The 141477-nt window shown below is 38.9% G+C and overlaps 3 long non-coding RNA genes across 3 annotated transcripts; 2 read left to right on the top strand and 1 right to left on the bottom strand.

Moving 5' to 3' along the window:
- The first annotated feature begins 1595 nt into the window (after window positions 1-1595).
- On the top strand, window positions 1596-13313 carry LOC141510930 (uncharacterized). Its single transcript, XR_012475195.1, has 3 exons — window positions 1596-1790; window positions 2319-2487; window positions 13035-13313. It is a non-coding gene; the product is annotated as an uncharacterized LOC141510930 (long non-coding RNA).
- Window positions 13314-26127: 12814 nt separating this feature from the next.
- LOC141510929 (uncharacterized) lies at window positions 26128-102314 on the bottom strand. The gene is made up of 5 exons (XR_012475194.1): window positions 101992-102314; window positions 47511-47746; window positions 39928-39972; window positions 37968-38207; window positions 26128-26496 (listed from the first exon to the last, which is right to left on the bottom strand). It is a non-coding gene; the product is annotated as an uncharacterized LOC141510929 (long non-coding RNA).
- Window positions 102315-102957: 643 nt separating this feature from the next.
- LOC141510928 (uncharacterized) lies at window positions 102958-111216 on the top strand. Its single transcript, XR_012475193.1, has 3 exons — window positions 102958-103049; window positions 106524-106694; window positions 111094-111216. It is a non-coding gene; the product is annotated as an uncharacterized LOC141510928 (long non-coding RNA).
- Window positions 111217-141477: the final 30261 nt, after the last annotated feature.

Below are 141477 nucleotides of genomic sequence, written 5' to 3'. Positions count from 1 at the left end.
AAATGTGTGTTGATTGAATAATTGATTGACTAGGGCAGAACACACAAACCCTCAACTTCCTATCCTGAGACACTAAGCCTCTCTTGATTAATAGCATTGGCTTTGTTAATTACTATATGATGGCATTAATTCATATGGATCTTTGGTCCATTAAAGGCCCTGGCTCTTTTTTCACAGGAATTATGAAAACTTACCCTGTAATATACTTGGGAAGTTGATTTCTGAAATCCAAGCAAGACCTTATATTGGCTTCCATTAAATTTCACCTTATTAGATTTGGTCCAATAGTCTAGTCTGACAAAACCTTTCTGGCTCCTGCTCTGTCATCCAATTGTAAGTTCTCCCAACATAATTCCATCTCCAAATGTGATAAGTATGGCATCTTTATCTTTTTTCCAAGTCACTGGTGAAAGTGTCAAGGAGAGATGACCCCCGCATGTTAGCATGCATTGTCTTCCTTAGCCATGCGACATCAGACATGCACAGTGACAATATTTTGTGGGCCGTTTTGTTCTGTCCCATCTCACACTTGTTATTTGTCAAACCTCTCTTGGAAGATTTGAAGGACTGAAACATAGAAGAGAGATTAGATTTGTTTTCTTGGCCCCGGAGGACAGAGTGAGAAACAGTGGATAGAAGCTGTGGGGAGACCAATTTCAACTTGATGTCAGAAGAAACTTTCTAGCAGTTGGAGCCATCCAGAAGTGAAATGGGCTGCCCTAGGTGCTGTGGTTTGTGGTATCATCAGATATCTTCAAGCAGAGACCAGATGACAGAGAAGGACTCCTTTTGGATGGCCTCTGAAATTTTCTAAATCACTGAAAGTCTTTGATTCCATTATTTGTCTTTACACCCACAACCCAATAGATTTTGCTCAATGGCTATCTCAAAAATATATATCTCAGCCTTTTGCTATGAAGCCAGGGCTGGATTGAAATCTGGGAATTCTGATTTTAAATTCCACTTGATCCTCCTAGGAATTGCATGATCCTTGCTCAGTTTCTTCCCCTCTCTGAATTGTGGTTTCCCATTCTGCAAACTGGGAAGATGACACTTGATCTTCCTTATTTTACCTTGTTGCCATAAAGAGAATGCTTGGTGAAGTTTTAAAATGCTAAAGAAATGAGAATCCTCCATTAGGTTGACTATTTGTGTCTTGGACACTTTAGATGACTTTCTGACTTGGAGAGAGAAAAATTCCCAAATTCTGGAATTATAGAGAGATGCCAGTTGAATGGGACCTCAGTGATACCCGAAAAGAAGCCTTATTATAATACACCCGACATCCAACCTTTGCTGGTTGCATCCTCAATTAAAAAAAAAAGATAAAACCTAGCTTCCGTGCCACATAATTCAGGAGAAAACTATGATATAGTTTTGCTCTATTCACAGTGTGATTGGTTTAAAGATTGAACCCTAGTAAAGTTTACGGGCAAGCCATAGTGATGCTAAATCTACCAGCAATGAAACAAAAATAGCGCAGTCACTTTACAGGGGTTTTCCTGGCAACTGAGGAATTCAAGTGTAGAAGAGAGGCTGATGTCATAAAAGAGGAGTTTATGAGAGTTTCCAGAAGCATGGAAACTGGAGGAGAGGATACTTGGATTGGAGAGAGCCTTAACAAGAGTTAGTCAGGAAAGTTGGCTTTGGAAAGAGAGTGACCAATACGGAAAATGGTGCCTTCCCCAAGGTACCTCCAAGTTCCTCTCACAGGATGAATATTTCCATTCTTTGATCATCACTTTGCTCTTCTCAGGGAGCTACACCATTCAGTTTGGGACTTCTTGGGGGTGAGGAATGGAATCAAGACTACAAGCACAGAATGGGAACCTCAGCTTCACTGTTCCCCAAAGGGAAGTGTAAGATGGAAACTCCTAGAAAGGAGGTTGAGGCTTTTCCTGATATGCTAGCTTCTAATGTCTTCCCTCCTGTATATTTTAGCTAATATTTACATATTTATTTTGTATATACTTTTATATGTGTATAAAACATCATGGTAGAGCGAAGGGAGGACTAGATTTGAGACCAGAATACTGGATTCAAATCCCAGCTCCACTTCTTATGAGTGGACTTTAGGTAATAATAGTAACTATTGATAGCATAGGCTTCTTGGGAAGCCATCATCTTTGGATTCCGAGAGTACAGTTGGAGGTCGGAGAGGAGAGTCCATATTAATGATTAGTCCGCCAAGAGACAGGTTTGGATGTGCTATTTTGTCAGTGGGTGGTGTCTGGTTGATACGTGAGGAAAATTCCTCCTGACAATCTACTATTGAGAGACAGGCTTGGATATAATATGTGTCCCTATTTTGTCACCAGATATCACATAGTGGCACTTTGCCTGGTGTTTCTGGAACACCAAGTTACCTCATTGGTACAGGAGAAGAAATTATATGCAAAGGGTAATGACTTCCACAGCATCCAGATGATCACCAAAAGTTCTGTTTTCTGTCAGATTAAGACATGGGATGAAATTGTTCTGGAAAAGGCAAGTGAAAAAGTTGTCTTTGCACAGCATTTCCTTCACTATATTAAACATAAGGGGCATTAACTTGGGTAATATGGTACTCTTCAAATACAAAGGAGAGCTATTATGATTAGCATGTTATCTCATCTGACTAGAAAAAATTAAGTGGCTTGTCCAGAGCATTGGGTCTAGTGTCAGGATGACCTGAGTTCAAATTTAGCCTTAAACACGTACTAGCTGTATGCCTTGAATAGTCACTTAACCTCTGTCTGCTTCAATTTCCTCCTCTGTAAAATAAGGATGATAATAATAACAGAGCCTGCCTTCCAGAAATATAATGAAAATAAGATATTTGTAAAGCATTTTACAAATCTTAAAACACCATCTCAATGCTAGCTACTACTACTGCTACTACTACTACTATGTGTCTTTCATTTTCAAAGACGACCATGAATCAGGGAGATGATGTCATGACAAGCACATGTATTGGATTGGAGTGGGGGGGGAGTGTGATAAGTCACCAGCCTCATTTTCTCCTCCTGTATAGACTGGGTCCAGTAGTTAAATATGAATCAGGATGACTGGAGATGGCCCTGGATGTTGGGCAGTCAGGATTAAATGACTTGCCCAAGGTCACACAGTGACAAGTGTCTGAGTCTGAATTCCAACTCCTGTCCTCCTGACTCCAAGGCCAGTGCTCTATCCACTGTACCACCTAGCTGTTCTCTCTACAACTACTACTCATTATTATTAGTAGTAATAACTTGTAATCATCAGCACATTATCACCTCCATCATCTCTGATAATTTCAGTTTTATCATTTATAAAGTGAGTTAAATTATAGCACCTACTTCATAGGATTGTTGTAAGGATCAAATAAGAAATTAATATAAACCTCTTTGTAAATCTCTAAACTTTCCATCACTATAATTATTATTATTTCACCTTTATATGCCTCAGTTTCCTCATCTGCAAATCAGAATATTAGTAAAGTTGACTCTGAGGTCCTTCCTAGGTCTAAACTGACAATCCCATGATCTTCCGTTGGTCCTCCCCACCATTAGAATTTTATTCACTTGAGAGTACAAATTGTTTCTTATTTTGTATTTACATTTCCATGCCAGGAATGGGTATTTAATAAATGTGTATTGTTTAACTGAGGAATTTTTCTTCACTAGCATCTTGTATAATAGTTTGTATTTCCCCATACTCTGTTATATGTCATAGGCATCTATGAAATAGGGAAGAACCAGTCCGACCCTCTAGCTTTGTGACCTATGGACAAGTCATTTAATTTCTCAGTGGCCCAGAAAGACTTTAAGATAATAATTTTGAGTATAGTTGCTATCTGCATTGGCAGAGAAATTTTTTCTCATTAAAAACACTCTATTTTGAAGAAATTATAGATCCAGGCTCCAAATGCATGATTACTACAGTTAAAGTACAGATGGATGTGCATAGTACCTCCTCTCTTGGCCCTTAGTGGAAATTAGGACTACAATGTAGTAGGAGTCATATGGTCCTATAATGTGGAACACAGCAATTCCTAATTTTGACTGATTTGAGATCAATCGCAAGAGAGGGGACAAGTACTGTATGGTGAAACACCCAGGACTGGGACCCTGGGGAGACAGGAGCATCAAGGAGAGAGGGTTTCAGGATAAAGGATAGCTGCAGCTCTGGGTGGGTTGGTTTTTGGACTAGAGCAGGAGGAAGTGGAGCAATCAGAGTGATAAAGAGGCTGCCTGCAGACTTGGGCCCCAGATCTCTTCCATTCCTTTGCATTGACTTAAGAGTTCAGCTCCCTTCTCCTCCAGGAATGGACAGCTCCCTGAGCAAGACTAAACTCCTGGAGGGAGAAGATGTGGTCAAATACACAGGATTTCTTTGATGTTGGACAGATCTTACTCTCTGGGCCTTGGTTTCTTCATCTGTAACCTAAGAGGTTGTTCTAAAGTCTCTCTAAGGTTCCTTCAGCTCTAAAATACCTTCCCTTTGCATAAGCCTTTTAAGACTGAATAATGCTCTCCATACTTTGTCCCATTGCTACTGAACTCTATGGACAGATGACTAAATGATGTCCAGTTTGTACAGTCAGGGTTATCTATCATTCTCACCTCTCCAAAGGCAGTTCAGCCTGGTTAAACCGTATTCACCAATCCATGAGGCAGATGGTTTTTAGATTACAGATAAAAGCCATCTAAAGCCCTCTCATTTGTTATTAGGCAGGCAAGCATCGGTAGCTAAGAAGTTAAGATAAGAATAATGTTATTACGTTTATAGATTTTTGGGGAGGATGTGAGGCGGACAAGGTGGATCTCTGATTGCTTCTGTGTAAGAAACTTCCAGTGTGCAAACTCCATTCACCAATGCAGATGAATAACTGGTGGTGAGTAATCAGCTCACAGGGGCTTAATTCTACTCTTGATGCTGACGATCCAGGTCTTAGCTTTTTAGTTCAAGTGTTTCTTGCAGGCATTCGCTAATCTCCCAGGTGGCAGATGCATTCCCTCCTCGCTCCACTCTCAGAATTCTCAATTTCCTTTAAGATTCAATTCAAGAGTCATCTTCACCATAAAACCAACTTCCTAACCTCCCCTCCTCAATCTCAAGGCACCTTGTATCTGTTTTTTTAATGTGTGTGTGTGTGTGTGTGTGTGTGTGTGTGTGTGTGTGTGTGTGCATCATATCTCCCAGTTAGATTGGAAGCTCCTTGAGGATAGGGCCTTTTCCATTTCTGTCTTTTGATCCCTTTGTGCCTAACAAGTGTGATATACAAAGGGTGCTTAATAAATGACTATTGTTTGATCAGTTTGAAATCTCTAGCCTTAGCTAGTTGTCTGGGCCACTGAGAGATTAAATCACTTGCCCATGGTCACACAGAAGTCTTTCATGGGCAGCTAAGACTTGAACCCAGGTTATTTTCACTTTCAACCCTGTTCTTTATCTTTGACAAGTGCATCTCCATAAAACAGGAGAGTTAACATTCTTTGGAAAAATATAATTGATTATACACTTAATTTTCGACTTCTACAAAACCCATTAAACATATGTTCCCAAACATACATTTAAAATTAATTCCTCTGTTTAATATGCCCATAACAACTTATGAGTTCCTCCCTCGGAAGCCCATTCTTTTCTCTGTCTAGCCATCTCTGATGAACTAGAATTCATATTTCATGAATGTTAGGTTTGGACCTGGGTTCACATCCTTACTGTCACCCAGTTAGTATCTATTGAGCACCTACTGTGTCCTAGGGCCTGTGCCAAGTCCTGGAGGTTCAATGAAAGGAAGAAGATAATCCCTGCTTTCAAGGAATTCATAGTTTAATCAAAGAGACAGTAAGCAAACAGCTATATAAAAACAAAATAAATAATGTGGGGATAATCATCAGAGGGAAAGCACGAGGGAAGCGAGGAAGCTGAGGATTCTCAGCAGTCATCTTGAATAAGGAACAGCAAGGAGACCCGTGATTCAGGATATTTACTACTTGTGTGGCCTTGGGCAAGTGATGTCCCTTCAGTTCAGTTCAATAAACATTTATGAAGTCCCTGACAGACACTATGTTAAGTTTTCTGAGCCTCGGTTTCCTTAGCTGGAAAACAAGGGGAATTTCTAGGCAATGTCTTGGGTCCCTTCAAACTCTGGATCTATGGTTCTCTTCAATTGTTTGAGAAGCAACATGAAGAAGAAGAGTTTGATTCAAATCCTGCTTGTGGCATTCACTGTGAGGCTATGTGACCACTGAAAAGATGCTCAATCTCCTACCTGAGATAACTAGGAGGTGCCAAAGTACGTAGAATACTGGGCATAGAGTTCTAATCCAACCTCAGACATGTACTAGCTGAGTGATCCTGGGCAAGTCATTTAACCTCTTTGCCTCAGTTTCCTCAACTGTAAATTGGAGATAATAGCAGCATCAGCCTTCCCATGGTTATTGTGAGAATCAATTTGATAATATTTATATGGTATCTAGAGCAGAGTCTAGGTATACAGTAGGTGCTGAATCTCTCTTCACCTATTCCATTTTTGCAGTATTCTTGTCAGATTACCATCCAGACTCTATTTGTTTTCTAAGTAAGCTAATTTATTTCACGAAATGACAGAGATCTGAAGTCATACTCCAGTTCTGACAGAACAATTGTGTGACCTTAGATAAGTCACTCTCTCTGAGTTTTAGTTTCCTTACATTTAAAACAGGCATTATTTCCTTCTAACTTTACCCCAAGGAAAATATTTTATAAATGTTAACATCATAGCTTTAGAGTTGGAAGGAACATGAAGAGGTGGGCAAATCTAATGTCCTCATTTTACAAGAAAGACAACTGAGGCTAAGAGAACTTAAAGGACTTACCCATGCTTCTACAGTTAGTAAGTCCTTGAATTGGAATTCAAACCTGGATTTTCCTCAGTCCAAGGTCCCAGTCAAGCCACCATGCTGCATTGCCTCTCCAAATCATTACAACTCATCTTTCCTCTACAGACAGCACATTCCCATTGTCTCTGACTCTTCCTCTCCCAGGGATGCCCACTGGCTTTGTTAAACAAATCCTTTCTCCAGATCTAGCTCTCAGTCCTTTATTCCCACATCCCCATATCTCACTCTGAATCTGTTCTCTTCTTACAATGAATGGGTCCTCCAGAATGCCTATCCCATTGTTAACAGACTTCCTCTTACCTTCAGTCTCTTTCTGTCTCACTCCTTCCATCTTCTGGCATTTGCAGAGACCCGAGTCTCTATTGATGACAACCCTTTTCAACACTGGTAATACTTTCTCTCATACTTCCACAATTCACTTTTTGTGGTGATGGAATCAAAATACTCCTCACTCCCCATTGCCTCCTTCAGATTCTCTCTCCACCATCTCATTTCAGATTGACATTTTCTAAATTTAGCATCATCTTACCTGGGGCCACTTCCCACCTTTCACTTGCACTGGCAAATTGGCTTCCCAGAGAATGGGTGATTACTAGTTTCCTAATTCAACTCTATGAGACAGGTCCTATTGTTATCCTCATTTTACAGTGTAGGAAACTGAGGCAAGGCATGCTAACTGGTGTAGCCAGAACAAAAGGTTCAAAAACATTCTTCTTCTGTGCACTAGGTCATAACGGAAAGCTGGCTCAAACTTAGTGTACAATAGTATACTGAGGCACACTTGTAGAGAACACGATTGTCAAGGGGGTATTTCCATCCTTCTGGCCTGAAATGTCCTGTATTCCCTTTATGGAGGCTTCCCAAAGTTTCCCTTGCTTGTAGCTTCCTGATGGACTAAGAGTTTTGATACTGTTCTAGATTCCATAATCAACTCTTTTCTTTTCAAGGTTCACACCCAATGAAGTCACCATTGCCCTTGCGTGGCTGACTTTCCACAGCCATCTGCAGTTGTCGCCCTTTGTAATCCCTCATTACTCCTCTGATGGCCCCTGATACCACCTTTGATACCTCTACTTTCATCAATGAGTTGAATACCTGGCTTACTGCCTTCCTCAGTCTAACCCCTGATCTAAGACTACAAGAACTGAAAACACACATATTGATGTTCCCTAAAACCTCTGAACTCTGTTTCCCAACATCCTCATTTCTCCTTTCAACTTCTACATTCTATTTACGCAATACAGAAGTGGGGTCTAGGTTCGTATCCTGCCCTTGCCTTACCCATAAGAGTTTGTGAACACTTCCATGTGTGTGAATACTAATTTTTCTAGTCTGATGATAACCTTTTGTCATTCCTTTCTGCCCTATGTCTTTGTGCCTCCTTGCCCCACTTTGCTTCTCCAGTGAGACCTCAGATCTCTCTTTCCCAGCCATCATTCAAGCACTGACTATTGCTTCCTCCCTTCCTTACCTGAAGCCCTTGATGAACTTGTTCAGCTCTTGAATTTCTTGTCCCTATTGTCCTATCGCAATTAGTCAGACAACAGCTCTACGTTATTCCTACTGTCCACCCCTACTCATGTACTGTGAACCAGGTTGGAGGAAATCATGACTGGATCCACTACAAGTTTATTTCATATAGTCTCACCTGGTCCCTCACACAAGAAAAAAAGAAACCTCATTTCTCACTGATTCTCTCTCTCAAATTTTTGCAATCAGGTTAGGTGACTTGCCCAAGGTCGGACAGCTAAGTAAGTATTATATGTCAGGTTAGATTTGAATTCGGGTCCTCCTAACTTCAGGACCAGTGCTCTATTCATTGCACCACCCAGCCGACCCTCTCTTTGATTCTCTATCCCATTTATTTCAGTAGATGTTCTAAACCTTCTCTCTTCTACTCACACCTCTGCCTCATGTGGTCTCTGATCCTCTCAACTGAGTACCTCAGCTCAGGCTGGAAGGAAACAATTGAGAGCTTTTGCTATAACCTTCCTCTTCTCCAGGTCTCCTCGTCTCATTTTACTCTGACATCTCCCACTATCTTGTTCCTTTTGACTATCCTGAACAATTCAGGCTTCTAGTGGAGAGGCCGTCCTTTTTAGAACCCAGGCAAACTCCTCTATCTGAGCATCTAATCCCATCCGCATCTCTAAAAGATTGTCTCCTCACTTGATGCATCCATCCCCATTAGTCATCAAACTTTATCTCTTTCCTTCTTCCACAAGACTCCTTGAAAAAATCATCTATACTCAGTATCTCCACTCTTTCACTTTTCACTCCTAAACCCTATGCAATCAAGCTTCCAAACTCATCACTCAACTAAAATTGCTCTTGCCAAAGTTACCAGTAATCTCTTAACTGCCAAATCTAATGGCCTTTTCTCAAGTCTCATCCTTCTTAACATCTCTGCAACATTTGACAGTGTGATCACCTCCTCCTGCAAACTCTCTCCTCTGGCTTTTCATGACCCTATTCTTTTTCTCAGCACAGTCTCCTCTCTGATCACTTTCTCCTTCTTTCTAACTGTGGGTGTCCCACCAGGTTCCACACTTCTCTTCTTCCTCTATAGGCTCTCACTTGGTGACCTCATCCGGTCCCAGAGGTTCAGTGATCACCTGGATGCCAATAACTCCTAGATTTATATATCCATGTCCTAGTCTTTCTTTTGCACTCCAATTTCTCATTCCCAGCCACCTACTGGGTGCTTTGAACTGTGTATTCCATTGACATCTCTAATTCAATGTGCCCCAAATAGAACTCCTTGTTTTCCCCTCCTCTAATGTGCTTTCCAATTACTGCTGAATGCTCCACCCAGATCAGTAGGTTAGCATCAACCATGGTTTCACACTCTCACACAACCGACATCTCCAAACTGTTTGCCAGACTTTAACCACACTAGCTTGATGACATGCCTTAGATGAGTGCCCATCTCTCCAGTCATCCAGTTCTCTCACTTCCACTTCTGGCTTCCTTCAGATGCACCTGCTCCAAGAGGGCTTCTCTGTTCTCTCCCCACCCCCAGCTCCTGCCCAGTACACACACTTGAGTCTTACCTTTCAAGGGTCACGTTCCTTCTCTTGTGTAAACAGCTTGTGGCCTTTGGTGCTGATCCCGTCTGCTCCATTAGGACAGAAGCTCCCAAAGGGAAGAGACTGTTTATGGGCTTTCATCATTCTTTATATTCTCACTGTTAGTGCAGCTCCCATTAGTAGTTGATAAATCCTTATTAATCTTCGATTGATTGATTGATTGACTAATATTAGCCATGTCAACATGACATAGTGCAGGAAGGGTCTGGGTTCAAGCTTTACATATGATGCTGCCGTCAGTGTGACCCTGAGCAAATTACTCATTCAGTGTATGTGACATCACTAGTTACAGAACCTCCTGAATGTGCATCAGTGAAGGAGCTTTCCATACTGGGAGCTCCCCAGCTAGAATAAAAACTAATGCATATTCATAAACATCCTTTCTCTTAAATACCTTTAGTTAATATATATATATATATATATTGAGAGATAGAGAGAGATAGATAAAGAGAGAGATAAGGAGGGATGGATGGATAGATAGACAATCAGACATATATTTTGCTCCATTTTCTTGGTTTCCCACTACTTCGTGTATTGCACATTTTATTATACTCTTCAACAGCCTTCAAATAATTATTTCTTTCTCATCCATACATTGGGAGTGATAATAACACCTGGCTTAAAGAGTCATTGTGAAGACATATTTATAGTCCTTTATAAATTTTAAAGGAATACATAAACATGCACTACTAGCTATATAATTAGAGAAGACGCTCCAAGAGGGTTGTAGTTTTTATCTTTACAACATCTCTTGAATACATTTCTTTCTGTCACGGTGAAGTAGAAAGAATGATGGATTGAGTCAGGAACCTAGGTTCCAATTCTATTTCTGCCATTTTCTACTTTAGTGACATTGCCCAATTTTTAGGCATATGGTCTCCTCAATTAAACTGTGAGGTCGCTGAAATAAGGGATTGTCTTTTACTTACCTTTGTATCTCTTGTACTTAGCACCTTAAAAATATATTAACTGTCTTCTCATGATGTAATTATAAAGGCACCAAACCTGGAGCTTATATAGGGCCTAGGTTTGAATTCTACTCCTACTATGTACTATCTGTATGAACTTTCCTGGCCTCAGTTTCCTTATGATGAGATTAGACTCTATGGCTTCTCCAGGTCCTTTCATCTCTAAATCTATGACCATAGAGGCTAAACTATATTGATAAAAGGAGTCGACTCTAATAGCAGGCCTAGTTTTTATATTTACATGTATGTTTATACATATATTTATATGTATATGTGTATATACCATCAGTCATGGGGATTTATGGGAAATTATGTCAAAATTTCATTGCCTGCAGAAGTTCATCAGTATTGTATGTCAGTTCCATGACAGCACACATGCACAGGTTCTGGATAGTGGACAATACTCCCGAGATTTCCCAGTCACCAGTGGAGTAAAACAAGACTGTGTCCTTGCTCCCATACTTGTTAGCATGTTTTCATCCATGTGCCTTCACTGAGGATGAACATGGTCTCAGGATCGCTGATGGCAAATTGTTTACCTTGAAAGGGCTACTAGCCAAGACCAAAGTGGAGGGAGGGTTGGTGCATGGCCTTCTGTTTGCAGATGACTCTGCTCTCAATGCAGCCTCTGAAGCTGAGGTACAACAAAGAATGGATCGATTCTCTGCTTCTTGTGCTCATTTTGTTCATCAATGAACACCAAGAAAGCAAAGGTGCTCCATCAGCCTCCACCACACCATCCATATGTGGAACCAGAGATACAGCAAATGGAGAAGTTTTGAATAGTGTGGACAAGTTCACTTCCCTTGGCAGTGTCCTTTCCAAGGAGGTCCACATTGACAATGAGGTTGACACTGGCATTGCCAGAGCTAGCTCAGTATCTGGGAGACTCCAATTGAAAATGTGAGAGAGAAGAGGTATTAGACTGACACCAAACTGAAGGTCCAAAGAGCCTTGTGCTGACCTCATGGCTATATGCCTGTGAAACCTGGACAGTCTACTAGCACCATGTCAGGAAACTGTATTGCTTCCATTTAAATTAACTTAGGAAGATGATAAAGCTCACCTAGCAGGAGAAGCTACCGGACACTGAGGTCCTTTCTAGAGCTAAACTGCCCAGCATTCCAACATTACTACGAAGAGGGCAACTTCGATGGGTTGGACATGATGTTAGAATGCCAGATGTATGCTTGCCCACAAGACTATTTTATGGGGAACTCACAGAGGGCAAGGGCTCACAATACAGAAACACCCTGAAGGTCTCATTGAAGAACTTTGGAATTGATTGTCCAGCATGGGAGACCCTGGCACAGGACCACCCAGCATGGCATGTCCTCATCAGTGAGGGGGCTGTACTCTATGAGAAGGGTAGAATTGAAGCAGCTCAAAGGAAACATTTAGAGTACCCACCCCAGGTGTTTACATGGACAATTTGTGCCCAACCTGTGGTAGAGCATTCTGAGCTTGTATTGATCTGATCAGTCACCATCGGACACACTGTCATTTGTCTCCAACATATTGATGTCATTTTGGTCTTCTTCGATTACAAAAGACAAGAACCAACCATATGTATATGTATATATACATATATACATATATGTATATATACATATATATATATTATTTATATAAAATCTTTGACCTTCACAGAAGATCATGACATCATGCCATGACAATCACAACAACAAAACCAACAACTCCTGCCTTCCAACCTGCTCTCCTTTCTCCTGGAATAGTATTAAAAAGCTGGTGGAGGGGGATGCCCTTCACATCCGCTTGTCAAATTTGTTATAAAGCAGATTCCAGTTCAATTCAATTTCTTCTCCAAAGCCATACCAATCCAGAGGCCAGATATGAATCAGGATGACTGGAGATGGCCTTGGATGTGAGGCAATCAGGGTTAAATGACTTGCCCAAGGTCACACAGCTAGAGTCAAATGTCTGAGTTCAGATTCGAACTCTTATCCCCCTGACTCTAAGGCAGTATTCTATCCAATGCACCACTAGCTGCCATATACACACACATATATGAACACGCATGTTTATACACATATGCACACCCAGGCATTGTAGATACATGGGTGTACATACTATATCATCCTTATTGTCATTCTTCTTATTTCTTACCACAGGGAAATTGAGACCCAAGGAGTCAAATCTACACCAACAATAAAACCAACAACTCCTGCCTTCCAACCTGCTCTCCTTTCTCCTGGAATAGTATTAAAAAGCTGGCGGAGGGGGATGCCCTTCACATCCGCTTGTCAAATTTGTTAAAAAGCAGATTCCAGTTCAATTCTCCCCCCTCCCATTTTAAGTCATCACAAACCCCGCTTTCATCCCCCCGAAAGGTTTCTCGTCTCCTTTTGTTAAGAGGTTAAAATTCAATTCTCGACCATACAACCATTGGATGCCAGAATATTAACCTCAATGCCCCCCCAGCCCTCCCCAGGTCTTGTGTTTATCTCCTTTTCATTTTGGTTGGTGGGTCTATTCATTTTGCGGGCTGCCCGCATGTTGCTAGGCAACAGGAGCTGAGCGTGTGAGGCTGGTCCAGGGTGGCTGCCATCCCTAGCGCTGGCTGCCGGCAATGCACCTCCTTGGAAAGCATTTATCATAGAGCAGGCCCTGTAATGGCCACTCAGTGGAGGGGAAATTGAGCTGACCTCAAGGCCAAAGCTGTTAGGGAGACTGGTGGGAAGGCTAAGAGGGTCACAACACCCTTTTCCCACCCACTTAGTGGGCAGCCAGGTCCACAACAGCCCTGCCACTGTTTTCGCTCCCATACCCCGAGGCTCTGCACCTGAAATAAATGTTTGCTTGACATTAACAATAAAAAAAAGATGGAAAAAATAAAATCTTGTTCGGCCCAGAACAATGGGGCCACTCTATTTGAAGTTAGCCAAAGTGGCTGCCAGATTTCCCTGCATTATTTTTTCTCTCCGGTGAGGATGATTAAAATGGGGTGATTGCCCACCTCCTTTGACTTGAGGTCTCAGAGATAAAGAAAAGGTTGTTAGCTTCTCTGTGTTTGTGGCATCATCATTTTTATAGGTTTCCAACACTTGAAGTCCATCAAGGATTCATTTTTGGAAAATATAGCAACCCAATTTCTGTTTAGTTAAATAAGAGATTCTTAACATGCAAGATGGGAACATCTTAAAAAATATATTTTGATAACTGCATGTCTATATAACTGGTCTCCTTTTTTATTGTGTGTATTTTGTTTCATTTGTTTAAAACTATTATTCTGAGCAAGGATCTATAGGCTTTAGCTTACTATCCAAGAGGTTCAGGATGTACAAAAGGTTAAGCTTCCTTGAGGCTAATGAACCTATTCTCCCCTATATAATGAGGTTTTGCAATAAGAAACATTAAAATAAATGCAAGCAAGGAATTTTTACAATATCCCCCAATGTGTTTTTGGCATTTTCTTCTATTCTGCATTTCACCATCCTCTATGTTAAAAATCATCAACTGCTTTGGCACCTGCTTTCTCCTCTGTATACATGTGGCTTTGCTTGGGTTAATTTTCCAGATCTTGTGTCTCTCTTTTTTTCTATATATTGCTACATAACACTGGTCTTTCTATATACCACTACATAATACTGGTGTTTCTCTTCATAGAGCATAGGAGCAAATACCAATGCAGATTATAGAAGTATTTTGGAAGGGATTGGAGCATAGAGCAAAGGAAATAGGACAAATAAGCAAGGCACTGGTAGCTTAAGCACAAATGGAGCAGTCGTTGTGACCCAGGAGGCAGGTTATATATTGTAATGGCAATGGCAAAAATCTCTGTTGGAATTGAAGCATGGCATCATGGAGCCAGGTGCTGGAATGGGTTTCAGTTCTTGTTCCTGCTCCATCCCTGCATATGCATGGTGTGACCCTGGGGAGCTGTTGACCTCTGAGCCTCAGTTTCCTAATCTATACATAAACCAGGATGAAAATACCTACATGCGCCTATCTCACAGGGCTCTGATGAAGACCAAATGAAATAAGATATATAAGATACCTGTCAAACCTTGTCAGATCAGGAAGACCTGAGTTCCTACATGAGACACTATGGGATCCCGGGAAAGTTACTTAACCTCTGTTTGCCTCATTTTTCTTATCTGCAAAATGAAGATAATAATAACATTTTCCTCTTGGAATTGTTGTGAGGATCAGTTGAGCTAACACATTTAAAGCACTTAGGAAATCTAAATGTGCTGCATAAATCCTAGCTATTACTAATCTTATATCATATTAATGTAAATTTTTATTATTAATTATGTCGTTGTATAAAAGTAACTCTGAAAGTCTATGAAAATGCTTCATATCAGTCTGTCGTACATGGGACCCAGAAAAGAATAGATTGTTAAGCTGTAAGGGACTTCACAGATGCCTACTCTGGCCTCCTCATTTTGTAGGGGAGGAAACTGATATCAGGAAGGGATTTGCTCAGGTAGTTTGAGAGGTGGTTGGAATCCAGATCCTTTGACTGAAAAGTCAACATTCATTCCCACTATGTGCCCCTACCTCTCTGTAACTAGAAATCTTTGAGGATAATATTTACATATATAATATAAAATAATGCAATTAATTATAACAAATATTCATTAATAACATACATTTATATAGCACTTTTGACTGCTAAAATTAAGAGAAGTAGGAGTCTTATCAAAGTAGGCATCAAGAAGACCTGAGTTTGAATCCTGCCTCTGACCCACACCATCTCTAGTAATAGAATTCTTTTTTTTTTAGATTTTTCAAGGTAATAGGGTTAAGTGGCTTGCCCAAGGCCACACAGCTAGGTAACTATTAAGTGCCTGAGGTCAGATTTGAACCCAGGTACTCCTGACTCCAAGGCCGGTGCTCTATCCACTGTACCACCTAGCCATCCCAAGTAATAGAATTCTTAACTGGTCATGCAAGATTCCTTGGGCATCTATGAATCTGAAGAAAAGAAAAAGTTTACACCTTCATTTTTGCTTTGAAATTTGACATTTCCTTCAGTTATGATTTTTTTTTAAATTATTTTAAGAATTGGTCTATGACATAAGAAAACTGGCTGAAGTGTGATCCTGGACTTGTTATAGACAAGTGACCTAGAAGTGAAGGGAGTTTCCACACCAGAAGTTTCTCACACCAATGAAGTCACAGGACTTGATCAAATGAACAATACAATGTCATGTTCTTTCTCACTGAAACTTACATTTATACATAAAATGATCATTCTTATGTTTCCCTACACTTGTAGAAAACAAACTACAATTATTCTCCAAGAGTTCATTTTAATCAAAAAGAATTTATTAAATACCCACTATGATCTGGTTACTGTGCTATGTTATGGAGATACAAAGTGAAAAATTAAATTGTTTGTACCTTCAAGGAACTTTTGTTCTACCAAGGGGACCATTAATGAAAATAGATAGACATCAAACAGATGAGATGTTTTGGGGAGAAAGTGCAGGAAGTTGCAGATCATAAATAATTTTTCTGATTATCAAGCCTTTTCCTGCATCTATGTCTATTAAAAATATTCATAGAAATTGGAATGACCAAACCTAGTTCACAATTGCCCTGTTTAAAATGACTACATTCTACTTCTGGACTTGGTTTGATCATAAGTTAAAGAAAAAAGGTTGAGTTGGAAGGAACCTCAGAGATCATCCACTCCAATCTCTTCCCCTTACAATTGAGGAAACTGAGTCACAGAGCTATGAAGTGATTTGCCACAGGTCAAGTAAATGCCGAGCTGAAATCAGAATCAGCATTCTTTCTATCATCTTGAAGTTTTCTTGCTTATTAGCATATTGTTCCAGTCCATTGGAATCCCTTTAGGCTCTCTTCATAACCAGTCCAGAATGAAGACCCCAGGCTGACCTGGCCTGCCTTCCATCCCTCTATTTTCCCCATTTTCCAACAACAGTGTTTCACCAACACAAGAAGACCAAGTCAATCTCGGCTTTAGTGATTCCCTTGGAAGTCATCAAATAAAAACGTGAACTTTGGAATTGATCAGGATTAATTTCGGTGACACTGTATCATAACATATATCTCTTCGGAGACTCATTTGTTGAACTGCAGATGCAAAGAAAGTGAGAGAGGAAATAAATCAGAATGCATACTGCAATTAGACTTTTTTTTGCCATTGATAGAATACTAAAAATGTCTGATTTATCAAAGCATTAACAAACGGGAGTAAACACAAGACTTATATTTTCTTACAAAATACCCAGAGAGGAAGAATAAAAATAATAACCAAGAGCATGTGCATCGATCAATTTAATTTATAAATATGGCTCCTTAGCATAGGAGATGGCAATTTCATTTGCTAATTTGAAGAGGCCAAGAGAGTGGGATGATTGATCACAGTAGTCCTGAGAAGAGGGAAAAGTGCTGATCTCCTCCCAATGGGCATTTTTCCTATCTGGAGGGGAGAGTTCTAGGGAAGCTGAGGTAGAACTGAGCAGGTACAAATACTGATGCATCCTGGCAGTCATTTTTTTGAAGATGAAACCCAAGACAAGTCCAAGTGACAGAAAAGCAATGATGAGAAGACCTAACATAAAAAAGGCAAAGCACTTGACCTATATTCTTTGAAATATTGGCTCAAAGATTAGCTTAGTCTCCCAGTTTTAGTTTTCAATAGGAAGCTTCCAGACCTGAGATTTCCTCCATAGGTGGAAGCCCATGCAAACCAACAACTCCACATTATGGAATAGAGGGACTAATCTGAGTCAAAATCTCCTTCACAGAGGTTTTGCTGATCCACGTCAAAGGTCTATGCCTCCACCGTGTGATTGCCCTCTATTCTTTAGGAATGATTTTATATATTTATATGTTGATACTTCCTGTGGTCAACCAGACTACCCAGAATTCCTTAATTCCTCATATTCTGATATATATATATATATATACACACACACACACACACACACACACACACACACACACACACACACACAAATGTTAGACTACAAGCAGTAGACACATAGACATGCACACACAATATGTGTATATATGAACATACACACACACTTACACAAACAGGGAATATATACAAACATGTTATAACCTATAAGGAATGTATATGTGTATATCAGAACACAAGGAATATATGTATGGATAAATGAAATTTTACATAATATCTAATGTCTAATATACTTCTGGACTTTGTTTAATCATAGGCTTAAAAAAGTAGAGTTAGAAAGAACCTCAGATATCGTCTACTCCAGTCTCTTCATTTCGCAAAATGCACACATTCCAGAACATCAGGGATATATATTTCATATATATTATATAAAGTGTGTGTTTGTCTCTGTACATGCTCTCAGGTTCTCTCTCCCAAAAATATATGAAATTCCTTGAGTTAGAGGCTATCTTCCTATAGTCTCTGTAGCCCCACCATGAACCACACAATATTAAGCTCAATGGTTGGCACACTGCATCTGGAATTGCAAAGACTGAAATTCAAATCCAACCTCAGATACTTACAATCTGTGTGACCCTGGTTAAATTATTTAAGCTCTTTCAACCTCAGTTTCTTCATTTTTAAAATGGGGATAATAATGACACCAACCTTCCAGAACTGTTGTGAGAAGAAAAATATATTTTTAAATTAAAATTCATTTATTAAAATTAGTAATCTGGCTATTTATTAAAAGTATACCCCTGACAAATAAAGGACTGCCTGTCATCTAAATGATTAGGGTAAGAAAATATTGTCTTTGGATGTGAATAGGTAAATTTCAGGCAAAGTAATCAACACTATCAATAGTCATATAAAAATAATCTAAATCACTATTGATTAGAGAAATGAAAATTTGAAAAAAAACCCTGAAATACTACCTCACAACTATCAGAGCTGTTAATATGGAAAAAAAGAAAATGTTAGATATTGAAAAGGATGTGGTAAAAGTAGGACACTAATGCACTGTGGGTAGAGTAGAAAATGGATCCAACCAATAGGAGAGCAATTTGGAACTATGCTCAAGGGAATTTTAAATTATACATATTCTTTGATCTAGAAATACCACTGCTAGGTCTAAATCCCAAGGATTTAGTGGGGGGGGAGTGAATGATGCATATGTACAAAAATATTTTTAGCAACTCTTGGTGGTAGCTAAGAATTGGAAATCAAAGGGGATATTTATCAATAGAGAAATAGCTAAACAAGCTGTAAAATAGGATTATAATGGAATGTTTTTGTGCTATAAGAAATCACAAGCTGGATGATTTCAGAAAAACCTGGAAAGACTTACATGAACTGATACAAAGTGAAATGAACAGAACCAGAATATTATAAGAAATATTATTTTGATGAAGAACTGTGAATGACTTAACTATACAATGTAGCAATATGATAATCCAAAACAAGCTTAAAAGATTCATGATATGACATGTTATCCTTCTCCAGAGAAAGGATTTATATTGTTTGAATAAAGATTGAAGCATGCTATTTTCACTTTCTTTCATTTTTTTCTTTTATTGGAATTTCCTTGTTCAAAATGATGAATATACAAATGTCTTTCATGATTGCTCACGTATAAACTATAGCTGATTGCTTACTGTCTCTGAGAGGGGGGAGGGAAGAAAAAGAGATACAATGTAACTTAAAAATATAAAAGAGGTTTAAATTTATTTTAACATGTAGTTGGGGGAAAATAAAATGTATTAAAAACAAAAAAAAGAAAACATTTTCTTTGATTGTCTTTGAAATCAGAGTCATACTAAGATTTTCTGGGAATAATCTGCTTAGTTCATTTTAAACATAAGGTGGTTCATTTGTGAGAAGGGTCTCTGTTGAGGAAAGTGTTAGAGATGAGTTCAGAAGTCTCAGGTTTGACTCTGACACTCAGGTAGAAAAAACTATCACTAACTCCTTAGGGTTTACGTTACTCTTTCCCCATTATGTGACATATGTAAATTTAGAGTACCCACCCCAGGTGTTCACATGGACTATTTGTGCCTAACCTGTGGGAGAGCATTCTGAGCTCATTTTGATGGGATCAGCCACAGTAGGACAAACTATCATTTGTCTCAAACATAGTGATGTCACTTTGGTCTTCTTCGATAACAAAGGAAAAGAACCAACCAACTCATTCCCTCACAGAGCAGTATAACACAGAAAAGAGAGTGCTAGATTTAGATGTAGGAAGATTAGGTTCAAACCCTCTCCCTAACACTTACTGTGTGACTAGAATCAGATTACTTCCATGGTGGTTAAGCTTCATTATCTGTAAAATGGGGGTGATAAGACAATTTTAATTCCTAGGATTGTTGTGGAAGATCCTCTGAGACCTGTCTGAGGCAGCCCGTTGGTTACCACTGGCGGTATCCAGAAATAGAATACCCACTTCAGAGATATATTGTAGTGAGGATTCTTTTCAGGTATGAGTTGGACAAAATGGCAACTTAGGTCTCTTTCAATTCTGAAATTCAGAAATTCCATATTTCTGTGTGATTTCTTTTTCTTCGACAACAACAATAATGAAACAACATACTGAAACTTGTAGGACGCAGCCAACGCAATTATTAGGACAAATTGTAAATCTCTGAATGCATACTTAAAGAAAATAGGGGAAAAGGAGATCAATGAATTGGTGTTGCAATTTAAAAAGCTAGAAAAATAACAATTTAAAAATTCTGATTAAATACCAAATTAGAAATTCTGAAAATCAAAGGAGAGATTAATAAATTGAAAGTAACAAAACTATTGAACTAATAAATAAAACTGAGTTGATTTTGTGAAAAAAAAACAATAAAATAGTTAAACCTTTGATTAATTTGATTTTTAAGAAAAGAAGGAAGAAACCAAAATTACCAGTATCAAAAATGAAAAGGGTGAATTCAAAACCAATACGAAAGAAATTAAAGTAAAATTTGGGGCTATTTTGTCCAACTGCATCCCAATAAATCTGACAAGCTAAGTGAAATGGATGAATATTTACAAAAATATAAACTGACAGGTCAACAGAAGAGGAAATAAAACACTTAAATAATCACATTTCAGAAAAAAGAAATTGAACAAGTCATCAGTGAACTCTCTAAGAAAAAATCTCCAGGGTCAGATAAATTTCAATTTCTTATGCTTTGTTTAATAAAATAAAAAGATGAAGTTGCCTTGAAATTTTTTTAAAGGGTAACTTAAAAGATTTCTTTCAATAAACAGCATCTGCAGCAGCTGTCTAGGAGAATATAAACTTAGAAACATTAATATGCAAGCTACAACCTCATTAATTACTTATGTCTTAGAGTTAGCAATGCAAAATACCCCAAATTGGATATTACCTTCCAAGACAGATTGCTCATCTTGTCTTTCCTCAGATTTTCAAATGATCCTTAAGTGTCACACCTAAGACATTATAGATTCAAGAATAGAAAGATAAAATATAAACCAAAATTATAAATTTTATATTTTGAAGATACTTTAAAAGCTTTTGTGATGCCATCTATTTTATAATTGTCTTTTCCAAAGGGCTTACCCTAAATTCTACCTTTAACAAAGAAAAAATTGTTAAGTAGAATTGATAAAGTGACCATCTCTGAAAGTGTATGCAACCACTCACCATTCTCCACTTTTTTTTATCTAGACAAGGGAAGTACAGACAAGAGAAGCACTCTATAAACTGTCTTATCACACTAATTTTGGTCATTGTATTTAATTCATCTGTGTTTTAATAGTTTTCATTTCTATTATTGTAATCTTTGGGTATATTGCTTGGTTCATTCATTCAATCAACCAATCAATAATCATTTATCAAGTATCTTTTATGCATCAAACATTTCACTAGGCTCTTGGAATACAGATTCAGTCCTTATTTTCCAACAGCTTACTTTATACTAGAAGAAAAACCCAGTATAATCATCAAATTTTGTCTTTAATAATTATTCTGTAAAATCCATCTGTAAAATAAGAGGATTGCACTAACTGGTCTCTGAGCTCCATTTCAGTTTTAGGTCTGTGATCTTATAATCCAGTGCTCATAAATATGGAATATCTAATAAAGAACCCCAAGTCATGGAAGGGAGAGGAGGTAATTAAAAGTTGGAGAACTTAGTGAAGGTCTCTGCTTGTCTCATCAATTTATATGACCTCAATGTAGTGAAGTCATTTTGGTTCTCTTCAAGCATGATAGTCCACAACCAATCAACAATATGAATCTTTTTAGGTTTTTCAGACTTCTTTGTATGTTGTTTCTTATATAGAAGCAACATTGCCTTACATCTACAAACAATTTGTTTACTCATCCCCTTATTCAATTAAAATTAACTTGGTTTCCATATTTTTGCTTTGTCAAAAAGTGCTGTTCTGAATATTCATGTGGAAGAAGACATCTTTGGGATTTTGCTCCTGAAAGCAAATGATTAAGGGCAAGAAATTTATCATTTGTTGGACTTATCTACCACAAAATTTGCCATGTGACTTAAGAGGGCCCTAATCATAACAATTACCATTTCTCCACAATCCATTTCAAAAACAATTTTGAAGGGGAAGCTAGGTGGCACAGTGGATAGAGCACTGGCCCTGGAGTCAAGAGTACCTGAGTTCAAATCTGACCTCAGACATTTAATAATTACCTAGCTGTGTGGCCTTGGACAAGCCACCTAACCCCATTGCCTTGCAAAAAAAAAATGAATGATAGGTGAAATGAGCTTTTTCTAATTTAGTTCCTTCCTTAAGGAACAACTAGAATTCTGCCAATTACTCTGAATATGTTTTATTCATCAGCTAAGTATCATCTAATTTACTTCAATATTTATAATTCCATTTTGAGTGCTACAATGAAAACTACCAAAAGTCAAAGCCCTCCTCAGATTCCTCAAAGTGGCATGACCTCTTCAAATGAGAAAATGGAGTAACAAAATGCCCCATATCACACAGGTCACAAGAGCAGAGACAGAGCTAGAAGTACACCAGATCTCTTCTCTTCCAAAACTCTCATTTGTGTAGATAAGAAAACTGAGGCACAGAGATGGTTAGTTTCTGTCCAGGTTCACCTGGGTACCGTGTTAGTAGGTTCTCTAATTCTCAACAGCATTCATTATACTGTACCCTGCTGCCTCCATAGACTTTTGGAGATTCTGCCAAATTTTGAAAACCCATAACCAGCAGGGTGGCCACTCAGTAATGAATTTATTGGTCAATAGAGTCCCTAGGAAATCAATCAATAGGCGTTTATTAAGTGCTGACTATAGATCAGATACTGTGTGAAGGCCAAGTCAGGTTTTGCCCTCAAGGACCTTGCCTTTTAATGAGCAATACATACATAAAGAGGTATGCACCAGCCTTGAAGTCAGGAGGACTGGACCTGAGTTCAAATCCAGTCTCAGACACTTAATAATTACCTATCTGTGTGACCTTGGGCAAGTCATTTAACCCCACTGCCTTGCAAAACCTAGTCTTCTATATCAATCAAACCAATATCTGTTTATGTGACTGTGAAAAAAGTCACCAAAGAAGATTCAAAATTGAAATTGAACAATGATTTGAGATATATTCACATGGTTTTGAAGAGAAATATTTTAAAATACATAAAATAGTAAAGTTGCTTCCTGTTTTATGAAAGCATAAAAATTACCTTGGAAAGGGTCACAGTTTCAGGGACCTCTCTTGAAAATATAGGAGGAAAAATCTAAATTGTTCTGTTTAGATGCCGTCTCTTATTTTTTAAACATAGTATCTTATTTTTTCCAATTACACATAGAGATAGTTTTCTACATTGGTGTTTGTAAAAGGTCAAAAGCAATCTGATGTAGGTTATACATGTAAAATTGTGCTAAACATCATATTTCCATATTACGTATGTTGTGAAAGAAGAATCAGAACAAAAAAGAAAAACTATGAGAAGGAAACAAAAAACATTTTGCATTTAAAAATGTGAAAATAATTTGCTTTGGTCTGTATTCAGACTCCATAGTTCTTTTTCTGGATATGGATGGTATTTTCCATCACAAGTCTTTAAAATTGTCTTTGGTCACCATATTGTTGAGTAGAGCTCAGCCATTGCAGGTGCCATCTCTTCTTTTTTCTTTCATTTTTTTGGTTTTTTGCAAGGCAAATGGGGTTAAGTGACTTGCCCAAGGTCACACAGCTAGGTAATTATTAAATGTTTGAGGCTGGATTTGAACTCAAGTCATCCTGACTCCAGGGCCGGTGCTCTATCCACTCTGCCACCTAGCTGCCCTGGGTGCCATCTCTTAAAACAAAAACAATGGCAGCAGAAGCAATTACAACAGTAACATTATTTATAGAGTACTTCAGAGATGCTAAGTGGTCTCCCCAAATTTACTGGTTATTTATGGTAATTACTTTCCATATAACTGTGATTTACTCTAGAATCTAAGCTTCTTGAAGAGATATTTCATTTTTTTCTTCATAGTCCTATGGCAGAAAATAAAAATATTAATAGAAATATATGATAATAACAATATAGGAAGAGAAAATATATAAAATAATATTTTATTCCCCTATGGTTAAAATAATTTTTAACTTTTTTTAAAGTTTTAAGTTCCAAAGTCCATCCCTCCCCCCCTTTCTTCCCTCTCCCTCCCTGGGATGTCAAGCAATCAGGCTATATATGTGCAATCATATAAACCATTTAATATATTAGTCATTTTGTATAAGAAGACTAGAACAAAAAAGAAAAGAATGAATGAAAGAAAATGAAAAATAGTATGCTTCAGTTCATACTCACTGAATATCTTACTCTGGAGATTGGTAGTATGTTTCATCAGGAGCCCTTTGGGATTGTCTTGGATCATTGTATTACTGAGAAAAGATAAATCACAACTGATCATTGGACAATATTGCTCTTATCATGTGTATGTTCTCCTGGTTCTGTTCACTTCACTTTGCAACAGCTCGTGTGAGTCTTTCCAGGTTTTTCTGAAATCATCCTGCATGTCATTTCTTATAGTGCACTAAGATTCCATCACACTCATATGGCACAACTTGATCAATTTTCCCCCAATTGAAGGCATTCCCTCAATGTTCTATTATTTGATACCTCAAACAGAGATGCAATAAATATTTTTGTACAAAAGAAACTTTTCCCTTTTTAAAAAAAAATCTCAGTGGATAGAGTGCCAACCACTGTGTGCCCTTGGCCTAGTCCCTCAACTCCATTGCCATGCACCAATTTAAGAAAATATCTCTTTAGGATACAAACCTAGCTTGGGCATAGTTTCAGATTGCTCTCCAGAATAGTTGGGACCATGTAGAACTCCACCAGCAATGTATTAGTCTCCCTATTTTCCTCACATCCTTGCCAACATTTATCATTTTTCTTTTTTGTCATATTAGCCAATCTCATAGATCTGAGGTGCTACATCAGAGTTGTTTTAATTAGACATGAGAAGTAATAACAAATGCTTAATGAATGAAGGACTAGGGGTTTGGGGAGGGATCTATGGCACAATTTTTGTTCTTATTCCTGGGAGCCCTTTTAAATAATACCAAGCCAAAAAATATGGAAGGCAAATCGCACTATATCCCAAGTTCCCAGAAAGCGGTTCCACGGATTTTCAACACTGACCAAACAACAAATAAGGCAACTAGTATGTACCATGAGTGTCCCTAAGCAATATCATTTCAACTGATTCTCACAATAACCCTGGGAGGGAGGTGTCATTGTTCTCCCCATTTTACAGTTGAAGAAACTGAGGCAAGCTACTTGCCCAGGATCACACAGCTAATAAGTGCTTGAGGCTGGTTTGATCTTCCTGACTTGCAGGCTAATACTTTATCCACTGTGCCACCCGTGTCCTTAAGGAATTGGTGTAAAGATAAAAGTCCCAAAGTCAGGAGGGTTAGACTCAACTTTGACCTCAGAGGCCACATTTTGAGCTTCAGTCTCCCTTTCTAGACCGTAGAGGCAATAATAAGGCAGAAAAATGTGGAACTCAAAACCTTACAAAAATAAATGTCCAAAACTATCTCTGTATGCTGCTGGAAAAATAATTTTTTTAAAAGATGGGTAATAGGGGCGGCTAGGTGGCTCAGTGGATAGAGTACCAGCCTTGGAGTCAGGAGGACCTGAGTTCAAATGTGGCCTCAGACACTTAATAATTACCTAGCTGTGTGGCCTTGGGCAAGTCACTTAACCACATTGCCTTGCTAAAACCTAAAAAAAGATGGGTAATAATAGCAGTATTCACCTTTCAAGATTGTCATGAAATGTAAATGAAATAATGTTTGTACCATGCTGCGCAAAGCTTCAAAAATCACCTAAATGTTGGTCTGAATTATTATTTTATAGAGAATGTGAGGTCCTTGAAGGCATGCACTATTCCATTTTGGTCTTTGTGGCTCCAGGGCTCTCTTAGTACACTGGCCAGAGCTCATTGAGTGATCGATTAGATAGTCTTGTCAAGGGTAAGAGTTCTGACTTCGCAGTCAGCGCAGATGGACTGTATTTTTCGCCCACCATTTAGAATAACTTCTTTCTTTCTTCCATCACATTATTTAAGACCTTAAGAATACAGATGTCAAAGATCATTTGATGACTGGTCTTCAGTTGCTTTGAATGAAAAACAAGTTGTGTAAATAGAAGGTCTCTTGGAGTTGTGGGTTCCCAAACGCACCAGAAACTTGGGCTGGCCCTGGGAAACAAAGAGAAAAATGAGGGCAGTCCTTGCCCTGAGGAGTCTTACATTCTAATGGAGGAAATAGCATGCATACATCTAACTATATCAAAATAGATTTATGGTAGTTTGGGGAGTAAACTAGTATCTCAGGGAACAGGAAATCAAGGACCTGTCAGTTCACCCTTGTTCATCGGGATGCCTAAAGATTGACAGGCAGATCATTTCTTGAATACATAGGTGAGTGGGTCAAATTTATAAAATAAAAATCATTCCCCAGTAAATTGTCAGAAGAAGAAATCACAGTTCTCAATAGTCACATGACAACATGCTTTAAATCACTACTGATTAGAGAAATGAAAATTTAAGCAATTCTGAAATATTACCTCACAGCTATCAGACTGTTTAACATGACAGTAAAAGAAAATGACAAGTGTTGGAAGGAATGAGGAAAATGCTAAGTGTTGGGATACGAATGCTCTATTGTTGGCGTTGTAAACTGGTCCAACCATCCTGGAGATCAATTTGGAATTGTCCAAAGGGCCATAAAGCTGTGCCTTTAATCCAAAAGTATCATTACTAGATCCATATTCCAAAAATATCAAGGAAAAGAGAAAAGGAATTGGTACAAAATATTTGTACAAAAATATTTATAGTTTCTCTTTTTGTAGTGGCAAGGAATTATAAATCGAGGGAAGGTTTATCAGTTGGGGGGTGGTTGGACAAGTTGTGGTACAGAATTGCGATGGAATCCTATTGTGCTATAAGAAAGATGAACATGATAGTTTCAGAAAAACCCAATTAGACTCATATGAACTGATGTAGAGTGAAGCAAGCAGAACCAGGAGAACATCATATACAGTAACAGCCCTATTATGAGGATGATTAAATATGAAAGGCAGCTACTTTCATCATCACAATGATCCAAGCCAATTCCAACAAACCTATGAGGAAAATTATATCCATCTGCAGAGAGAGCAGTAATGACCTCTGAATGCAGACTGAAACATACTTTTTTATTTTCTTTTTTGTTTGTGTTCTTTTGTAACCTAACTAATAAGGAAATACATTTTGCATGGCTTCATGGGTACAATAAAAATCAAAGAGTTTGGTTTCTCAAGAGGGGGTAAGGGATAGGAAGAGGAGAGAATTTTAAAATTATTTTTTAATTTAATTTAAAAAATGATTGCTGACAGATATCTTAACATGTAATTGGGAAATATTTAAATAGACAAATATATATATGTGTGTGTGTGTGTGTGTGTGTGTGTGTGTGTGTGTGTGTACACACATATACATATATAGGCAGGCAGACCCAAAGTGCAGGTGGATATAAATAAAGACTAAGACTAAAGGACGGCAATTATTCTGTTGATATGGTCTCTGTTCCCTTCTTATAATAATAGATTTCTTTTTCTCTCTACAGGAGAATAGATATTAAATGGAAGAAAGGGAAATGTTTTGGAATGGTCTGACAAATCAAGTTACACATCTTGGGACTTTCAGAAATTTGCAAATCTCCTAGCTAAGCCATGTCAGGCCAGGCCAAGCCCAGAATTCTCTTCGAAGGGTCTATCTTGGGTACATTAATTACCAGACAATCCTCTGGAATTAAATGTCTTTTATGTTTAGCAGCATCTGCTCAGAGACCTCTAATGCCTCTAAATAGTCCCTTCGGAAGCTGGTTAGGAAGAGTTCTGTAATTTTCACTTCCGCTGGCACTTTTGGGGAACAGCTCCTTCAGCTTCATTCACCCTCTGATTGACCAGGTCCCAAGGACAGACAATCCTCTGGAGGATTGTTGAGTCCTTCTTGTTTCTCCGCTAGGAACCTGGATGCAAGTGTCCTTCAGGGACCACAGGGAATGCTCTGGCTTCAAGAGAGGGGGTCCACATGCTCTGAAGAGACTGGTCCTGAACTGGCCTGTTGAGTCACTGTGGGAAACAAATCATTTTCTTGGAAAACAGAGATTCCATAAATCCAAAGAAATAATTGAGAATAATCTGTGATGTGATTAATGCATGTCAATGAGATATTGGGAAAAAAAGACCTGGACTCTAGAACATGAGAGATCACATTTGGAACTCCTTTCTCCCTCTAAAATTGATAAGGTAGAGAAATCTGTGGTCTGGTCTTATGAAGTATTTGTGCTTCCTGGTCTGAAAGGTTTTCTGAGTTTGAATGAATTTAAATTCCTTCTGTTTGCCTACCAAGTAGACAGCATCAATTTATTTTTTCCAACACTATTTAATTGGACTAGCATTTTCAAAATACCCTCTATATTCTAGGCAACTTGAAGATAAAGACAGCAATGAAAAATTATCTTTTCCCTCAAGGGACTTTTATTATATTGGGGGGGGACAACAAATGCATACATTAGTAAATGCATTCAATAAACATTTCTTAGAAACTAACCATCACGCAAAGCATAGGAGATACAAATGAAACAGTCTGTTCCCTCAAGAGCCATGCATTCTTTTTGGGGATAGGGAGGGAATCAACATGAATATAGATGAGTAAATAAAATATATTTTAAAAATACAAAGCAACATCTACAGAATTAGCAACTGGAAAAATTGGAGAAATATTGTTTGTGGGCATTTAAACTGAATCTTGAAAATAGAAAGTCCAAAAGTCAGAGATGCAGAGCGAGACCATTCCAGGCTGGGGATATGATCAGCACAAAACCATTGACTTAAAAATGAATATTAGAATGTTAGGACAATGAATATCATCTCAGGATGACTTTGATGAAAGTGGTGCACTTGGAAAGATGGTGGCACCAACATCAATTCCATAAAACTTTTGGATTTTTACTCAGAAGATCTGGATTCAAATCTTAGCTTTGTCATTTTCTCCTTCATAGGCCTCTATAAAATGAAATAAATACTAGAAATTCTCCAATGTTTATTTCCATTTTAAATTTATACCATGATCCTACTAGAGAGATCTGTGACTTTTTTAATCAATGTGATCACACAATGCTATCCATGGAATTTCAATCATATTCCTGATTGAGATGTGATATTTAAAGATTATTGCTAAGAGTATACGAAGTTGTCAGGTCACGTAACATAGCTTGTAATTTTCCCAAGGTTCTTCAGAAAGTCAGTATCCTACTATCTTGATGGAAGTTTTATGGCACTAGTTTTATAACAGCTGGATGGCACAGTGACCAGACCACTGGCCTTGGAGTCAAGAGGACAGGAATTCAAATCAAGCCTCAGACACTTGTCACTAGCTGTGTGACCTTGGGCAAGTCACTTAATCCTGACTGCCCCAGGTCCATTTTCAGTCATTCTGATTCCTATCTGACCACTGGACCTGATGGTTCCAGAGGAGAAAGTAAGGCTGGTGTCTTACCTCAGTCCCCACCCCCCACTCAAATCCAGTTCATGCGCTTGTCACAGCATCACCTCTCTGATGTCATGGTCTTCAAAAATGAAGGACAAATATCATCACTGGATTCCAATGACATAGTTCTCAAGAGCTATTCCAATAAATCTCAGGCTCTTCCAGATCCAGTGATGTTTGTTCAAGGCCAGGGCTACTTCACTTCCAAGAACCTTACCACTAGGTTGGAAGCAGAGTGATGGATCGTGGTCATGACAACTCTCCAAGACAGTAAAGTAAACTTGAGGTGTTTCCAAGACGTAATTGGGAATGCATTGGACCTGGGCTTGGTGGAAAGTATTAATGTCCTTCACAATCTCCTCCACCATACCCATTAGATTATAAACTCCCTGAGGGTAGGGACTATTTTTTGCCTTTCTTTGTATTACTAGTGTCTGGCATATATAGTAGACATCGAATAAATTCTTTCCCCCTTATTGACTTGGCAGGATTTTTAGACATTATCCCCTTCAAATCAAAGAGACATACTGCCCTACATGCTGTCACCATTCCATACCCTGCCTCCATTATTGTCCACCATATCCTACTCTGCTCAGACTCAACTCAAATGATTCTTCCTATATGAGTTCTTTTTTGATTCTGCCAGTTAGGATTCTTAGCCTTATGATGGAGATCTCTTATCCTTATGAATATGTCTATATGTTTCTATGAATTATTTCCAACTAGAGAGAGGAAGTAAGGTATATAGAAAGAGTAGTAACCTCATAATCAGGAAGGCCTGCCTCTGAAACACACTGAGTTCATTGGAGCAAGTCACTTTATCTCTTGGTTCCCTAAAGGACTTTAATCATTAGGATGTTTCTATGTCAGTCTCAGTTCTGGTTTAAAAAAACAAGCCATTCCCCAATTGACAAATGGTCAAAAGGATATACAAAGGCAATTTACAGATGAGATCAAAGCAATCCATAGTCATATGAAAAATTACTCTAAATCACTAATTATTAGAGAAATGCAAATTAAAGCTTCTCTGAGGTACCACCTCACACCTCTCAGACTGGCCAATATGACCAGAAAGGATAATGATCATGGCTGGAAGGGTTGTGGGAAATCTGGGACATTAATACATTGTTAGTGGAGCTGTGAACTCATACAACCCTTCTGGAGAGAAATTTGGAACTATGCCCAATGGGCAACAAAATGTGCATATCCTTTGATCCAGCAATACCACTACTGGGTCTATACCCTGAAGAGATGATGAAAAAGGGTAAAAACATCACTTGTAGTACAAAAATATTCATAGCAGCCCTATTTGTGGTGGCAAAGAATTGGAAATCAAGTAAATGTCCTTCAATTGGGGAATGGCATAACAAACTGTGGTACATGTATGTGATGGAATAGTATTGTTCATTGAAACCAGGAGGGACTAGAATTCAGGGAAGCCTGGAGGGATTTGCATGAACTGATGCTGAGTGAGATGAGCAGAACCAGAAAAACACTGTACATCCTAAGAGCAACATGGAGGTGATGATCAACCTTGATGGACTTGCTCATTCCATCAGTGCAACAGTCAGGGACAATTTGGGGCTGTCTGCAATGGAGAATGCCATCTGGATCCGGATAAAGAATCATGGAGTTTGAACAAAGTTCAAGGACTATTCCCTTTAATTTAGGAAAAAAAACTGCTGTCTTATTTCTGATCTCGTTATCTCTTATACTTTATGTTTCTTCCTTAAGGATATGATTTCTCTCTCATCACACTCAATTTGGATCAATGTATACCATGGAAACAATGTAAAAATTGACAAATTGCTTTCTGTGAGGGCTGGGGGAGGGAAGTAAGATTGGGGGGAAAATTGTAAAATTCAAAATAAATAAAATCTTTAAAAAAAATTGGACATAGAAATGGGGAAAAGTTAGATTATAAGCACCTTGAGGAGAGAGAATTCTTTTTATCAGAAGCAATGATTAAGTAGATATATAAAATATAGCTCATATATTGCATATATGGCTCATATATATGTGTGTGAGTGTGTATAGATATATATCTATGAAATGAGAATGAAGAATGAATAGCTACACATATTTAACTAAAAAGCTTAGTGTTCATTTGGAATAATATCTTGAACAAATGTTATAGATGATATTCTGGACCCCCCAAAAAGAAAAAAGTAGACTGTTGAATTTAGAAAATTGCAATAATTTCAATGTTCCCCAACATTTCCATGAAAACAAAACCCAATTTTTCTAGCACTTATATTGTCTTAGTAATATTCTAATATTCTATGACTTCTCATAATGGAAACCCACTATGTGGAATATCACAAAGTCTTGTATCAATCAAAATGGTGGGTCACTCAAAGAATAGCGGAGAGATACTTAGTTGTAAATAGACTCCAGCATGTGGGCCTCAATGAACTGTATACAAAAAAGGCCTTAAGTGATACTGTTAAAGATGAGAAGGAGTTGGCCATGTATTGAGTATAATAGATAACAGATGGGTACTATTCTATAGGGTGTATCCCATTGTGGCAGATTTATGGAAGAACACGAACAAAACCTGCATAGAAAGAGAAGACATAGATAGGTTGCCGTCTGCTCCTTTGGAAGAAGAATCTTTATGGAGGAAGTCATGAGTATTGACTCATGGATCCATGGATTATGGGTCACACTGAAGTGTATGAATACTTTTATTTAAATGTTATATTCACCCTTCTTTTGCAAGCTATTTTCCCTCTTCTCATTTAAAAGCTCCTAAGTGAGAATGGTATAATGAGAGAAAAGAATTCCAAACCTCAAATCAGATGTGAACCTTGATTTTGTTGCTTACTATCTCTATGATCTTTGGCAATTCTCTCTGGGCTACACATCCATAAAATGAAGCAACGGGATTAGGTGATCTCTAGGGTTTTTCCCAGCTCTATGCCAATGATTCTAAGTTTGATAGCAAGATCAATCAATCAGTCAACCAACAAATATTTATTAAGCAGATACTGACACTGTGTTTTGAAATTACATCAACAGATCTCCACAAAGATTCTTGGAGAGTTTGCAGGAATTTAATCATAATATGCCATGATTTGACTTTGGAACTTTAACAATAATGAAAAACAACCTTTTGAGTCATATATGATTTGATGCATCCCCACAGCTTTTTGATCTGAATTAGAAACCACAGTTTACCAAGGACCCCCAGCTATATGGATTATTTTTTGGTACTTAGATTTCTGAAGGGGTTAAAGCTTCTGACTCCTAAGAATTCACTCCAATCTTATAGCCAGAGCCAATCCCACTGAATTGAAAATCATCGTGGTGCTTGCTAGTGGGAGGAGACTGACAGATGAGTAATTAGGAGTAGCAAAGTGTGGAAGACAGGCAACTCATTTGCATGAGACTTTTTTCCCCAGAGCAAATCCTGCCAATCCCTAACACATAGACTCTGAAGTGGGCAGAAATGGCTTCCTTCTTTGGTCAAGAAACTCAGAACAAGGCAAAGCAAGAAATCAGGGCTGCTTGTGGGGATGAATTGGTGTTAGGGAGAGGCACAAGAACTACTAGTCCCCAGGTGCCAATTTTCTCCCTAGGTTTCCCTCCAAAGAACTGAAAGAATCAGACAGAATCTCAGTTGGGGAATGAGAGGACTGAGTTCAAACTCTATACATAAAGAAGAAATCTTCTTCCAAATGGTCCCATGTGCAAGGCCTCCATTTTGGACATTCTCCTCCTATTGCCTCCTCAAGTACCCTGTTCCACCTTTGGCTAGCTTCAATCCTTGGGCAGTTTTTCCCAAAAATTAAACCAAAAGCTGTCTAGGTACAATTTGCCTTCATTACCCCTTGTCTTTTCCTCTGGAATCAAGAAACCAATTTCTTTTCCATATGAAGACTGAACATATCAGTCAGTCAATTAGTTAATAAACATTTATTAAGCCCCTGCTGTGTACCAGGCTCTATGAAAAAAAATTCTAGGTGCTATACAAAGGAAAGCAAAAGACAGTTTCTCCTCTCAAGGAGTTCACAGTCTAATAGGGGAGACATGCTTACCTTCTCTTTTCCAAGATTAATATTCCAGGTTCCTTCAGATGATTCTCATGTGTTATGGTCTCCAAACCTCCCCCCACCTTGAATACCCTCCAACAACATATTCTCCAATTTGTCAATGTCCTCCCTAAAACATGGTGCCCCAAACTGACTATAACATCCCCGGGGCAAGGACCCAGGACAGTCCTTGTTCCAAATGCCAGCTTTTCAAATTCTCAGAGATAGTTTTCATTTTACCCCCCATCTTCTCTTCTTCAAGGTCAACATTCCTATTTCTTTCCAAATTCTTCCCTTAGAGTGTAAACTCCTTAAGGGCAGAAGAGAGGAAATGACTAAGTATTTATTAATAACCAATTGTGCTAAACACTTTACAAATACTATCTTACTTGATCCTAATGATCACCCTTGTACTCCCATGCTCTTTATGGATAGAAGCTGTCCTTCACATTTTGAACACTGAAGTTAATTCATTACTTCATTGATTACATTCATTCAAAGTTACTCAATATTTTAGATTTTAGATTAAAACTCCAGACTCAACTTTCTAGCCACTGTGCCACTTGGAGGCCTTTGATTGATTTACTTCTAGATCTTTGTTCTCAAAAAGAGAGAGTAATTTGATGATCATTCCATGGAAATGATGGAGAAATGTGAACAAATTGAATCTTTAAGTTAGAAAGATTCCATAGTCATGACTGATTTAAAGACCTGAAGAATAGTCATTAATAGTTTTAAGTTATTTCAGTTTGATAGGTCTCTAATGTAGTGCCCTAGGGATCTGTGCTCTTACTATTTTTTTCAATAACTTTAATAAAATCACAAATGGCATCCTTTTCAGATTTGCAGATGGCACAAAGTTGTGAATTGATACTAACACACTGAATGGCAGAGACAAGAACCAAAATAGATTTGATGAGTTACAACACTGAACTAAATCATATAAGATAAAATTCAATGGGGATACATTTAAGGTCTTACCCTGGGCTCAGAAAATCACATTTGCAAGAACAAAACGAGGGGGACATGATTAGATAGTAGTTTCTCTTTTAAAAAGATCTGAAAGTCTTAGTGTACTATAGTCAATATGAATCAACAGTGATATGAGAGCTCTACCCCACAAAAAAATTCTGGAATTTTAGATTGCATACAAGGAGACATAGTATGTGGAAATATATACCAGTCATTCTGTATTCTGATTTGTTTGGACCAAATATAGACTATTAGGGTCCATTCTAAATGCCACACATTAGGAATGGAATTGGCAAGGTGGAATACATTCAGAAGTGGATGACTGAGATGTTGAAGATGCTTAAATTCATGTTATATGAGGATTACATGAGGGAAGAAAGGATTACCATGGAGAAGAGCAAGATCAGGAGAAATATGATAGATATTTTTAAATTTCTGAGGGCCTGTCCTGTGGAAGAAAGACGTGTTTTACTCATCTCCAGAAAGTGTAATTGTCCTCAATGTGTGGAAGTTGTAAAAATGTAAACTTAGTGTTGGTGTTAGAGAGAATCTTTCTAACAATGAGAGCAAATCCAAAAAGGAATGGATTATGTTGGAAGGCAATAGTTTTCACCTCATGGAATGTCCTCAAGCTAACAGATAAACATTTCTTTGTTGGCTGGTAGAAGGGAGTCTTGGTCACACGAAGGTTGGATCACCTGGTTATTTCAGTCTATTCTTTCTGGAATTCTGGCATTCTGCAAAATGCTACAAAAGAATGATCACAATTTATATATTAATTCTAGATAATTATGGGCCCTGTGGCTTGAAAAAACTCTTCCAGACCAATCCAATCTCCTTGTATGGCAGGGAGAAATCTCAGATATTGGAAGAAGCCAAGGTTGTATAAATCTTGACTTTGTGAGGTTTCTTTTAATTTTGTACCATATGACAATGCCATCCAGAAATTCAGAAAATGCCCTAAAGATCCCACCACATTAGTTTGGTGGATAAATGATGGGGAGCCTGGATTTAAAGAGTAATTGTCAATGGATCAGTGTCAGCCTGAGGGATCATATCAAATGGAACCTAGGAAGGCTGATCTGAGAGCAAGAGTGGCTAATGGTTTACCTGATGACTCAGATGATAGAATGGAGAAGGGGCTGATTCAATCTGCTGATGACTTGAAGTCTGAGAGTCAGTGTGGGGTAGACAAGAGAGCATATTTTTTTTGACACTGGGGTTAGGGAAGCTGTGATTTGAAATCCTACTGGTGATCATAAAGAGTCTTCAGTTTCTTGTTCATGACTATGTAAACTCAAGGCAACGTTTGATAATTTCCTTCTGGCGACACCATTTGTGCTCGTGTGAATCACCAGAAGGGCATAAGTCTTCATCAGTTCTGACAAGTCTTTGAGAGGTTCTATATTATATCTTACACACTGGACCTAGGAAGAGAGTAGACTTCTCTCTGTTGTTATCTATATAATTTCTACCTCAGGGTCCTTCAGCGGGGAGTCACTAACTACCACTATTTTTCTTTTATTTGCTCTTGTCTTTACTGTGTGTGTGTGTGTGTGTGTGTGTGTGTGTGTGTGTGTGAGAGAGAGAGAGAGAGAGAGAGAGAGAGAGAGAGAGAGAGAGAGAATGAAAAATGTACAGTCTCAGGAGTCAGAGAAATTGAGTTAAAAATCCCATTCTTGTTGCTACCACCAGGGTGACCTTGTAGAAGTCATTTAACCTCCCTGAACCTCAATCTCCCTATCTGTAAAATGAAGGAATTAAACTACAGGGCCTCTGAGGTCTTATCCATTTCTAAAGTCATGCTTTTTATATCCTTTGCTCATGATCTTGCTTCACTTCAGTTTCTCAGTTTGTAAAAAGGAACCCAATGAATTAGATGATCTTTAGAGTCCCTTGGAGCTATAAGTCTTTGATGTGATGCTGCTGCTGGTGGTGGTGGTAATGGATGATAACAACAGCCAGAATTTACATGGTATTTTAATTTTTGTAAAGGACCTAGAATGTGTTTTTCATTTGATCTCCACAATAGCCCTGCAGTCAGGAACATCACTTAACTTCTCAAAAATGAGAAGGCTGGGTTATATGGCAATTAAAATTCTTTCCAATTGGAGATATATGATCCCATGAATTGTCACCTGACAGTAGTGGGTATCTACCTAATAAAAGGAGAATTCATTTTTTCAATTAAAAGCTATAGGTCTTTCTTAGAGTGTCCTGAAAAAATAAAACAATCCCGAAACAATAAAATCAAGTACACATTTCTTTTGTATTTTACCATTCACAATGTACTTTCTACATATTATTGGACTTGATTCCCACAGCTCCAAGAGGTTGGTGCTTTGTTCTCATAATCTGTCTTCTGTTCTTTCTTTGCGCATCATTCTTCCTCTCTTCCCCCTCCTTCCAGAGGATTTCCCCCTATGCACTTTATGTCTTTCTTCTACCTTTGGGGGGCACACTGAGCCCTTGTTTACTTTTTTGTTTTATTCATTAATTGCTCCCAATAAGCTGGAATGTGAAATTGGTTGGAGAACTTTCCTAGAGCAGGTTGATTCTTTCTTCTAAAAGGGAGATCTGACTGCATTTAACCATAAATAAGGGATATCCAATCTTTTGCCCAACCAAAAAACTTATCAAGGATCACATGTGGAATTTAATATTTAAATAAATATTTTGTTTGCTTATTATTCATTTATTTTATTTATTTCATATTTAAATGTATTATTTACTTATTTATTATTAGTTTAGTTAATATTTAACTAAACATGAATTCTATATACTGTCCTTCACAAACTTTGGGGGGCAGGGGGGGGCAATGCAGCCCAGAATAGTGAAAAAGGTTGAAACACCAATGCCATAAATGGCCATTGTGGAAATATAATCATTACTCTCTATGTGACTTCATAAAGTAAATCCAACTCTCCATTCTTACTGGTCATTAGAGCCTTAATCCTTGTCTTTCAAACTGCTTGTGAATGATTATAACTCACCTCTTTAGCTTCAAAAATAATGTCTTTCTATCCTTTTATCAGGTCTTCTTATCTTGTCAGCTTTCTCTTTTCACTCTAAATTCTTATCTTATTTGGCTTACTTTTTCTTATTTGCTTTGCTTTGTCAACTACTTACCAACTATCTGAGACCTTTTCTTCTTTCTTCTTGTACCTCTTGGTCCTTTTCCTCTTTCATATTAAATTCCGCTCCTTCAACTTGGGCCATTGTCATTCGTTCACCTTTTCTTCAAGCTCTCCCAAATAGTCTTTGGGTTTCTTCACAATTCCCCAATTTTCCAAATCATCTTCACAACTTGCTTCTGATTTAACTCAATTCTTTCTCCTCCTCTAGTTGCTTCTGCCCCAATATCTTCTCCTTAGAAAGCAAGAAGTAGAGTTCAAAAGTTAATTTTGGATATTTTCTTTTTTCTGAAAAAATATAGCTAGAGACAATTTACATTTTAGTGATGATGATAATGATGATAACTGACATCTAGACCTATATTTATTTCTCCATTCCTTACAAACATTATGTCATTTAATCATAAAATTCTGAAGATAAATACTATGTATATTATTATAGCACGTTTTATAAATGAGGAAACTGAGACACAGAAAAATAAGGTGACTTGTCCACGGTCTTGTGACTGGGAAGTTTTGGCAGAAGAATTTCATTTTTTTCAATTTCAGTTCTTGAACTTTGTTCAAACTCCATGGTTCTTTCTCTGGATACAGATGGTATTCTCCACTGCAAACAGACCAAAATTGTCCCTGGTTGTTGCATTGGGACGAGCAAGTCCATCAAGGTTGAACATCACCCCCATTTTAGGGTGTATAGTGTTTTTCTGGTTCTGCTCATCTCACTCAGCATCAGTTCATGCAAATCCCTCCAGGCTTCCCCGAATTCCCATCCCTCCTGGCAAAACCATTATTTTTTTAACCATATATATCTTTTATATAGTTCCATTTATGAGAAACAGGTAAAAATTATGAATCCTAGGCAGAACCATTATCCTGATATTAAAAGAAACAAAAATTATTACATTTTTCTAATGCTGTGCCTTATACATATGGATTAAAGTAGGTTAAAGAAAGTACTCATTTACTTTGGAGGGAAAAAACTGAGATAAAAAAAGGAGAGATAGAATCTATAATGAGTCTAGTAAAGTTCTAAAACATATTAAAGGGATGCTGTGAGGACATTTAGAAAAAGAAGCAGTGATTACAATAAGCAAACAGAACCTCATCCAGGTGACACAAAACTAACCTTTTTTCCTTTTTTCAAATCGAACAATAGAATAAGGCATTGTCATGGATAAAATATACTCGAATTTCAGTTAAGTATTTGACAGTATCGCATATGGTTATGGGAAAAGTTGGAGAGATGTAGTCTAGATAATAATACATTTAAGTGAGCATGGGACGCATTAAATGATTACAAAAGGGCATAAATGGATCAAGATCCGGAGAGAGTCTGTGAGAGCACTCCACTTTTTCTCCGTTGAGTATTTTTATTGGTAAGTTTATTAGGTGTGCAGATGACACAAAGTCAAGATCCAAAGGGATCCCAATATCAAAGATGAACTGAAATTGAAAAAAATGAAAATTCCCAAATAGGTTCAAAAATTTACCTTCAAATATATAAGCTGAGGAACATAGGTAGATAAGAGTTTGTCTGAGAAAAATTTGGAATTCCAGAGTTCCTGTCGAGATCATCTACTTCCCCTCATAACTGAAGACCAAGCCCTGCCTAGCAGATTAAATCCTTCCATCCCTGGCATATTGGCCCTAGCTCCTCATTGGTAAGTACTCCAATCGGCCTATGCATCAGGTTAGGCTGATTTCAGCCATGCTTCACCTCATTTCCAGGCCATCTAGTGGCCAACCACCTTGCCACCACCCCATATTCTCTATTTTCCTTCTTGCTTCTCCAGGGCAGGGAGAAGCAGACTTCATGTTAAAGGGGGAAAATTTCCAACTCTTTGAGCAATCCCCAAGTAGAATGGGATCTTCTTTTGGAGGCATAGTGAGTTCCCCAACTTTTCACATGAAGCGGGAATAACAACTCATTATCAGAGATGTTGCAGGGCTGTTACCTGTCCAGATCCTGTTCTTCCTTCTAACTCTGAACTCTTATGATCCTGGAGAAAAAATAAAAAGAAATTCAGAGATGAAGCTTCTAGTATTACTTCTACTCCTCCTCCTCCTTCCCTGTGTCCTTGTTGTTTTAACTTTTTCCTCAATCAAATATAATTATTTAATATCACTGCTGAGGGATCTCTGATTAAAGAGATCTGTCGTAATATGAATTGACAGACAACGTTTTCTTTGTTTTTTTCTGCTTCCTTCTGTATTTGTGGGTAGAAATACACCTGAATTCACAAAAACAAATGATTTTAGATGGAAGTATTTGTGAAAATATGATACACTTTTTAGAATGGTGAATACAGAAAATATCAGCTTTTGAATCCGCAAGGAGTTCTTTCTGCTTCTGATATTTTATGAATCTCAACTTCTCTTTCCCCTTTGCCTCAAGATCTGTTTCTTCCTTTTCTTATGAAAATGGCAGCCATATGTCTTGTTCTTGCATTGTTGAATTAGACAGCAATACTTTGACTTTGCCATAGAGAAATTTCCATGATCAGATATCAGAGATGGTTTTACAAAAACTGTTCTCATATATAGTTGTTTTTAAAATAATTGGGAGTGAGTGAAAAATAAGCAATACCAAATCTGAAATATGATGAATATACTCTTTTTTGGTAAGAATTTCATCTGTCTCTCAAATTTTGAAAATTCATTAATTTCATGATGCTAAAAATCTTTAACCCCCATTGTGAGGAGAAAAGTATCCTGAAATTATTTTGGGTATTCCCCCCCAAAAAAATTTCTAGGTTTTTACATGACTGTTGGGCATCTTGCATTGGTTTAATAGATGTTTATTCACTTGACAGCTCTGGCAATGTTCTAGTATAGAGACAGCATATGATAGAAAAGATGAGTGACCCTGGGGACAAAATGTTCATCCAGCATAGAGTGGTGTACCGGAAAGAGGATTCTGTCCAGAGTCACGAAACACTTGGATTGGAAAGCTGGCTTTTGCATTTAAGAATCTTGTGTAACCCTAAGTAAATGAAAGCCATACCAAAATGAAAAGGATTGACTTGGGAAACAATGGCGCTCCAATAGACAGTAAGCTGGCCCTAGAGTTAGGAAGACCTAAGTTCAAATCTAGCCTAGATAATTCCTAACTTTACCTCTGTGTGCCTCAATTTCCTCAACTGTAAAATAGGAATAAAAGTATGCCTAACTCCCTGGATTGTTATGAGGATCAAATGAAATATTATTTCCTTCCTGATGGGTTGACCCTCAATGGTGATCTTCCAACAAAGACTATAGAATCACTTGATAACTATTTCATGGAAAGAATTAAATTCCTATAGCATATATTTAAGCATTGCCTTTCTGAAGAAGCTTCAGTGGTTCCCAATGACCTCTAGTATAAGATACAGTTTCTCTTTCTAACATATAAAGCCTCTCATAGTCTGACTCCAGTTTATCTCTCCATATGGAAATGCATATTTGCCTCCAAACTAGGTTCCTTGCTGTTCCAAATGAGACATTCCATCTCCCTCCCAAGCCTGGAAGGTTCTCCCTTTTCACTTGTACCTCTTGGGGTCCTGTACTTCCTTCAGAGTCAATCTCAAGGTCACCTAAAGAGAATGCTCTTTCTGATCTTTCCATCCCCCACCCTGTATTTATCTTGTATACATTTTGTTTTCTTGTTTAGATATACTCTCCTCCTTTGCATTGAATGTAAGCTCTATGAAAGCAGGAACATTTTCATGCTTTATCTTTATATCTTCAGTACTAAGATTGTATAGTAGGTAGAAGGTCAGTCTAGAAGTCTGCAAGGTTTGGGTTCAAGACCTGCCTCTGAAACAGCCTGGCTGTGTGACTCTGGTCAAGTCACTTAACCACCTCATACCATAGGCAACAGAGAAGGTGTCAACATGCACTAATGGAGGGAATTTCCTTGCCTGGGAATTCCCTATAACTATGACACTACAGGTCTAGCTTAACCTCAGAACCTCACACAATATCTGGTGCAAATTTCCAGAAATTACCATCCAAGGACCAACTTAGCTAAGTGGAGAGAGACTGAGGTGGATCTAATACCATCTTCTCAGTCCCAGCAACTTTAGGGAACTCTTTAATTAATTGGTACCATCTGCATCCCTGGAGATTCGGTCCATGATGATAAAATATTCCATCTTTGAAGTATAGAAAACAAGTCTACAGATATCCATCAGATTCATACATGTCCACTGCTTTGGAGTACCTGAAAGTTGTCAAGGGGAATATATTTTGTTTGGTTTCCATTCTAAATAGAGCGTTGGGGTTTGAGTTCTGGGAACCACTGTCAAAGAAGGCCAGAGAGTGCCCAAGATAGGCAACAAAGGTGGCAAAGAGTCTCAGATTAGGCCAAATTCATCAAATCCTTGGATTAGAAATCTATAATGGGACAAGACCTTAGAGATCATCTCCCAACAACCCCTCATTTTCCAAATGAAGAATCTGAAGTCCAGAAAGGTTAAATTACTTACCCAAGGTCTGCAACCATTTTATTAAGTACCTTTTTCATTAAGCACATTTATTAAGCTATGACCTCTGAAAGGTATGGGGAATTCAAAGGAAAAAATGGGAACAGTTTCTGCCTTCAATGATTTCACCAACATGGAAGAGAATAAGCATAAGTGAAATACAGATTGGATAATCTTTGCTAGAAAGACAGCAGCTGGAGGGGGGGACCAGTAAACTATTTTAGGGTCTGTTGCAAATGGGGTTTTCATAAGGATAGATTGAATCAGAGGCTCACACAAGGAAGCCTTTCCAACTCTGAATTGCTGGAATTAGATCAATCAGAAGATAAGAGTTTTAATTTTCTTAAAGACATTTTTGAGTCAAATAGATGGTGCCATGTAGGAAGTGCTGGGCTTAGAGTTACAAAGATCTGAGGTCAAATCCAGCCTCAGACCCTGACGAGATGGGAGCTTCTGAGTATGTTGCTTAATTTGTCTGCCTCAGTTTCCAGAGCTCCCCGAAATGGGAGAAAATTGGTAAACTGCTTGGACAATCTCAAAGTTCTACATAAATACTACTATTATTTTTTGGTCTAAGGAGAATAGACATTAGTAATAGAATAAATATTAGTAATAAATATTTATCTAAGAAGAATATACAGTAATAATAGAATAGATATTGCTAAAAGTAATTTTGTCCAGGGGAAAATTGATATTATTAATAGTAATTTTTTGTGTATAAGGAGAATAAGTACTAGTAATAGTCAATTTTGTCTGAGGAGAATAGATATTACTAAGAGAATAGATATTAGGAATAGCAATTTTTGTCTAAGGGGAATGGGTATTAGTAATAGCAAATTTTTGTCTAAGGAGAATAGATATTAGTAATAGTAAATTTTTGTATAAGGGAATAGAGATATTAGTAATTGTAATTTTTGTCTAAAGAGGATAGATATTACTAATAGAATAGATATTAGTAATCGTAATTTTTGTCTAAGGAGAATAGATATTATTAATAGAATAGATATTAGTAATAGTAATTTTTTGTCTAAGGGGAATAGGTATTAGAAATAGTAAATTTTGTCTAAGGAGAACAGATATTAGTAATAGTCATTTTTTGTCTAAGGGGAATGGGTATTAGTAATAGCAAATTTTTGTCTAAGGAGAATAGATATTAGTAAGAGTAATTTTTTTGTCTAAGGGGAATATGTATTAGTAATAGCTATCTAATTAAATACAAACTACCTGAGGATAGTCTTTTCATTTTATTAGCAAGAACTTAATAAACACTTACCCACTGATTGACATTAACCATTTAAATCCCCAAAGAAAATGTACCCCCTCTCCCCTCCTTGAGGAAGAAGCCTCTCCGCTCCTTCTATATTTCCTCTGCCACTAAAAAGCCATCCTAAAATAGATAAATGGGGCTGCTCTCGGGTCCCTTTAGTTATCATTATATTATATTATGATTTTAGTCGTTGCATAGTTAGGTGGTTCAGCGCATACACTGGAAATATATATGTACAGTAAATCTCTTTCTATAGACTGTGTTCATGTTCAGCTTATATCCTATCATCCAGCAATGCCACAGCATCATTCATCTTCAGATCTGTGCTCAGCCATATTTGCTTTTTCACAGAGGTGTAGGAAGCCAGCTGAGGAATCCTTCCAGAAAAAGGCAACAGCTTTGGAATCGGTCAGGGAAGATCCAATTAGGTTCAATTCATCAAGCATTAAATAAACACCTTAAATACTTCCCAGGGGCCTGGCACTCTGCTGGGTGCTGGGGAGTTTTTTTCTTTTTGATGGGATCTATTTTGGAGAACACTTAGTAAGGAAAAAACCCACTTCCAATATAAGTTGGCTCCTCCTCTCCAACCTAAGGATTTGGAGAGCTGCCTTCTGGAGAGAGGCAGGATGGCTTAGTGGAGAGAAGACTGGCCTTGGGGTAAGAAAGAGCCAGGACCCTGGACACCTACTGACTATGTGACCCTTAACCTTTCAGGTTAAGCATTTCAACAAAAAGCTGCATCAGTGAAAAGCATTCCTTATCCAGAAACTCTTTACAAAAGTTACCAGGACTCTATGAAGTTAAGCAACTTTTCCAGTCATGTAGTCATATATGTTAGTTGGAGGACTCAAACTTGGGTCTTCCTGATGCAGAGGCTGGCTCACTCTTCGCTGTATCAGATTGTCTTCTATGGCAAGAGAAAGGAGAATGAAGACAAAAAGACAGTCCAGGCACTTTAGACTAGAGGCTTAGCTTCTACCAAGAGGCTACTCACAAATATGTAAATGTTAAATAAATAGAAATAGTTTAGGAGTAGAATATTTATCTTGGAGGAAATTATATTAAAATACCTAGCATTTGTTGAGTCCTTTAAGATTCCAAAGAGCTAATTTTATCTTCATGGCATCTGGAAGGTGGAAGCTATTGCTATTCCCATTTTACAGATGGGGAAACTGAGGCAGGCAGTTCCCTCAGCTAGTAAGTATCTGAGACTGGATTTGAACCTTCAAAGAACTTGGAGTCTAATGGGGGAGAAAGCATGCAAGAGATGAAGAGGGAGAACCTTCCAGTAGGGAAAATTGGAGGTGAGAGATGGAATGCCACATGGGGGAAATGTAAACAGGAGTCTTTGTTTGAATAAAAAATAGTAGTGGGGACCCTGTTGGAAGCAGAAAGTGGGCAGAACAAAGAGGTTTGTTTTGTCCTATAGGCCCTAGGGAGCCTTTCAAGCCTCTTCATCTGGGAAGCGATGTGCTAAGAGTCACACTTTACATCCAAAGATGTAAAGCAAATTCAAATTATATTTATTGTAATCTAGAGGGGAAAACTCAGTTGAAGTACAAAGCTTACACATTTGAAAATGTCGAATTGATTTTTTAAGAAATCACTTTCATTTTCCAACAATGTTCCTCTCCCTCCCCCCAAGAGAATTTTCCATTTTTAGCAAAAGAGTGCAGTGAATTAAGCAAAATAAACGAATACATTGACTCTGACTGACAATATAGTCATCATTCAGTACCTGTAGTCCACCACCTGTCTCTCTATTAGCCACATTTCTATTGGCACTGATAAGGCTGGCATTTACTTATCCTTTTCTGTCTGGCACTTGGGAATTAACCAAAAAAAAAAGTTCTTGCCTAAAAGATGGATGAAATCGATCATTTTTTCCCAGACAGAGCACACTTCAGGCTCATTTTGCTTTGTAATTAAGAAGAAAGCCAGAAACATCATTTACACATTAAGAATTTAATAGATATATTTTTCTAGCTTTATGCATTAGCCCAGGACAGCCCATTAATGAAATAAGTCTTCCTTCAGGGTCAATTTAGATGGGCGGTAATCTTCTGCAAATATATTGCAAATGAGGCCCATTTAATGATCTTAAAGCTAACTGCCAGGAGAGAATTGTTATAACTCTCCAGACAACAAAAAAGGACTTGGCCTGGCTTGCGGTCTCTCTTTCTAAATGAACAAGCGCTTCATTTCTAACCGCTACGTTTGAAAAAATGGAAGATATGCTCTTCTGTTTAGGTCACTATACAACTTGCTGGCCTGGGAGGTTAATTCTGATTAAGGAAAGCTCAGGATGGAATGAAACGATCAATAAGGTGGTACCAGAGTTTCCCTGATGAAAATGAGTCCTTGGAACAGCTGATGGGACAGCAATCATGGGCCGCTTGGGGGGCCCTTCCATTTAGAGGTCAGTGAATGCTACATGACAGCATTATTCTATTATGTGCTTATTTTGTGGCCCTTCCAGAGGAGCTTGAGCTCTTCCATTAGATGGGACTCTTCTTGATGGCAGAGACTGTGTTGGGGACCTTTCTTTGTATCCCCAACACTTACAAAGTGCCTGGTCTACAGCAGGTGCTTAATTAATGTTTGGTGACTTGACTTACTACCAGATATAGCACGTTGGGGTATTTAAGGTATTACTCTATACAATAACAGATCTGATTCTCAACTTCAAGCTTTTGAGTTAGAGAATACTGACTATCCCATTGTTCAGATGATGAAAGCGGGCCAGGGTCAGGACACACAAGGAGAAATAACCTTGCAATTAGGAGAGACCAAGGATTGGTTCCACCTCCAGCATTGGAGCTGCATGACCATGGGCAAATCACTGGACTCCTCCCAGCCTCCATTTCCTTATCTATAAATGGAAAGGGTAACTCGGGTAACTCTACTGTGTCAAATTAGATAATGGAAGTAGAGTTATGAAACTTAAAAGAAGTAACTACATGAGGGTGAGGATGAGGATGGTGAGGAGGATGCAATTACAATAAAGACCACTAGGTGGCACAGTTGATAGAACTCTAGACCCCATATCAAGGAGACTTGAGTTCAAATTCTGCCTCAGCCATTTGCTAGATGTGTGGCCCTGGGCAAGTCATTTTACCTCTGCCTATCTCAAGGTCCTTATCTATAAAATGGGATTAATAACAATACCCATTTCCCAGAGATATTATGGGGATAATGCCAGTTATTATATTAAGTAATTTTAAGATCACCTTTTTTATGCCACCACCTTTTTTGATCCTCCCAAATGCTATATTGGTGCCTATTCCCATTACCTTTATATTTATATGTATGTGTGCATATGTGTGTGTATGCATGTATGTATGTCAAGGTGTTTGTGCATTTGTGTAATTTGTCCATACATACATATACCTACACATACATGATTAATGTTTAAGTTGTCTCTACTGATTAAATATAAGCTCTTTGATGGCAAAAACTGTTTCACCTTCGTCTTTATAAATCCAGTGCCTAAGATAATGCAAGACACAAAGTTGGTAGGCTTTGTTGATTGACCTAAATAGTAAATCATTGAACCAATAATAGAAGAACCATCTGGAATCTAAGCTCCCCTCTCCCCCCAGTCATTCTCTCACTGCCCTTTCCTATTCTGTAATCACCTGATCAAAACCTAATTTCCTTTCAGTTCTAGAACTTTCATCGTGGGAGTTATGTCACCCCATTGGTAAGTGCTTCTCGTGGCTCACTATATCCATCCATGTTTCACTCTAATCCTTCATCTTTTCACCATCTCCCCTGTTGTCACATATATAACTCACTCCCTTACCTGTATTCTAATTACCAAGCATAATGAAATCGATACTGTTCTTGCCAGGTATCTAGAAGGATTGTTTAAAGATGGTAGACCACCCCAGAAGAGGAGAATTCAGATTCTTTGTCCTGGACCCCTGTCCTGGAATGAGGGCATTGCCAATATTGTCTTCTTTTCCTTCCACAAGGTATAACCTTCTCTCTCTTCATCATCTGGATTCCACACCAACAAAAGAATTTCTCTTCACAAGTCTACAGTGGAATAGTAGAGAAGTCAGTCCAACTTAGCAACCTATTCCCCTCCAGAAAGCAATGGTGATTTTTTTTTCCACTTAAGGAAAAAAAAACTTAAATTTCATTTTTACCCTGATTTGAGAAATGTATTTTTAAAATGATTTTAAAAGATCAAGAATCTCTTTCTTGTTATTCAACTGAGATAAAATCATAAAATTTAGACAACTCCAGCAGAATACTTTTATCTGTACATCTTTTATCTGTATATCTACCTCTTTTCTCTTTTGTAATTCCTTACTAACAAATAACTAAGGCAGATCTGACCTTCAAAATTCAAACAAATTAATAATAATTTAATAATGTATCTTTGAATCACAAGAAATGTTTTATCACACCTTCTGCCTAATAACAAGAGGAGGATATGGAAAGAAGGCATTTCTGTCTGATACCTAGTCTCTTGAATGAAAAGCAACTCACAGGTTATTCAGATCCTTTCTCCTTCGTGTCTCAATATCCTATCCCATGTAGACACTAAATATCGAAGTTGCTGCAGCTCACAGAACTCTAGCTAAGTGGACAAACTACTTTCAAAAAATCCTAGGTAGATTTATATGAACTTTGTATCAGTCCATATAAATCTTTCCAGAATTTTCTGAAACTAGCCCATTCATCATTTTTATAGTACATTAGCATTCCATCAAGTGTCAGTCCCAAAAATATTGATCAATATTTTTGTACAAATAATTCCTTTACTCTTTTCTTTGATATCACTGGGACACAGAACACTAGTCTTGGAGTCAGGAGGACCAAAGTTCAAATATGACCTCAGATACTTGACTTTTACTAGCTGTGTGACCTTGGGCAAGTCAATTCACCCCGATTGCCCCACATCTGGAGCCATCTCCGGTCATTCTGATGTATATCTGGCCACTGGACCAGATGACTTTGGAGGAGAAAGTGAGGTTAGCGACCTAGCACAACCCCCCCCCCCACTCAAATTCAATTCATGTGCTTGTCATGGCATCACCTCTATGATATCATGGTCTTATTTGAAAATGAAGGACAAACCTCATGGGATACAGACCTAGCAAAGGAATTACTGGGTCAAAGGGTATGCATAGTTTTATACCCCTTTGGGCAGCTCCAAATTGTTCTCCAGAATGGTTGAACTACCATAAAATGCCACCAACAATATATATTTAGGGTCCCTATTTTTCAACATTCCCTCTGGCATTTGTCATTTTCCTTTTCTGACACATTAGCTGATCTGATAGGTGTGAAAGAAATGTTTAATTTGTTTTTCTCTTATCCATAATGATTTAGAACAATATGACTATTAATAACTTTGATTTCTTTTTTTAAACTACCTGTTCATATCCTTTGTCTATTTATCAACTGGGATAATGACTCTTCTTCTTATAAATTTGATGCAGTTCTCTATGAATTGAGAAAAGACAACTCCTTGCATTTTTTCCCGGTTTTATGTTTTACTTCTAAATCTGATTGCATTAGTTTTGTTTGTGCAAAAGCTTTGTGTAATTTCATGTAATCAATGTAAAATCATATAAACATGTAAGTATCTATTTTATATCTTGGAATTTCTGTCTTTTATTTGGTCACAAACTCTCCCCTTATTCATAATCTGACAAGTATATTTTTTAATGCTCCTCTATATCATCTTTTATATCTAAATCATTTATCCATTTTGATTTTATCTCAGTTTATGGTATGAGATGTTCTATGCTCAATTTCAGCCAATCTGCTTTCCAATTGTCCCAGACATTTTTATTCCAAAGGCTTGAATCTTTGGATATATGAATAGGTAAATTATTATAGTAATTTACTACCTGTGTATTGTATACCTAATCTATTCTTTTAATCCACTACTTTATTTCTTAATACCATATTGTTTCGATAATTACTGCTTTGTAATATAGTTTGAAATCTGGACCTGCTAGGCAACCATTCTTGACATTTTTTTCATTGATTCCCTTGATATTATTGACCTTTTCATCTTCCAGATGAATTTTGTTGCTATTTTTTCTAAATAGAGAAATAGTTCTTTGGTGGTTTAATTGGTATGGCACTGAGAAAGTAAATTAACTTAGGTAGAATTGTCATTTTATTATTTTGGCTCAATCTACCTATGAGCAATTAACATTTCTCCAGTTGTTTAGATCTGTCTTTATTTGTGTGAAAAATATTTTGCAATTGTGTTCAAATAATCTCTAGATTTGTCTTGGCAGGTAGACTTCCAGGTATTTTATATAGTCTGCAGTTATTTTAAATGGAATTTCTCTTTCTACCTCTTGCTGCTGTACTTAGTTGATAGTATATGGAAATATACTATATACTAAGTAAAATATACCATCATATCATCAACCAAGAGTGATAGTTTTGTTTCCTCATTGTCTATTTTTATTTCTTCAATTTCTTTTTTTTGTCTTATTGCTATAGTTATCGTTTCTAGAACAATAATGAATAATAGTGGTGATAATAGACATCCTTGCATCACTCCTGGTCTTATGAGAAAGGTTCAAGTTTATTTCCATTATAGATAATACTTGCTCTTGATTTTAGATAGAATCTAATTATCATTTTAAGGAAAGATCCATTGATCCCCGTGTTTTCTAGTGTTTTTAATAGGAATGAATGTTGTACTTTGTCAAAAAAAATTTTTCATGAATTTATTGTATAATCACATCATTTTTGTTGTTTTTTGTAATTGATATAGTCAGTTAAGATGATAATTCTTTTAATATTGCACCAGTCCTGTCTTCCCGGTGTCAAACCCACCAGGTCATAGTGTACAATCATTGTGATATATTTCTATAATCTCCTTGCTAGTATTTAATTTAAAATTTTTAGATTTATATTCATTACGGTATTTGATCTATAGTTTTCTTTCTCAGTTTTTGATCTCCTGTATCAAAAGTATCAAAACCTTATTTATATCATAAAAAGAATTTAATAGGACTTCCTTATTTACTTTTTCAAATGGTTTATATAGTATTGGGATTAATTTGCTCCTTACATATTTGATAGAATTCACTTGTGAATCCATCTGGTCTTGGAGATTTTTTTCTTGGGGAACTCAATTATGGCTTATTCAATCTTTTCTTTTCTGAGATAGGATTGTGTAAGTACATTATTTCCTCTTCTGTTAGTCTTGGAAGTTTATATTTTTGTAAACATTCATTTTACTTACATTGACAGTTTTACTAGCATATAATTGGGCAAAAATAATTTTTAATAATTGCTTTAATTTCATCTTCATTGGTGGTGCATTCACCTTTTTCATTTTCGATTCTAATAATTTGGTTTTCTTTATTTTTTTAAAACATCAAATTAGCCAATGTTTTATCTATTTTAAAGACTTTTTCATAAAACCAGCTCCTAGTTTTATATCTTTGTTCAATATTTGTTTTTTTAACTTTCAATTTTATGAATCTCTCTTTTGGTTTTCAAGATTTCCATTTTGGTATTTACCTGGGGATTTTTATTTTGTTCTTTTTCTAGTATTTTTAGTTGTATGCTCAATTCACCAATCTGCCATTTCTCTCTTTTTTTGACTTATATATTTAGAGATACTCATTTTTCTCTAACTACTCCTTTGCCAACCCAACATTTTTGGGCTTTTACCTCACTGTTATCATTCTCTTTAATAAAATTATTGATTGCTTCTCTGTTATTTTATTTGACCCACTCATTCTTTAGGATTACAATGTTTATTTTCTAATTAACTTTAATTGACTCTAATTAACTCTAACTTTCACTCTGTATTTCTATAGAATAAATGGGTCTGGAAAAATTTGCATTTAATATTCCTGTTTTTCTGCATTTGGGTGTGAAGTTTTTATATCCTAAAACATGGTCAGTTTTTGCAAAGGTACTACATACAGCTAAGAAATGTATACTCTTTTTTATTCTCATTCAGCTTTCTCCAGAGGGTTATCATATCTAATTTTTCCCCAAGAATTTATTCATTTCTTTGATTTCTTTCTTATTTGTTTTATGGTTATATTTATCTAGCTCTGAGAGGAGAAAGTTGAGGTCCTTTTCCCACTGATATAGTTTTAATGAATATTTCTTCCTGAAATTCACTGGATGCTGTGCTATTTGGTACATATATTTTTCAATATTTGTATTCATTATCTTATGGTTTCTTTTAGCAAGATGCAATCCCTTGCTTATCTCTTTTAACTAGGTCTATTTTTGCTTTTGCTTTGTCCGAGATCATGACTGAATCCTGGATTCTAATTCATTATGCTCTCTGCTTCCATTTTATGAGTGAGTTCATCCCATTAATACTTAGAGTCCATTTCCCTCCATCCTGTTTTCTTCTCTCTTTTCATCCTGTTCCTCCTCAAAAGTCTTTTATTTCTGACCACAATGATAAATTCCAAACTCCCAGAAGAAGCTCTGAAAATAGCAGTGTGAAAAGTCTACAGCATGAGGCGAACCCTGCTTCGTGTCAGGACTAGGAGTCCAACATTAACATAAAATTCCAAATCAAGAAATAGGATGGAAAATTTTTTATTATCAGTCCTCCTTTTTATCATTGCCCCTTCTCTTATCCTTTTCTCCTCTTTCTTTTTTATTGAATGTGTGTGTATATATTATATATATAATATATATACATATTATATGAATATATTTTATATATATGTAAATATATGTTATATATACACCTATACATACACACACGTACACACATACATATATATATATATATATATATATATATATATACATATATACATTTCTTTTTTGCACCAATTTAGAAGTGAGATTCAAGGATTGCCCCTCCCAACCATTTCCTCTTTCCTAGAAAAGCTTTCCCTTGAAATGAGATAGTTCACATTTTTCTATTTTTCATTCTTTTGCCTTTGTTTTACTGTTTCTTGATGTCTCATGAAATCATTAGTTTCTAATTATTCAATTTTAATTTTTAAGGAATTATTTTCTTAGTTTTTTCACCTCTTTTTATACCCTACTCTGTTTTATAAGATGCTGTTTTCTTCAGTTATTTTTGTGTCTTGGTACCAAAATTTTAAGTCTTTTCAGAATTTTCTTCATCTTCATTTCCTTGCCTAATTTTTACTCTACCACTTTCATTTTACTTTGAAAGTCATTTTTAGCTCTTCTGAGAATTCTTGTTGTACTATACATTTTTTCTTTGATGCTTTACTCAGAGCTCTTTTGACTTGGATGTCTTCTCAATTTGTATCTTGCTCTTTCCTGTAACAATAGTAGATTTTTAAGATCTGGCCCTTTTTTGTTGTTGTTTGTTTATTTTCTACCCTATTTCTTGATTTGGAATTTGGTTGTTAATGATAGATTCTAGTCTTGATATGAAGCAGGGTCTACCTCAAGCTGTAGACTTTTTCACACTGCTATTTTTCAGAGCTACTTCTGGGAGTTTGGAATTTATCAGTGTTTCCTAGGTAGTGTCATTGTTTACTTGAGAGTTCCCCAAACTGAGGCTGTTTCTGGTGCTTCCATTTAGTTCCACCATGAGTGTTTCATTTGCGTGGGCTCTGGGTCACTCTTGTGTCACATCTCGCTTTCCAACTTCATTTGTTGTCTTGGGTTGGAAGAAGGTCTCACTCTTATCTTTTGATATCTCTGTTGGCCCAGAAATTAATTTGAGGTATTAATTTAAAATTGTTGGGAGGGAAATGGTGGGAGAGTTCAGTTGAATACTTCTCTATTCCATAATCTTGTCTCCATCCCTGTCTTTTGCACCATCTGACCTAACTTATGGGAGGGGAAAAAGTGGCTTGTCACTTTAAATTTTTTATTCTGAATCTTGACAAGTCAAAAAATTCCAATCCAGTCCTCCATTGCCCCTGGAAAGGGTGTCAATCCACTACTTTTATGACTCCTTTCCTAATCTCAATAACTTTCCAAAACAATCCATTCCTGGCTGCACGTAATGCATTACCTCCCCCTGTTAGAATATAAGTTTCTTGAGGACACAGATTACCTCATTTTTGTATTTGCATTTCTAATACTTAGAACAGTATATAGTAGACATTTTATAAATGCATTTTCATTTGACCATTTAGTTATATCTAGTCAAATATCCCCTCATGGCTTCTCAACTTCCATCCAAGGAATATGCCACTCTCAACTCTGAAGGAGATACAAATAGTCTAATATATAGTTCCTAACACTCATGAATTTATGAATAAGTTCTATGGAATTGATGAAAACTGAGCCAAGTTCAGAACCTTGGATAGTCTCTCTCCTCTCCAGTCCATCCTCTACAGAACTATGAAAGGGATTTTCCTAAAGCCCAGATCTATTTGTCACCTTCCTAATCATTATACTAAAGTGGTCCCCTTTCACATCTAAGCTCAGTTTAAGTTTAAAGTTTTTTCACACCTACCTTTCCTTGATAAAGCTTCATTCACTCTTCATTCTGGCCTTCTTAGATGCTCCTCATTCATCACATTCTATCTCCAATCTCTGAATCTTTGCAAAAGCTGTCTCCCTGACTGGGATGTTCTGTCCCACATTCCATAGCCATATCCTTCACCTCTACCTCTTAGAACCCCAGTGTCCTTCAAGATTCACTTCAAAGGCTACTTTCTGCCACTCTTTCCCAGTTTCCCCAGTGGCTTGCCCCTCTTCTCAGAGATGATCTTCAATTTACTCTGAAAATATCTTATATAACCCTATTTATATACTTCTTGTCTCCCTATTATAGCTTACAAGAGTTTACAAGTTCCCTGAGGGAAGAGAGTATCTTTGCCTTTTCTTTGTATCTCCAGCATTAGTATTTGTGTGGTTCAGAATGGGCCCTTCATAAATCCTTTTGATTGATTGATTGATTCACAGTAGATTCCCTCTCATTGGAGATCTTTAGACAGAATCTAGGCTAACCATTTGTCAGCAATGCTGACCTGTGGGTTCTTTTATCACCTATGGATTGGACTAACTGGATTCTGGATTTTGACCTATGATAGTCATTCTTAAATCTCTTTAGAATAAAAATTCATAATTCCTGACCACTTCTTCCCAGCTTTGCCATCTTGTCATGAAGTATATGGATTTAACTTCTCAGAGATACAGTTTAGGCAGCTCTCTCCAAGGCTATTGGGTGCAAAAAGTTGCTGATCTACATTGGTAGAGGAAACTTCCTCCTTACAAGTTTTGCATACCAGTGTAAAAGGCTGGATATTCCTCTAGCTTCCATATTCTCCACCAACAGCACAGCCTTTATTGGATATAAGAATATCATTGATACTCCATGTCTTTGTTACTGGGTTTAATTAACTCAGAATTCTGAACATCTCCATAGAGCAAGGTTTTTTTCACCTGAGATGTATGAATTTTTTAAAATATTTTGGTAAATATACTTTTGTTTAATTGGTTTCCCCTTTTAATTTTATGCATGTTAGTATTTACATTTTAAAATACCAAGATGGTTAGAGGACCATAGATTTTATCAGACTGTCCAAAAGGCACAGCACCCAAAACCCATAAAGAATCTCTGCCTTCGAGCCCAATCAATCCTCTTTGACTCAGTTTCTCCAACCACAAAAAGTCTTAAGTTATACATTCTAAATAGTCATCCTTTAGCTCAAAAGATGATAATGAATCATAGTCTCCTAAGTGTAGCCCAATAGGCAAATCATGGACATTTCTATAAGATCATAGTCAAGTCAACAAACATTTATTAAGTGCTTAGTATGTGAGAGACACCATGCTTAGCACTGGGGGGATACAAAGAAAAGCAAAAATAGACACGACTATCAAGGAGCATGTTTACAGCATGCATACAAATAGATATATACAAGATAACAGAAGAGAGAGAGAGAGAGAGAGAGAGAGAGAGAGAGAGAGAGAGAGAGAGAGAGAATGGACAAACAGACCAAGAGATCTGACTCCAGGCCCAGCAGCCTTAGTCTTACCTCCCACTGCCTCCCTGTGATACTATTATCTTTGGAAATTTTGGCAACTCCCAAATCTTCCCTTGAAGCCTCCTGGGGGCAAAGATGCTGCCACGAAGGATGCCCACTTTGCATCTTTCCCCAGAAAGCTAACTTTCTAAGTCACTCATGCCATGGAAAGCAGAGAGGGTGGCATGAAAGAGAAAAAAGCCATCATTCCACCCTGGAAACGATTCCCTAGCAGGACATTACTTTAATTCACTGGTTCCTTGTAATCAAGATCTAATAAGCTACATCTTTAAAGGAGTCCTACACACAGGCCACATTGTGATGATCAATTGAGCCACTTATAAAGAAAACCTCTGAGGCTATGTAGGGGAGGAGGCTGTGCTTCCCTCTGTTTTATGACACCCCCTTAGACACAATGTGCAGGAAGGTCAAGACAGCATGGAGGCTCGGGCATTAACCAGCAGAACACTAATTAGTTTTAGTGACAATGGTCTTCTGTGTGGGCATTCTAATATTTTGATGTTTAGGTTTGTTTGAAACCTCTGGCCATGAGGCACAAAGCCTCTTCTATGTCCTGTTTTCCTTTTTTCTCAAGATTTTTCTGTCCCATTATCAGCATGAATTGGTTAAGCATATCCAATTTCTCATTGTTATTATTATTAGTAAATGTCTATTTTGATATTAGCTTCAAAACCTAGTTTTAAAAAGAGCTAAACTTAAGAGATGATGGGGAAAATGGAATAATTGCTATTATGATGATCTCTTTCTATATGATTATGATTAAACTTTGCCTCTGTAATAAATCTGATTTTTAAGAATTAAACTAAAGAGCTAAGAAAAAAGAAACAAAATTTGTCACGTAACCTGCAATTATCATTGCTGTTTTTAGAAATTAACATGTGTTGATGTTAGCACCAAAACCTCATTTTAATGATTTAAATTAGAAAAATGATGAAAAAAATATAATGTAGCTACTCAAGTGAATATCAAAATTCTTATTTTTTAACATCAAAGGTTAATACTATTTGTAAAATGCCTGCACAGAGTAGGTTCCTAATAAAGATTATTCCTTTCCCCCCATGATATCAGTGATCTATCATGTTAAAGAGTTCAATTAAAGGGACATTATAGCAAACTAAACTAAATTAAATGTACAATAGGCTTTATTTTTTAAAGGTCATAAATCTCATTTATTTATGGCAAATCCAAACTTCAAATTGTACTAAAACGTCAGTAGAAATTGCTCTGAGAACCTCAGCATTTAAAAAGAAGTATTTGAGACATGTTCAAATCCCCCCCCATCAAAAAAATTCCTCAGATCGTACTGAATTGGCCCCTCTGTAGTATTCAAAGCTCTCATCAATAAAGCCTGGCCCTTTAAGAATCTGTTTGTTGGTGGCCTCATATTACCAGATATCTGTCCAGCTGGATAGGAGAGAAAATCACCCTGGGGAATTTCTCTTTTCCCAAAGTTGAACTCTCACTGCTACCTTTTGAAGTGAAAATGGAGATTTCTGGGATTTTTATTCACATCGAAAAGCACATGGCCTTGCACATAGTAGGTATTTTAATGGTTGCTTGTTGATTTGAGCAAAAAACAAAATAGAAATTTTCAAAACTAGAAATACATACTTTATGTCATCAAGAATTTATTTCAATCTCAGATTTTATTTTTGTTTGATCTCATGAATGAATGAATGAATGAATGAATGAATGAATTGAGAGCAAGAGCCTTTTCATTTTGGTTTTGTATGGTGTCTGGTACACAATGTTTTCGAATGAAAGAATTTGACAGCTTTTCTTAAATTTGACTAATTTGGCTAAAGAGCCAAAGAAAAGAAATCCATCTGAGACTGGTTGACCTATGATACTCATTCTTAAATCTCTTTAGAATAAAAATTCACAATTCCTGGCCACTTCTTCCCAACTTTGCCATCTTGGTGGCAAATTTGGTGCTTTTTATGCCTTTCTCTTCTTTGATAGCAAGATGAGGGCTCCAGATGTGGAACCCATCCTATGAGGTGGGAATATTTCATCAATTAGATGTGTTGGTGGCTTATTTGAGGGTTATAAGGAACTGTTCAGTGATGGGAGAAGGTTAAGGGATGATGATTGTATTGTACTAAAAAAAAACCAAGGAATTCTTAGAAATAAAATGAATAGTGTATTTTCCTCCCTATATCGATTACCTTTGAATGAATATATCAAGCGGTAAGAAAAATAATAAAGCAATAGATATTCTAAAAATTAATTCTGATTGCTTCTCTTTATTTTTAAAAGAAGTCCCCTTTTTTTGAAATTTAGAAGTTGTGTGTTACCATCCTCTTTCCCAAGGGTTAATTTCACTAATCCTTTCTCCCACTCCTAGTGTTCTGATCCCACAGGACCAAAAGCAATCAAATTTGTAGGTGAAAACAAATTCCTCCCATTCTTCTCCTTCCTTCCTACCTCCCCAGAAGACTTTAGTCTACAGAAGGTGAACTTTCATTAAAGGAAAATAAAGTTTCAAGCCTTCCATCTGGGGAAGGAGCGTCTTCATACTGTAAATCAATACACTGTCGGCTGGTTTGTTCTTTTGCTGGACAGACCAAAACAATATCTCTCCAAGGAAAGTGGGAACATCCTCTCAAAGCCATTTGTCTTAATGGAGTAGCCCCTCAGAAGTCAGTGTCTGACGGCTGTTACAATATCAATTCTAAGGTTAATAAGCCAGGCCACGGAAGCAAGTCCATTTACAAAGACAATTCTTAATAACTGAGATGGGGTCATTATGAATGCATTGGTCTGACTACTTGACTTTTAACTAGGCCAATAGTCTGATTCAGTTAGCAGGGGAAGACCTGAAAAAAAAAAGTGATGCAGAGGGAGAAAAGCAGAGGCAGGAGTATAACATACTTAATGACATTTGAGGAAAGAAAAATCACATTCAGAGGTGGGATCACTCAAACTGGGATCACTTAAAACAGTGAATATTACTATCAGACTCTCAGAGAATCACAGGGCAAGAGCACCCCAGACCTGGAAGGGACCTTGGAGGTCATCCAGTGCAATTATAATTAATTAAGCCCACTATGTATTAAGCACCATAGAGGGTGTTCCAAAAAAATCTTTGCATAGTTTTAAGCTATTAAAATTATAACTGCACTAAGGCTATTGGGATAATCTGTATGTACTAAATACCAGGAATATTAAACAAATGAAACAACCTTTCTCTAAGGAGCTTACATTTCATGCAGGAAGAAAAAATATAGATAAACAAGCATTTATATATCTGCTATGTGGCAAACAATTTATAATTATTATTTCATTTAACCCTCACAGCAACCCTAGGAAGTAAATGCTGTCTTTTCCTCCATTTTACTGTTGAGAAAACTGAGGCAAAAAGAATTTAAGTGATTGCCTGGGGTTACACAGGAAATGTTTAAGACTGGAATTGAACTCAGATCTTCCTGACTCTGAACTTAAGCTATTTTCCCTCCAGTGGCACCTAGCTGCCAAATAAATAAGCAGATATGAGATATACTTAATGCAAAATAATTAAGGATGGGGAATGAGCTGGTGAGGACATCAGGAAAGGTCATATATAAAAGGTAATATATGAGCAGAATTTTGAAGGAAACTAGGTTATTCAAGAGGCAGAAGTCAGGAGTACATTCCAGGCAGAGGAGGACCACATAGACAAAAGCATGGAGATGGAAGACGGAATGGGGTGTTTGAAGAATAACCTTAAGAAGACCAGTTTGACTGAATCACATGTTACATCAAGGAGAATATTGAAACATTAGAAAGGAAGATTTGTATGCAGTTGTAATAGACTTTAAATGCCAAAAAGAAGAGTTTGAGTTCATTCCAGACTCAATGGCTTATGATTTCGTTGCCCTCAGAGGTTCCTTCCAGTTCCCAATCTATAGATTTTGCCATGATACTTTCACCAACACAAGCCACAATCCCCAACTCTATTGCTAGTTTTGAAATTTGTGAGTCCAGAGTTATGAACTAGTTCAAATAGTGGTTGAAATAATTATAGGTCAAAGTTCTAAATCTATGATACCATCATCTATTCTGGGAAAGACTTTGCAACTCTTGAAGAGATGTTAATGAAATGCCATGGCCTTTGCCATGAGATTCCACTCTTTTCCAGTAGTCTCAGGACTATTGGATAGTCCTTCCAAGACTACAAATCTCAGTGAGGGCCTCCTGAAGGAAAAACACTGAGAATGATCCATGACCTCTACCTTCTAGTACTTGAAGGTTATCATGTGGAAGAAATTTGACTTTCTTGGTTTGACCTCAGAAGGGCCAGAACCAGAAAACTTGATGAGGGGGAGGAGAAGAAACAGAAGTCAAATTATTCCGATGTCAGGAAAAAAAAAAGTCCTCCCCAGAAGAGGTGTCCAAAAGAGGTAGAGGCTATCTCAAAAGGTGATGGAGAGTTAACAGGCCAATACAAATACAGCCTTCCAGCAAAACTTGGAGGTCTTCAAATAACTATTTCTTAAGTATGTTAGAACTGAGATTCCCAAAGATATTAAGAATATCTAGGGGGTGGCTAGGTGGCACAGTGGATAAAGCACCGGCCCTGGAGTCAGGAGGACCTAAGTTCAAATCTGGCCTCAGACACTTAATAATGACCTAGCTGTGTGACCTTGGGCAATCCACTTAACCCCATTGCCTTGCCAAAAAAAAAAAATCCTAAAAAAAATCTACCATTTCTCTAGGACTCGAAGGTTTGCAAATAACTTTACAAACATTATCTCATTTGATCTTCCCAACAACCCTGGGAGATAGATGATTATTATTAGCCCATTTGATAGATGAAGAATTGGAGGTAGTATTTGAGGCTTGCCCAAGATTAGTAACTGTTTTGACCCCTGAAGTCTCTCCTAATTCTCTAGTTCCGTGATTGTTTGGCAAGCCCTTTATACCTTCTTATCAGGAATGGCTGATAAAGCTGGTAGCTAAATCAGAAGAATATTACTGATGGTAAGAAAAGATGTGATACAAAGATGTTCATGACAATAGTACTTCTGAAATCAAGTATAAACTCTACTGCCTCGAGTTTAAATCTCTTCACATGGACTCTTTCTATTTCTGTAGTTTTCTCATATACTAAGTCTCCTCTATGCACTCCACAATGCAACCATATGGGTTCACTTCCCGTTCCCCATACATAATGTCCCACCCCCTGCATTTTACCGGAGATGCATCTCCTCCTCAGCTCTACCTCATTCAATCCCTGGTTTCCTTCAAGACTCAACTCAAAGGCCATGTCCTACATAAAACCGTCCTTACTGGGTGATCTGGGGCAAATCACAGTTATTGCTTGCCTCAGTTTCCTCAACTGTAAAATGTGGATCATAAGAGCTCTTACTTTCCAGGCTTGTTACAAAGATGAAATGAGATATTTATAAAATTCCAAGCAAAGTGTACACAGCAGGTGCTTAATAAATGTTTGTCTACCTTCTTCTTTCTCTGTCCTGTCCAACCGCTAGTTCCCTCCCCAAAATACTTCATAATCATCTTATATGAGTTCTAGATGTAGAAACAAATGTAGCTGTCATGCCCTACAATAGAATGAAAGCCTATTGGGGGCAGGAATGATTTCTTTTTGCCTTTGTATCTCTAGAATGTTAGCACAGTGCCTTGTTTCATATGTGTTTATCAAATAACTGAATTTAATTTTACAAACCTTTATAATCAGTACCAAAAGCTCCCTCAGGGAGCTTCCATTCCCCTTTGGATGATATAACATGTATCTATAGAAAGAGAATACAAAATTGGGTCCCAGTGAAAAAAAAGAGCAGATTCTGAAGTTAGAAGAAGTGATACCGAGACACCCTGAAGATTTCATTGAAGAATTTTAGAATTAGGGTGGCTAGGTGGTGCAGTGGATAGAGCACCAGCCCTGCAGTCAGGAGTACATGAGTTCAAATCTGGCCTCAGACACTTGATAATTACCCAGCTGTATGGCCTTGGGCAAGTCACCTAACTCCATTTGCCTTGCAAAAACCTAAAAAAAGAACTTAAGAATTGATTGTACAGTGTGGGAGACCCTGGCATAGAACTGCCCAGCATGGCATGCCCTCCTCAGTGATGGGGCTGCGCTCCCTGAGAAAGAATCGAAGTAACTCAAAGGAAATGTGATTAGAGTAAGTTTAGAGTATCTACCCAGGTGTTCCCATGCACAGCCTGTGGTAGAGCATTCCATCATTCTGATCAGCCACAGTCAGATACACTGTTGTTTGCCTCAAACATAATGATGTCATTTTGGTCTTCTTCCATAATGAAGGACAAGAACCAACCAACCACAAAATAGGGAACGTTGGAGGAAAGGGAGAGACCCAGACAAAAAAAACTGTAGGACGATTTTGAGAAAGAGAGCCCTTAGCGGTCTCAGACAGGCTAGGCACTTAATATTTTGTGCATTGTTATACTGGGGTAGGGGCAGCAATATCCTTGGGAAGTAACTTCATTAATGCTAGCTCCATTCTACAGCTGAGTAAACTGAGACTCCTGTAAATTAGATAAAAAAAGAAAGGAAAAATAGACTTTCAAATCCTTCATGACCTTTTCAGGTTTTCATCAGGCAAATTGAGAGGCAACAGGAATCACTGACTTTAGGATCAGCCTATGGAATCAAGGTGGGCCCCTGGGCTTATTTCTGGGTGACCTTGGGGTGATTGTTTCACCATTCTGGACCCCAGAGAGATGAGGTAATCATCATTGCAGGGCTCAAAGGGACCTCAGTAACCAGCTAGACCAATTCCTCAGGGAAACTGAGGGAACAGCTAGCATTTATCTTGCTCTTTAAGCACTTTGCAATCAGTAACTCATTTATCCTTGCAACAATGTGCTGTAGTTATCCTCCTTTTACAGAGAGGAAATGGAGGTACAGAGAGGTTAAGGCGTTCCCCCATCAGCCAGGAAGAATCTGAGGCAGGATCTGAACTCTTATCTCCTGAGCCATTGACCTTACCCTAGGAAGCAAGTATCAGAAGCTACATTTCAGCTCAGATTCTTTGGCTTCAGAGTCTGCTCTTTTCACTGGGGCCCTTCCAGATATAAAACCTACAGTCTTCTTAAAATGGCTTTGCATTTCAGTCCCCACCTTCCTTATTCTATAACTCTAGTGAACTCCTGCAGAAATCAATGAAGAAGCATTTATTAATCACCTACTAGATACCAGACATTGTGCCGAGCACTAGAGATAGAAATAGCAAGAACATGAGGTGGGAAGGATTTCCTTGAAAATGCCCATTTCTGACTCTTTAGGGAGAGGGCTGGTTCTGCTTCATATTTGAAAGATCAGACAGTAAATTATTTTTCAAAGCTGTGGCTCTAGTCCATTCAGGCTCCCAGGATGTCTTGTAACCTCACTCAATATTTTTAATTACTTGCCTTTATTGGTCAGACAAAATGTGGAGTCAAGTTTCAAGTAATACCTTTTATTGAACTAATGGTAGAATATTGACAGATTAGCTTTAGGGGATGTAGAAAACTCCCCTTTAGGTCAGCAAGGGATTGACTCTGAGGAATGGATTTCTATATGTAGGAAGCCTGTTTGTCAATAACGTACAGCGAAGCCGATAAAAGGGATTATTCAAAACTTGTCTGGGTGATATGTCTGACATAAAGGAATTTGAGGCCCCACAGGAAAAAAAAAAAAGACAGCGCTATTGGGATGGATCTCCTGAGTCCATCCCTTTCCAAGATTGAGGTTTCCCTCATTTAGAGAGGGAGATAGCAGCATCTGGCCCTGTTTCTCTTATGGGCTTACTCCAATTCCATTCAATCCAACAAGTGTTTATTAAAGCATCTATTTTACTGGAAGCTCTGAGGACAGTTCCTGTCCTCAAGGTGCTTCCAGTCAACAACATATACATTGAACTATACATGGACCTAATTACATATATTATGCATACAATGTATTCACAAAGTGTAAGAATAACCATTAAGTCACTAAGGGAGGGAACGTTAATGACTGGGGTGATCAGAAAGGGCTCTTGTAGAGGGTAGCATTGCAGTCAAAGCCAGAAGTGGCCTTGGGATTCCAAGAAGCAAAAGTGAGGAAGGAGAGCATCCTGGCTTGTGCCCATTTAGGAAGGATATAAAATCCAGTATGTGGGGAATCATGACTAGACCACTTTATATAAAATATGTATAAGTTCATTAGGGAAGTAAAATGAGACCAAGCCGAGGTGGGGGTGGGGGTGGGGGACTGGGGAAGGGGGAAGTGGTAGCCAAGTTGTGAAGGGGTTTAAATAGCAAATTTATATTTGATCCTGGGGACAATAGGAGGCTTCTTGTGAGGTAATGGCATGGTCCCACTGGTGATCTAAGAATGTCATTTTGGTGGTTGTATGAGGGTAGATGAGTGAAGAGACTGGGTGCAAGGAAAGCAGAGGGGTTTGTAATAGAAATAGAATAGTAAAGAGGGTCCTCCCTCTCTGGCTGCCCCTTTTCAACTCATACTCATGAATTCAGATCTTTGGGTCAAGGTATTCCATAAGTCTCCACTCCCAAGTCAATGGCTCCCTCTTACCAGTATGTTGTCCTTATTAGCCAGCTGATGTAATTAAGCCCAAATCAAACATATTAAATTGGCATAACATGAACAGTAGTAACAAAAAGCCCTCATAAGCCTGGGGTGAACTCTTCTGCAAGACATCGGGGAAAGTGGGCACCTGCAGAGAGTACATTTGATTGTAGCCCATCTAAGATCAAGGAAATTCTGACCTCAAGGGCTCCTGTTGACTTTTCCCTTCTGCTGGTAATCCTATGCTACTTACCCCAGCACCCGATCTTTTCTGGGCATGTGCCTCCACTGAGCTCTTTGGGCAGCAATGCTCCCTTCTACAACTGCACTGCTTTCTGATGGCATGGTAGCCTCTCCTACTGAGAAAGTGAGTCTATTGGGGAAAGAGATCCCCTGCCCCTTCCTTCTATTCTCTATAGTAGACATAAGGGAAAATGAGGAAAGGAATCCCTTCTCAAGAGCTGGGTTCTTCCTCTATAGCCTACTGTCTTCTCAGCTTGTTGGGGCTGTCTCCTTCCCCTCCCAAGCTCACTTTTCAAAGGCCACCAGAGGCATGACTGACCCTTCACCCAGACAGTGGTGAGTCTCCTAGTTTGATTCAGAGGAACTTCTGTTTCCTAGAGGGGTAAAGAAGTATAAGACAATCTTTACATTCTCTTTACAAATCCTTTACAACAAAGTAAAAACATTTGGTGATAAGCACATCTTTGGCAAATTTAAAATACTAAGTGATTCTTTAGTGCAGGACACTAGACTACATCTAATGGATGGACAAAAAAAAGGAGAGCCTGCCTGCAAATATCCCATCCAATTCAGAAGAAGAACACTAGAGAGAGAGAACTAATGCTAAATATATCACAGTAAAGACCAGAGAAGAAACGAAAAGGCATATGTATCTACCGATACGAAATCAGGAGATACAGAGAAATCTAGTGAGGGATCTTGATATATATTAGGAAGATCCCTAAGTAAGAAATCAAGAAGTTTGGGCATGAATCATACTCCTGTGCCTTTCTACCTTGGACAAGTAGTTTCTTGGGGTCAATAGAGGGATTGCTCAGGGAGAAGACCTGAAGAGTGTAAGCAGCAGAAGAATATGCCTGGTACAGTGGAAATAATGATCAACTCAGAGAGAGAAGCTGGGTTCATATCCCAGCTCCACTGAGTTCCAGTTGTGTTACTTTGGGCAAATCATCAAACCTCTCCAGGTCTCAGTTTCCTCAAATCAATGATTTCTAATTTTTTTCCAGCTCTTATTCTATGAACTTCTGATCCTGTGACCTCTCTGAAACAGTTTTCTTAACTGTAAAATGAGAAAACTTGCATGATTTACCTTCCCAGGTTGTGATGAAGATCAAGTGATATAATGTAGGAGGAGCATCTAGAGTCAAGTATTTATTTGGACGCGGAGGACCTTTGTCTGACTCCCAGCTCTGCCACTGACTAGCTGTGTGACCTTGGACAAATTATTTAATCTTTCTGGGCCTTGATTTCTCTAAAAGTAAAGTGATACTTAAATGGGATGAGCCACAAGTTCCTTTCAGTTGAAAATCTATGATATTAAATATGTATTACTATTGTTGTTATTTCCACTTAAATGTTAATATCCAATTAAATTCAATAATATTTCTATTCAGAGAGAGTAGAGGTTCAAATAAGGCCAGAAAAGTAGTATATGTGGGAATTATTCAACTATGGAAAACAAGGGGGGACTGCCTAGATGATCCCCCACATTTCCTTCAGCTCTATGAACCCCATGAACTCAGTTGGTTCTTCTGTCATGCCCAGAAGAAACCCAACATCAGCTAAATAGGGTTTATTTCTTTAAAGGCACAATCCTTCTGCCTTCATTATTGTTCCCAAGGCACTTATATTTCTAAGATCAATGACTCTGGTGGTGAGCATGCTCCCTCTGCCGATGAAGATTATAACCCTACCGTGACTTCACTAACAGTCTTCCAGAGAGGCATCAAAAACAGAAAGATTATCACCCTCTGTTCATCCTGGCTCTCTGAGCCTCTTGTCTCTCCTCAGAGATGTCCTCCCAAGCTTGGATTCTACTAGATATGGCCTTGAAGATGCAAGGTCATCCCCACACAATCAGCCACCAAAGACTTAACCACCCCACAAAATTTCAAAATGCATCCCCAGGGAGCAGCTATGGTGGGTGTCTTTTTCTCCACACAAAGAAGAGACCTTTGCCTCCCATTTCAATTCTGATGTCATCCTAGGCCAGCATCCAGTAGCGTTCCATTCACAAACAGAAACTGCATTCAGACAGGAGGCCAGCAAAGAGAGCCTCTACTTGAACTTGGCCTCATTTCAGAGATGGGAGAGTTTTCCAAACTGTAAATATCAAGAAATCAATAATTCCACATACAAAGCTCAATAGCACTGGTTTGTATTCAGAACATTTCCCCCTCCCCCAGCCAACTATGGGTGAGCTGGAGATAACTAAAAAAAGTTGCCTGAGAGAGAGAAGGGCCACCACAGCTTCCTGCTCCATCCATAGTTAGGTCACTGGTTAGTCCTTTATTTGTTCCTTAGCTCCAGCTGTGCTTGCCAAAAAACAGTTTTGTAATAGAATTATAAACCCATGTAAATAGGGAGGTTTATGCACACAAAATGGGACTTTCGTTATTGGGGTCCAAATATGATAATAGAAATGATGACATCTTGGTCCAGCATTATGCAATATACCTTGCAGATGAGATGTTAATGTGAACAGGAACAATTCTTAGAGGTTGGGGGGAATCCTTTTTTTTTAAATACTAAATTCTCATCTTATCTCCATCAAGGAAAACAACACAAAGCAGAACCAGACTCATGGACAGAAGCAACATTGCTGTGCAAGGTGACAGGGTCTTTGAGGAGTTCACCAAATCAATGCATAAGAGCTTGCTGAGGAAGAAAGTGTAGCTACTAGTCTCTTGAAAGGAATTTCAGGAGTCATTGGAGAAGACATTGCTTAGGAAACAAGTAATAAAATGACCTTTTAAAATATATATAAAGCTGGAAAGAAACTTTGAGCTCATCCACTCCAACTCCCTCATTTTTCAGATGAGGAAACTGAGACCCAGGAAGGTGAAGTGATTTGCCAGATGTTACACAAGTAGCAGCTGGCAGAGATTGGCTTTGAATTCATGTCCTTGGTCTCTGGAGCTACTGGTCTTTCTACCACATCATAGTGCCTCTGAAAAATAAAGGAGAATAGCTAAAGAATCTATGGTATATGAATAGAATGGAATATTATTGGTCCATAAGAAACATAAAAAGTGAGGATTTCATAGAAACATGAGAAGACTTGCAATGACTGATGCAGAGAAATAAGCAGAACCAGGAAGACAATTGTGAAATGATGACTACAACAATATAAATGAAAAGAACATAGAAATGAAACATGCTGTGAAGTTAGGATGACTAGCCTTGGCCTTTCCAAAGAGATTTCTTCTTTTCCTTGGAAAGGTGGGGAACCAGGGTACCCAAAACTCTCAGATGTAGTCACTCTATTATTTGGCTTAACTGGGTTCCTTCTTATAAGGAAAGGCTCACTGTGGAGGAAATCTAGAAATGACTGATTTTTTAAAAAAAAATAGAAATCAACAAAACATTAATTTTTAAAAAGAAATAAAATAAAGACCAGAGTCAATAGATCCATGATAAAGCACACTCTTTTGTTTTCATCACTGAAGGAAAGCATGGAAATGTTTTGTCTGTGGAAGGAGTCTTGTGCTCACTACTTCTCCCTTATCACGTGAGATGCTAGATTCGCTTTTAGCATTTCACAGGATTTGGATTTACATAGTAAAACCCCATCAGAATTAAGTAATATCATTTTTTCATTTACTGTTCATTAACATTGAGGTCTAAAGAAGATGCCTCAAATCACATAGTTGATAGGTAACCTAGGCAAAATTCAAAACCAAGCTTTCTACCTTGAAATCTTTCCATTGAATTATGGGACGCATAAGCTACCATGATTTTTCTAACAGCTTACTCAGCTGTCCACTGACATGATGGAAAATACATGCTTCCTCCAGAACAAAAAGAAGGGAAGTTTCTTAGGAGAAGAGCTAGAAAGAGCTGGAAAGAAGTGAATCCAAAGTCCTCATTTTACAAATGAGGAAACTAAAACTATGTGGCTTGCTATGGGTCACCCAGCTAGTAAATGTCTCAAATAGTATACCCAAGATTTATTGACTTTAGGTCCAAGATTTCTTGACTCTAGGTCTGGTGCCACTATGCAACACTGCCTCAACATAACTATTGGTATTTTCTTCTAAAACTAAGACTATATTCAAAGGGAAAGAATCACAGTCCCACAGAGACTGCTTGCAACACTAAAAATAAACAAGAGAACAACGAAATAAGTATCTAGGATGCCCAAAATCCCCTCTGGAAATGAAAAATTATGAGGGATAGAACTCAGCACTATGAGTAACACTTTGGAAAAGAAACCAAATAGTCCCTTTCTCTTGCTGAGCTTCCAAATCAAAATCTCCTTGGTAGAACTGAACTAACAAAGGATCAATAGGGTTCTCATGGATCTCCACCAGTACTTACAGCTCTTAGAGCTGCTACCTTTTACAGAAATATAGAAGGGGCTATTAAAGACATGGGCCATCTCCTCTCTGATGAACTGATATTCTCTGCACCATATCTTCCCACCCTCTGTTGAACCATCTTCCTCTGAGTCCCTACCACTGCCCCCCACAAGGTCATTGCTGCTGCCCCTTCTCCTCATCTATTTTTCCTCAGGTAAAAGAAACCTTTGTTATGACTCTGACTCTCTCTCTCTCTCTCTCTCTCTCTCTCTCTCTCTCTCTCTCTCTCTCTCTCTCTCTCTCTCTCTCTCAGGGTCCAGCAAAATGCCTGTAACAAACTAAACTTTGATCCAGATAAATGTTTATCTTGGGAAGGAAATAGTAACAATAGGGTAATGCTATTGCCCTCAAATAACAGAAAGAATCTCAGGTTGGGAGCCAAGAAGTCTGGGCTCTCTTCTTCTGCCATTGACAACTATGACTTTCACCAGCCCATTCAATCCCCTGAGGTTCAGTTTCCTCCTCTGTAATACAAAGGGATTGGTCTTAAGGATGTCCAAGGTCTCTCTCCATGTTTGATATTTCATAATTTATTATCAAATATTTTATGTTCTAAGATTCCTACCAGTTTTAACATTCTAAATTCTAAGGCCTCCCTCAATTTTAATATTCTGTATCCTTTTTTTTCTCTTCTAAAGGGTTCTTTACCTAGAATTCATGTACTTGAGTTTTAAAAATAATATTTTGAAAGTATATTTCAGTATAAGTTGGAGATTTTTTTGTAATTCCAAATATTTAAAGGCACTGCTCTGGAAAGCAGAGCAGTCCCTAGGTTTGTCTAGGCTGCCAGAAGATTCTATCACAAAAAGGTTAAAAATTCCTATCCTAAAGTCCCGTAGAACTGTACAACTGATCTCTCTTAGTGCTAACATTCTATGTTCTAAGGTCTTTTCGATTACTAACATTCTGTGTCTCAAACTCTCTTCTGGTTGGAACATTCCATGTGCCTTCTATCCCTAATGTACTATATTTAATATTCCATATCTGAAGTCTTTCTCAGTTCTAATGATCTAATGATCTCTAAGGTCTCTCACAGCTGACATTCTGTGCCCTAACAGTCTAGGGACTAAGGTCCCTTTTGGTTACAATGTTCTCTGTTCCAAAATAAAATTCCTAAAAAATGTCAATTGTGTCATGCATCTCTCTCTAAACACCGTGACCTAAAGACATATCCTTCAGAATCTCCCTTTCTTTCTTTTTATTTTTTTCCCCTTTCCTTCCCTAGAGTATAATCCAAAGAGAAGTAAAAAGGGTCACCAGAGGAGTAATCAGCAGGGAACAAACAAAAAGAGAAAGAGATACGATTTCCCTGGCTCCGAAAAGGTCACTTATCTTCACGGGAATTGGAGTACTCCTCATTGGCGTGCAAGAGAGTGGTGATCCATAGGCTACTGGCAGAAATGTGCCTAAAGCAGCAGGGGAGGGAGGCAGGGCCCCGGGAGTCCTCAGAATTAGCCCTTAAGCCCCAAAGAGGCATGGACATTGTGTTGCAGGGGGTGGAGGGGATATATCTCTGCTGGACATTTGTTAATTTTACAACTTAACCAAGGAGGCCTTTTCTGATTTTCTAAGAGAGGCTGAGAATTTCTCTGAACAAATGGCTTTTCCTCCCTTGAGTCTGTCCTCAAAATATCTAAACGTTCCAAGCCCCAGAGTGGTTGTAGTGATTTTGGAATATTTAAAGAGCTGAAATCAGAGGGAATAGCCTAGGATGACTGAATGTCCCAGTCCTGTGAGTGAGACCTCTGGTCATATTGTCTTAGAAACTTAGAAACACAGAACCTCAGAATCAGAAGGAACCTTGGAATCCAGGCCCATATCCAAGTACAGTCTACAGCCCTGACAAGTTCTCATCCTTTGGCTAAGAATAGGGTTCATCTAGCAAGGTCTTGTAAGAAGGTAAAACTAATCTTAAGGAGCTTTAGATTGCAAAGGAAGGGGAAGGGAAAGTCACCTAAATACAGTCACCAAGACCACCGATACCAGAGAAACAAGGTAGAATGTAGGGGTGTAGAAATGCAATATAATGACCAAGCTTGACCCTCTAAAAGGAGATGAGAAAATTCACCTCTTTCTCTTTGCAGAGGTGGAGGGCCATGGCTGCAGAGTGCTGTATCTCCCACCAAACCTAGTTCATGTATTTATTTTCCTGAATTATTTCTTTTCTCTCTTTCTTTTTTTTATTCTTTGTTACAAGGAATCATTTCTTGGTTAAAGGAGTAAAAATGAAATAAATTTAGAGTAAAATGACAAATACAAAAAAATAGCAACAAAAACTCTAAAAAAAATGACAGTGCCTCCAAAGTGGGGAACTGTTAGCTCCACTGAATGTTGTCTGAATCAGGTCATAAAAGGAGTATTGGCATCCTATTTGGGGGGTATTATATCAGAAGAGGGATATTGAAACCTGGAGAGCATGTAAAAGGGGCTGGCCAGGATGACCAAACCTAAGAATGGGTCATAGGACCTTGAGATATTTAGCATGGAGAAAAGAAGATTGGGGGTGGGGTGCACACAATTATTGTCTTGAAGTATTTGAAGGGCTGTCAGGGGAAGAGGGATTAGTTTTGTTCTGCTTGGCCCGGGGGATGGACGGGAGACCAAGGAACAATGGGTGGAAGTTGTAGAAAAGTCAATTTTAGCTTTATATAACTGACACGAGATTGGTGGGAGATATAATGAGCCACCTGCCCACCTGGGGGCCAGCCTATTCACTGAGATACTAATTCACCTTGTCTATTTGGTCTGTTTTGTTAGATTTAAATAAGGATCTTTGGGAGTTAAAGTTTGGTGGAACAATAAAACTTTGCCCCAGCCTGGAGGGGGGCCATGGGTCAGAAGTTGGGAAGCATGCCTTATTAATATTAGTCAGAGTATTTTGCTCGTTTGTACTCAGATCTCAAAGGCAATGGCAGAGGCACAAGCAACATGGAAAGGTCTCCTGCCAGGGCTTGATGAGAGTCAAACAAGAAACAGTCTTGGCCAAGCTGAGTTTTTGACTTTTGATTCTAGTTCTTTCTCAAATAGTGCTGGTGGGAAGAGAGGGAGGAATCCTTCAGTTGGGAACTTTTCTAGATCTCCCAACAAACACAAAGAAAGTTCTTTGCACCAAATCCCATTCCTTTCCTCTGTGGGACACCCCAGCCTGGTTTTGCATCATTGTTTTCCCCTAATGATCTGATTTTACAGGATCAATTAATGGTGTTAGTTCCAGTTGTCTGTATGCGACTCTGGGGGAATTTAGATAGGATTCCCTGTCACTGGAGGACATCAAGAAGAGGCTTGCTGATCACTTATCAGAGGCATCCTAGAAAAGATTCTGGGAAAGGACGACCTCTCAAAGATTCCAGGACTAAGATGCTGAGATTCTTCTTACCATTCTCCAAAGGAATTTTCAGTCCTTATATAAGAGGGGAAATATTCAAAGACTCGGAGGTCCCCGGAATGACTTCAACACTATTTAAAATTTTTGTCATGGAAAATCACCAAATAATTGCAGACTTTTAAGTGTTTCTAAATACTTTTTAGTTGGTTTTTAATTTATTTATTCATGTAGTTAATAAATGTTTATCTGATTTGTGTCAGACACAATCTTAAATATGTTTGTGTATATAATTATATAAGTGAACACATATACAAGCTTATATGTGCATGTGTATATATGGATTTTATCTATAAATATGTGTTTGTATGTCTGTATGTATGGAGGAAGTCCCTGCCTCTCTTAAGGGGTGAACAACCTACACAGAGATATGCCTACATATACATGAAAAACAAATGATCTTGCCATTCTTTCCTTTAATGGAAAAAATAGATTGAGCAATCTGCAGAACTCTGATTTCCATTTTCTTTCTCTTTTTTTGGTAATCCAAGTTCTATTAATGCCTTTTATTTTTATATCACTTTCATTTCTGGCTATTCTCTCTCCCCCACCCCCAACTCCCCTCTCCCAACACTGAGGAAGCTTGGCACAGTGGGAAATTTTCTGACTCTGGAATCAGAAGGCCTGGGTTCAAATCTTACCCCCCCTCATACTATTTGTATTACTTTGATCAAGTCACAAGTTTTCTGGATCTCACTCATGTCTGTCTGTGCTATCATTTGGGGGTTTTCTTGGCAAAGACACTGGAGTGGTTTGCCATCTCCTTCTCCAGCTCATTTTACAGATGAGGAAACAGAGGCAAGTACAGTGAAATGATTTACCCAGGATCACATGGTTAGCAAGTATCTGATGTAAAATTTGAACTCAGGTCTTCCTGACTCCAGGTCCAATGTTCTATCCATTGCAGCATCCCCTAGATGCCATGGATCTCAGTTCATTCATATGTTAAATGATAGGCTTAGATTAGATGGTCTCTGAGGATCCTTCTGGCTCTAAATCTAATATAGAACTCTATTAAATACAAAGGCATTTCAGAAGTGCCAACTCTGGCAAATGGGGGCAAGGAAGAATCAGGACAGCAGAACCTTAAGGGAAGCTGGGGACTTGAAGAGGTTGGGAAAGGGGTACCCTCTTGGTAGGGGAAGTCATCTGTGAAAATGCATGGAGAGAGCAAAGGAACTGACTCCTATGAGATCCAGCAGTGAGTAGGCCAAGTTGGGAGGAATATCAGGCTCCTAAGGGGAATAATAGGGAACAAACCTCAAAAGGGAGGCTGGCATCAAGAGTTACATAGTAAGGGTCCACATTTGGGCTCCCTATGAGAACCTGCCTACGAGCTCCTCCCCCTAACCACTGTTTAGGTCTGAAGGAGATGAAGAGATAGCCAACTCATTGGTCTTTTTCTCTTTCCTATTTCCCATCATTTGAGGAGACACATGGAGCCCACAGAACATGGTGGGCAGTTAGAAAAAGTTTCTCAGACTGAATTTTCAAATTTACAAGTATACTTTGTGATTTGGAGCTTGGTAGGCACAGAATTTAGAATAACTCCGTTTATCTATGCAAACTTTCCTTAGCCTGTTGCAACTCCAAGCGTCCAACCGTTCTGCATGGGTGTTTGTTAGAATATACGAATTAAAAGGAGAGACAAAGCCTTAATTTTTCTCCTGCCTACAAAGAACTCCAAATCTTTACTATTCAGCACAGCTGCCTAGAATAGACAACAGTGGAACCTTTGTCCAATGATTCAAACGGAGTAGGAGGAAAAATACCATTAACCCTTGAAAACAGAATTATTGTATTCTTTTGATTTCACTGCACACTGTAATGTGTTTGTGGCCATATTTGGCTCATATCCGGCTCAGCTTTGCAGAGCACAGGAATAATAGATATCATTCAGCTAATAATTAGCCCTGTACTTGCAATAGCGAGATGTAAAGTCAAAGGAAAACACAAAAAATGTTGGTTTTTTGAGTATGACAAAGAACTTCTTCAATCTGTTGAGGCATTTTTAGCAGCTGACTCATGTCTGGAGGTCCCCATCACAGTCACTGCGGCCTTCCCTTTTGTGGATTCTTTTTTTTTTTTAATTTCTATCTTTGACAATGTCAAATGGTTCTGACACAAAGCTTTCCCCACATACGGTCTGTCTTTGTGTTCTGTATCTAAGCAAATGTCATGATTAGAAATCACATTTTTTTAGTCATCATTACTGACAAAAGGCAATTACAACATGTCCTCAGTCAGAAGACATGACATTTCTCCTGAGCAAGATTGCCGATCATGGCGGGAATTTTGTCTCTAATTTATTTCTTTCACTTTGGAAAGCAACGGATAAGCCATAAGACAGTGTAGCAGTTGGACTGTTGGACCTGGAAGCAAGAAGATCCTGGAAAACAGGGTATCCTGCCTCTTCTACATACTGGCCATGTGGCAATGGGAAAGTCTCTTAAGCTCCAAACCTGTTTCCTCATCTGTAAAATGTAGCACCTTCTCAGATAGGAAGCTTAAGATGCATAACTATCATAAACAATGATTTGATCCACAAACTTTTATAAAGCCCCTACTCTATATCTCTGTTCAGAAGGGACCAAAGTAAAAAATGAAATGAGGGAGGGGAGAGAGGAAATAATCATTTAATATGTCTGTCATGTACCAGCCCTGTAATAAGCACTTCAAATATTTTCTCATTTGACTTTCCCAATAATTCTTCAAAGGAGATGCTGTTAATGTTAATTAAATTAATGTTAATTAAAGTTAAGAAACAGAGGTAGGGGAGGCTAGGTGGCACAGTGGATAAAGCACTGACCCTGGAGTCAGGAGTACCTGGGTTCAAATCAGGCCTCAGACACTTAATAATTACCTAGCTGTGTGGCCTTGGGCAAGACACTTAACCCCATTTGCCTTGCAAAATAAAAACCCAAAACAAAACCCAGAGGTAAATAGAAATTAAGTGACTTGCTCAGGAGCATAGAGTTGGTGAGCATTAAGGTTGGATTTGAACTCAGGTCTTTCTGATTCCCTGCACAGTGCTCTATTCAGAGTCCCATCAGCTTTAGTTTCAACTAAAATGATCTTTGAGAAGTCATTAACAAGACTCTAAGAGTAACTAAATTTACACTAAAATTGCCTTCAAAGAGGTTACATTCTATCTGGAAAATGAATGAAGAAACATCTATTAAGAATTTTACAGTGTTCTAAGTGCTGAAAAGAGATGGTTCCAGCCCTCAAGGAGCTTATGTTCTAATAGGAGGAGACACCCCAAGGAGAATTATGACCAGAAAGAGCAGTTGTTCTGGACAGATGAGTAGGAAAGGGGGTTTGGTACACAGATGATTGTAAAAAGGTGGGAAGATGGTTTGGGTGGAAGGCTGGATGGGAAGCATGGTTCAATGTCTAGAATCAACTAATAGGTAATGTGGACCAATAGAATAGCTCAAACACCCTCTGTTTTCAGCCTACTGGGTTGTTGAAAGTCTCCAAAAGGAGAGAAGTACTTTCCCCTGGGCCTAGAGCTTGGATTCTGGAAGACCTGGCACCACCACCACCACCACCACCACTACTATTACTACTACTACTACTACTACTACTACTACTACTACTACTACTACTACTAGTTCTTTGATATTGAAGAGGACTACACCAACCAACCAAATAATTGGAGGTGTGAGTTGTACAATTAATTATTATAGTGAGGACCAAACTGTTCAAGGCGTCCTTCTCATTTGCCTTTAGCAGAATCCTTCCATCCTGGTGTGCACACAACAAATATGTTGCCCAAGGGAAAGAACACTGGCCCTGGAACCAGAATATCTGAGTCCAAATGCTGCCTTAGTTTACTCCTAATGTTTCTGGGAGCTATTTATTTCAACTCCCTGGGGTTCATTTTCTTCATCTGTAAAATGAGGGACTTGGGCTAAATGACCTTTAAGGTCCCTTCCAGGATCTACGATCCTGGTTCTATTGAGGTAAATCCAAGGTCATTTCAGAATGGGGCAGATATCAGCACCTGTAAATATAAGATAATTAACAATTAGTGGAATTGAGAAATTTATGGGGAGAAGGACCTGAAAATTCATTTCCAGCTGGTAGAATGTTTCTTTCCTCACCAAACATTTAAGCCCTCAATGAGGGACTTTAAAATGTCCACCTATTTATATGTAGTTATATGTGAATAGGTTGAATGAGGTGGTCAATGATTTTGTTTGGTCTATAGTCAAAGGGTTGTTTGTTTGATGGATTTGTGCCAGATGGTATTAGTCCCATAATCAATGCTTTGCAAGTACAGGCATAGAGTCTTTCCCTTCTCACTGTTCTTGACCCTGTGAGAGTATATTTATGAGGCCAAGACACCCTAACAGGAAAAAGCTCCCTTTCCTGTAGCTCCTTTGCCTTCTCTCTTCCCATGTGTCAGATCGCAAGGAGTGGGGAATGGCAGGTCCTGTAGCTTTTATCCCCACCAAAGCCATGCTGAAGATAGCTATCACCTTGGTAGCCAGCAGTACAGGCCTTGACTCAATCCCATTCCTCTCTGTTTCTCCCCTAAGAGCAGGGCTCTGGACTTCAAAGCCAGTCCTGTGAGCAGAAATGATCCAAGAGGGCAGAGGGGCATGAGAATTGGGCCCTGGGCACCTCACCATTAACACAGGATATCTTTGTTCTAAAACAGTGTCTGGCTAAGTTTGGCTGCCTGGTACCCCTTAAATAATAAAAATGTTACTATTAATAAAAATAATAGGCTAGGAAATCAGAAAGAAAATGCATGTTTTGGAATCAATGTTTGCTACTTTCTCAAAGAAATGACTAAGATTCCCTTTGATCTTCTCAATACCCATCTAGAAGAGAATATTTTAAAAGGCCCTTCTCTTTCTTGGAGTTTATTAGATCAAACAATCACAGACCCAATAAAAATAGGGTCGTCTGCTGTATGAAGAGAGACAGCTCATTCAAGAATAAGGAGGTAAAAGTCCCACTGTACACTGTTCTCTGGTCAGACCACACCTGGAGTCTTGTTTTCAGTTCTGAAAAGCCAATAAGCTAGAGAATATCCAGAGAAGGGCAGTCGAGACAGGAAAGGTCCTTAAGTCTCTGCCAGCTGAGGACTGATTGAAGGAGCTAGGGACACTTAGCCTGGCAAAGATAAGACTTGGAGAGTGAAAGGGGCATACCAGCAGTCCTCGGGTCATTAAGTGACTGTCACAGATTCCCTTCTCCCCTTGCTCTGTTTGACTCCAAAAGGAAGAGACAGATGAAATGGATGCAAGTTGAATGAGGCAAAGTTAGCTTTGGAGCCATTGGAGCTGTCCAAAAGTGGCAATGGGCTGTCCCAAGAGGAAGTGAGCTTCCCCTCATCAATGATGTCCAGACAAAGGATGGATGACCACTTGCCAGTTGTAGTGAAGAAAAGAGAATTGTTCAGGCCAAGAGTGGATTAGATGGATTTAGATCTTCTCAACTCTGAGATTCTGTGGATTTCCTAAAAAGGAGAGTCATCAAATAATCATCCCATATTAAGTGATATGCGGGATTCAGAGAGGCACTATGAATTAGGAGAGTTTCAAAAGATGGTCAAACCTCCTCAACTGTTTTTTTAAATTTTCATTTAATCTCATTTTCAGGGGAGAGGAAAGCACTGCCAACAATATTTCAGATTCTCAATAAGAGTTACAAAAGATTCATGATCTTTTCTGACTTTTCCAACTGTGAGGTAGGTAGTGAAGATGGGAATCATTATTCCCAAGTTACAGGTGGGGAAAGTAAGATTTACTGAAGCCCCAAGCCTTGTTCTATGTCACACAACAGGAAGTGATAGGTCCAGTACTCTAAGTCAGATCTTCAGGCTCCAGGTCAAATATGCTTTCCATCCTATCATCCTCTGTCTCTCTGTCTCTCTGTCTCTCTGTCTCTCTCTCTCTGACTCTCTCCCTGTCTCTCTCATTAAAATAAAACTTTCTTCCATAATAGTAAAAGACACCAGTCAATCAACCACTATGCATTTCTTAAGCACTTGCTAGGTAACAATACTGTACTAAATGGTGAATGTGAGACAGAGACAGAGACAGAGACAGACAGAGAGAGAGAGAGAGAGAGAGAGAGAGAGAGAGAGAGAGAGAGAGAGAGAGAGAGAGAGAGAGAGAGAAGTTTGGAAACTTAGATAGATGACCCTAATCCTAAAACCAATTCCCTTTAGATTGTAACCTCCTTGAGGACAGGGACTATCTTTCTTTTTATTAATTCTCCCTCCAGCACTACACAGGGCTTCTACATAGTAGACACCTAATAAATGTCTATTGCCATTACAGACAGACAGGCAGACAGGTAAGCAGGCAGACCTAGGTGATGGATAGACAGCCATTCATAAATCTGTACAATATTTACAAATATATACCAACTATATAAGCACAGAAATGACTGGGAGGCTATTTTGAGAGGAGTTCATGGTGGCTGGGGAGAAATCAGGAAAGGTTTTGCTTGAAATTTGTAAAGTATATTTATATCTTTTACCTTAAGCCTCAGGAACAATCCTTGTGGTAGAAACTGTAACTGTTATTATCCCCACTTTACAGATGAGGAAACTAATGCTTGGAGAGAAACTAGGTGATTTGTCTTGGGTCTCAGTTAATCCATCAGTCAACTATTAAGCATGAATTGTTTTGACAAGCACCATGCTAAGCACTAGGGAATCAGAGAAAAATGGGAACTCCCAGCCTATGGAAGCTTCAGAGTTGGTGGAATGTGTATTTCGACCTTCCTGATTCCAAGGCTGGTGATCTGCCCACTGCACTAACCCTGTAGTCTTGGAGGAAGAGAGTCTCATCAGTCATTCAGTATTGGACAGTGGTCACACTTAGTTGTCCATAGACCAGTATTTTACTTAATAGAGGAATGAAGATGTATGTAATTCTTTTGATAAATTAGTTCTCATTTTCCACCCCTTCTATATTTCTTAATGTTCAAATGACCTATTCTTAAGATCTGCTAAATTCAATATTCAATGGACTAGAAGAAATCAGGATCTCAGACCTAAGGCATGGACTTTCAGTTGCTTATAATTTCCCAAGTCATACCATACAGTCTTTTGTTCAGTTGACTATAGAAACTGTTTTTTCAAGTGTTTGTGAAGACAAACACGTAGAAACTGGCATTTATTGGAAATAAAGGGAAATAAAGTAGAAATCAATAGAAATTGGGCCATGAGGTCATTCATCCTATACCTACTATATTTAATTAAATTCAAGGCACATTTTTAACTATCTCCTGTGGACAGACACCCCAATGTCCCCTGTGCTAGACACCAGGCAAAATACAAAGATGAGCTAAGACTGAAACCCCTGCCCTCGTGCTTTCCTTCATGGTGGCTCAAGAAAAGGCCTTGGAGGAGCAAATGGGGACACTGTTGGTTCCAAAAGCTTAGTTTGGCTTCCTCCAGAGAGAGGAGAAGGTCTTTGTTAGAATAGGCAAGTTCCTTAAGGACAGGGAGTCTGTCATTTTCATCCTTGTATCCCTAATGTCTGGTATATTATGGATGATTGGGCCCTGAAGAAACATTTGGTCATTCATTGGTTGATGCCTGCTCTGAATTTATTTATGTAGGTATTCACTCATTGCAGATGGTAACCTTCTGTGAGGACAAGAGTCACTTCAGTATCATACACATATATTTACATATATATATATATATATATATAATTATTTTTTACTGTTTCACACACATCAAGGTTTAATCAATGTTTGATGAAAATGGCCTCAAAAGAAATTTATCACTTATACAAAAATATTCCTAGCAGCCCTGTTTGTGGTGTCAAAGAACTGGAAATTGAGTGAATGCCCTTCAATTGGGGAATGGCTTAGCAAACTGTGGTATATGTATGTCATGGAACACTATTGTTCTATTAGAAACCAGGAGGGATGGGAATTCAGGGAAGCCTGGAGGGATTTGCATGAACTGATGCTGAGTGAGATGAGCAGAACCAGAAAAACATTGTATACCCTAATAGCAATATGGGTGTGATGATCAACCTTGATGGACTTGCTCATTCCATCAGGGCAACAATCAGGGACAATTTTGGGCTGTATGCAATGGAGAATACTATCTGTATCCAGAGAAAGAACTGTGGAGTTTGAACAAAGACCAAAGACTATTGCCTTCAATTTGGAAAAAAAAAACTATTTCTTATTGTCTGATCTTGCTATCTCTTTTACTTTATGTCTCTTCCTTAAGGATGTGATTTCTCTCTCATCACACTCAATTTGGATCAATGTACAACATGGAAACAATGTAAAGACTGACAAATTGCCTTCTGTGGGGGGTCGGGGGAGGGAAGTAAGATTAGGGGAAAAATTTTAAAACTCAAAATAATTAAAATATTTATAAAAAAAAAGAAATGTAGTTTTGAAAGCCCTAACAACCTCCCACAAAAGCAACAAGAAGTAAGTCAGGGAACGGAGTGAAGGCTAGCATGTGGAATGTCCATCCCTCCAAAGACTGCTTTTGCTACCAGAATTAATCATGTAAAATGCCAAGTGTCCTATTTCTTAGCCCTGCATTCTATTTCCTGAACGTATTTCTTGGTGTCTGTATGAAACTAAAGATGCCTCTGCCAGTCTCTGAAATTGTGAAAAGACAGATAGCACATCCAATCAACATTCTTTGGGAGCATCAACTTCCAAATTAAGGGATCCCTGAGCCTGAGCTTCGGAGAGGAAGATGCCTCTGAGTATACCCAGTTCAAATTGTAACTGAAGAAAGTCCTCTCCAACAAAGGTGTTCCGTGTTTCATTGCTGTTTTAGGCAATTGGATGACCTAAATGAAAAAGATCATGGGAAGACCTCAAGGCAATAAGCATGGATTAATCACCTGCTGTGTACCAGGCTGAAGATACAAAGAAAAAAAAAAGAATTTTTAATGTGCAAATATCTATGTACATACAATATATAGATACCATATAATGCAGATAATGGCATAGGGAAGGCATTGTACCATTAAGGAACAGTAAGTATTGGGGAATTTACTACTTCCTAGGTTTGGACAGTTCTGGCTCTATTTTGAACTTGGCATTGACCCATCACTGACTGACTGCTCTTTGGGTCTGGTCCTTTCACTGGTTTTAGATTGGCCTAACTCTAGATGTCTAACCCGTGTCTCTCCATCTTGCTCAAGCTTTTGTGAAATCTCATCATGCTGAATCTGGAGCATCCCCTGCTGTGCCAATTCAAAAAGAAATGGGATTCATCAGGGATGACCTGCTACGGATGAAGCTGGTCTTTGTAGATCGCTGCTTCCCTTTCCAAATGCTCCCAAGTCATGTTGTGATTGTTGAATTATTATTTCAAAATTCCACCGATTTCCCTTTGTTTGAAAATCTGGATTAACTCTTGCCAATCACTAGTCTAAGCCATCACATGTCATCTCTCCCAGTTCCCAACTGTATTGTCTTTCCACAGTTTACCAGTTATGGGACTTGAGCTCTTTGCTGGGCCATCTCTTACCATCTCCTCACTTTTGTGGGGTATTAAAGCCTGTTAATATTTTGTATAATCCTCAGAAGACTTTCCTTTACCAATGATGCAGCTCAAGCCTGTTAACCTTGAATGTACCCCAGGTTTCCATTCTGGGCCCTCTTCTCCATTCATACTTCCTCACTTGGGGATGTCAATAGCTCCCATCTCTATGCTGATGATTCTCCAATTCAACTCTCCTGCCCCAAACTCTCTGCTGACCTTGAACTGGATTTCCAGTATCCATTTTAAATTAAATATGTCTAAAACTGAACTCATGGTCTTCCCCCTCCTGCCTTCCCTATTGTTGTAGAGGATGCCACCTTCCTCCTAATTCCCTAGGCTCATAAACCAGGTGTTACCTGGGATACCTCACTGTCTCTCATTCATCCAGATCAAATCTGGAGCCAAGAGCTGTCGATCCCATTTTTGAAACATCTTTCCAACATTCCCAGCTCTCCTCTGACACTGTTCCATTCTAATGTCCTTGCAATAGCATATTGCAATAGTCTGAAAATGGGTCTCCCTAGCACAAATCTCTCCCTATTGCATTTCATCTTCCACTCACAAAGTGATCTTGCTAGTAGTTAGATAGTACAATGGAAAACCTGAATTCAAATCCCTCCTCAGGAACTTACTATGTGACCCTGGGCAAGTCCCTTAATCATTGCCTGCTTTGCTTTCTTCATCTGTAAAATGGGGACGATTATACTGCCCCACTTCCCAAGGCTTTCATGAAAATAGAATGGGATAATGTTTGTAAAATGCTAAGCACATTTTTAAAAGTCTGGACTATAGCAGGGGCCTAATAACTATTTGTTTCTTTACTTCTTTCTTCCTGATGTAGCATCTCACCACACACACTTTCACTGAAATTCAGCTGCTCCTTATCACCAACAGTTCCAATAGAAAATCCTCTAGTTGGCATTCGAAGTCCTTTGGGGGCTGCCCCCTTCCACTTCCCCATCTGTTCATACATCGTAGCTCCCCCTCCACACTGTCTGATCCATGCCCAGCTTTCTGGCTCTTCCTTTGACAGGGTGCTCCATTCCTTGACTCTGGGCAGTTACCTTGGCTATACCTGATACCTAGAATTCTGTCCTGCTCCCCTCCACCTTCTGGTTGCTTCTGTCTTCTACAGGCAGCTTTTCCTGATTCCCACTTAATACTAGGGCCTCTGCTGACCCCCCACAGAGCAAACTGGGAGATCCTGAAAAGCATGGACTGTCTTTTGCCTTTCTTTGCATCCCCAGATGCAAAGTTGCTTATTGACTGCCTGACTGAGGTCCAGAGAGGTGGACAGACCTGGTCAAGGTCACACGGGTAAGCAAGAGTCAGAACAGAAATTCTGAAGCCATCTCTCCAACCTATTGCATATGTAATCTTGGAAAAGTCCCAACCTCTCTGTGCCTCAGTTTCCTATCTTAGGTTGAGTCTAGGACCCAGTGATGCTCTGAAGACAGAAGCTTTGATGCCGAATCCAGGACTCTTTCCTTTAAGTGTCCCTCACTCTCCTCTTTTGAGAGTATATTGGAAGTTCTGATTTCATCTTTTTGAAGGGCAGCTAGTTCAAGAACAATGCATTCAATCTAGAACACCTGAGTTAAAATCCTCCCTGAGATACTTACTAAAGATTTTACCCTGGGTAAGTCACTTCATCATTTTCTAATTTGGTTTCTGCACCTGTAAAATGGTGATACCTCTAGGTTTGTTATGAAAATAATAAGAGATATTTGTAAATTTCCTTGCAAAATTTAAAAGTGTAATTTAAGTACTAGCCATTACTATTACTATTATCATCATCATCATCATCATCATCATCATTACAGGCAGTTAGGTGTTGTCATAATTGATAGATTTCTAGGTCTGGAATCAGGGCAATCAGAATCCAAATCTGGCTTCAGATCCATACAAGCTGTGTGATCCTGGGCAAATCATTTCTCCCTGTTGGCTCAGGGTTTATTCATTAAATGAACTGGAGAAGAAATGGGCAACCACTCTATACTTTTGCCAAGAAAATCCCAAATGGGGTGATATGACTGAGACTGAAACAACAGTCGTCATCATCATCATCATCATCATCATCATCATCATCATCATCATTATTATTATTATTATTATTATTATCCTGCCTCATGGGGGTGCTCTGAGAATAACTGTCCACTAACATTTTGGAAGTTTCCAGAACTCTTGAGAAAAAAGTATTGAATATATAACTGTAGAATGAAAGGACAAGTATATTAATGATGCATTATTCAGATATTGGGCATTTCCATCTATTATTAATTACTCAGACTAAATTACATTGTACAATGAGATGTCATAAATTACCACCATCTTTTTTTTCTTAAATAAGGAGAAACACAAATGGACTTTAGACTTTAATGCTGAAATTTTCAATCTATTCCAAAGCAGCAATGATTCCTTCATCATACCCCAGGTAAAGAAGGAAGCTTGAACAACCACAAGCTTTGTGACTGTGACACAACCTAATGACTTGCAAACTAATTTTTAAAAAAATATAACAATTATCTGAACTTCAATAAATCCGAGTCCAATTGATTATCTCTAATGGAAAGAGCTGACATTTTAAGGGCATGGTTCACCTAGAGAATCTCCAGTGAGAGATGACCAGGATGGAGAAGGAGCCCCCCCCACCCAAATGACAATAAGGTGAGAGAGTTGGGGATGATTATCCTGGAGAAGAGGATAGCATAGCTGTGTTCAAGTATTTGAAGAGCTGTCAAAAGGAAAAGGAATTATATTTGTTCTGCCTGGCCCCAGAGTCAGTCATAATGATGGAAAAAGAAAGAGAGTTGGATTTAATGTTAAGAATGCTTTTCTGGGAGGCAGCTAGGTGGCGCGGTGGATAGAGCATTGGCCCTGAGTTCAAATTTGATCTCAGACACTTAATAATTATCTTGCTATGTGATCTTGGGGAAGTCACTCAACCCCATTGTCTTGCCAAAAATCCAAAAGAAACAAAAGAATGCTTTTCTAACAGCAAGCTCTGTCTCAAATGAAATGGGCTTCCTTAGGAGCATGGTCTTCAGCTAAAGGTTCTATGACCACTTGTTGGCTATGTTAGAGTGGGGATTCTTTTTGGAAATGGGTTCACCAAGATGGCCACTGATGTCCCTTCTAACTCTCAAAATCTGTAACTTCCAAATATTAAATGACCTGGTAGCTTCCTGGAAGAGCTGGTGAGAATGAAGGTAGGGTGAACCAGATGATAAGACAAAGCTAGTTGAGATGGAACCTTGAAGATGTGGAATTTGTAATTCTTTTTTTTAACTTTATGATTCTAGCATTGAACATAATTCTGTGGAGGAAGGGCGAGTGGAAACAGCAAGTGGGAAAGAAGCTTGTTGAGTTCATGTCAAGATCTACTGCGATTAAATACCAATTGTTCCCTGTCCAAAACTTCAGCCTGGGTCACCAGGTCAGATCAATATTTTGAACTCTAAAAACCAATCTAGGATAAAGCCACTTATTCCAAAGAGAAAGACAAACTGAGAAACTGGAGACACTGAGAAAGCATTACCTAGCACCCTACAAAACCCTTAGAGGAACTAAGAGGGGAATGTTTTTGGAGGAAAATTTGCTTACTAAATTCCTAGGAGAAAAGTCACACAAAGAATAGCATTATTAGGCATAGAAGGATGGGTGGGGGATGGATCAGTGGAAGATAAACACCCTCCAGACAGAAAGACACCAGTAAAATAACTAATTTTAACTGAATGCACATGGCAAAGTTGGTTTTGGGGATGGGAGGCAGGTAACAAGGCCTAAAAAAGGAATGAATCTTCACCCTTTGGGTTAGTGGATACCAAGGCTTACAATTAGACTGCTAAGGAACTTGGACCTGGTGTCCTTACTTTTGAAGGGAATCTAGGGTCCTAGGTTCTCATCCCAGCTCTGTCATTTTTCATCCATGGGTAAATCATAGCTCCTCTCTGGGCCTTCTAGAAAAATGAAGGGACTGGAATAAACTAACTTTATAGAGGCTTCCAGATTGAAACCCTAGCATCAGAGCAACAAGACTTTAAAGCATACAAGTCCAGTAATGAATTCTGCTTGCTATCCAAGCACCGACCTGGATCAGTCTGGGATGGTTCATCAGAAAATGAGCCACTAGGGTGCAATGGATAGAGGGTGAAAAGAAATGCCCAGATTCTCAGGAAGAATATTAAGGAAGTACAGGGCTCTGAAATCAGAGGAGCAGGATCAAATCCTGCCTCTGATATTTACCATATGTTTGATATTGGATGAGTTACTTTCCCTCCCTAGAGATCTAGCAAAAGGGGACCACTGGACAAAGGTCAGTCCCAGCTCTCCTTCTATGAACTCATAATCCTGCTACCTGTGCTTAAATCCCATCTGACATTTACTACCTGTGTGACCTTGGAAAGTCATTTTACCTTCTTTGGTCTCACTTTCCTCTTCTGTAAAATGGAGGTGTAGGAACACTTGACTACTGAGACCATTTTCAATTCTACCAAAAAACTGAAGTAAATTATTATCTATATCAAGGAAGAAATTAGGAAAATTTTGAGTTGTTTATAAAAACATAGTGAAAGGGGCGGCTAGGTGGTGCAGTGGATAAAGCACCGGCCCTGGAGTCAGGAGTGCCTGGGTTCAAATCCTGTCTCAGACACTTAATAATTACCTAGCTGTGTGGCCTTGGGCAAGCCACTTAACCCCCTTTGCCTTGCAAAAGAAAAAAACCCTAAAATAAAAAACACAGTGAAAGCAGATGAGAATAGCATCAGGTGAGTATTTTATTTTTGCCACATCAACTCATGACACTAAGGCATGGAGGATATCAGCTGAAGGAGTGTCCACACTCATGAAAACCTGGAGAAAGGTCTAGGAAAACTGCCACTGAGGATGGATTAAGGAGGTGGATTTGTGGTTTTCTTTTTTTAATCAATTAAAGCTCTGAGACTTTTGTCTTAAAAGGGGAAAGGATTAGCTCATTTTGTATACTATCAATCAAACATTTATTGTGTACTATGGGCCAGGTACAGGGTGATAGAGACAGAGATAGAGAGATACAGAAAGATAGAGAGGGAAAGGAGGGAAGGAAGGAAGGAAGGAAGGAAGGAAGGAAGGAAGGAAGGAAGGAAGGAAGGAAGGAAGGAAGGAAGGAAGGAGGAAAACTTGCATTCTTTTGGGAGGGAAGTGATTATCACAGAGAAATTACTAAGAGATAAAATAGAATTCATCTTTTCTGAAGGGTATAGGTTGGACCATCATCCTTTTATCCTTCCCAATGGTGATGTAGGCCTACCAATCATCCACCATTTCAAAATTTAAGTTGTTCATAGTTACCAGGGAAGGGATATCTTAAAATTATATGATTACAAAGCATAGCCAGAAGATATCTGGTCCAGCTCACAGGTGAACCAGTGTCCTCTCCAATATCCATGGTCCTCTAGCCTTTTCATATAGACACACAAGGATGGGGAAGCTACTATCTCTCAAAGCAGCCTATTACACTTTGGAACAGTTTGCCCTTATAGGAACTTTGTCTCTTTGCAGCTTCTAGCCTTTGTTCCAGGAGTTGATGCCTGAGGTCAAACATAATGATTCTCGTCCTTCTTCCTCCTCAGATCCATGAAGTCAGTTCCTCTGTAGCCAGTGAATTATCTCTTCTCTAGGTCTTAGTACAACACCATTAAATGCCTCCTCTGAAGTCTTGACTGATTCTATTCGCAAAGTCTTGGCCAAGTCAACAGCCATGTGTTCATTACTGTAAGGAAAAACCAAGTAAGTCCACTATAAATTCCTTACCCTCAAGGACTTAACAACCAACCCAAGAAAACACTAAGAAACACATATATGTGTCCACCAAGAGTATCACAAATTAGCAAAAGGCTTCCCAATGTAGATAACATGCACCAGAGGACTTTGGACAAGAGAAAGATGAGAGGGGGCTGGAATAGCCTCCCTCTAAAGAACATCACAATCTTTGCACAGTTGCCTGTTTCTTGGTTAGTCAGTAGTGATCATTTGGAATGACATCAACATTTTCAGCTGGTATCAAAGCCATAAAAAAATGAGGGTTCAGGGCTTTCACCCGATTCCCTTTCCTAGCTATTAGTACACTCTCCCTTTAAAAACTTAGAATTTCTAGGTGGTATAATAGGTTAGCACTGGATTTAAAGGCAGTAAAGTCTGACTTGCAATCCAGCCTCAGACACTTACTAGCTCTGTGACCCTGGACGCGTCACTTAACCTCTGTTTGCTTCAGTTTCCTTGTCTGTAGAGAGTGAGACTCAATAACCTTAGAGATCTGTCCTTGTTGTAAATCTCTGATTCTGTGATTTGAATTGAATGTTTCCCCTCATGCCAAAAGCAAGGGGAAGGGGGGGAAAAGCAGATAAAGATCTTATTACCAGATTAAAAATCCCTAATGTGGCATATCCAAGCAGGACAGATGGGCAAGGAGCCGGGAACATGCATTATTTTAAACTATGAGTTATTTTATTCAGGGCCAAGACTGTGAGGAGGAAATGAGAAGGAAAATTAGAGTGAAAAGAGAATAAAACGGAATTTTATGGCGTTTGGAGATTATCTTTGAAAGAAAATTCAGTGAAAGATGCTTCTAAAAATAAATAAATAAATGCAGACAAACAAAAGCAATTCTTTCATCAGCTGCCCAATGCGGGGCATAAAGAAAGGCTAAAACCTTAGTCCATTAACCCGAGAAAGGATGAAGGAAGAGGAAGAGAGGGGAAGAGCCGGAGGGATTGGAGGGCGGGCCTGGAGTCGGCACCCACCAGGTGGCTGTGAGGAGCTCACCATGTGCAGGGGACAGGAGATCAAATGGCAAAGGGAATGATGGAGTGGCTGCCAGCAGGGAATAGGCCACATGAAAGACCACATGTGAGAAGAGGGGACGCTCACTCCAAGCTCGAGGTGACAGAGTTAAGGGAACAAGACAAATGGAACAACTTTCAAAGCGAAAATGATGATGGATAGAGCTGGGAGCCTCGGCTGCCCGAAGAAGGAAAAGGGGTCCTCCAAGAAGACCTCAGTTCTCTCAGTCTCTTCCTTGGGGCTGGAAGGAGCAGCATGGAACAAGCAGCTAATTAGCTCTGGCTTCCCGGCCATCCAAGGGATTTTGGTAGGAATCTAGATGGAAGATGGACGCTGCTCATCCACTGAACACTATTCCATGGAAGGATACGGGTCAAGACTTGGGACTCTTTTTGGTCATACACACTCACACATTCACACACTTCTACATACACTCACACACTTCCACACACACACACTCTCACCCACATGCAATCACATACATGCACTCTCTCCTCTCTCTCTCTCTCACACACACACACACACACACACACACACACTTACATACAAACCTGGCATGAGATGATACTCTAGAGGCAGAGAATTTCAAGGCACTAAAGTTCTGGGAGTGTCCATGATGGCAGTTCTGAGTAGCAGTTGGATGGCTGGAGGAATGGAGATGGTAGAAACACATCCTGGGGGCCTTTCCAATGCCGCTCCAGTGTCCTGATGTGATTTATGATTTAGACAGGTCTGGTGCCAGGAAGGTAAGTCAGACAAGGTTTTCCATTCTGGAGCATCCCAGACGATGATCAAACTTTCCCCCATAAAAGGAAACAGAGTCATAAGTAGGATTCAATTTGACTAGTACCATTGCCATACACTAGACTTTCCTTTGGGACAGAAAGACAAGAAGGAAATGATAGACGATCTTAAGGAACTTATAGATTGCTGGTAGATACACAGAAGAAGACGCAACACACACACACACGCACAAACACACACACACACACACACACAAGCAAAACCAAGCTTACATGGAAACTGAAAACACAGTTTTTCAATCACATTCATTAACTACTGACATCTGAATGACAGATTTAGAATTAGAGCTGAAAGGGAATCTAGACCACACCTAGAACAATGATCCATTCTATAATGAAGGAAGTGAAGGCCTACAGGAGGCGTAATGAGATCTGAATGCAGCCATAGGATGGGAAGCTTGGCGGGATGCTCCTACTATAGCATCGAATCCACCCTCCAGAGTTTTCATAGTAACCTGAGGCGCAGAGAAGGGAGTCAGCTGCTGAGGGTCACACAGGTAAAACAGTGGCCAAGCAGACAGGAATGAGAACAGCTCCCCAAATAATAATCCCCTCCTCCTAATGCTCCATCCCAAGGACACCTCCAGTCTGACTAGCTGGAAATAAACTTCAAGTATCCTCATCCCCTCTCCTCCTGGCTTCCCTGACTGGCTTCAAGTCTCAGGTCAAATCCCATCTTCTCCTGACCCATCTGCCCCCCCATTCCTCACTAAGACCTTCCTTCTATGATTCCCTGCCACTGCTACAGAGGGGGGGAAGGGGGTCATATATGTGGGTATATATGCAAATAGATCATATAATCCTTATTACACACAATAGAAATGCCATGTATATGTACACAAAATATACAACATATGTGTGTATAAATGTATGGAGTTGGTTCATTCTCGAAGAAGATGAAAATGACATCACTCTATTAGGGACAAATTATATTGTGTCCAGCTGGGGTGGGACCTCAGAATGTGTCTGTGCACATGTGTGTGTGTGTGTATGTGTGTGTATGTGAATAGATATGTAGCTATAGGTGTATAGATGCATGTGTAGATGTGTGTGTGTGTGTGCAATTTGTGTATACCTGTAGATCAGGTGTGTGGATAGTCAAGATATATGCAGGTATACAATAGATACAACTGAGATCTGCAAGGTGTAGATAGATCTGCAGTCTAGGTGTATATGTGGGTGAGGATAGACATAGAGACAGAGATAGAGAGATGAGATAGAGAGAGATAGAATTAGAGATAGAGATGGAGATAGAGATGGAGATGGAGATGGAGATGGAGATGGAGATGGAGATGGAGATGGAGATGGAGATGGAGATGGAGATGGAGATGGAGATGGAGATGGAGATGGAGATGGAGATGGAGATGGAGATGGAGATGGAGATGGAGATGGAGATGGAGATGGAGATGGAGATGGAGATGGAGATGGAGATAGAGATGGAGATGGAGTTAGAGATGGAGAGAGAGATAGCATGGAGATAGAGATAGAGATACATATGATATAGATAGAGATAGATGATATAGAGGTAGAGATAGAGATATATACAATGTACACATACAAATCCATTTGTGTGTACCCATATAAAATATGTATCTATATATATTCAATGTATAGATTGAGTCAGTCAATAAACATTTAGTAAGCACCTACTGTATACCAAGCCCTTTATGACCTGCATGGGGAACAAAGAAAAGGACAGGACAGACTCTGCTCTCAATTTCATGATACATAGGTTTGTGTGTGTTTTTATAAGTATGTCTACCCCCAGAGATTTTCAAACTGTATCATAATGCATATATATATATATATATATATATATATATATGTGTGTGTATGTATGCTAGACATTTGCACATTATCTGGATATTTGTATATACAAATCTGCAGGTGAACATGTTTACAGATACACTCACATAGACTGAAGTTTTTATTATAATGTTAATATCTATTACATATGTGTGTACAGATGTACTTATCATGTATTACACAACACAGCATGTTGGCATTCTCTCTCTAGTTGTAATTTGTGCTTACATGTATGTAGATATAGATGTATGTATGCCCACTCAGATGACATTTTAAATAAGGTGATATGTCTGTGTGGTGTCTGTATGTTTATATGGACATAGAACTTTGTGAGTGTGTGCATATAGACTTCCATGTCCATATATATGTATGTATGTATGTTTGTGTGTGGACTGCCCCAATGCATTTGTGAGCAAGGACTGCCTTCTCCCTTTCAGTGGCACCCTGGCCCAGTCAATGTTTGTTGACTGACTGTCTGACAGATTCATGGAAAGGTTTTTGAGATGCCCTTGGCAAATCTTCCTTCAACTTAAAACAATGAAAAGCTGTCGATGGGAATCAGGTACCTCTCCTGAGTGATCTAGCTTTCTGTTGTTCACATATCTATAAATAAAAGCCATATGGACTCAGTTGTTCAGGGACGGGCCCACTACTCTTAGGCCTCCAGTATTTTAAGCAAATCAAACCAAGGATACAGCCTCCTTCATTTCCCCACAACCTGCCTATGAAACGATTTAGCCCAAAATAAATAATCCCAAACTCTGGGGATTAACATTGCACACCTGCCATCAACAATGCTGTTTTGTCTTTTTCTGAATCATTCCAGTCTTTGTGGAGCTCCTGTCCATGAAGTGGTTAAAACTTAAGGTTACCCATCCAAGGAGTAGGAAATGAAGGTTCTCCATTTGATGGACAACAGCTCAGAGATCCCTGATGTCCCAAAATATTAGGTTTCTCTTCTAATAATGTCGGAAATATTGCCTACTGTCATGATTAATCTTCGCCGCAGGCTGGGCTGATTGCAGGTGACGCAGTCACACCGCACCGCCTGGGGTAGCTTCCACACCCCGTCAAATCTGCTACAAAATGCCCAGCTGAAGAGGAGAGAACTGTGATACCAGGTTTCCCAGTGGCTAATAGATTGTGACATGAGAGAAGGAAACCTTTATTTTAATTCAAAAAACAAAAGCCAAATAGCAAAACTTATGTACGTGCTGAACTTTTTTTCCCTTCTCTTCCTCCAGTGGAAAACATCAACTTGTTCAAATGGCCTTGGTTGGCACAGGGGAATGGGGAGGTTTGGGGGGGGGGGGGCGTGAAGGAAGACCTCCAAAACATTTTTTCAAATTGAAAACCAGGTTTCTTAGAGTTTAGCAGACATGTAGACATGCCACTGTCTTCAACCTGGAACAAGCTGTCCTTTCTCTGAGGAGGAAAAACAACCCTATGTTCCTTGACAATCCAATCTTGTCTCTCTCGGGGAGCTATCTATGTTTTGGAATTCTATGCATTGTCTGTGGTCGGGGTGTGCTGTTGGGGCCCAACAATAGTAACATTGATTTTAGCATTTTTTGAATTTGGGTGCCCAGAACAAACTGGGAATGAAAACGGCCGCTCCCAGAAGGACACCAGTGTCCTTAGACAAACTGGCCTCTTCCCGAGCTGTTTTCCATACTCCACAATCAATACTGTCCATTCAGCCTATGTTATTAAAGCCATTTATCAGTTTCTCTCTCCTTTTCTCTCCCTTTTAAAATAAAAAGGATTCTGCCGACAAAGTTATGTCATCTTCCGCTCCTTCCATGGTGGGGCGGGAGATTCGCTTTTGTTGGGTCACCCAACAATCGGGCCTTGTTTATGAACTCACATTTATGAAGTGAAAGTCCTTAGAAACTGAGGGGACATTGGAGTTTGGTTGCCATGGGCAATCATCATGGCGCTAGAGTCATGACCTCCCTGTTCTGCAGCTAGTAACTAATTGAAATGATACAAATTACCACGATTCTCCGTCTGCCAATTTAGAGGCTGGTTCTGGTCAAGGGTCAGTGAGAGCCTATTCATGGAGCGATGTTTGAAGTTGTTGCTGCCAGAGCAAGGGGGCTGGGTTGGGCTTGTTGTCTCCTCTGGGCACGGCCACATACCGTGGAGGGAGTCTTGCAAACTCATGCCAAACAATGGTGGTCTACCTGGAGCCCATGCGTGAAAAGCAAAGAGCCGTCAGTCAGTTTATGCTACTTGTCGACAGCCCAGGACATGGTTTACTGGACAGAAATAAATGTTGTATTCAGAATGGTGTTTTGGGAATCAGCAAGGCCTAGCCAGAAACATTTCAGTATCTCTAACATGATTCTCCCTGGAGAGGACCCTAGAGTAGCAGCATCCTGCTCAAGGAGTTTACATCCTCCAGTTATTAACAATAAAGCTACATCTCACCCAGCCTGCCTCTGCTCCAACCCAAATACATGGAAACACACACACACACACACACACACACACACACACACACACACACACACACACACAGAGGCAAGAGAGAAATTGGATCCCTTACAATAACCCAGAAATACAGGGTTCCCTCTTCAAAGCACTATCAGGAAGGATACCTCTGAAAAATGACACTCACCCTTCTTTTAATGGGAGTGAGGAAATACATCAATAAAAAGTTAATAATTTACAGAGAAATTGTTCTTCTAAGTGAATCCTCACTAAATGAACTGGAGGAATTTTGCTAAAGGCTTAACGGGCATATGACAAATGTGATGGTTTACTTGGAATTCAGCTTTTTGTTGTTTTGGGTTTTTTTTTTAACATTTTCAGTTCTCTTAAAATTCAGCATAATAGGAACTATGACTAGTATTTAGAACTGAAGTTCTCAGAATATTTATAGATAGTAAATCATCTTCTATTTCTTGTTTGCATGGAGTTGTGTTGTTTTCCCCTTTAAATTATTAGCTACTTCAGAGAAGGACTTTTTTTGGAGCAGGCGTTCTTTGCCTCCCCAGCACTTCACACATTGCCCAGTAGACATTTCATGAATGCTTGTTAACCTACTCTTGGTGACGGGGTATCAATAGGACTCTGGGAAGAGGGTGCCACATTATGATTGTGTACATTTTATAGATAGTAAAGGGGACTAGAAGTAAAATGGTAGAACAGAGAATATGAGTTGGCAGAAATATTAGATGACATTTAGTCCAACCCTCACCTTTTACAGATAGGAAAATTGAGGCCCAAAGGGAAGAGCTGGAAAATTGAGACAGAGGCAGTGTGACTCATTCAGGGTGTCAGAGGTAGGATTTGAATACAAATCTTACTGATTTCAGCCTGGCCGCCTGCCCTCTGGGTCTAAATCACATTACCATGAAAAGATATGAATTCAGTTTAAGTGCAAAGATCAATTTGGGGTCCAAAATACAAATGATGAAAGTCATATTCACCTCACCATGCACTGTCTGACTTAGCAACCAGACTGAATTGTTTATTTGTTCTTTCAGGAAGATGGGGAGGGTGTAAATCAGGAAATTATTGTGGTATGGAAAAAAGTCCTAATTACTTTTCAAGTGTTTTCTTTAAATAATATACATAGAGAAGGGGCCTGGAACTATGATTTTAGTGGTAAATGGTTTACCAAGTTTCATGACCTGATCCTAACCTAACATTCCATCTTCACTGACCCTTATTCTCCCTCCTCCCTTCTATGAGTGCAGTAAATTGACCTTCCTCTATTCATATGAGGGCAGCTAGATGATATGATGGATAGAGATCTGGGCCTGGAGTTAGGAAGACCTGATTTCAAATATGACCAGATATTTACTAGCAGCATGACCCTGGGCAAGTCACTTCACACTGTTTGCCTCAGATTCCTCATCTGTAAAATGAACTAGAGAAGGAAATGGCAAACCTCTCCAATATCTTTACCAAGAAAATCTTAAATAGTGTTATGAAGAGTAAGATACAACTGAAAATGACTGAACTGAATTATTCCATTTACATTTTTTCCTCTCCTTTCTCCATGCCTTTGCATTGACCATTCTGCCTCCTTCCCCTTAAATTTAACTCCACATATATTTATATTTTCTCTTCATTATTTTTCTATGTAGGTAAATTATGTCTGTTATTTTCTCCATTAAACTAGAAATTTCTCATGAGGAGGGACTGTTTCATTATTTGTACACATATCCTCAACATGTAGCATAGTTCTTGTATACAGAAGGTGTCTAATAAATGCTTGTTGGTCAATCACTTGGTTAGGAAACACCCTTTACAAAGATCAATTTTTGCTCAGCAGTTTATAATCTGAGAGAACCAAGAGTATATGCCCAAAGGTCATCCAGCCCATATGTTTCCAAGTAGTCCTGGAATTTAAATCTTTCCAGCTCTGAGACTGACTCTTCATAGAAAAAAGAAAGGATGCCATATACCATTTAGAATATGAATCTTATGGAGTACTATTGTTCTGTAAGAAATGATGAGCAGTTGGACTTTAGAGAAGCATGGAAAGACTTGCATAAACTGATGCAGAGTGAAGTGAGAAGAACCAAGGGGAACATTGTACACATGAACTACAACGTTGTGAGATGATCAGCCATTATGCTTGCAGTTCAGAGAGCTAGGATAATCCTGAGAGACTTGCTATGGACAATGCCATCCATATCCAGAGGGAAAAAACTATGAAGATTGGATTCAGAGCAAAGCATAGTAAATTTACTTTTTACTACTTCTTTTATGTTTTTTTTTCTTTCTCATGGTTTTCTTTCTTTCCCATTAGTTGTAATTCCTCTTTCACAACATGACTAATATGGAAATAAGTTAAGCATATAAGTTGCACATGTATAACTTTTATCAGTCTGTTCACCACCATGGGGAGGGGGGAGGGAAGGGAGGGTGGTAGAAAAAGATGGATCTCATAAACTTGCAAATGGATGCATACTGAAAAAACTACCTTTGCATGTAATTGGAAAAATAAAATTTCAGTTGAAAAAAAAAAAGAAAATAGGAAGTCTGCATAAGTAGGCACCCACAAACTTTTAGCTCCAATTTGAGATCCTTGAAGCTAGAGATGATTTTTCATCCTGTCTCACTAGTGCCTCGCCCAGTGCCCAAGCAGTGAAGCTATTTAATAAATGCTTGTGAAATTGAATTGGATTGAAAAGCTCATCCACTAAAAAGATAGGAATAGCTGCTCCACAAGCCCGGCCACTCTCCTCTCTGAGCTATTGAAAACCAGACAGGAAGGTGACACACTTCCACATTTGCACATTACTATGCATGAGGGGCCCAGGAGTCCGCCCTCCCAATGACTCCCAATACAGACTTCATTACAATGCCATATGCTAATCAATGCCAAGTCTTGAACAGGGTGGGTTTTCCTCTCCTTATTTGTTCTTTAAGAACCACCAAGATGATACAAAAAGTGCCTGGAATTACAAAAACAAGGGGAGGCAAGGTGAAAGACTATACAGACACGGCAACTGAGGAGAACTTTAAGCCATGAGTCATGGATTTAGAACCAAAAGGGATCTGAGACCACTTAGGGAAACTGAGGCTCAGAGACATTAACAACTTACTGAAGACCTGGGCTTTTGGGATAGGCAATCTCTAGATGAAAAAATTCCTTTTCCAAAGCAATTGATCCATTAAACTAATTATTTAGGGTCACAAATTCAGTATGGACTAGGAGCAGGACTTGAGCGTTTCCTTCAAGGGTAACTAGCTATGACTCAACAAATGCATATTGACAACTGGTTGAATTGGTAAGTGAGCATGGAACCAGATACTAGTTAGAATGGTTTGAATTGTCTTTCCTCATCCACAGATCTGGAATGCTTTGACTGGCAATACCCAGAAGATAATATTTAAAAAAGACTTCATTGCAAGTATAACTCTTGCATGCAAGAGAAAAATCTAAGGCTTGACTCTCCCAGGTGAAGGGTCTTCTAAGTCCCCATGGACACAAAGTTATCATTAGCTCTGCAGAGAAACTAGTGGTGAAAGCTGGAGACCTGGGCTGTAGGAAGAGAAGCTCTTTGGACCCTCTGCGTGTTGTAGCTGTTTGTGCAGAGAACAAAAGAACCAAAATCTCTATAGCTATTAATCCGACTTCACAAGCATGAAATTTACAGAGACACATAGGAATTCATCACTGAAACCTTTTCCCCTTGTCATTCTCTGACTGCTGAAGTGGGCACACTCCTGGATTTGAATGTTAATAATAAAAAAGAGCAGGTTTGCTCTTCACATCCCTTCTCCTTGCTCCCTGGCCCCTTGCCTCTCTCTTTGCTAGCCGGGAATGTCTTGGGGAGTTGACCTTTCTGGGTAGGATGAAGGGGTAAAATCTCAACCTTTGCACAAAGCACTGACTTTTGGGAAGATTTTGATCAATTTTATGATCCCCTTGAAAGTCAACTGCTTTCTCTTAATAAATAAAATACACCCATTGTAGGAGACTGATAATTCAAGGAGCAAAGGGAGTGATGGAGAGAATATCATCAAAGAGACAGAAAAATTCATGTTACTTGATTAGATCCCAAACCAATGGTGTCAACTGGTTTTGCTCATTTAACCTGTCTCTGATCAGAGTCCCCCCGTCATTTAGCTGCAGGGTGGATGTGTTCATACTGAACTATTAATCTGTTTCAAAATGCCATAACATTTCCATGGAGAACTTCCTAATTTTTTTTTCAGAAATTAAATGTCTGTTTAAAGTTCATTCCCTCCTGCTGCGACTAATTGAAATGAGATTTGGTTTATCTTTATGACATGGAAATGGGATGGAGTTTCATAATAATAACAATAATGATAACTCTATAGATTTTAGGGCTAGTAGTTAATAATTATAGGAATATATGGAGAGGAAGTCAGAGGAATGTGGCATCAACATATTCCCTTCCCTGGTTATTTGTTGCCTTTACAAACTTCAGAATGTTGTGACTGCTTCCAGTGGACATGGGATTAAGGAGCAATACCATCATTTGTTTAGCCTCAGAACATTGTGTACCTTCTGCAAACTGATGAATACATTAGCATCCTGAGAAATCCACTCTGACTGAAAGGTGGAGAGAGAGGAAGCAGAGTGTATTGGATAGGGCTCTGTGCTTAGAATCAGAAAAACCTGGGTTCAAATTCTATTTGAGACATTAATTGTGCCACCTTGGACAAGTTGCTTGACCCATCTGTCTTTCAGTTGACCTGTTTGTAAAATGAAGAAACTGGATTTAATGGCTTCCATGGTCATTTCCAATTCTAAATCTGTGATCCCCAAATCCTGTATTAAACTTCTGATCATCATCCTGGATAAAGAGGGCCTGAGAGGAAATAATGGCAATAATAATCATTCATATTGTTCTACCACGCAGAAGTCTACAAAGGTTTTATATACACCATCACTGAATTATTACAACAAAGCTGGTACTATTAATATCCCTATTTTATAGATGAGAAAACTGAGGATCAGGAATGTTAAATGATTTGCTCAGAGGCAAATAGCTAGTTAAGTGTTTGGGACTCATGGAGTTTGGTACCCTCACATCACAATTGAGGAAACTAAGGCACAAGTGCTCATGGTCACATAGTGAGGAGTGAGTCAATATTTGAAACCATGTCCTTTGGCTCCAGAACCAATGTGAGGAAGACCAAGGCTCTAATGAAGAAGATGTTGCCTAAAGAAATAGCCATTTCTCCATCCAATAAGGTCTTCCAGAAGCAGGCACAGTTCTGTTTGTCAGGGAAGTTCTAGAGGATATTCTTAATAAGAATGAATTCGGTGGTTGACCTTGACCAAGTCTGAGATTCTGGGACTTTGTTAGTAACAAATGCTCCCTCAATGTAGAACTTTCAAAAGCATTTGCTTCCTTCAAGGCCCCACCTCTTCACCTTCCCCGATGCTCTCAGATGTCAGCAACATCTCCATTTTCCTAAAGCATTCTATCAACATCCTTTCTTTGCCCCTCACCTAATCCCACACACCGTTATCTTGGTATATGCAGTAGACGATGTCATCTTTGAAAGTAGGGTTGTATCATTTCATTTTCCCATCCTTAGGTAGAGACTCCATTGATTTTGGCAGAAAGGATAAAGGCTGCCTCCCCTTCTTGGTACAAAGGGAAAAATAACAAAGCAGCACTTTGTAAAAGCATTGAAACTCACAGAGAACAAAACTACATTATTGTATAGTGGAGTTCTTGAGACTTCTTCCAGAGTAGGACTAACCAAGATATAATGCCTTCAAAATGAAATAACTCCTACTATTATAACATTAGGTCATTTGCATCTCATGATCACCCTAGATATCTCTTCCCATTTTACCACTCAGAAAGGTTGTGACTTGGCTAGGTTCAAACAACTAATTTTTCAGAGAAGTATTTTGAACCCAGGTCTTCCTGACTCCAAGTCTATGACCTCCCTCAAAAGCAGAGATGAATATGGCAATTTGGTGATGATGATGATGATGATGATATGATGATGATGATTGGTGGTGGTGATGGTAGTGGTGGTGGTGATGATGGTGGTGGTGGTGGTGGTGGTGGTGGTGGTGGTGGTGGTGGTGGTGGTAGTGGTGGTGATGGTGGTGATAGTGGTGGTGATGGTGGGGATAGTGGTGGTGGTGGTGATGGTGGTGGTGGTAGAGAAGAAGAAAATTTAAAAAGACTTGACTAAACAACCAGAATTATACACCAGACATTTGCTATCTCTCATAATTAACAGATTATAAATGTCCTTAATGAAAATATGAAGGCTAAAATATTCTTGAGAATTCAACATTCCTAGAATCAGATCATTACCAGTAACTTAACTACATCTTATGATGGCCCTGTTATAATATTAACCCAGAAAAACTTTAGAACACAAATTTGAATTCATGTCACCACCACCAATACTCATGTCCTCCAAATGATCAGGAATGAAAAGCTCTTGAAATGTAGAAATCAAGAACAAATCAAAACCAAATGAGGGAAGCAGCTAGGTGGCGCAGTGGATAAAGCACCGGCCCTGGAGTCAGGAGGACCTGAGTTCAAATGTGACCTCAGACACTTAATAATTACCTAGCTGTGTGGCCTTGGGCAAGCCACTTAACCCCATTGCCTTGCAAAAAAATAAACTAATCAAAAAAAAAAAAAACCAGCAGAGGGTGGAATGAGTCCATTTTGGCCCCATCATCCTATCTGCTATGGGATTTGTCTTTAACCTGCTTTCAGTGAACTGACATGAGATAAGAGGTAGCATGGGATTTTCAGTTTGCTTGGAGTCAGCAAAAGTTGGATTTCAACCTGACCTCAGATACTTCCTAGTCACATGACTCTAGGCAATCACTTAGTCTCATCTGTAGAATGGAAATAATAACAATGCTGCCTCTCAGGGATCTTTCAATGATTAAAGGAGTAAAATGATATATTAAACTATTTTGCAAACCTTCAAGTTGCATATAACCGCCCCCCCACCTACCTGCTTAGCCCTTTGCATCAAACTAAAATAGAAATGTGAAGCATACATAGGCATCCCTGCAAGTGGTATGTTGACTTAGAAAACCATATATTAGTTATTTTATGATATTTACATTTTTTATTTTGTTAAATTTTTAATCTAGTTCAGATCACACTGAGAAGTGTTTCAGTCTCCATGTGGGCCAGCAGCCATGTGACTGACACCTCTGCTTTGCTAGAATCTCACTCCAAACTCAGCTTAGTTAATGAGCACCCAGATAATGACTCCACCTCCATCCTAGCCTTTTCCTCACACTGGCATCATCTCCTACTCTGACTGGTGAATTCATTCCCCAAACCTCTATTTGAGCATGTGCTCTTCAAAATTGGACCGCCCCATGACTCCTTGGACAACTTATAAAACTCAACATCATCCTAACATTCTACCCCCACACTCCTAACTGCTTTTCAAATCCCTTTTGTCTATTGTTCCCCCATCAGAATGTAAGTTTCTGGAGGGCAAGGATTGTCTTTCTTTTTGCATTTAGCACTTAACTCAGTGTCTGCCCATAATAAGCATTTAATAAATGCTTGCTACCTTGCTCATCTAGCTATCTGTCTGTCTGTCTGTCTCTACCTGCCTGCCTGACTATCCATCCATCCATTCATCTATCCATCTGTCTATATTTATCTATCTACATGTAGCTGTCTATTTGCCTATTTATCCATCTAGCATCTATATTCCCTGTCTATCCAGTCATCCAACCATCCATCCATCCATCCCTCCATCCATCCATCCATCCATCCATCCATCCATCCCTCCATCCATCCCTCCATCCATCCCTCCATCCATCCCTCCATCCATCCCTCCATCCATCCATCCATCCATCCATCCATCCATCCATCCCTCCATCCATCCATCCCTCCATCCATCCATCCATCCATCCATCCATCCCTCCATCCATCCATCCCTCCATCCATCCCTCCATCCATCCCTCCATCCATCTATCTACCTACTTAACTCTCTAGTTCTTTATCTAGCTACATATCTGTCTATCCATCTAGCTAGTCTATCTGTCTATCCCTGTGGATAATTATCTGCTCTTCATGAGAAACTTGAGAGCTAGGAGCTGATATCCTTTTTAGAGCCAAAGAAACTGAGGCTTGGAGAGGTTAATAATTCAATTAACCTTAATTTAAAGTTAGCTATGGCTAGTTAATATCTGAAGAGGGATTTGAAATGCCCTCCCATCATGAAGTCACCTCTAGGTTTGACAAATTACAGTGTCTGACATCAAAGCCACAGATCCTGAGGCTGGGTGTGGGGAAGTTTGCATAGTGGCAGCCCACATTGTTCATGGTGGGTGCCAGTGAATGTGAGGCTCATGAAATGTAGAGGACACAGAGTTTCTAAAAGAATCCTGAGGTGGAGCATTCAGTGAACCCTGGACATGAGTGATGAAGGAAGGCAATGCTTACCTGGGATAAAGATCTCACCAGACATGGTTCTGGCCAAGGCTACTCCAGCAGGGGGGTGGCTGCTGAACTGGCAGATTGGAATGGAACTACTCCACAGTACTCTGGGTGGTTGTCTCCAGGAAAAAGCAGCTCCCCTACACAGTCCCTTTGGGAGCTGGCTGCCTGTAAACATGGCAATTTTCACACCCTGGGATATCTTTTGAAAAGATACTCATTGTACCCATTGAACCAACAATAAACTACTGGGCTTACTCCCCAACAAGGTGGGGAGGGGGAAATAGCCTATTTTAAATAGTCTAATTTAAAATATTTTAGTAACTCTTTTTGTGGTGGCAAAGAAGTGAAAAGTGAAATGGGATGTCCATCAGTTGGGGAATGGATAAACAAGTTGTGTTATATGATTGTGATGAATTGGTTGCTGTCCTTTGTTCTCAAAGAGGATCAAAATGACATCACTATGTTAGAGTCCAGTTACATTGTGAATGATTGTGACTGATCAGACTGACACCAGCTTGGAATGCTCTGCCCCAGGTGAGCCACAAATAGGCCATGTGAACATTCAGAGTGGGTTCTCTACATTTGAGCATCTTGTGTTTCTTCTGAGTTACTTCAATTCTGCTTTGTTCAAAGAGCACAGTACTTTCTCTGATGAGGGCACAACCGTGCTGAGTAGTCTTGTGCCAGTACTGCACAATCAATTTAATAAGGACAAGAATTGTATCTTATTTATTCATTCATTCACACATTCATCAAAGCAACATAGTGGTCTTAAATGAGACGAGACCTGAATTTGGAGCCAGAGCCTCTGGATTCAAATCCTTGCTCTGATTCTTACTCCTCATATCTTGGACCTTATCTCTCTGAGCCTCTGTTTCCTTGACTGTAAAATATAGGAATTGTACTAGATGATCTCTGGAGTCCCTTCTTACTCAAACTTACATCATTCATATCAGCATCATAAAGTAGGTACAATGAACACCTTCATTTAACTAAGAGGAAACTGGGGCTATGGCTGCCTAAGAGACTTGATCAAGATCACATGGCAAGCAAGCATCAAGGTGAGATATGAATCTAGTTCCTACCCAGGGCAATGCTCTTTTTGCTATATCATACTGGAAGAAAAAGAGGCCAAGAAAGAAGACAGGAAATGTTTGTCAAACTGCTAATTATGTGACAAACACTTTATAAATATTATTTCATTAATTTCTCACAACTACCCTGGGAGATTGGTGCTATTATGGTCCACATTTTATAGTTGAGGAAACTGAGGTGGACAGAAGTAAGTGTTTTGTCCAGGGTCACAAAGCTAGTAAGTGCCTGTCTTCCTGACTTCAGTCTTAACACTCTCTCCATTGTATCACCTGGATGCCTCTGATAGAGGATATCTGCCAAAGATGACTTTCTTCCTCCTACAGAAGCCCCCTTCCACTCTGGGACATCTTTTTCTTTACATTGAATCTCCTCCAAATATCTTCACTCCATCCTCAGGTGAAGCCTAATGCAAGCCTGTAACAGTCCTTGTCTGACTTTATGAACTCATTGGACTCTAAGTTGCTGAATTTGTTGCTTCCTTCCTCCTTTTCAGCCAGGTGGTACAGTGGATAGAGCACTGGCCTTAGAGTCAGGAGCTTGGGAGTTTGAATCCAACCTCAGGCACTTGACAGTAGTATAACGAGCACAACTCCTATATGTGTGATCTTGGGCAAGTCACTTAACCCTGATTGCATTGTGTCCAGGGCCATCTCCTGATTCATAGTTGACCACTGGACCCAGATGACTCTGGAGGAGAAAGTGACACTGGTGACTTAGAACAGCCCCCCTCCACTGAAATTCAACTCTTATGCTTGTCATGGCATCACCTCCCTGATATCATGGTCTTTTTCAAGGAGTGAAGGACAAACATCATCATTCCTGATGAATGAATCCCTGAGGCCTCTCTTTGGATGACTTGGTAAATCACTTCATGTGCTAAAAAGATCTTGATCTATTGGTAATTAAGGGAACCTTAAAAACTGGGTCTAAAAATTTTGTCTCTATGAGAAAATTCAAAACATTTGAATAATAGAAAGAGAAGCCAGAGTAGAAAGATCATCTGGAAAGAGTCAAGACCTGAATTCTAGTTCCATCTCTGATGTCTACAGACTGTGTGACCCTGGGAAAGTCACTTACTCAATCTTTGTTTTAGGACCTCTCTAAGACTATAGGTTGCCACAACCAGCAACAATAAAAAGTGCTGCACTGCATGGTGGAAGAGATTTCCAGTAAAATGCCAAATCCCCTGACCATCCTATAGAAAAATGTTTTGAGAACTCTCCCAGCTGGGCAGTTCTTGTATCCATCGCTTGTTGTCCCATGAAGACACTAGGAAGATCTGGGTTCAAATCCTACCCTGGACAATCCCACCACTAGGGCAAATAGTTTCACTTCTCCAAGATTTGGTTTCAACAGCTAAATAATAAAATAGGATTATTTGGGGAATTGAATGAGAAAGTATCCATAAGGCAGTTTCTCAGATCTTAAAGTGTTTTCATACATCAAATTATTATTGTTATATCTATTAGCTCTCTAGTCTAACAATATGCTTACTTACGAAATCTTCCTAAGAATCTCTTCTAGACGAAGACCATTTCTCATAAGGCCTCCTTGAGTTCTAACAAATACTTCCTTATGTTCTTTTTTTGCCAAGAAAGTTAGAAATAGCTGCGTGCAGTGAATAGTGCCTGTCATGTTCATCATTTTTAGATCTGCCAATGAGAAATGAGCCTGCAGAGAAAGCTGAGAAAATTTTCCACAAATTTATAAAATTCTTTGAACATGAATGTGCAATCTAATCTTCTTATGAAACAATAATGGATCATTTTCTCCCCCAAATGAAGAAAATAAAGGAATAAAGAGGGAATAAATAGCTCTAATACTGCTAGCTAATTCTGTTTGCAATTTTCCAGATTCCAGACTAATGGCCACATAGTGCACCCATTCTCCTAGAGATGAGTTCAGAATGTTTGAGCTCTGCTGTGATGTCCACGCAGATCCTGGTGATTATAGGACACAATGATCCAGCTGTCATCCTTGGAAACCAAGCTATTTGATTTAAGAACTTGGGCTGAGAAGCTTCCAGAATCAGTAGAATGAAACAGGGGAATGGAAATCCTTCAACTATTCCTTCCTAGAGCAGGAAAATATTTTTAGGTCTGGGTCTTGCTGTTTCTTCAATTCAGTGAATTCAATTCAATCCAAAAATGTATTATTAAATGTGTGCCCGATACAGTGGTCACAAATGTTAAGTCTGCCCTTGAATGCAGATCTCAGCATTTACTCTGATTGATCTCCCTGTCTCAGTGTCTTCCCCCATCTTTGATATATCTTTCATTCTGTTTCCAAAGTAATTTTTCCAAGCTAGGTGGCAAAGTGAATAGAACACTGAACTTAGAATCAGGAAGACTCATCTTCATGGGTTCAAATTCAGTCTCAGACAATTGCTAGCTGTGAGACCCTGGGAAAGTCACTTAGCCCGGTTTGCCTTTGTCAAGAGAAACCCAAAGTGGATCAGACACGACTGAATCAAAATAATAATAATAAAATAGACTAATATGAATATATGGAAAGCAATTTGAGGCAAGAGAAATAATACATTATAGGGAGGAGAGGATCCTTCTCAAAGTCAGGAATGCCTAGGTCCCTCTGCCCCTGTCTCTAACTCTTCTGCCTATGAAATCCTAAACAAGATACAACCACACAGGGCTCCAGACAACTCTCCAAAATCATAAATGGGTGTTGGCAGAAGTACAGTCCTCTTCTGGAAGGTCCCTACAATAACAATTTAACTGATCTTGTCCAAAAATTTCAGGAGGGAAAGAGTTCAAGTAACTAGAGAGGTAAGGAAAGCTGAGCTTGGCAGTATTCTCTCTCCTTCACTTTAACCCATGAGCATTTTTTTTCATTGAAAGTTCCTTTAAACACATATTCGTACAACCAGTTACATACTTAAATCAATTACCTTTGAAATATTCTCTTATTGTGTCATTGACTTTTTCTCTTGAAATTTCACCCCCAAAATATATTGAGTGCATAGTTCTCCTAGATTGAAAAGTGGAAGGAATCTTGAACTCAGACCTTAGAATTAGAGAGGAGCTATCCAGCCCAGGACCAGGCTTTACCTCACTTCCCCTTCCCTGCTTCCCTTGAGAAGCTATTCTCCTATAGTGACACATAAGCTCCTAAAGTGCAGGGACTGTATTGTCTATTTGGATAGGTATCTCTGGCGTTTAGCAAATGTTTAGCATGCAGTAAGGGCTTAATAAATGCTCTATCATCTAGTTACCTATCTGTCATCTATCAGTCTATCTATCTAGACTAATTCCCTCATTTTATGGATGAGGAACTGATGCATAGAAGACCTGAGTGAATGGCCCAAGGTCATTCAGTCATAAGTATCAGTCAATATGATATCCCAGGTCATCTGACTCCAAATTTAAAACTCTCACTGGAATATGCATAGGTTCTATACCCAGGTATTCTCCATCACCTTGTAGTCCACAGATTAACTGCTAGGAATGACCTGGAAATGACATCATACAGTTGCACCAGGGACATCTTGAATAAAGAAGATTCATCCCTTAATAGAATGGGCAGCCTCAAGAACTGATAACCTGTCCCTCCTTGGATGTCTTCAACAAAGGCTAGATGACCATCTGCCATCAATGGTAAGTGGGTATGAATTGAAATCCTGTCTAATTCTTAGACTTTTTGAATTTGTGAACCCCAGTATACCTTGAAATCTCTTCTGCAAGAGCCGAATGATTCTGTAGGACCCCATACTTGGCCATATGACCTTATAACCAGGGAGTTAACACAGTGGATAGAGTACTGAAACTGGACCTGAATTCAAATCCAGCTTCAGATACAAGGTGTGTGTGAAACCCTGTGCAAGTCATTGAATCTCTTTATCTGACTTTCTTCAATTTAAAACATGAATGCTAATCATATTTTTTACAAAATTGTCATAAACATTGATTAAGATCATAATTGTAAAAATAATGGAGCTCATATGCTTGGATAAATCCTGAGCAGCCCTGATCCAGGTCCCTGACATATCAAGATGATGATAGATTTCTAAAAACTATTCAAAATGATTATAAAATCAAATATTTTGAACTAAAAAGAACCTTAGAGAATATTTAATTCAAGTCACTCTTTTCATAAATAATAGAGCTAAGACTCATTCATCCTTACCCAAGGTCACACAGGCCAGAAGTAATAGAGTTTGGATTGAAATTTCCATTGGCTCTGATTCCAGAACAACCATCTTTCTACCACTTCACAATCAGCTATGTATTTAAAAGGAGAAATACTGAAAATTCAACAGAATGAGCTTCCGTCTTTTCTACAAAGGCCCCAACTCTCAGAGAAGTCAAATTTCATTAAGTTTCTTAAAAATAGTCTAGTAGTCGTGAGGGAGTCCAACCGTCCAGACATCTGGTGGAAATGCTCCTTTGGCTCAAGCAGTTAAAAAATTCCACTGCAAATAAAAATTGCATTCCCTCTTCCATTCCCTAAGAGCCATTTGTTTTCAAAATTGGGATGTTGTTTATATCTAAAGCTGGGATCAGGGCATCGAGATCATCAGAGTCCAAACCCTTTCTTTCATAGATGAGAAAACAGGCCCAGAGAGTTGAAGTGACTTACCTTGGGTCACACATAGGCAGCAGAAGAACTAGCATTTGACTTGCTCTTCTGGCTTCCAATTCAGGTCTCTTTCTACTCTACCATAGCTAACAAAAATCAAAGAACAGTACTATTTTATGGATTAAAAAGAATTGAAAATCTTCTCCTTTTACGTTGTGAACTAATCTAACCATTCTGGTGAGCACTTTGGAACTATACTCAAAGGAAACCAAACTGGGTGTACCCTTTGATTCCTCAATACCAGTACTTGGTCTGGATTTCAAAGAGATCACAAAAAAGGGTAAAGGATCTTCATGTGCAAAATTATTTATAGCAGCTCCTATCATGGTGGCAAAATAATGGAAACTGAGGGCATGCCCATCAGTTAGGAAATAACTGAACAAACTGTGGTTTATGAGTGTAATGGTATACTATTGTGCAATCAAGATTTTCAGAAAAACCTGGAAAGATGGATGGATTGAAATGAGTAGAACTAAGGAAAACTTGTATACATCATGAGCAACATCATGTAATAATCAACTGTGAATGACCCAGTTCTTAGCAACACAATGATCCAAGTCAAGGGCAAAGGACTCATGAAGGAAGATGCTATCCATATCCAGATGAAAAAACTGATGGACTCGGAATGTTTATCGAAGTATATTTTTTTCAATAACTATTCTTTCTCATGGTTATTTTCACCTTTTGATCTGTTTCTTTTTCCACAAGTAAGACTAATGATGGCACATGTATAAATTGTATCAAAATGGCTATCATTTTCAGAAGAAGGGAGGGGAGGAGGAAGAAAAATTTGGAACTCAAAATCTTGTAAAAATGAATGCTAAAATTTTCATGATATGTAATTGGAGAAAAAGTCTATTAAAATAAAAAAATCTTCTATTGGAATCTGAATGATGAATAATTCTTTAGAAATGTACAGACAATACAGAAAATAACTTTTCAGAATCTTTGATATTTGGGGAAATTCTGTGATCTTACCTGCATGGGAAAATCCAACAACAGGGTCAATTGTAACCTATTTTCTTGTGCCATGGGGTATTCCTACTGGAGGATTCAATGCCTGCCACATAGAGCATGCTGAATAATGACTCATCACCCAGCCTACCAAAAGAAAATGCATTAATTCAGATAAGGAATGAATAACTTCTGGCCTTTAGCTAACATTTTTAAGAACTGAAAAGTACTTTTCTGTTGATATCTCAGTTGGGGATGTCACTTGATTCAGGAAGACATCTTCCTGAGTTCGAATCAGTCCAAAGCCACTAACTAGCTTAACTTAGCCATCTAACCCTGTTTTACCTCACTTTTCTCATCTGTAAAATGAACTGGAGAAGAAAATGATAATAAACCACTCCTGTATCTTTGTCAAGAAAAATGGGCTAACATGACTGAAAAATAACTAAAAACAGCAATCTCCTTTGATCCTTACAACAATCCCAAGAATTAGGTGTTATTATTAACCCCGTTTTATCAGAGGCAAAAACTGAGACTGAGGGAAATTAAATGACGTGAGCAGGATAATTCAGCTAGTGAGTATCTGAGGCCACATGTGAATATAAATCGCATTGACTCCAAGTACAATCCTCTAGCCAGCCTCCCACCCAGATACTTCTAATACAAAATAATTACTTTAAATAGAAAAGGCTTCCTGGAGCAGTTTACAAAGTGATGCCAAGAAGAGTGTAATTCTGGGTATAGGCAACCACTTAATCCAAAGCACTGAGATAAAGGAACGACAAGTCCTCTATAAAAATGAGTCATGTGATTCACAAAAAAAATCACAGAATCCAAATTGGGTGTTGGCGGGGGGGGAGTCAGCATCCGTCAAGACCTGGACAGAACCCTCTTGAGCAATAAGTGGCCATCCAACCCTGGCTCAATAGGACTGTTTGGACACGCGTGGCCATCCACATCTGTGTGGCCACTTGTCATCTCAACCCTTTTGGGTCCTGAGCATCTTCGATAAAAACAAAAGACACCTTCACAAAGAATGTTTTTAAAATTAAAAAAATGAAATGTATAGAGTCACAACCGAAACCAATCACACTAAAATGCAGTTATCAAATATATTTTTTAAAAACAAGCTTACCCTAGGTAAGACCTCAGATGCCCTATGAGAACGGGGACATTTTCTTCATCTTTTTATATGCCCAACTTCACACATAGAAGACATCTAGTAAATGCTTCTTGCTTGAATATTCATCTTTTATTTGGTGAAATAAGCTTAGTAATATAACATGAAGCTAGATGATGAAGGATTTTAATTCTATGGTGAGGATTTTTGTCTTTTATCCTAAAGTAATAGGGAGACATTGAAAATTTTTGAGTAGGGAGAAAGGGAGGGAATAAACCCTTATAGAGAGCCTACTATGTGCTAAAATATTGTTTCATTTGATCATCACAACACCCTTGTGATATAAGTGCTCAAATTTATAGTAGAAGAAATTGAGGTGCATAGAAGTTAAGTGATTGCTCAAGGTCACATAGTAAAAGACTGAGAATGAATTTGAGTAGGGGAACTACATATCAAATAAAAAATGAGTGTGTATCAATAAATACTAATTTTCCTTTAAGTCAAATTATCTATAATTTTTTTTAAAAAAAACAGATTAAAAAGAGTTTTTCTCTAAATGTGATACTGATCTTGTGGGGTTTTTTTAACCTGCATTGAAGGAAGTCATTTCCCTATCAGATCTTTACAATGTTGAAATCTAGATCTAGACTTTCTGTCAATTCCACCAAAAAAATAGGTATAAAAGAAAACTTTGAGCAAGTCAATCAAGTTTTGTTGATTCTTAAAACTAGGGGTTTTCAAAAGACTTTCAAAACAATAGAAATTCTTAGTAGACAGCCAACTCTTGTTGGAACTCACGTTACCATCTGCAAAGATACAGAGTCACAGAGATCAAAGAGGCAAGAAGTAAATGGAAATCCTAATGATACTAATGCTGAGCCAAAGGGACTTTAGGGAGGCTACGGCTTAGGTGATAAAATGGACTGAGTCTGGAAAGATGAAGTAGAGGAGAGGCTCAAGGCATATTTTGAATGAGTATTTATTGGAGAAGACAACGGGGAGATTCTGGTTCCAAGGGCACTTTTTATGGGAAGACAGAGAATGGCCTTGACAGAGATTCTTCAGTCTCTGAGGAGAAAGGTAGGAAGCAACTTGAGAAACTCAGAGTAGTAAATCACAGGGACCAGATGGTATTCAGCCAAGGGTCCTGAATGAGATGGAGTGGGAAATCATGGCTTTGCTGACAAGGAGATATAATAGATGTGGAAAAAAACAGTAACTGTCCCTGAAGATTACGAAGTCATTAATACCCATTTTTCAGGTGAGTGTGTGTTTATTTATTTAACCATGCATTTACTTACACATTTATCCATTTGGTTATCCATTCATTTGTCTGTTCACAGATTTATCTGTTGATTAAACAACCAAGAGACCTTTTTGGAGGAAACAAAGGGGATCTGTTTTCAAAAGTGGATAGTCTTTGACAGTTTTCTTTACTCTGTACAAATATTCATCATCTTCAAGCCCACAAGGGGGTTCAAAATGGTTTATTTCCCCAAAAAAAGTATAAAGAAAATTTTGTCCTTCTATGACTTGAGTGGTCTCCATTTAAGTATATACAGAGGTTAGTTTTCATTCCCAGGTCCTTAAGTAGGTTCAGGGCCCTAGGAATCCTGGATATGAGGTAAGGAATGAAATAGAATCCCAAGATCATAGGAGTAGGGAATATAGGTTGCTCAGTGGATAGCACACCAGCCCTGGAGACAAGAGGAGGCGAGTTAAAATCTAAGTTCAGATACTTACTAGCTGTGTGACTCTGGTCCCAGTTGTCTCCAGAAATCATAGAAGGGAGTCTGAGGGATCATCCTGGTCCAATCCCCTCATTTTACTGAAGGCAGAAGAATAGCATAGCAAGGAGAGCTCAATTTAAAAACTTTGGTTCATGTCATTGATCTCATTTCAATTTCTTCTGTAAAATGACATATTTGGACCTAATGACCTTCAAACTCTAACTTGATGGCCCTATGACCACCCCAATGGCCTGCAAATAACTAGTGCATACAGTGAACTCCTATAATGAAAATTGATAAGATTTTTTGTCAGTTAAGAACTAATATGAGGCATTCAGTCCCTAGGCTATGGGGCTTTCCTGGTCCAGGGTTTTATCAGCACTTATTAGAATGATAAGTCTAAAATTCACCTTCATCCCCTGAGAAGATATCATGTTGGATGCATTTGCAGGAACTGAACTCATTTCAACTCAAATAATATTATCAAAATCCCAGAGGACCTACTGTGACTGGTTTTTACTTACCTGATTGTTACCCCAGGATATCAACTGATCCATCAACAAGCATTTCTTGAGTGCCTCTACAGTGGCAGGCACTTTGCTAGTCAATGAAGCTACAAATTAAAATGTGAAGCTACAAGACTATAGGATTCCAGATTTAGAGCTGGGACTTTAGAGGTCTTCAAGTCCAACACTCCCCTCCCACACTCCCCATGACCCACTCTCTGCCATTTTACTGATGTGTCTTTCCTTTGGAGGAGCATATAATCCAATCAATTGAATCAGTCAATAAATATTTATTTTGCAACTTCTCTGAACTGGCCATGGTGCTAAATGACTGGGATTCAAAGAAAAGCCAAAGCCAGTCCCTGCTCTCAAAAAGTTCCTAGCCTAGCATGGGAGACAACATGCAAATGCTATACAGCATAAACTGGAGATAATGAAAAGAGGAAGGGCACTGGAATTAAGGAAGATGGGGAAAGACTTCCTGTAGAAGTTGGGAGTTGAAAAAAGTCAGTGCCTGAGTCCCAAAAGGACATATCTGACCAAGAATAAATTGGACTAAGGGTTAGTAGCTCTCGAAGGTCTGGAGAAGCCAGAAGCCAAGGGCTGTGTTGCTAAGCCAGAATAAGCAAGTCTGGTACTAGGGAAAGTGCATGTAGATGGGAGTCTAAGGACCTAAATTCCAATCCTGATTTAGTTATAATTACATTTATAATTGTAGGCAAGTCACATGAGGAACATTTAGATGGTGCAGTGGATAGAGTGCCAGGCCTAGAGAGTCAGGAAGACTCATCTTTCCGAGTTCAAATCTGACCTCGGACATTTATTAGCTGTAGGACCCTGAACGAGTTATTTCACCCTGTTTGTCTCAGGTTCCTCATCTGAAGAATTAGCTGGGAAAAAAAATAGCAAACCACTCTAGCGTCTCTGCCAAGCAAACCTCAACCGGAGTCAGGTAGAGTCAGACTTGACTGAACAATAACCATTCTCATAACACCTTTTGCTTGTAGTTTCCTCATCTGTCAAATAAAAGGGCTGTGTGGCATGACCTTAGGTGAGGTCACACAATAATGAGGGCGGGCATGGTAAAACTAAGCGTGTGCTAAAGATAATTGAGGACAACCAAAAAATAAAGAGGAATGGGGCAGCTAAATTAGGAAACCTAAGAAGCTGAAGGGAGTGATAAGACTATGGCTTAGGAGGATGATAACAGAGGATAGATAGAAGGCTTCCCTGTTCAATGCATTCTTCTATGGGGTTGTCTTCCAAGAAGAATGACCTTTGGACCCAAAGGGACAAAACAAAATAGCTAAAAGAAAGTTATTAGTTATTAACCTAAGAGTAGTGGAGATGAATGAGTGAGTAAATGAATAAAACATTTACTAAGTGCTTAATGATTTTCATTGATATGTTTATTAGGCTAGTAGATGGACGCAAGCAGATATGCAAAAACACACATACACACGCATGTCCCCATGCCCACAGAGGCATCCTGGCCTGATCACACAGATACTTTGAACGAGGGAGAAAGATGGTACCTGCCATCCTTTCTGATCCCATATCAGTGGGATTGAAATTAGACCCCAATCTTGCTCCTCTTCCTCTGCTACCAGTGAGAGGAAATAAGTGTTGCCGACATTCAAGAAGATCAGAATGATGGTCACGTTTCTATTCCTGGCCCCCAAAGGCAGCCATTACTATTCTGAGCATGATGACCAGTAAGCCCAACCTAATTATGGGCAAATTGATTAAGAGTCTCATGATCTCAGGATTAGCACTGGGGCAGATGCTGCTTAACACAGCAGCCAAAAACCCAGAGGAGGAAACAGCAGCTGGTAGAGCTCAGAAAGTTGTTCAGAGTGACCCTAAGAGTTTGCAATTACTCAAACTCAAATCATCAATATAGGCAACTTAAAAAAATAATAACAGTTAATATTTATATAGTGCTTACCATGTGCCAGACACTGTGATTTATAATTATCTTATTTGATCCTCACAACAATCTTGGAAGGTATGCCCATTTTACAGTTGTGGAAACTGAGACAAAAGGAGGTTTAATGACTTGCCAGGGTCACACAGCTAATATATAAGACCAGATTTGAACTAATGTCTCCCAGTCTACTTCTCTATTCACTAAGCCACCTATCTGTATTATTCTTGGGTTGACACCTACCTAGACCAGGGATGCTTCACATCAATACTTTGGACAGTCTGGGAAATTCTTAGAATAGCGTTTCTAAATGCATAAAATAAAATGCATAATATTACAAAGAAAATCAATTCTACTGAAATACAGTTATCAATATCAATTTTAATGAGTTTGAGGATCTCAGATTAAAATTCTCTAATGTAGGAGAAGTTATAACAAAAATTCAGATTTTGTCTTCTATGAACTTGGCAACTGGAGAACATTTTAGCAAAGAAAGTCCAAATCTTAGACCTCAAACCACATATAGGTTCTTCAAAAGACAATTAGCCCCAGAGACTTGCTTGGCTCAACAGGGAGAATAAAGAGCACATGTAGAAGGCACCAAAAGAAAAATTTAGGTTATGAGGGAAGAGACCTTCCTAATAAACAGAACTGACCCATACAGGGAGTGACATCCTTGAAGGGCAGTGGATTTCTTCTTACTAGAGCTCTTTAAGCAAAAGATTGCAGGACCATTTATTTCTTGTGACTATCCAGTGGGTCTTGGCCATTGTGGGTTTGTTCAAGACTCTCAGCTATCTCAGATAATGTACTTATCTTTCTTGAGACTTCCATGCTTCCCAAGTTGATTATGCCCCCACTCTCTTCAGTTTTTCTTGTAGCATATTATTTGCATGTGTATTGAGACTCCAATTGACTGTAAATTTCTTGAGTACAAAAACTATTTTGTCTGCCTTTATACACCCAAAATGTTGTAAACTTTTTAAAGAAAGCAAGCTAATGTGATTTAATTGGTATAAGGAATTATTAGATGAAGAAAGTTCCTGTACCCAAGCCACTCTGCACCTGTGTCACAATTTAGAGTCCTAGGAAGTTGCTTAAACTAAAGGAAGGAAAGAAAGAAGGGATGGAGAAAAAGGAAGGAAGGAAGGAAGGAAGGAAGGAAGGAAGGAAGGAAGGAAGGAAGGAAGGAACTATATCACAAAGGACTGTTTCTCTTTCTTCCATCCAAATCAGTATGATTAACAAAATAGCTAAATAACAGTGATGAAAGAAAAAAGGGAGAAGAGAATCATAGAATGTCAGAGTTAGGTGAAGCCTCATTGCCCCCCCACACACACACACATACTCCATGAGAGAAAATCTATACTTTATTTAAACTCATTGCACTTGGAGATGGCTCTAATTATTAAAACTTTTCTCTTTTGATAATAAACTGTTGTTGTTATTTGTTCTTCATTTTAAAAAAGAAACAATGATATCATGGGGAATGTATTGACTTGTCTGTGAATTGGATTTAAGTGTGAGTCAGTCATCAACCTCACTCCTTCCTAATTATTAGGAGTCCAGTGACAAGACAAAATTCAGGATGACTGTATGTACTGATGATCGTTGCCTTCCGTGTCTGTCCAAGCTCTGAGCATCCCATGGAGGCTGCTTCAACAACCATCATGGCCATTGAGCCAAATTATTCTTATCCACTCAGTCCACTGAGGGAAGTCTTCACATGCTTGGAGATGGCATCCCCCACCTCACTAACCAGGTTTAATCCATCTGCTGAGACAGTTCATCTGGGTGTGACTACTGTGTGTGCTACATAGCTTCTTGGAGCCACAGGTGATAGTTGAATGAGTCAAGCTGATACCTAAAAGGAAAAAGCAGCCCTGAAAAATGCTAGCCCCCTAGAGTACTTGAATACCCCAACATCAAGAAGGAAACCCTTAAAGATTTCTGGTTTGTTTGGGGGTTTTTCCATTTAATTTTCACAATGACTCTTGGCAATGGTATATTGTATACTCAGAGGCAGTGCCCAAAATAATAGCCACACCTCCACATTTCAATTTTCTCCTCAATATAAGTCCTTCTTTCTCCAATTCATATCACAAGCCATCCTTCTCGTCCTATAGGATTCTTCTCTGTGTCCTCTGAACAAATACCCATAGAAAAGTCACAAAAAATGTTAGGGAGCTTTCTCTAGTTCAGTGGCACATACACTTGAGTTCCTACAAGGTTGTGAAGGTTTTAAATGCCTATAGTCAGGCAAGATAGGTAGTTCAGTGACTAGAGTACTAGCCCTGGAGTAGGAAGACCTGAGTTCAAATGTGACCTCAGACACTTAGTAATTACCAGCTATTAGACCTTGGACAAGTCACTTAACCTCATTGCCTTGCAAAACCCCCAAAAAACAAAATTGATAGGATAGCTCTAGTAGTGCTCAAATTACAACAAAACCGAAGCTATTGAGTCAGTTCCCTTATTTTACAGATGATGAAATGAGGTCCAGAGAAGAGAGGTACTTATTGAGGGTCAGATAGCTAAGAAGTATCTGAGGTAGGATTTGAATGGAGAACCCAAAATACTATTTGTCACACCCCCTCTGACTTCACCAAAATTCTGCAGGACTTTGTCATAAATGAGTAAACACATTTCCAAGTATTGAAGAATGCACGCAAAATGAATGCAAGATAGGAGGCAAGGAGGAAAATTAGCAGCTGGGAGCACCAGGAAAGAAAATCTTCCATTGTGTGTCTCACACAATGATACCTAGCCTATCTTGTCTTCCCTTCACCTGAACTTGGATCTGATTGACAAGTTGGGGAAAATTCTTTCCTAATTCCCCAGCTTTCAGGCTTTCAGGGCCTTATTACACAAATCTACTTTGTCCTTACTATACACACACACATATATGTACATATATATATATATATATACATATATATATATATTTACTGAAGTCAGAGGGGGTGTGACAAAAAGTATTTTGGGTTCTCCTTTCAATTCATAAGTGTGAACATGTATATTTATGCATGTATATATATATATATACACATATAGGTGTATATGTAAATATATAAAATAAACATTTATTATTGTTATATTGTTATACATTATGCATGTTACCTCCTCCATTAGAATATGAGCAACTTGAGGGACACAGCTGTTTCACTTTGGTTCTTGTATCCTCCTGCTAAATAAAATGCCTAATAAATGGATTGTCACATCAACAAACACATATTGTGTATCTACTATGTATATATCAGGCACTGTGCCAAGCACTGGAGTTCCAAACAAAAACAGTCAGCCTGCTCTCCAGTAGCTCAGTCTAATGGGGAAGACAACAATGAGACAACTGTGGGGGAAAACAGATTATACAGATTGGAGATAATCTCAAAGAACAGACACTAACATTTCAGGAGTGACTGGAATTTAGAAAAATCTGGAAAGACTTGCAGGAACTAATGCTAAGTGACCAGAACCAAGAGAACATTGTCACAGTAACAGCAACATTGTGAGATAATCAGCTATGATGGATGCAGCTCCTCTTAGTGGTTCAGAGATTAAAGACAATTCTAAAAGACATGATGGAGGGTGCCATCCACATCCAGAGGAAAAAACTGTGGAATCTGAATGCAGACCAAATAATACTATTTTCACTTTTTAAAAATTTTTTTTTCTTTCTTATGGTTTTTTCCCTTTTGTTCTGATACTTCTTTCACAACAGGCCTAATACAGAAATATGTTAAACATGATTGTAGATGTATGACCAATATCAGATTATTCACTATCATGGGAAGGGAGGTAGAAAAGTATGGAACTCAAAACCTTACAAAAAGATGAATATTGAAAACTATTTTTGGAAAAAATAAAATAATATTTTTAAAAAGAAAAAAGATAATATGTAAACAGCAACATACAGTCAAGGTATAGGAAAGAAAAATAGGGGGTAATCCCAGAAGAAATGCACTAAGGATGACTGGGAAAATTTCTTTGCATAAGGTAATAATAATAATAATAATAATGATAATGGGTAAAATTTGCATGGGTTTGAGGTTTAGAGACACCACAACCTGCTCTGAAAGAGAGACATGCCTCCAAGACAGCATCATGCCTTGGTAGAAAGGCAATCCAAGGAGGTGTGGACCAGTGGGAGGGCATGGGCCAAGAGATATTTCATGACAAAAGGGAAAGAAAATTAACATGAAAAGGGTTGAAGGGTGGTTTGTAAAAGTGGATCACAGGGACAAATGAAAATATTCTTTCTATTCCCTGTGAAAGTTGATAATTTAAGAGAGAGGCACAAGAGAAATGGAATGAGAGGGAACAAGATCTACAAGGTAATAACATCAAAACTGTTAGAAGGGAGAACTAGAAATATGTTCCTTAAAAGCATTAAGTTCATGTGAAACATAGAGACAGCCTAAAGAAGGAATAAGTATGAGGACCATGAATCAAAAAATAAAGTTTAGAACCAAGACAAAGAGAATTGGAAGAAAGAAAAGAATGAGGAAAATAAAATGTTTTTTTAAAAAAAATTTAAACTAACAAAAGAAACTGAAGGGGGAAAGAAAACAGGAGTTTGACTTAATTATTTAATTGAGACAAAAAGAAGAATTAGGGGCAGCTAGGTGGCACAGTAGATAAAGCACTGGCCCTGGAGTTAGGGGTACCTGGGTTCAAATCTGGTATCAAACACTTAATAATTACCTAGCTGTGTGGCCTTGGGCAAGTCACTTAACCCCATTTGCCTTGCAAAAACCTTAAAAAAAGAATTAAATAACTAAATTAAAAAAGGATTTTAAATAAAACTCCAAAACTAGGGAAAAGATAATAAATGGAATGGGGGCTTGATTGGTGATCAGAAGAGAGATCATGGAAATAAGGTTGCCTTAAAATAGATTAAACAAAAATAACTGAATACTATATGATATGTGGGATGGTTCTACAGAAGGTGATGGGGGAAGAAATATGGGGAGAAATTTTGGCAATGTAAAAGCAAAAGATAATCATAAAATTTACAAAATAAAAATACCCTTCAATTCCATCAAAGTCCACCCTTCAAGGTCCTTAAGCATTTATTTTGTGTTAGGTATTAAAATGCTTCCATTGGATAATAACATACAACAAACACCATTTTCCACCCTTGTTTGAGGTACACACACACACACAGACACACACACCCTCAGGATCCAAGGTGTGACAACAGCCCTAGTCAGCAATTTCTGACTTTAATGATGTTTCATCAGTCCGCTTCACTGGGTTACCTGAGACTCAGAGAGTTTGGAGCTTTGTCCTCAGCAATTTCACTGACCCATGGGTGACTCTTCACCAACCAAAATACTTCATAATGGCCTTCAGATCCCTCCACTTTGCCACATCATCACTGCTTCTCCTTTACATAGACAACATTGTCCCTCAGTTACTATTCAAAATTGTCTCCTCACTTGAGCTAATTAATTTACAAAATGCCAATTACGCTTTTTGAATTTCTATCTTTGGGAAGGTAGTGTGGTTTAGTGGACCAGTACTTATTCTGAAGTTAAAGGATGGGTTCAAATTTCTGTTCTTCTACTTAATAGTTATAAATATGGATATATAGAGATATAGATATATAACTATATAGAGAGAGAGAGACAGAGACAGAGACAGACAGCAGAGAGAGAGAGAGAGAGAGAGAGAGAGAGAGAGAGAGAGAGAGAGTCTCTCTCTGGATCTCAGTTTCTTCCCAAGTAAAATCAGGAAATTGGAGTATATGTGGACACTTCCAACTCTGAAGAAGATGGAGAAAAAGGAACTAAAGAAGGAAGGAAAAAGAGAGGGAGGGAGGAAGAAAGGTAGAAAAGAAGGAATGATGATATTTGTAAGCCTCTTTGAAAAATCTTACAGAGCTATGGAAATAGGAGTTATTTCTTTGTTTACATAGGGAATATTTTCCCCAATCTTAAGTAAATGAATATTTAGGCAGTGATGAGTTTAGGAGATCCATCAAGATAATAAGTCTTCGAGTACTAAGAATCAGTAACAGAGACCACTGGAGGCAGTAGACCACCAGCAAAGTAATGGCTGATAATAAAGGAAAAACTTGTACAAAAATGTATAAAGTAACTACTTGAGGACTGTGGTGGTTTGAAAGACTGTGATCTATCCTTAAAGAGGAAATTTGGGGCTCAAATTGGGGGGAGCTACACTATAGGTGTAATTTGGTGAGAATTTCATGAAAGCAGAGATTCCTCAGACCAGAAGCCTTGAGGTACCTCTTCTCTCTACACTTTTTCTAGATATTTTTATTTTAAATTAAAACAAACTCTCCCCAAGGACCCTACGAATGCAAGGAGAGAAGAGGATATCTTTCTAACTACCTTTGTTATTCATTCTCAGTAAATCTCTTTTCTAAAAGTTAATGGAATTCCACTAATTCTGCTTGATAATGGGTAACATATTAGTGGAGATTCAGGATTTATAGTAGTAGAACAAAAATGTCTTTGGGTTCCCCCAGAACCATTATGGCAAAAGTACTAACTCAGGTTCCCACTGGGTACCCAACCTGTGAGTTAGAGAGTTAGGAAAGTGAGCTGGCTCGAAAGGAGCAATAACATATGTTAAATGGTCACCACTATTTCTAATTGGAACGTCATTTATTATATTTTTTTTCCAAAGACCTTGTTATAGTAGGGATTTTGTCAAGAATTCTCCAAGGTTAAATTAGTGGAGAACAACTTCTGATTAGCCTACCAAGCTGGCAAGTCTTCACAGATAACCTGAGTTGGACTGCATATTGGTTCTCTGTGCAGCAGCCCAGTTAAAAATCAGAGAAATGCAACACCAGCTTGGCTATAAGGAATCAATATGAAGACCATCAGCTAAATCAATGAGAGTAGAAATGGTGGCCACTTGTGGAGTTATTAGAGTTTCAAATTTAGGTTTAAAAGAAGGGAAAGCTTCCTAAGCATTAGCAAGATCCCAAAGTAGAATAGACTACCTCTAGAGGGGCCAGGCTTTCCCCCTTCAGTGCCAGAACCCCCACCAGGTCCATACCAGGGGACTTCATTTTCAGATAAAGTTGAGCCAAGATGGTCCCCATCTTCCAACGCTGAGATTCTTCAATTCTAACTCATAACCATTCTAGTCAAAAGAGACAGTACTTGTAAAAACTGTTTAAAAATACTTAGAACAGTGGTGGGCACATAATAATTGCTAGCTAAATACTTAATCCCTTCCCTCTCCCCATTCTATTCTATTCCATTTTATTCAACAATCATTTATTAAACACCTACTCTATATACTGCTGAGCAGGAAGGTGGCATAGTGGTTAGAGTACGGTCTGGAATTATGAAGATTTGTTTTTGTGACTTTAAATCTGGATTCAGACACTTACTAGCTGTGTGTCTCTAAACAAGATACTTGGGGGCAGCTAGGTGGTGCAGTGGATAGAGCACCAGCCCTGGAGTCAGGAGGATCTGAATTCATATTTGACCTCAGACACTTAATAATGACCTAGCTGTGTGGCCTTGTGGGCAAGCCATGTAACCCCATTTGCCTTGCAAATAAATAAATAAACAAGACACTTAATTCTAGTTTTTTTTTCAGTTTTTCATCTATGAAATGAGCTGGTGAAGAAATGACAAAATACTCCAGTATCTGCCAAAAATGGGAGCACAAAGAGTTGGACACGCCTGAAAAGACTGAATAACAACTCTCTGGGCATATGGCTAGTCTCTGGGAATACAAAAACAAAAATGGACCTTAAAAAAAACTAACATTCTTCTGGGGGTGGGGAATGGGGAGGGGAAGTCACTGGATTATATGTACAAAAAAAAAATAATTCAAAATATATACAAAGTACTTTGGGAAAGGAGAGAGAGAATACCAAGAACTGGTTTCAGTGCAGCTCAGCAGAGAGGATTCCCTACAGAGAAATGCACAGCCCTCTCCAATTTACAAATTTAGCAAATTAGCATCATCTTATGAAATTTTTGAAGCAAGTAGGGTAGATATTGCTGCCTCCATTTTACAGGTGAGGAAATTAAGGCTCAGAGAGTCTTGTGATTTTGACAAGACACAGCTAGGAAATGACAAAAACAAGACTCAAACTTGTTCTTCCAATATCCAATCCACTGGGCTCTTCCTTGCCCTATACTGGCTCTCACGTGATTTTTTTTAATTGATCAGAAATGTAGTTGAATGAACCACCAGAGAATTCATCTCTGAGTATGTACTGTATGTCTTAGTAGATCCATCAATGGCCAGTGAGCTGGACTGTGACTAGCACAGAAGGACAGTGAGCTGTATGGTCTTTGGAACACTGCACAGTTCTAAAAAGAATCTTAAACTTCTCTACAAAACACAAGCCCATCTTTTTAATACCCATCTCATCCAAAGGATATTTTTTTGGTTGAGAGTCATAAAATATTACAGACTCAAAAGAACTGAAGTTGACAGATAGAGACAGAGACAGAGACAGAGAGACACAAAGAGAGACAGAGAGGGGTGCTCGATAGGGCAATGTAGTAGAGATGGTCTAGTACAATGGGAAGAATTTTGTATTTAGAGCAAACTAATGACCACATTTTCCCTGAATTTGAAATGAAAGTGTTTGGTCTTCAATACTGGTTGCACCACCTATATGACCTTGAGCACTTACACCTCTATACTGAAGTTTCCTTGTCTGTCAAATAGCAGGGTTGGCCTTCAAAATACCTTTCAGCTCTAAATGTCTCATCTTATGTAATAAATGCAGAATTACACATGGGAAAAAAAAATAATTACATGTAGAATGAGAGTAAAACAGGGGTTCCTAAACTGAGGTCTGAGAATGTTTTTTACAAAATATCCCAGGAGGGGCAGCTAGGTTGCATAGCAGATAGAGCACTGGCCTTGGAGTCAGGAGTACCTGAGTTCAAATCTGGCCTCAGACACTTAATAATTCCCTAGCTGCGTGGCCTTGGGCAAGCCACTTAACCCCATTTGCCTTGCAAAAACCTAAAAAACAAAAAACAAAACAAAACAAAACAAAATATGCCAGGAACTACATTTCAATATAATTAGTTTCCTTTGTGCCCATGAATTTTATTTTATGTATTTCAAACATTGATTCTGAAAAGAGGCCTATAGGTATCCATGACTCTCCAAAAGATTACTATGATGAGAAAAATGGGTGGTCCAATCCCATATCAAGATAATAACCAAAGGACAGACTGAGTGCTCAGTTGGTATGTAGGTATTTTTATTATTATAATTATAGCAAACATTTAAATTTTACTTTAAAGTTTGCAAAGCCCTTTGAAATTATCTACCAGTGGTACTCACAGCTATCAGAAGTAGGTGTTATTTTTATCCTGATTGCAAAGAGAGGAAACTGAAATAGAAAAGAGTTAAGTGATTTGGCCAGGGTCATACAACTATTAAGCGTTTGAGGTCTAATTTGAATTCAAGTCTTCCAAACTCCACATACACTCTTTCCACTACTCCACCAACTCCCTCTTCTACAGTACTTTTAATAAGAAATATCAAGAGAATTAAAGGATGGTCCCAATATGGCCTGTATGGTAGATATACAGAAGGACATGTACTTGAATCATCTGGAAGAGTGATGATGATACTTTGTCCTTCATTCTCTTAATTTTTAAAAAAATTATTTATATATTTATTTAAGGCAATGGCATTAAGTGACTTGCCCAAGGTCACGTCACACAGCTAGGTCTGAGGTTGGATTTGAACTCAGGTCCTCCTGACTCCAGGGCCAGTATTCTATCCACTGCACCACCTAGTTGCCCCTCTCCTTCATTCTCAAAGAAGACCATGGCATCAGGGAGGTGATGTCATGACAAGTACATGAATTGTATTTGAGTGAGAGGGACCAGACTAGGTCACCAGCCTCACTTTCTTCCAGAGTTGAAAGGATATGGCATGAATGGATTGCACTCCAACTCTTTGGAATAATTAAACCACATCAATGAGTTCATAAATTGATTGCAGTTTTAGAGTATGCATCAGGAATTATCCCATTAAGGAAGCCAGGATGGCTAAAATTCACTTATTCATTGATTGACTGATTGATATAGTCATAGAATGTTGTGTGTGCACCCGTGATGAGCTAGTCTCTGTGATGGACACAGTGGACAATAGAATAAGGGAAGGTTGACTTGAATTAGCATGAATTAACAGTGGGAATAGAGACAAGGAGAAATTTCAGACACAGAAAAGACCTGACTTGGTGACTGATTGGCTGCAGGAGGTGAGGTTTCAAAGGTGAAGCCGTGGTCCTTCCCCTTATGGAATTTACAGTCTAGTAGGGAATAGAAGACATGTACATAAATAACCCTAATACCAGGTAGGCTCTGAAAGAGCAGGGAGAGACATACAAATTACTCTGGCATTTCAGAGGAGGAAGAGGGTAGTTTCTGGGGGGGGTATCAAAGAAAGCTTCTTGGAAGAGCTGGCATTTGGACTTTGAAGGACAGGAGAGATGGGGAGAGGGAGGCATCTCAAGCAGAAGGAATAGCATGAGCAAAGGCCTTTGGAAGTATATAAAACATGGGTATTGTCAGGAAATAGTGTATCATCATATTTGATGACTATATATAATGGAACTATATAATGGAAGACAAGAGTGTAAAGATAGATCGAGAAGCAATCAATGAAGGAAAACATATTCTATTAAGGCCATCTTAGCATTGAGCTAAGGGCTGAAGATACAAAGAGATAAGACAGTATCATCTTTGTCCTCAAGTAACTTATATTTTAACAGAGACATAGCCACCTAGGGATTAGCAATTTAGACCTGGCAGAGATCTCCAAGGATCCCTTGTCCATTTGACAAATGAGGGAACACAAACTAAAGAAGTTACATAACTTACCTATGGACCCAATTGGTAAGGATTTGAAGAGAAACTTTATCTGAGATCTTCCTCACTCAATGTCCACCACTCTATTCACTACACCACTGGAGAAGGTTTTGTTGATGACTGGATCCAAGACTGAATCATCAGTGGTCAAAGGACCACTGATGGTTGTCCTTTCTGGGAATGGCAGTGCTTATTTGATTGCTGCATGCTAGATCTAGAAAGGATCAGCAAGAGGAGAGTGGGCACTCAACTTTGGTGAGAAATCATTATGAGTCACCAATCAAAAATGTCCCAGAGAAGTCAATGGAGTGCTGGGTCAAGAGTCTGGAGCACAGGAGCAAGTCACAAAGGTGGCCAATAAACATGGAATAAACCAACCGACCAACCAACAAATATATATTAGATTATCCCAGACTCCATCTTTTTTTAAGTTGTGCATGTTTTTACTTGATATTTTATTTTATTTTTCCAATTATATGCTATGGCAGTTTTTGAACATTCATCCATTTACAAATTTATAATTTATGCATTTTTATACAACTCACTTCCTTCCTATTGGTGATGAATAGTCTGGTAAAAGTTGTACATGTATATTTGTGTTTAACATATTTATATATTAGTCATTTTGTGTAAGAAGTAGGGCTAAGGGATAATGGAAAAAAACATGAGATAGGAAGGAAAAACATAAGAAATTTTTAAAAAGTGAGCATTCAGATTTGGGGGTAGTCCCCCTCTGGATGTGGATGGCATTGTCTATAACAGGTTTCCCAAGATTGTCTAGGCATGGTCTTGCTTGCAATATAATTATAAGCAAGATGACCTTCATGGAAAGCATGGAAAGGGAGTCTGAACTTAATTCAGAAGGCAACAAGCAGCAAATGAAAATTATGGAATTGAGTGGGAGCCAGATAAAAACAGTCAATAAAGGAAAACACGTTCTATTAAGTCCATCTTAGCACTGTGCTAAGGGCTGAAGATACAAAGAGATGAGACAGTATAATCTTTGTCCTCAAGTAACTTATATTTTAGCAGAGACATAGCCACCTAAGGATCATCAATTTAGACTGTTTTCCGTCAATAGTCTAATACAATGCCTCAGTTTACTTTGGAGATGGAAGTGGATTCTTAATGACCATGTTAATGGAACCTAAGTTGCAACATGTTCAAATAAGCTGCAGTGTCTTTGACTCTGAAGCCTGATGATCATTTGACCATAGAGAGAATTTTCAGTATTATTTAGAACACTTCCACTTTTGAAGAATCTATGTTGAGGTACAGAAGGGTTGTTATCTGTGTATTTTAATGAAATCACAGAAGCTGGGTAAAAATGCCATCAGAGGAATATATGATCAGAAGAAGAAAAAATAAGTTCTCATCCCATAGGGAGAGAGGGATGACAGTGAAAAAGTCCCAAAATATTTTGGTATTTAGGCAATGTCGGGAGAATGTCTATTTTTTACAGTCTCTAGCATCTTCCAGGCATTTAAAAATTAATTTTTGATTGATTGACACATTGAGTCCAAAGTAGTTTAAGCTTCCATCATCTTTAATGAGCTCTATTGGGTCCCAATGGCTAAAATTTCTCATTGTCCCATGAGGATAGGAAGAGGGATTAGATGGAAGAGGTGACTTTCCAGGTGAGGAAACTCACTCTTCTAGTCCAGTGTGCAACTTGAACTAAGAGATTAGGGGACTTGTCCAGGGAGAGAAAGCCTGGCCCTTCCTAGCTTTGAGGCTACTTTCTTCCCACTACACCCCATGTCATGATTATTTTTCTAGAATCTCTGTCTTCATCTCATAAGAAGTTTCTGGAAATTCCACAAAGAAAACTTTAGTAGTTCTTCAGGCTACAATTTATAGCAATGGGGAGGGAAGGAGGAGAGACCAAGAAAGGAAGCAGGACAAGGTGAGACAGAGAGAAAGAAAGATGATGAGAAGTGGCTGAGCTTTGGGACCTCATGACTCCCAAGCTGGCGTGATCTGCTCATTTGACTTGCTCCTCTTGCCATAACATTTGTATATCATGGCCAGACCAGCCTGTGTCAGAGAGAGCTACCGACCGGCCTCCAAGTCTGCCCTTCACCACTGGGCTTACGTCATGATTCATAGACTCTTCCAGCTCTTTCTGACTGCCTGCAATTACATGTGACAAATGATTCTTCCGTGTCCTGTCGGCTTTACCTTTTCAAAACGTTTCTGAGATAAGTCATCTCGTGTATACTGGACTGTCTTCTGAACTGTAAATCCAGGAATAAGAAGGAACTGGCCCTAGGGACTCTAGTGAGGGTGCTAAGACTAGAAAAGCTCTCTGTGTGAGAAGAAGACCCTTGGAGGAGCAGCATGCAAGGAGCATGGAGTTGGCATCCAATGAGAGAGGATGGCAAAAGTGCTCAATGTTGGAGGGGCTAGGGGAAGACAGGCTCCCTAATGCACTCTTAGTAATCTATAAAATGCTTCAACTCTCTGGAAAACTAGTGAAATGAACTTAAAAACTCATTGCAGTCTAGACACCTCTGACCCAGCAATAACACTATCAAATGCTAAACATTTATTAACTCCTTGCTAGGTGATAACAACTAACAATTCAAAGACAAAATGGAAACATTTCCTGCCTTCAAGAAGCTTACATCCTATCTAGGAAGACAACATGAACATGTAAAATATTTATCAAATGTACACAAAAATGGGGGTGCCAGCTCTACTAAGCATATATCTCTAAGAACGAGAAGATGAAAAAGGAGGAGAAGGAGGAGGAGGAGGAGGAGGAGAAGAAGAAGAAGAAGAAAGATGAATAATTCATAAAACTAGCAAGACTTGCAAAGTGCTTTACATAAACATACATATAAACTCATAATTTATACATATCTGTGTTATGTGTGGTTACATATATATTACATCATATACATGAATACATACATATATATATATATATATATATATATATATATATAGTGGGGGGATGGGAGAAAGAGCGAGAGCATAATTCACTGCCATTATTACCCCCATTTTACCAATGAAGAAACTAAGTGACTTAATACCATCAAGCTGGTGAGAGTCAGAGGAGAGAGACCGGCCCAAATTTTCCTGATCCCAAGTTTAGTGAGCCACCTAGCTTTCAAGGGCATCAAAGACAAAAGAAAAGGTACTATCTATCTATCTACACACACACACACACACACACACACACACACACACACACACACAAAATATATGGATAGCTAAGTGACACAGTGAATAGAGTACCATACATGGAGTCAGGAAGATTCATCTTCCTGAGTTCAAATCTAGCCTCAGGCATTGACTAGTTAGATGACTCTGGGCAAGTCACTTAGTCCTAATTATCTCAGTTTTCTTATGTATAAAATGAACTGGAGAATGAAATGGCAAAGCACTCCAGTATTTTTGCCAAGAGAACCCCAAAAGGAGTCACAAAGGATCAGCACAATTGAAAAACAACTGAACAGAAAGTACAAAATGATTTAGAATAGTATTTTCTGTAATATTGAAGAACTGAAAGGACAGTCGCCTGAACAAATTGCGACAAATGAACATGATGGAACATCAGTACACCTGAAGACATGATAAATTCAGTGAATCTTGGGAATATTCATATAAACAGATGCAGAGAACAATTTCTAGTCAGTGATCACCACAATTAAAAGGAAAAAGAGAAGTCTCACTCACCTTCCTGCCAGGATAAGGTATCAAAGGAGAATTTTATTGGAAGTCTGCCCTTCACCACTGGGCTTATGTCAAGAGTAGGATCTCCATTGATGTGCCTCATGATGCAGAATTAGCAATGGAAATGATTAATATGTGAGATTCTTGTAATGATTCACTATTTTGTTATTTTATGATTATTATTATTATCTTAATAATTATTCATTATTTTTTCAAAGGACAGTGTGGTATAGTGGGAAAAGCACAGAATTTGCAGTAAGAAGACAAGGGTTTAAATGATAGCTTCGCTTTTTTTACCTTTCTCTTCTCTGGTCTTCAGTTCTCCCATCTGTAAAATAAGATCCCTAAGGTCCCTCCCAATTCTAATTCCTATATGAATCAATGCTGTAGACTGTTCATAAGTTAGCTAATGGCCAAGATTCTCCAATTAACCAGGGCTTAATATTAACTAATTGTCAACTGCAAAAATGCTGCCAAAACTTACCTCTGCTCTCCCTTTTCTAGTAGGAAGCTTTAGATTTCAAGATTTCATTATAACAGATTTAATTGCTATACTCAGATATGTTGTTTTCTCAACTATGGGACATATCAATTAATATAATAAACGCAGCTTTGTTGAGAGGGACAGATTACTGGAAATCACATGCCCAACCTTAGTGACCTAGGCATGCAATGGCTCTCAGATGGCCCCTCAGGAAAGAGCTGATCCAGTTCATTCTTGATCATTGACTGTACACTCAACCACAAGTTTGCTGGAGATGTCAAATGCGAGGTAAGCTCCAGTCTCTCAAGGAGAAATATGGGAATAACTCAGGCTTTTAAGGCAATGATCTTCTTCCTCCCCAACGCTCTGACCTCCACCCTCTGGACCTGGTACACCAGGCTGAATCCTTCTTCCATGAAGCAGCCTTTCAGATACTCAGAAAGAGTTGTCATTTCCCTCTTGTCCAGGCTTAACATTTCCAGCTCCTCCAATGGATCCTCAGATGACGTGAGCTCAAGGTCTGTCATCATCCTAGTTTCCCTCCAATGGAAGCTCTCCGGATTATCAATATTCCTCCTACGTGTTATCACTCAGAACTGCACAGAACACTCGGGCTTGACTAAGGCAGCACAGTGGGGGTGAGCATCACCTCTGTACTCCCTCTTCTTCTTTATTCCTCTCTTGATGTGACCCAAAATCACCCTAGTTTTCCATGCTACTACATCATGCAGATGTGGCCCACTAAGTACCTCAGATCCTTTTCATTTGAAAATAGTCCTGATGTCCAGATCCTTCGTGGTTCACTTCTATTCATAGAGGAACTGTGGTTCAAGTCTATGTATATGTATAGAGAAACATGCATTCTCTCTATAGTAAAGTATTAGTTAAAGAGAAGAATTCTGAGCTCATTAGAAAAGAGTTGTCATGGGAGACAACATACATACCCCCAACACAAGCTTGTACCTCTACAAGCAAATATGTGTGCTGTATTGCTGTTTGGATAAGTAGATTGGGAATAAAGGTAAGTTTTGTTCTAGTAGCTGAGATGCCTGAGGTAAGAAGTTAGGAGAAGTATAAAACAATCATTACTTCTTGAAAATAAGATGGCCCTAAGATATAAAGAACTCATTAAAAAGGAAGAAAATAAGCAAGCATTATGGTACTATGCTAAACACTTTACAAATACTATGTCATTGGTCCTCATTGAGAGTTAGGTACTATTCCCATTTTACAATTAAAGAAACCAAGGCAGGCAGCGGTGAAGTGACTTGCCCAAGGGTCACACAGCTAGTAAGAGTCTGAGGCATAATCCTTCTGGACTCCAGGATCGGTGTCCTACCCACTACATCACCAAGCTGCCCAGTTTCCCCACCCCAACAACCTTCCCCCCACTCAATGGAAGTTTCACATGACAGAGTGATTTATGAGCTCTAGGGTAGCTCTGTCTGTCATTATCCCATCAGCCTAATTCAAATCATAAAGTCTTGGCACTAGGTTGGCCACAGCATGATGAATCTTGTGTCCACTCTCAAATTTATAGAAGGGCTGCTATCTGTATCTACAGAAGGAACATTCACACATTGAAAGCAGAGATGACTGGGCTAAAATATTGGAGAATGGACTAAACACTTAGCCCTGGAACATAACAGGAACTTTTAAATATTGATTAATTGATTGATTGATTGACTGACTGACTAAACACAACCAAAAGCTCTATGACCCCTACAGAAATATTCACCAGCCCCACAGCTCTGATCCACAAAAGTGGATTTCAATAGACCATCCATTGGAATTTGAGGAATAGCTTTGTTGCTCAGTCTGTCAATAAACATTTATTAAGTCCTTATTATGTACTAGGGATGTGTTACACAGGGCCTGCCCTCAAGGGCCTCAAATCCTAAGAGCAGGCAAGAAAGAATTTTTATACGAGGCAAAAGAAAGCCAGTTCTCAGCCATTTTAATGGAGTAGACAGCATGCCCCAAATCCCGTAAATAAAAGATATATATGGTGTAAATGGAAGTAATCTCACACTGGCACTAAGGGGGACCAGGAAAAGAGAAGGAGGGATTTAAGCTGAGTCTTGAAGTCAGGAAGACAAAAAGAGAAACATCCAGGTATGGGACACATCCAGTAACCAGGATGAGTAGATAAATGGAGTAGCCTTGGGTAAGACACCAGCAGCAAGGAGGCCAGTGGGGTTGGGGCAGAGAATTTGGGAGAAAAGTAATATGTGAAACTGGAAAAACAGGAAAGGACCAGATCTTGAGGATCTTCCTTCCTCTAGAAAAGAAGACTTTGAGGCATAAGATAGTCATCTTCACACACCTACAGGGCTAGCACATCGAAAAGGGAGTCGTTTGCTCTGTTTGGCCATAGATCACAGAACCAGGAGTGATAGTGGAACTTGGTCTGCCTTGTCCAAAGGGGGGAATGGGATGGCTTGGGGGTTTAGTAATGGTCCTGACAAAGGGAACAATGATGTCATAGGGCTTCTTGTTCAGGTTCTGTTTGGGCCAAAGAACCTGTGAGGTGTCTTCCCACTCTGAGAATTCTGTGATTCATTATAATGGGATTTTACCTGCAGTGCCTTCCAGAGCCCTCAAAAGACTTTTCAGACATAATCTCATTAATTCTCTAGACAGAGATGGGTGGCAGGTGGCAGACATCATTACAGGTGGCCCAAGGCATAAGTAATATCAATGGCCACCTAGAAAACGGGAATCATGTCAAGATGGACTTCCTGAAACTCCCCTCCCCTATCACATAATAAGAATACTTAAGGCCTATATGGTATTTTAAGGTTTGTAAAGCATTTAATATATATATTGATACCATTTGATTCTCATAACAATCCTCTGAGGTATCTGAGGCTGGATTTGAACTCATGCTTTTCTAATTTCAAGTTTAGTGCTCTGCCCATTGAGACACCTATCTACCTCTGTTCATCTGCATGGAAACTCCCTTATGACTGACTTCCAATCACAAGCATTGCCTCCATTGCCAGATAGAGATTTTGTCTCATTAATTTCACATGATGAGGCTTAGGGAAAATTATGGGTTGGCAGAAGCTATCTCTGGCACTTTCCCGTCATGCTAGGTCTCTCAATGGACAGAGTACTAGTCTTGAATCCAACCTCAGGTGCTTTCTAAATGTATGGCCCTGAGAAAGTCACTTGTCTTCTCTCTGCTTCAGTTTCCACATCTGTAAAATCTCCCAGGGTTGTAATGAGGGCAAAAGAAGATAATTTTCAAAAAACATTTTGCTTTTTATTTATTAGTTTTGGAGTTGTTACAGCTGTTTCTAGTTGACTATTAGCAATTTCTTCCTAGAATGCTAATTGATAAATAAACTATGAGGAGCTTCACACAATCACCGGCTCTCCTATGATGATGAGAGACTGGCCCTGTGCTGATGACTCCATTTGCCTTTGACTTTGGGAGATCCTGCTTACAAGAAGATGAGAAATTTGAGTTTCAAGGGACATGAGTCAGTCAATTGGTCAACAAACATGGATTCACTGAAAAGGCCCACCAAGGGGCAGCTAGGTGGCGTAGTGGATAGAGTGCTGGCCCTGGAGTCAGGAGAACCTGAGTTCACATCTGACCTCAGACACTAATTACCTAGCTGTATGGCCTTGGGCAAGTCACTTAACCCCATTCCCTTACAAAAAAGCAAAAAAAAAAAAGACCCATCAAAATCCAAAAACTGTCAATCAACTTTTAAGGCTATAGAGAAATGTTTTCTTTTGCAAAAAAGCAAGAAGAATTAGCTTCATTTTTTAAAAGCTTTAGTCATGCCTTTTTGACAAAATCTGTTGCCTAGAACATTGGGCTGAGTCTAATGAATGAAAATTTAATTGGAGTCAAAAATCACATTGAAATATAGAATGAATGAATGAAAAAAAACATTTATTAAGAGTTTACTATATGGCATTACCCTTTGGGCTCATATTGAACTTGCTTTTTACTGTTATTTAAGTCTCAGTGACCTAATATTAAGATCTTAGAGTTAGAGTTGGAAGAGACTTTGTATAAACAGGGTGACAGAAGATGAAGAGTCAAAGATAGTGCTGATGGTACCTTTAACAGAAATAGAGAAGTTTGGAAATGGGAAAAGATTTAGGGAGAAACCTAATAAGCTCATGTTGGGTTTGTACATGTTGGGTTTATGAGGTTTTCAGGACAAATTGAAAATGTTCAATGGGCAATTGGTGATGCATGTCTAAATCACAGGTGAAAGAGAGCCATTGAGAGTTGTAGATGTATTGATAGATGACAGATAGATAATAGATAGATAGATAGATAGATAATTGTGGAAGCTCATACAAAGATGACAATGAAACCCAGGGGAGTTGATGAGGCTACCAAGATTAGAGAAGGAGAAGAGGATGTCCCAGGGCAAAATCTTGGGGAATTACCATAGTTAAGAAGTATGATATGAACAAGGATAGTAAAGGGACTCACAAGGATCAGTCAGTTAGTTAGAACCAAGAGAGAGTAGTGTCAAGAAACCCTAGAGAAGAAGGATACCACACACCATTTGTGCAATTGTACCTGGGAACCATGTAACACTCCAAGTGACCTTTGGCCTTTGTTCAAAGACGTCCAAGCAGGGGCAACTCCCTACTTCCCAAGGTAACTTCTCAAATTTTGAATAAATCCTAATTACTAAGCAGTTCTCCTTACATTTAGAGGAAATCTGCTCTAGATCTTTTCTAAAAGGCTTGTCTAGTCATGAGTAACATTTCCTATATTTGGAACATTGTCTTTCTAAACCTAAGTGTTTGACTTCATCTCTACAAATGTGAAGTTTTAGCCTTGTGTTCTCACTTGTAAAGGATCCAGAATCTCTCCTCCAAAGGGTAGGGCCATTCCTCCCAAGTTGGGATCCTCTCTAAATTTAATAAGTATTCCATCTCAGTGGAATCTAGTCTAGTCTCGTCTAGTCTAATCCCTTCTCTTCAATAGATGTTAAACCCAGAAAAACTGACTTGTCCAAAGTCATACAGGTAGGAAGTTCTAAAGCTAGGATAAGAACCCAAGTCTCCTAGTTCCAAAATCAGTATGCCAAGGACAAATTCCTGGTAAGGCCCCATTAAAGACTTTCAGGTTGATCTCAACCAGTAAATGACTATTATGGGGTTCTGATCATTCAACCAATTCCAGGTCCATCTAACATTACTAGCATTGCTTTATAGGGACCAAATATAAGGCTTTTGAATGCAATGAAATCGTATTATCTGCCGCACATATTAGTGACAAGGGTTTTCTCAAAACCTTTCTGAAAACTAGATATATTCTATTCTTGCTATTCTGCTGGTCTTCCAGTCTAGTGATCCATTTCTAAACCTTTCTAATCTAGTATGCTCTTTCCAGCATCTGAACATAATTGTTTCTCTCAAGGGTAGCTCTCTGGATGGACTGGTCCTGCCAGTCACAGAAAAGTTTTCAGGAACCAGGGCAACAAGAAAGAAGAACCATAAATATGCCTTTGGTCGAGTCAGTCTTTCAGGGCTCTCTAACCCTCAGTGTTAAAAATAAAAAAGTTAGAAGTGGTGGGGGGGGCAATAGGAAATATTACAGAGGCAAACTGAAGTTCAATACAAGAATATACTTCCTAACAATGAGAAGGATGCACACAATGGCACAGCCTGCCTCAGGAGTGGTGAGGTTCCCTTCACCAGAGGTCTTTAAATAAAGTCTGTCTGTGTCACCATTTGTTGGGCACATCGTAGAGGGGATTCTTGATTCTTATTCTGGTATGAGTGGGACTAGATAGTCTTTGAGATCCCCTTTTGCTCTGAGAATCTATGATTCTGTTACAATGCTGTAAGAAATTAGGAAAGAAAGGGTTTCAGAGAAATCTGGGAAGACTTGTATAAACTGATGTAGTGAAGTCATCAGATTCAAAGCAATTTAGACAATAAGAGCAACAGGGTAGCCAGGTGGCACAGTGGACAGAACACCAGGCTTGGAATAAGGACCTCTCATCTTCCTGTGTTCAAATCTTGTCTTATCCCTAAGACCAAAGACACCCACAACATCCAGACCTCCACTAAAAGTCCTGTTTCCTATCAAATCAGACCATGGGATAGAATGGTTCTGGAAAAGGCAAGTCAGAAGAATATCTTTGCACAATATTTTCCTTACTATAATAAACATCATGTGCAAGACATGCCATCATTCATTTAATATCATGGTCTTCTTTAATTGCAAACAACAGACACTAGCTCTATGATCCTGAGCAAGTCACTTAATCTTAGTTTCCTCAGTTTCCTCAATGACAAGATGAGTTGGAGAAGAAAATGGCAAACCCCTCCAGAAAATCCCAAGTGCAATAATAAAGGATTGGATATGACTGAAATGACTGCACAGCAAGAATAACAAAGACAAACAACTATGATTAATGTAATGGCCAGTTATGAGAGCGATGATGAAGTATGGCACTCACCTGTGGCCAGAGAAATAATATACTCAAGATATAGAATGAAGCATATATTTTGGACCTAATGCTGGAATTTATTTTGCTCTACTATGCACAATTATAAGGGTTTTAGTTTACCTTTTTTTTCAATGAGGGTAGAAGAAGAAGGAAGAACCTGGATTTTTAAATTTTTTATTTTTTTTAGGTTTTTTTGCAAGGCAATTGGGGTTAAGTGGCTTGCCCAAGGCCACACGGCTAGGTAATTATTAAGTGTCTCAGATCGGATTTGAACCCAGGTACTCCTGACTCCAGGGCCGGTGCTTTATCCACTGCGCCACCTAGCCACCCCCTAGATTTTTAATTTAAAAAAATTATTAAACTTAATTGATTTTTAAGGGAGAAAGATGCTACAATTCTATGACAGATAGTCTCTGTTACTTCCAGGTCTAATGATCCATGATCCTATGAACTTGGAGAGGAGAGGGAAGAGTCACATAATCTCTTCGAGTCTTAGTTTCCTTATCCAAAAAAAAAAAGGAAGAGACAGAGAGACTTGGCCCATCATTTAGGTGCCAGCTTCTTGAAATTTCTTTGTATAACTTCCCCATATTGATAGATATTTACTTGTATACATGTTTTATCCCTCAGTAGAATATAAACTCCTAGGGGCAAGCACTGTTTCACTGCTGTCTTTGTATTCTCAGTACCTAGGACAATGCTTCGTTGAGATTTGTTTAATTGAATTGAGTGCAATATAGAATCAAAATATGCATTTGGAGCCAGAAGGGATTTCAGAGCTGTCCAAATTCATTCACCCTCTTGTGATATACAAACACCTGTTCACCCCAAACTCCTCACAGCAAGTGCAATCCCCAAATCTCAGCAGTCCAATCCATCTTTTAAAGGAATTCCCACCAGAACATCCCAGGCAAGCGGTCACTAGCCTTTGCTTCATCCCAGGGTTAGCATATACTTGTGGACTTGATTCTGCTTGAATATTTCTCTACTGAAAAGTAATCTTATCAGTAAATGGCTGAGGTGAGATTTGAAATCAAGTCCTGTGACTCCAGCCAGCTTCAGGACACTTTCCACTAGGGTAGACAATAGAACCCTCTGTGGCTGTCTTATGTCTCATTAGACTGTAAGCTTCGTGAGGGCAGAAGCCATGGCAACTGAATTTTGAATCCTGTAGTAAGCATAGAACTTTGCACATTTGCACTACTGAGTGAATGAATGAATGATACACCCATAGAGATTGTTACTCCACATCACCATTTTACCAAATCACATCCTTTCCCCTGAGCTTTTATTTATCCATGTTAGAAACTCGTCAGTGATAGTCCAGTACTCAACTGGAGATGACAAAGCCAAGGACAGACCTCTCTTTCCAATATCCTTGGCTCCCCTGCACCACCACATTTCATGTTCATCCATGGTCACTGGCCTGCCTGTCTCCTGTGCCCATCTGTTTGAAGGGCAGAATGCCTGCTTGCAAGTTGGTTAGCTCCTTGGCACAGGGTAGGGATACCAGACAATGAAAGGGGTTTACATGGGCAGCCTCTGTTACACAGTGGGGACATCTGCCCTGTAGGAAGTGTCTCCTCTCTGCTAGCCAGGGTACCCACATGACCCTCTCTCTATTGGTTTCACCTGTTGACATGTGGTAGCCAAAAACTTCTTTTTAATTTACAAGGATGGAGAAAGATATGTCACCACACCAAGAGGTCCTTACAAACCACTCAAGTCTCCATGGCAAAGCTTGGCTGGTGGGCATCTTCCAGGCCGACAGCTTTCTGTTGAGCAGCACAGGACAGCAGGGACCACAAAAGAATTAGAACAATTCGCTCTTGAACCAAAAATGTACCAGTGCCAAGTCATGGTGGCCCCGCCAATGGGCAGAACTCCATGAGGGTTCTGCCAGTGAGACTCATCCTCTTTCATTTAAGATAAAAATAAACATTTTCTTTCCAGTCTGTTAAGAAAAACAAAAAATCAACACCTGGTGGCCTGGGACAGGAGGAAGGATGTGCTTCCACAGAAGAGTGAGGGCTTTGCTGAGAGCTCTGCCTACTCATGGGGACAGACACACAAAACCACTCAGTGGAATGGCCTGGCCTCCAGGGGAGACAAAATTTCAGAGAATGGAATGAGCCAATGCATAGGATTTGGGCAAAAAACAAGCACTTTTAATGGCCTTAGAAATGAACCATGAAAATCCTGCAAGGGAAATCAACTGGACCAGAACATGGTTGCACCTTTTGGAAGAGGCCGAACAGTGCAAACTATTGAATTTCCCAAAATTACGGGATTCCACACATCCACCCCATACTGCCAAAAAAGAAAAAGAAAAAGAAAAAAGGAGGGAGAGATGAAGTAGAATGGAAATGGGAAAAATAAAATGCAACGTCCGAAAGCACAATAATCCTGACTGGCATTTACATTGGGCTTCAAGCTTTGCAAAAATGAAACAACTTGCCTTTATTATCTCCTTTGAGCCCCCTAGGAGCTCTGGCTTGAATGTGCTGTAGGTGTGATTAACCCCATTTTACAGATGAAGAAACAGACCTGAAGCAGTGAAATGACTAAACATTTATTAAGGACCTATTCTGTGTAAGATTTTTCAAAAAAAATGGTCCCTGCCTTTAGGATGCTTACAGTCTACTCAGGGAATGCAACTCGTTCACAAAAAAGTCAGAACAAAATATTTATAGACAGAATAAATATCGATTTCCTCATTCCTATCTATTTGATAGCTACATAAATAAATTCAAAATATTCATATGAAAAATGTAAGCTAATTGCCTATAATAATGCACAAATTGTTTCTATATTAAAAAAATAAATACACACACACACATATATATATATGTACATATATATATATATATATATATATATAAATGTTTATACACAACAAAATTAGTTGCAAGACGGGTGGACTAACAACTAAGTAAATGAAGAAAGGCTTCATGTAAGAGTATCTCACCTGGACTGAGTAAGGAAGGGTGCTAGGGCATTCTAAGAGATGGAGGTGAGGGGGAAGATATTGCAGGAATGAGGCACAGCCCTGGCCAAAGCCAAGAAAGCAGGAAGTATGGGGGATTGCAGGTACCTCAATTCAACATAGCAATGTGTAATAATCAGGGTGGAAAGATAAGCTGAAATCTAGACAAGTGAATGTAATTTAAGAGGGAGAGAGCATGAATCACCAGGAGAATCAGGAAAAACCTCCCCTAGGAAGTAGCACCTGAAACAAGCCTTGAAGAAAGCCAGGGATTCTATGATGAGGAGGTTACTTAGGAGTGAATGCCACTTCAACTCCATCAATTTAGTTCTATGAGTTTTTATTCTCTTTTATGTTGGACACTAACATGGAGGAATGAATGTCTAAGTGTATAATAAGTCACAGAATGTCCTGGATGGAAAGGACATCTGAAGCCACCCCCATCAAACAATCCTCTCTACAACATTCTTGGCAAATCACTATCTTGCATTTTTTTTTGGAAGGCTCTAGGGTTATTGGGAAATGGGGAGGGAAGTTGAGCACTTACTCTATTTCTCTCTATCGTCATTTATTGAAACACCAAAAGCTATCATCAGTTATTGAATTACCAACAAGTAGAAGACGTGACCCCTGGTATTCAGGAGTTAAATTATCTTTAGGGATCCAAGACGTAAAACTATTAAAGAAGAGTCCAAAGAAGTCACCTGATGATCTACCTCAGCTGTGTGGCATGGTCCACACAGACTATAAAGAACGATGAAACCAATTGGAGCAAACAGAATTCTTAAACTCTATCTGGGAATAGAATTTGTGAGGAAGAGAAAGAATTGAGAGAGTATTCCAGATAAGCTGGAAAAACAAAAATAAAAGGAAATTCCCATGGAATGAGAGTGGACAATGGCAGGTAAAAAGAATAACCTAAAGAAGATTCAGTTCAATTCAGTAAATATTTATTAGGCACCTACTACATACCAGTTACTCTGCTCATCACTGGGGAAAGAGAAAAAGACAAAAGGGATTTCCTGTCCCCAAGGAGGTCACAGTCTAATGAGGAAGGCACTAATCGATGAAACATGTGCAAATAAGCTCAATGTAAGAAAAATAGTAAGTAATTCAAAGAGGGAAGCCCTTGTGAAGAAAGTGGGATTTTTATTTGGCACTTAAGGAAGTCAGTAGGCAAAGAGAAGGGGAGAGAGCATTCCAGACATGGGAAATAGCCAGAGGAAAATGCCTGGAATCAAGAAATGGAGCATTTTGTTTCTGGAACAGTGTGGAAGCCAGTGTCACTGGAAAGGTAGGAGGGATCTAGGTTATGAAGGACTCTGATCTGTCCTCTGCCCTCTTCATTCTCCATTTATTTTACTCGGTGGTCTCATCAGTTATCAAGGATCCAATGACCATCTCGAGGTGGACGATTCTCAAGTCTGCCGAGCCTTCCCTAACCCCTCTGCTGACTTTGAGTCTCATGTGTCTAATTGTCTATTAGACATCTTGAACTAGATGTCCAAATCCATCTTAAACTCAGCATATCAAAAATGACTCCAAACCTCTCTCCTCTCCCAAATTTCCGTATTACCATCAAGACAATCACCGACCTTCCAGTTATTAGGATTATATCCTAGTGGCATCCTCAACTCCTCATTCCCTCTCCTCAGTCAATCTATTGCCATGTCCTGTTAATTTTACCTTCTCAACATTTCTCATATATGTCCGCTTCTCTTCAATGATATCACCACCAACTTGATTCACACCTTTCCAACTCTCATCTGTGTTATTGCAATGGACTTCAGGTTGATCTCCTTCAAATCTCTTTCCAGTTCATCCTCCAATCACTGGTCACATGAATCTTCCTAAAGTACAGATTTGATCATGTTACTCCCCAAACCCCAACTATATTCAATAAACCCCACTTTCACCTTATTACCTTCAGGACCAAATATAAAATCTTCTGTTTGGCTTTTAAAATGCCTTAGAAACGCCCTTCTGCCATCCCTGGGCTTCTGGTCTGTCCTCAGTTCATAAACTCTTGGATCCTATCTTCCTACTGTGTGCATTTTCACCAACTGCCCCCTTTCATTTACAGAAATCTTTCTCTTCCTACCTTCATCTCCTGTTTTCCCTGGCTTCCAGTAAAAGTTCTATCTTCTTCAGATGCCTTTCCTTATCCCTCTGAGAGTATCTCCAGGTCATCCTGTGTGGATCCTCTTTGTCCATAGTTGTTTGCTTAGTGTCTTCCTCATTAATCTGTGAACCACATGAGAGCAGGGTTTGGTTTTGTTTTGATTTGGGGATAAGTTTTTTCCCTTTCTTTGCAACCATAGCACTTAGCAGTGTATCTGATATAGAGTAGGTGCCTAATGAAGGCTTTTTGATTTGATTCTCTTTGCCGTCTGTGGGTCTGGACAGGCTTGAACCAGCCCAGAGGTCAACTTGGCATTTTCCCAGGAGCCTGGTAACCAGCTTTATGTTTTGCCCTCTCCAATGAGAAGAAAGAACACAGGTGGCCTCCTGCCCCCAGAAACTCTGCCTAGTGGCCTGGCATCCTGGGAATTTCCCCAGCTGGCTTCAGGGAGTTCATCCAACTGTGCACATGGGGAGCCGAATTCAGTAGGTGCCGAATCAGCATCCACAGATCCTATGCTACCCCCACAGTCAAGACTGGTGTTAAGTATGTTAACAGCCCTAGACGCCAAGTAGGAACATCCAGACCACATTTCATCAGTCAGTTTGGGAAATCATTCTCCAAGGGGAAGAGTTTTCTGGGATCCACTCTGTCCTTAAGAGTCATCTTGGAGCTTACTCAAAGCCTATAGCTCATGAACCAGCTAAGCCCAATTGTATGAACCTCTCAGGTAATGAGACAAGAAACCAAAGCAAACCAACGGAGAGGTGCTGGCACTGCCAATCCACCCAGGACTGTGACAAGGGCCAGTTCTCTATTTTTAGCAGTCTCTTACTTTGAATTCATGGGTTTTTCTGAGTATACAAAACATACCGCTGAAAAAAATACTAGAACAGCTCGAGTGGAAAAGGAGATTACAAATAGGTATCATTCGACAACAATAACCCAAAGACAAACCCTGGCAGCAGCCATCTGATTTGGGGCCTCGAGGGTGCCAGTCTTGGGCA

This window comes from Macrotis lagotis, chromosome 2 (assembly GCF_037893015.1).
Source record: "Macrotis lagotis isolate mMagLag1 chromosome 2, bilby.v1.9.chrom.fasta, whole genome shotgun sequence".
Taxonomy (NCBI): Eukaryota; Metazoa; Chordata; class Mammalia; order Peramelemorphia; family Peramelidae; genus Macrotis; species Macrotis lagotis.
The sequence above is the reverse complement of the archived record's forward strand: the minus strand, read 5'-3'. Positions and strand labels throughout refer to the sequence as shown.